The 144,179-nt window shown below is 37.4% G+C and overlaps 1 protein-coding gene across 1 annotated transcript; it reads left to right on the forward strand.

The window, feature by feature from the left end:
* The first annotated feature begins 41,750 nt into the window (after positions 1-41,750).
* On the forward strand, positions 41,751-94,908 carry TRPA1 (transient receptor potential cation channel subfamily A member 1). The gene is made up of 28 exons (XM_087706945.1): positions 41,751-41,867; positions 45,632-45,794; positions 47,797-47,959; positions 53,135-53,310; positions 55,269-55,376; positions 56,966-57,074; positions 60,008-60,153; positions 60,672-60,808; positions 61,833-61,881; positions 63,932-64,031; positions 64,129-64,229; positions 66,101-66,270; positions 66,353-66,517; positions 67,239-67,353; positions 68,568-68,734; positions 71,481-71,571; positions 72,685-72,744; positions 73,589-73,687; positions 79,780-79,850; positions 80,202-80,343; positions 85,082-85,171; positions 85,628-85,797; positions 87,235-87,364; positions 88,245-88,427; positions 89,931-89,999; positions 92,425-92,535; positions 93,334-93,431; positions 94,647-94,908. The coding sequence occupies exons 1-28, from the start codon at positions 41,830-41,832 to the stop codon at positions 94,843-94,845; spliced, it is 3,420 nt and encodes a 1,139-aa protein (XP_087563071.1). The 5' UTR covers positions 41,751-41,829; the 3' UTR covers positions 94,846-94,908.
* The last annotated feature ends 49,271 nt before the right edge of the window (positions 94,909-144,179 follow it).

The following is a 144,179-nucleotide window of genomic DNA, read 5'->3' on the forward strand; positions in this document are numbered from 1 at the left end:
AAACCTCTGGCCAAAACAATAAAGCATTTCTCAAGTTTCCTTAAGAATATTTTCTTTCTCTCCATAATAAGAATCAGTAGAATTGTAATTGAAGATTATGCAGTCCCCTGCAGTCTGCACATTTAACAATGTATTTGCAGTCTGCAAACACTTAACAATGAGACAAACCTAGCTTTATTTTAAGAGAAAGAACAACAACAACAAAATTACACCAAGACAATGAGGAACGCAACTTTTTTTGGGGGGGGGTGTTGGATGGGAAATGCTGGGAGTTGATGCTCCCACATTTTAATGGTGCCAAATTTGAACAATACTGGTTTAAATAAAACTTATTAGGTGAAAAAGGTGCTACAGAATTCTTTTTTATTTATTTTTGAGTTTATTCAGAAGTAATCTCTGAAGGATTTGAAATGTTTTCTCAGTTTGCCATTTGGATTGAATTACCATTTACAAGATAAACTACCCCAATTACTTATGTTTATTCTCCTTCTATTCATTTTCAATTCCCCCACAATCTTTTACCACAGATAACTAAAAGTAGAGGCAAGTTCACATGCAAACTTTATAGAAGTTAATATGAAAATGAGCTTTCTTTTTATATCCTGAAATCTGGGCAGCCATATTAGAACGAGAATATTCACACACCTTCTTTTTCTCTAGCACTGTAATATCTTTTTTTGTCCAATGAAGTAAAATGATTAATAAACAAGTCTGGAAAATGAAAGCTGAAATGCTAAAGTCTTTGGTTTACTGCATATTTTATCTGATTCGTTTTATAGCCTTAAATAAAAAGAATTGATCTCAATTCAAAAATTGAGGCATACATTGAACGGGTCCTATTCATGTCTAAGACCCTGGGAAACAGAGATTCTCTCATATCACCATAATCCAGGGGTGGGCTTCAAACATTTTATCAAGGGATTCTCTGCCTGGTCCCTGGGTGGGCATGGCCATGTTGGACGTGCCTTGTCGGCCTCCTGCACCACAGTGGGGGGAAGCATTTTTACCCTCCCCAGGCTGCAAAGGCTTTCCTCAAGCCTCCAGGAGGGCGAAAACAGCCTCCTCAGGGTCCGTAGGCCCTCTGGAGGCTGGAATGGGCCCATTTCTTGCCTTCCTGAACTTCTGATAAGCCCATTTTTTGCCCTCCCCAAGCCTCTGTGCGCGCCCTGTACTTATTCAAAATCGACCGCAGATGGACTCTTGGGAGGGGTAGGCAGGGCCAACCAAGAGTGGGATTGGGGGTTCTTCGAACTGCACAGAATCTTAGCTAGAGGATCTCCTGAACCCCTGCGAACCCCCAGCAGCCCACCCCTGCCATAATCCTTTCCTGCCAATTTATGCAGGGAAGGATTCATTTGCTGCAAATATTTCTTTGCTATCATTAAAGTCAGATGCTAAGTTTTCTTCCAGCATTTTAAACCATGTTCATTAAAATGGAAAATATAATTTCAAGGCTGATTTGTTCACATTGAAATTGATTTTTTTAGTCCATCACTTTTGGGGAGAATATGACAAAATAAGGCAGAAGAGAAGACCCAAGGTAACTTGATGTGAAAGAAGAACCAGAGATTTCAAAGATAATCCATGCCTTCCTTTCTTCCTGTTGAAGGCAGAGAAGGCAATCTGATTCATGTCTAAGCAAAAGCTGACTTCACTGAGTTCAATGGGATTTACACTCAAGTAAATCTGCTGAACAATTAGGAAATGAATCAAGATGCAAAGGGAGGGAGGGGAGAGAATGTGCCAGGAAATAAGCTACTTTACAAAAATGCTTCTCTTCAAATAATGGGTAAATGTTTATGAATGTTTTATGATATCCTCTCACCAACTTTGCCATACAAGAAATGCAAATAATTAAATAGGCGGTAGCTTTTGGAAGAAAAATTCATTTGCCATAGCAACTGCATCTGGATCAGTGTTCTTAGTGCTGAATTACAACATAGATAGTGCCATGGAACAGTTCTGAAAGGAGCTAACATTTAAATTCTGTTGGAAGAAGTAGGTTAGTTGTAAACCTGAAATTCCTTGCTAATTACCATAATGAAGCCTGAACTCCATAATCTTATAGACTTTCAAGCCACTTTTATTGAAAAATGTAAGGATGAAATTTCCATAAATGTCACAATGTAGACATAATAAAATAAAATAAAATAAATAATAATAATAAATAAGATCACCCACAATCCTGATTGTATGCCAAATTGAGTATTTAATACTTTGCGGTAACCTTTTTTGAAACAGATAGTTTTTGCACATTTTCTCTGATTTGGTTCTAGTACTGAATAATATTTCTGCCTTCAATGTGTTGCTCAAGCAAGATATATGTTTTCCTGTATGACTTATATTTACACCTGCTCTTTCTTCTCGTACTTGTCACCACTGCAAATAGTCTTCTGGTTATAACACGCACGTGCTTTCCATCAGAACACAACATTTGGAAAGGGCAAGAAGGGGCTGTGAAATCAAAAAGAAAACTGAGAAGAGTTTTATCTCTACCAAAGCAAGTGATGGGACATTATAGTAAATCAATGAAATTGTAGCAGCAATTGTTAAGATTTCCATGAAAAAAAGTAATGATTTATCCACCAAAATATTATTATATATGAAACTCCCTCACTAAAAGAATGATGCCTGCCTGCCTGCTTTTTGATTTTTAAGAAAGAAAGTCACTTACCTTCATGAAGAAATCTGACACCGCTCTGGCAAATTGAATTTTTTTTGTGCAGGAGAAAGAATAAAACATCAACATAGAACCTGATTTCTCTTTGCATACTGCCCTGTAAGGCAGTTGGCCTCTGCGTGCTGGCACTGGAACATGACTTAGCCTTTGACAGGGATCACTCTTTTAGATGCTAAATTAAACCAGTCCATAGAATCAGTTGCAATCCTAAGTACACGAAAGAACAGCTCATATGCAATTACATCATGCAGAAAGTAATGTGCAGGCAGTAACCCACACGATCTTGTCCAGAAATATGCATTTAATTTGAGGCTCTGGGCAGGACATGCATTACATTTTTTTAGGGAGGGGACTATCTTGATTTTGTCAACATTAAACTAAAAATATATATTTTGGAAGTGATTTATAAATCCAAACTCTTGAGCAAAACAAAGTGTTAAATAAATGACTGGAATAGTGGTATTCCATTTCTTGGGGCATTTAAGGATGCTTCTGATTGGGCTACTAGTTTCAATCCATCAAATTCCTGTTGTCATTTGGAAAGAAGAGTATTTTTATGGTGGGGGGGGGCAGTTGTTAACCTTTATTAGTCAAGTCTATTAGGAAAAATGTTTAAAAACCGTCTATGGTATCAGTTTCTAGTCTTGTGTAGTCTAGTGTAGACTATCTACACTAGTAGATCCAGAGGCGGCGGATCCCGGAGACCTCCTTGGTTCACCGAGGAACTCCGGGAGATGAAGCGCCGGAGGAGATGCCTAGAGCACCGATGGAGGTCCGATAAGTCCGAATCGAACCGAGCAATGGTAACCACCTGCACCAAGGAATACACCAGGGCACTTAGGGCAGCAAAAAGATCTCATATAGCCACCTTGGTTGCGTCCGCTGAGTCCCGCCCAGCCGCCCTGTTTAGGATAACCCGCTCCCTATTGAACAAAAGGGAAGCAGGGGAACCCTTGCAGGGCAGAGCTGAGGATTATGCCCAATTCTTAGCGGACAAAATTGCTCGGTTTCGGTCGGACTTGGACTCCATCCCCGCAGTTCCAGCCGAGGCACAGGAGGATCAAGTAGAACATCTCTGGGTTGAGTTTCAGGATGTTACCCCCGGGGATGTGGACAAGGCCATGAGGGCTGTAAGTGCCTCCACCTGTGTACTGGACCCGTGTCCCTCATGGCTGGTCACTAACAGCAGTGAGGTGACACGAGGCTGGATCCAAGCGGTTGTTACCGCCTCACTTCGGGAGGGGAACTTCCCCGCCGCACTGAAAGCGGCGGTGGTGAGACCCCTCCTAAAGAAACCATCTCTGGATCCAGCTGTTCTTAATAACTATCGCCCAGTCTCCAACCTTCCCTTTCTTGGGAAGGTTGTTGAGAAGGTGGTGGCCTTCCAGCTCCAACGGTCCTTGGAGGAAGCAAACTATCTCGACCCCTTCCAGTCAGGCTTCAGACCCGGTTACAGCACAGAAACCGCTTTGGTCGCATTGACCGATGATCTCTGGAGAGCCAGAGATGGAGGACATTCCTCCATCCTGGTCCTCCTTGACCTCTCAGCGGCTTTCGATACCATCGACCATGGTATCCTTCTGCGACGACTGCGGGAGGTGGGAGTGGGAGGCACCGTGTTGCGGTGGTTCTCCTCCTACCTCTCGGACAGGTCGCAGTCGGTGTTAGTGGGGGGGCAGAGATCGTCCCCTAGGCCCCTAACATATGGGGTGCCTCAGGGTTCGGTCTTATCCCCCCTACTATTCAACATCTACATGAAACCGCTGGGAGAGATCATCCGCAGGCACGGGATCAGATACCATCAATATGCGGACGATACCCAGCTGTATCTGTCCGCCCCGTGCCAACTCAATGAAGCGGCAGACGTGATGAACCGAGGCCTTGAAGCCGTTATGGACTGGATGAGGGTTAACAAGCTTGTGCTCAACCCAGAAAAGACCGAGTGGCTGTTGTGTTTCCCTCCCAAAGATTCGATCAATATTCCATCACTCAGGCTGGGGGGTCAAATTCTATACCCCTCAGAGAGGGTTCGCAACTTGGGAGTCCTCCTGGATCCACAGCTATCGTTTGACCACCACTTGACAGCTGTGACCAGGGGGGCATTCGCCCAGGTTCGCCTGGTGCGCCAGTTGCGACCCTACCTGAATCGGGAGGCTCTCACAACAGTCACTCGGGCCCTTGTGACCTCTAGGCTGGAATACTGCAATGTGCTCTACATGGGGCTGCCCTTGAAGAGCATCCGGCGACTTCAGCTAGTACAGAACGCGGCCGCGCGAGTGATTGTGGGTGCACCTCGGTTCACCCACATAACACCCATCCTCCGCGAGCTGCGCTGGCTACCTGTCGATCTCCGGATGCGCTTCAAGGTGTTATTAGTCACCCATAAAGCCCTGCATGGTAGTGGATCTGGATACTTGAGAGACCGCCTTCTGCCAATCACCTCCCTGCGACCAATAAGATCTCATAGATTAGGCCTCCTCCGTATTCCATCGGCCAGCCAGTGCCGGCTGGCAACTACAAGGAGGAGGGCCTTCTCAGTAGTAGCCCCGACCCTTTGGAACGAGCTCCCCGTGGAGATTCGTACCCTCTCCACCGTCCAGGCCTTCCGCACAGCCCTTAAGAACTGGCTAGCCCGTCAGGCCTGGGGACAAGGATAGCCGCCCCTCCCGAATGATGAGTGTATGTTGCTTACTATTTTATTATATGTCTCTATGTCAATGTTTGTATTCCCCCTCCCTGATTTTATGTGAGCCGCCCTGAGTCCCCTCAGGGAAAAGGGCGGCCTACAAATATTAATAAAATCTCTAAAAATCTCTAAATCACTATCTGCAAAAACCCACCAAATCTGTAGATGTCAGCTAAGAGATACAGAGAACATATTCTCTTTGCTTACAAAAGAACCATGGTGGCACAGTGGTTAGAATGCAGTACTGCAGGCTGACTCTGGCTAGAGCCAGGAGTTTCATTCTGACTGGCTCAAGGTTGATTCAGCCTTCCATCCTTCTGAGGTCAGTAAAATGAGGACCCAGATTGCTAGGGGCAATATGCTGACTCTGTGAACCACGCTGAGTGTGTAGTAAAGCACTAATAGGAGGTATATAAGTCTAAGTTATATAAGAACAATCAACCAATGGAACAGCTTGCCTTCGGAAGCTGTGGGAGCTTCATCACTTGAGACTTTCAAGAAGAGACGAGACTGCCATTTCTCAGAAATGGTGTAAGATCTCCTGCTTGAGCGGGGGTTGGACTAGATGACCTCTAAGATCCCTTCCAACGCTATCTGTCTAAGTGTTATTGCTATTGCTTACAGAGTGATCAACTTAATTTTTCAAGTATCAATCTGGTGGCTACCTTTTCCTATACACACACACACACACACACACATACATACATACATACATACATACATACACACACACACACATACACACACACATACACATAGACACACACACATATATATGCACATACATACGTATATGTGTGTTATGCATGGGTATGGATAGTATACTTTCTTTTGAGAGCAGGGAACAGAATTTCATTTTTGATGTGTGCCAGTGTGCCCACAATAAAAACGATAATAAAGTTTCTTTTACCTACATTATCTTAGATCTGCTAGTAGAGTTTGGTGGAATGGGGAGATGATTTGATACCAAGCCAAATACAGTGCCTCTCAACAGTAAGATGGGAAATTGCATTAAATGGTACAGGAGGACAAAGAATTCATCCGGAGAAGAACACAATGTTCTAGTTGTAAGTACAAGCAACGTAGAATATAATTTTCTCTGGAACATCTCTCTCACACAAAAAAGCACAGGGAGAATGGCTTGTGAGTTTCAGGTAAACTTCCATGATTGTTTTGTGAGTTTCACTCATTTTGTGAAGAGAGCTTCACTTCATTTTGTATTGGCAAACTGCCCAGGATAATGACCTAGCATGAGTACAATGGTATAACAGTTTCTGAGGATGAAAATAAATAATTCAAAACAGGTCACATAAAGTAAAGTTATCTTTCATTTGGGATATTTAAAAAGAATACATTCAATCTTGAAAGTTTTCTCTTTTATTCAAATTTCATTTGAAGAAAAAAGAGCAAACACAGCGATAAAGATGCTAAATTGCTATCTCTATACATGCAAACAAAAGTGATCTAATGCAAACTCTGAACAAAGTGACTGAAGAAAAGATAGGATTAAAATGTTGATGTTTTTATTGTTTTCTATTGATCCTCTAATTCAAATACAGACTAAAAAGAATGTGTTCCAAATGAATAAATACTCTGAAAAGTTTTTAATGGGAAAAAATAACCATGCCTTTTGATGACATTTGTGAAAGGACAATTAAAAAAACTGTTGGTTCATGTTTTTTGATGTTATTATATAACTGTGTAAGACACAGTTGGGTAGGGTAGTGCCTTATAGTCTCAAGCTCTACTATCACCTTAATATTTGGGAAGTGTCAGCAATCACTACTCTGTGCATAATCTATCCCATGTGATAAAGCACCAAGATTGTGGCTACTCTGGATGTACTTGGATAACAAATTATACTTGCACAAGCAAGACATGCCATGAAACTATGATGACATATTTTGTTCAGGCAACATTCAGATTATTAAGTATTTGTTGTCTGCTTTTCTTGAAGTCATCCAACCATTCTACTCTGATAGTGGGACAGACCTGTCTGGGCCATATATTTGGCTCTAAATTACAGCTGCTGCTCTCATGTTTGACTTGATTTCTAATCTGGACAGTTGCATCTGCAATTCCAATTGTATCTGATGTCAAAAATCTAGAACTTTATTGCAACCAAGAATGCTACGTGAACAGACACAGACACTGAAAGGGGATCAACACAATTGGGGGCATCTTGAAGAAGTGAACAGGAACACCTATGAATTCAAAGGATCTTGTTCAACTTCTGGTTTGCTTGTCTTAAACCATGTCATGACATTTATGCTTGAAGTCTGCTCTGATTTTCCATTGCTTAATTTTTTCCTATGCCCACTTTTGGACAAGCAACTCCTTCATCCCTAGAATGGGCAAAAACAGACAATAACATGGGGTATAATCTGTTTCCATGCAGGAAAAGGACTACTGCCTGAGAATGTTATTTTATTTTGCTAGGAATAAGATCCTATGAGAATGAATTGAATGAATTATGCACTGGTTCTGAGTCTTGGAATGAGAAGGGGACAAATATTGAGGTAATGAATATTTTGAGTTTTCTTGAAATAGACAAAGACCATCAAATCCACAGTCATGGAATGATAAACATGTCTTTTGGATTGTATGAAACTTCATCCAACTTTATAAGAAATAGGTTAGGGTGGGTTTTTTGTGTGTGCAATCAACTCATACAGCTATCCTGGAAATTTCCACAGTCCTAATGCAATATTGGTAATATAAAAGTAGCTTATATAATAATAGTACAGTTTTCCCCATTCATGGAACAAATACATAATCTTTATATATTTTATTTATTAGATTTATATTCTGCCTTTCATTCAGGACCTCAAGATGATATAAGTGACTCTTTTTCCTCCTTTTCCCCACGTAGTGGGCTGGCTTGTACAACTATGCTATTATAGCAGTCACGTTATGATAAGACAAAAATAATACATAAAGAAAAAGTATTTTTTTTAAATAAGCTTTTTATATGCCTACATGCATGCACATTTTGTACATAATAAAAAATAAATAAAGGTTTCCCTGTCAGTCGTGTCCGACTCTAGTGCACGGTATCATCTCCATTTCTTGACCGAGGGAGCCAGCATTGTCTGAAGACAATTTCTGTAGTCATGTGACCAGCATGGCAATATGTCATAGGCATACGGAACACTATTACAGTCCCATTGACGTGGTAACTATTAATCTACTTGCATTTTCATGCTTTTGAGTTAAGTGGGTGGCAGCTGGGACAAATAACAGAAGTTGTCCCTGTTGCACAGAGCTCAGGTCTTCCAATCCAGGCTGTCAGCTCTCCAGCTGATAAGCTCAGAATCTTTAACCACTGACCCATTGTGCCCCCCTGCACATATAATAATGCAATTTAATTTTGCATATGTTTGTATATAAGTGTATACATGTATGTACATATGTAAGACATACATATACATATTATATGTATACATATACTATACAGGAAAAAGTGGTGGGATAAAATAGCAGGGAATTGTCCAATGGAATGTTGTGTAATCTGAAGTTTGTACTATATACCTTGCAAGTGGTTGCCAAAACCACATAAGCACAGGACAAGAGTGGCTTAAATTGTAAGTAAAGATATGCCCACAATAGTAAAGGTGCCTGTCATTTTCTAAATTGAGAAACATTATACCCAAGGCCAACCAAATGCCTATAGCCCATAAGGAGCTGGTATGAGAGCACAAAGAATCAATTAATTGCATTTCGATTGCTCACTTTCCATTACACTAAAAACCTGCTGCCTGAAGTGACTGTTTCACTCAGTCTTATTGCAAGACTCACTTGTAGGAATTGTTTCTTTCAAAATGGAATTTGGTTGAGGGTTTTTTGTCAGAAAAATAAATGTTTCAAGGTCTGGAGCTCTTATCTGGAGTGAGTGTACAAATAAAGAGCGTTCAGCCAGGACAAATATATGGAAGACTGACCAGTCATAACTTTGATTACATCTCACTTTCTTTGTTTAAAAAAGAATATAAACTGTGTTTATCTAGTTCCTTCAGAAACAAAAATACAAAAAAGATTAACTTGTTTTCCAAAGTTCCAACATTAGTACAGCCCAATACATTTTAGAATCATAAGCTTAATCAGGAGGCACCTTATAGAAAATATAAAAGGAGTATATAAATTTTAAAGAAAAAAAATTGGAGTTGGAAGGAGCATTAGAGAAGGGCTCTATGCAATAAAAACATGCATTGGTTTTGGGCAATGAATGAATGAAAATGCATATAACAATCAAAATATTAAAGTAGGAACATAAATTTATATAGGCTTCTTGAAGGAATGTATGTACAAGTACATTCAAATTGAATATGAGCCAGCAATGGGACGTGGCTTTAAATAAATCAAATATCATTTTAGGCAGCATAAAATGAAATATAATTCCAAATATTAGGCACCAAATCCTTCACTTCTATAAAAATTCTGACTGAAAGTTTGAATAAATTTCTGAACAGTAAAAGGAGTTTGATAATTGATCCAATTGACCAAAAAAGTTTTAGGTTTCTCTTCATTGCAAGTGTTCAAAAGAAAGTTGATAAACAGGTCTTTGAAATGCTTTCATTTGGATTCTTACATTGAAATGAGCACGGACTACAGGTCTTCTTCTAATGCTAGGAGTCTATGACATATATCTTTAAAAAACATAAAACATACGGAAGATCCCAATAATTTATCTGTGGTCTCAACAATTAAATTTCAGTGGCATGTGACATAACCCCTAAAATGTGCTAAAGAAAGTTTAAAAAATGGCTTTTTAAAAGAATTCAGAAAACGTAAAAAGTCTAGTGTCAGCTTAACTGCATGGCGGCCATACCACCTGGTACTTTCATTCAAGTAGGACTGCCCTAGGAATATACAAAAATCAAATAACTATTGAGGTATAAAGCTACCATAACATAACCAATACTTTATGTTTGCTGAGACTGTTACCTCCAACATGCCCAAAGTAGTTGTACTAGAATGGTCTTAACTTAAAGGTTATTCAGTGAGAAGCTCAATGAAGTTTGGGACCTTTTCTAAAAAAAAGTTTATGTTTATATTATATTCTGAACAACTGAGACAAGTAGAATAGACCTAAACTTGCTGATCTATTTAAATCTGTGTCATAGTTATAGTAATATGGATGACATACATCAGGGAAGGGTGATATATAACAACATATTTAATAAATATTTAAATTTCTGAATTGTAAAGTTTAGTACAGGTATCATATTTCTTCCAGGTCGGAGGGTAGCTAAAGTGTGGAATCTCAGATATGAGAAGCCATATTTCCCAGTATATGTTGAATGTGCTTCAGACTTGAAGGCATGGAAGCTGCAAAATTTATGGTGATCCCAGATACTTAACAAACTAAATCCTTAGGGGCAAAGTGGGAAGGGAGGGCAAAGAATTTAGAGGACAAATTTGATAGCGATCCAGGTCTATTTTTAGATATGAATATCACAGTACAATGCCTTTTCTGGCGCTCATCACCAAGCTGAAATGAAACTATTATTGGATACAAGGTTTGTAATAAATTAAACGAAACAGCTATAGGAATGTAGCCTTTAGTTTTGTGTTCTGCCCAAGTTATTTCTTTTCAATTCTGCTTTGGGGCTGATCATATGGAGAAAAAGTTAATACAGTAATTTTTAATTCTGAACAATATGCTTAGTAGTTTTTTTTTCTGACAGATATTTATTAGTTATTAGCCACTTCCAAGATGTTACTTTTCTTTATCTTTAGAATATAAATAAGTGATTTTGATTAATTATAAATAAATTAAATAATTACAGCAACCAAACAGGACAGCGACAGACTCCAATAGATAGTCAAGACTACAGGAAGAATAACTGCAACCAGCCTGTCTTCCATAGGAGAGCAGTATAATGTGTGGGTCGGAAGGAGAGATGAGAAGATACAGTATCTGCACACCTCTCACATCCTGGACATAAACTGTTTCAACTCCTTCATTTTTATTCGCTCTCTGTTGCCTTGCATGTGCACTGAATGCTTCAGTACTTGAGACAAATTTCTTCTGTGTCTAATCAACTTGGCCAAATAAAGTACTCAATTCAATTCAATTCACAATAAGAAGACTCATTTAATCATTAGAACATTTCTAAAATTTCTAAATTTTAAAATTTTCTAAAATCAGTTATGAAATTATTGCTAATTATTACCATTAACAAAACATAGTTTCAAGTGTTAATTATTCAAAATTGGAGAGCTTAAAGCCATTGGAACTGTGTATATTCTCTTCCTATGATGCATGTATCGTCTATCCCTGTTGCTTGTATCCACTATTCTCGTAGGTAGATTAAGAGCTGTTTTTCACTAGCAGTTCAGTTGAGATTGTTCATTTGTAAGTCATTTATGTTGTACACTAATTTCCCCCCCTCCCAAGGTAAAACTATATCTGCTAATTGTCTTTTGACTGGAAATGCAATGGGTTTGGGCAGACTCCAGCAGACAGTGGAGGATGGCATGATGTGCTCCAGGAAGTTGTGAGGAGTTGGGCATGATTTAGCAACTGAATAACAAGAGCTTTCGACCCAGAAATTCTTGGAAATAGATCTCAGGGCTCCTTCATGGTATATCCAAACTCTGCCTTTCATTAACAATGAGATGAGATTCATTGGACTCTATTGTATTCAGTTATTGTTAATACTGATTAAGCCTGAATTTACCTTATTTTGTTACATCATTAGCTTTGACAGCTTGTGTACTGCTTGTAATTCTCGAAAAATGTGTGTCCATGTACATATTTCCTAGACAAAATGTATGCTTAATTTCTTTTAGGCAAGCACCAGCCTCAATAATGATTCTGTGTATAAAAATTATACTCCCAGCTTTAGTGCTTCTGTTCGTATGCAATTTTTCCATAGTGTAGTTATTTATTATTCAGAATTTTGTATGCATTCAGACAGTTAAGATATGCAATGTGTGAGCCATTAGATATAGTCACAGTTCAGTTGATTCTTGGATGATAGGGCTGTCAGGAACTACTAGTCTAATGGCCTGTTCAATTTATTTTATACACACACAGAGAGAGATCTATATTATATATCTATATCAATCTCTCTGTGCCTCTTCCATGCCAACTACACTTTATGTCCCAGCTAAATTATAGATGTATCTGAAATAGGAGAATATCCAGCCATAGCACTCTCAGTTGTCTTCCCATGATTCCAAAACAGGCATGAGAAGCCCAACCATTCATGTAATGCTTTCTAAATAATCTTCCTCTGATTTAGTTCCTAACACAAGTCACTCTGGGTTTCCCATTACAAAATGTGGTAACAAGAATAATTTACAAAGGAATATGGGTGCTGCATAAACTCAGAACCTTTATATCACACTCCTAAAAAAAGACAGGAATTGCTACTCACAGTAAATAAGTGCAACTTACACATTCTTTTCCCACATCAATTTGGAATAGTCACATAAAAAGGATATATATATATATTCAAATAAGTTAAGTGTGGGCTTTTTTTGTCACTTTAGGTATATGAATTAAACAAATAAGAGGCACGGAAACTGTCATGAATACTTGAATACCATGAACACCTTTCTAGGGATATCTTATTAGTTAAATTATTCATCTGATGATTTTATTGGTTTGGATTACAATATATTCAATTCAATATCCAATGACCTTTCTCGGAAAGTCTGATTTATTACCTACGTAAAAGATTCACTGTTCATTTAACATTCAAATAATTATCAAATTATTTCTCTAGCAAATTCTCCTATTACAATTTGATGCCTGATTAAAATTGATTATCCATTTCTGATGTGAGAGCTACTAATGGCCAATCATATTAAGTTCTGAATGCCTTCTGAACATATTGCTGAAGGGTTCCTAAAATAATTATTGTAGCCTTTCTCGAACTTCCAGGTCTTATAATTTTTTTGTGTTCATGTTCACTACAAAACTAATTAACTTGCTGTTTCTTTATATTACTTGCTGTAAAGTTTCAGACCTCATATTTTTGAACGTCTACTCAGAATAGGTCTACTGTCTTCTGGTTAATGCATCACAGGCCCAAAGAGTTTATCATTGCAGAAGCCCAGAGTCTTTTGTGACATTCAAGTTTAGTAGGTGATGATGATGATACAGTACAACAACTATTCTATCTTGCTGGGACTACTGTCTACTAAATACATCTTCTATATATTTATTTTCCCAGGCTCAAAATCAAATGGATTTCATTTGCAATAGTACATATAATTTTCTACTATCTTGCCTCTAAACAGTCTAATCAGTAAACAAAAGATTACAACATACTTTTAAACATACTGTAAAGTTTTGGAACTATTGAACAACCTGTTACAAACATCTCCATTTTAGATTACAAAAAAACACTAAGTGAACAAAACTGGCTCTTTGCGGAAATAATGCTGCCCAGTGGATATTACTATATTTTTAACATAATGGTTGGAGTTGTGATGTTTTAATTCTTTCTGGGAATTGACTTGGGCTTCTTTGCTATTTAAATTTATGGAAGACTTATTTTAGGGCTTATGTTATTTTTCCTCAATTTATAGAAACCATGACTATTAATTTTCAGAAATCATGGAGAGAAATGATAGCTTCCGGCCTATTAAAAAACAGCGTTGGGAATTCTATCCTTTCCTTTCATTTTGTATTGTGTGGATTTGTTTTGTTTAGTAGGAGGCAGTTGCCTTCAAGGCAGATTCCTGGCAACTGTCTGGATTAGGCCCTGCAGTTTTCTTGGCAGGATTTTCAGAAGTGGTTTGCCATTCCTTCTTCCTAGAGTTAACTGGCCCAAGGTCAGGCAGATACCTTTGAGTCTAAGATGGGATTAGAACAACATGTTACAAACATCTCCATTTTAGATTGCAAAAAAGCACTAAGTAAAAAATAAGTGTTCTCCCAAACCCAATGCTCCTTTTCATAAATGATCCAACAAAGAAATTAAACAAGGTGTTTTGGTCAGATAAATCTCTCAGATAGATCTCTTGTTTCTTCTATGATCTGAATAGGATGATTATCTGGAAAAGTGAGATGGATACATTTTTATTTTCTTTTCACTATGATGGAATATTAAAATTCTGGTAAGGGCAGGTTATTTTATTTGGTCTCTTCTGTCCTACAAATTACTATAGTACAGGATTAAAAGTCTTTTTGATTTAAGAATTGAAGCTGATTCAGAGTAGTGGTGAACATTATTGAAGGAAATGCAAGCAGAAAAGCCATTTATTCCCTCATTGGTGTACAGTAGTTATGTTTTCTAGTATCGATTTGATAAGTCTTAAGAAATTCTATGACTGCCTTTAATTTATTATGGGTAGCTGTGTTCCAATAGATACATTATTTGATGTGAAGTTGCATTTAGCTTTTAGGACTAAAGAATTTTGGAGTGGGAGAGGACAGAATCATCAATAAAGAGACAAATATAGTTGGGAAAAGCAAATGTTAGGTCAAAGAAACCTGACAGATAATAAACTTCTACACCAATATTACATCCATGTCTGATAACTGTGTGTGTGTGTCTGTGTGTGTGTCCCTTTTTTCCTTCCTTCCTTTCCCTCCCTCTTCCTCTTCCTCTTCTAAGTTTCTAAGGTTTGGATATCAGCGCTTGACATTTTAGAGGGGAAAAAAGAAAGTAGGAAGCAGGAAGCCTACCCTTCATATAATCTAGATTAGTTACAAATTATTGGCCTGGTACCTACACTGCTCTTAGTCAGATTGATTTCACTTCTTGCATGAAGAAGCTATAGAACTATGCGAACCATGATGTAAAGTGGCTTAGTGCAATGAGTGAATCCAGTCACTTGTGTATTAAGTTGGAGAAAGTCAATGGATGATCTAAGTATTAAATCACTAGGAAAACATTATTTCTGCCTTCTTCAACTTAATTGCTTACCATATTTATTTAATTATTAGATGATCTCCTTTAGCAAATGACTCTGAGTATCTAGCAGGGACGTGCAGTCACTAGAGGCAGGGGAGGTGTGGCCTCACCAGTCATGAGGAAAAGGAAAGAATTTTAAAGAATTTTTTAAAAAATAATTAAAGCCAAGGTAGCTGCTACCAGATTCTAAGTCACAGTGACTTGGAACAGTGCTTGGTGTTAACTATAGGAGGAGGCCAGAGAACTAGGGGCCTCTTTTGCCTAAGGAATTTTTCGCCTTTTAAGAGTTAACCAGAGGTGAAAAACCGAAGAATTCCTTATGCAAATGAAGCACCTGTTCTCTCGCCTCCTGTAGAGGGCATTTTTAGAGGCTTTTTAGAGTTCTCTGGGAGCAACTAGCTCAGTCTGACTCAGAGCTCTGGCCTTTCATGAGAGCAGAGTTGAAATCCTCTCTGAAACAGCTGGAAAAGGTGCGTGTGTGGGGAGGGGGGAGGAATTCAAAAAGTTTGATTGCATGCAGAACCCATGTTGCCTTTTCAAACACACACACACACACACACACACACACACACACACACACACACACCTGGATAAAAGTATATAAGCCCAGCTTCACTGAAAAGGCAACGTGATTCACCTGCAATCAAAGGCTCCGATCGGAAGGCAGCAGGGGAAGGGGGGCGTATGGCAGAGGAGCTGCTTTCAAGCCTTTGGAAAATATATCCAATCCAACTTTTGTGTTTGTGTTTGTTTGAGAGTGAGTGAGTGAGAGAAGGATCCAAGTTCTCTGTGTGCATGTGTCTGTTTGAGAGAGGGGGGAGGGAGGGAGAGAGGGAGGAAGGAGGGGGAGGGAGAAGAAAAAGAATGGGAAAACTTATTTTGCAAGGGGGGGAAATGCTGTCGCTTTAAATTGGAACTGAGCATGCCTGGCTGTGGAATTCTGGGAGTTGAAGTCCACAAGTCTAAAAAGCTGCCTCACCAGCCATAAAACTCACCGCACGTCACTGGTATCTAGCAATAATTTAAAACACCATCAACAAACATAGATAACAGTCATCAATACAGTTCAAAGGCACGAGGTCTAACTCAACAATCTCCCAACATAAAACCTGTAGGAACCAGGCTCACTTTCCATTTAACTGAAGGCTTGGGGAAAAGATAGACTTTTAGGTCTTTTCTTTATGAAAAGTCAATAGCATTGGAACTTGGGGAGAACAATGTCCCATAAGGAAAGTGCTACAACAGAGATCTCTATGGAGATTCTCAGTCATCCAGATCATATTTGTCCTAAAGATGCTTTTTCAAAAGGCAACTGGATTTTCTTGGTTTTCCTTAAAGACATTTTTACCCAAGAAGCTTCTTCAATTCTGAATTGAAAATCCAGTTGCCTTTTGAAAAATTACCTTTGGGGCTACAACAGACAATATGTTGTTACATATATAAGTTGGAAAATGTTTTATATCCATTGCTTTGTGGCTTCAAAAATTCCAAGAACATTGCGTTCACTATTATAGAAGGTTTTCACTGAGATTAAGCATTTAATTTCATTTACTTTAATTGAGTTTAGTTTACTTCAGTTTACTTTAGTAAACTTTGACTCAACATTGATTCATAGAGACGGCCTGGACAAATCACTGCAGTTTTATTCTTATGATTTTTAATAAATGATTTGCTCTTGTCTTCTTTTTAGGGTTGGCCCAAGGTTACCCAGCTGGCTTTGTGCTTACAGTGGGATAAGAAATCATGGTCTACTGATTTCTAGTTTGATGCCTTAACCACTGCATCAAACTGGCTCTCAGTTTTACCACTATGGTACATTTAACATTTTTTTTTTTTTTTTACAAAAATGAATACGGTCAATATACTGGAAACTTGGTTGAAGGAACTGAAGCATGCTAGATTCCTCAGTCATTTTTAGACGTCTCTTAGATATGTTTCATATAATTTAAGTATTCACATCTGCAATGCTTTCTAAAAGATTCTAAAAGAATCTTTTAAAAGGATTGGCTGTCATCCTTATTAAAGTTGTAATACATTTGAAGAAATTTTGGTACATATTATGATGCCTCCTCTTGAAATTCCTTACAGTTAAAATATTATTAATCTGCTGAATTAGGATTTGGTAGGCAATTAAAGATGTAGAGGGTCAATGTTTTCCTAAATTACTTTCCAACCATCTGGGATATGTTATCTCAATTTATGAAGGATTTTTGATGTACTGCATTTGAGTTTGGATTGTTCTGAAAGAGGTGATTATGTACTTCAGAAACAATGTATATATGGCAGATTATGCAAACTAATTTAATGAAAGGTCTTATTTCTCAGGCTTTGAATTAGCGCTGCATTTAAATTGTGCACAATCTAGGTGTAGTGTAATTGATCTGAATAAATTTTTTAACATTTAAATAAATAAAATAAAGTAATTAAAATGGTTTACTGAGGTTCCTGTCAGCAAAAAAATTCCAAGTGGCAGGATCCAGGAGAAAACCTTTTCTGCTATGCCCCCCCAACCTCTGGAATATTCTATCAGAGGTGAGGTCTGTCCCCAGACTCCTGGCCTTCCAGAAGAGCCTAAAAACCTGAGATGGGTAGCATGGAAATTTAATAAATAAATAAAATTGAAAACATTCAAATATATATATTTGGCACTTACGGTAAATAGCCTCATATTCTTATTACACATTCCAAGAAGTGTGTCTGTGTATCTGTGTGTACAACAGATAAAAGTTGGTTTAATAAAACTGTGCTTTGAACTGGCTTTGAATTGAAGCAGAAACAAAATCTGGACATCACTGTATGTGTAGTCTAAGTTAAATTGATTTTTGCAACATCAACAGTTTTGTAATGGTTTTTTCCAGTTGATGTCCTCATCAACTGTCTATTTAAACATATAGTTTACTATATAATATTGGGTATAATAGTATACCCAATATTGATGTATTGAATAATGATTTAATATGTAATAGCTGTAATCTCTATTACTTGTCTTTAATATATATATAATATCTTTAAAGGAAATTCCAACAGTGTATTTTTAAAATAAATTTACATCACTTTATATGTATTTTATATATGTGTGTGTATATATGTGAGTGCGTGTGTGTATATACAGAGAGAGGGGGAGGAGGGAGGGAAGGAGGGAGGAAGAGAATTAAAAGAAACTATTTGCTTATGGAAATAAAGGCTTGTTAAATTCAGTGAAGCAGGATTTATCTCATTTCTTACTACAGTCTTCTCTTAACTATAAAGGTAAAGGTTTCTCTGTCGGTCATATCTGGCACGATAGTTTCTTGGCCGAGGGAGCCAGTGTTTTCTGAAGACAATTTCTGTGGTCATTTGGCCAGCACAGTGGCACAGGCACACGGAATGCTGTTACCTTCTCACTGAAGGTAATCTATTAATTTATTTACATCTACATGCTTTAGAACTGCTAGGTGGGCAAGAGCTAGGGCAAGCAATGGGAACTCATGTTGTTGCATGGAGCTTGGGTCTCCTACCCAGGATGTCAGTTCTCCAGCTGATAAGCTCAACGTCTTTAACCGCTGAGCCGTCGCACCCTCTTCTGAGCCATCACACCCTGTTCCTTTAACTCTATTACCTATAAATAGGGTGATAGGAATTAAATTCCAACCAGACACTGCTTAAGGTCAGGCAATTCTCCTGCATTCTACCCTTAGAGAAATTCCCACCCAAAAATAGGATTCAGTATTGGAAATTCAGCCAATTTCAGACAAACAAGATAAACATTTGCTTTATTATTTATTAGTAATGGTATAAAATTTAAAAAGAGTACATACTCTTTCATTTTCAATGTTTTCCATCTCTCTGTATTTATTCAACCTGCAATTCTTTTTCTTTCCTTTAAAAAAAAACCATATTAGTGTGAAAATGAAATTTTCTTGCACGTGCCTTCTCACACCTATGAAAATGTGCCAAATCTCTTATGCGTATAGAAAAGATCTTAATTCTCTTGAAGTTGCAGAAATAAGATTATTTTAATGTTCTTTTTCCCTAAATCCTTTTGGACTAATTGTCAGGTGCCTTTGCTTCTTTAATATGTTTGCCAGTTTTCTGAGTAATTTGTAATATTACTCAGTTTTGTGTGCTAGAAAAGAAGCGAGGTCACACCAAGGTTTCATGTAAAAAAAAAAAAAGTCCCTAAGTGAACCTTGGTGCCCTCGGAAGAGCTGTTCATATATATTAAAAAAATGTTTCTATTGTGGCAGTGCTAATTCATTGTAGCCTCTGGACTTAAACTTGGAAGGCTCTTAAATGCTCAGCAGTCAGGAAATGGACTGACATTTGCACAAAGAATCCCAGATGCCGGCATAAACATTGCAGAGATCAGTAGAGTCCTGTGTGAGATATCAAACATCAGTAGCACAGATCTGCTGTGAAGTGATTCCAAGAACTGGATATTTTTTGTGAATGGCAAGCCCAACTGTTAAAATTAAGTCGAGATTATCTGGGGCTAGAATATAAATAGCATTCTGTTCCCCTGCTATTGCGTTTACAGAGTAAATGGGGATTTACACAGATTATCTGCAAATCAGCATCTGCCATTCACACACATCTTATTATGTCAAGAATAATTACTATCACATTGTCCTGTTATTTTTAGCTTGTTTTGATTGCTGGTTGTTTAAAGTCAGGGACTTGCTCTGGAATACCTACACAGATACTGCTGGGATTAAAGAAAATTCTATACTGGAGCTATTATACTTCAAATCTTTCTTTATAAAAAGGAGTGGGCAACATTTGGTGCCCAAGAGATGCATTTAATTTGCGGAACTGCTGGGAGGTGGTTGAAGGTTTGTAGCATGGTGGGACAGAGCTGATGTCTCACAGACAGACCAGAAATTGGTTTTTTTTCTTTTCTTCTTTATCCTTTTAGTTATATGGTAAGGACCTTAACAGGGGTTTGCTGCTGTTGTTGTTGTTGCCTGGCTTTTATTTGCTTGTTAAATCTATTTTAAATTTAATTTTTAGGTGTTTTCTATCTTGAAGCTATTGTGTTAAGCAAGCAGGACCAGAAAGCTTTCCGAAGGCTCGAAAAAACTTCCCAGGAACTACAGGTAGTCCTGGATTTACAATAGTTCACTTAGTAACTGTTAGAAGTTACAACGACACTAAAAAAAGGGATGTAAGACCATTTTCACTGTTGTGAGTTTCAACCATTGCAGCATCCCGATGGTCACGTAATTAAAATTCAGATGCTTGGAAATTGGTTTATATTTATATCTGTTGCAGTGTCTTGGGTTCATGGGATCACCTTTTTTACAACCTTCTGACAAGCAAAGTCTATGGGGAAGCCAGAATCACTTAACAACATTGTTACTGACTTAGCAATGGCAGTTTTTCACTTAACAATTGTGGCAAGAAAGGTCATAAAATGGGACAAAACTCAATGAACATCTTGCTTAACAATGGAAATCTTGGAAATATCTTGTGATCATAGGACTACCTGTATATGTTAGTATGTAGCAAGAGGTTTTCCCTTTCCATTTAGGATAAAACTGTGGTTGCACTGGTGAGCTTTCGAGCTGATAAAAGGTAAATACCAAAGTAAAAAAGAAATGAGCAAGCATGGGGAGTTTTACTCTCCAGCTATAATTGTTCCTTAACAGAAATGATTAAGAAATTTGTTTTACAAATTAATCACTTGTATTTAATCTGGTTCTTGCTCATTAAATGAGAAAAGAGAAAATCAATGAATTGATTATGTGCAAATATAGCAAGTAGCATCCTGTTGTTGGGAATATATTCTCAGGACTTCTGGAGCACAGACTAGATGCAGTGCAGTTTTCTATTATTCTCTGTCTCTGCCTTCCCCGGTATAGATCTATCTAACTTTGACAAATCCTCATTTTTTGGTATGGCACAACAGTGACACACATGCACCCTGAAAACACCTAATAAATTTTCTCATGCCGAGAGGCCTGAATAAATGCAATCCTTTTTTTTGTTGCATTGTAAAGACTTCCTGTGTAAATCCAATTTATATCATGGCACAACTGATGAAAACAAGGATCTGCCTTTAATATTTTCCCAAGGATTTCACTGCTAGATAATTTATGATTTACTGGCTAGACTAAGAACATCAGAGATGAAGACATGCTTTGATCTAGCAATATAACAATTTTTCCAAAGATTCTGGCTTTCACATTCTGTAAAACATTCTGAAAACAAGCCAATACTGTTGATCTGGCATTCATCATCACGTTCTGTGCTTAGCACATTGAGCTACAAGCGAACTTCACAATTCTTGATCCGCAGCTTCTGTCTCTGCATCCTTCCATTTAAGATCGATGTTTTTCAGATCTTCCTGAAATGTTTGATCTGGTATTAGACTTGCTAAAATTCTTTTAAACACAGAACATAAATCACACATTAGTTTTCACAGCAACAGCATGGAAGCCATATGTGATTCCAAACCCTGCTTCCTGCCGAAATTATTCTAGGAAACAACGGTGTGCCTTTCTGTGTGGGCATGAAAAAGTCAAGAGGGCAGTCGTTGTACTGTACTGCAATGAAGTCATAGCCTTTTGCATGCACTTGTGATATTGACACATATCCAAAGAGACACTTTGTTTAGGCTACCACAACTGCCATCTTCAGACACAGCTGTTAGGTAATGCAAGAGGTAGAAAATCACATATTCTGAACCTTATCATGATATTAATGGCTCAATGTTCCTGTAACTCAATATTCAAAGTATTTTCAGGTGGTGGCTGTGGCAATAATCCCCTTAACAAATTAAAAAGTCTGGTTGATATTTCCCACACTTCACAATAGAAACAACTTTAGCAGTCCTTAGAACCTTTGTATTTTTGCTATTTCTTCCTTCCTCATTTATTTGTATTACAAAGTTAAATTTGATAAGTGGCAGTATATAGAACCAAGTTCAACATATAGATGGACATACAATTTGATAACACAAGAGATAGTTGCAAGGAGATGAAATTTTCCAAGACTGTTTTATAGCTCTCTCCAAACAATAAAAAGTAACATCTGAAATCTATAAATGGAAAAGTTCTTCATTTGCTGAGAATATATTCAGTAAATTTCTAGTCCCTGGCATATTGGTTATAATTCAGATCCAGGCTATGTTAAAAAATAATACAAAATTAAAATCAAACCATCAAACAATCATGAAAAGCAATATCTACAGTCAATTTTAATTTTTAATACAGCAAATACCAATAATTATAAGTCATGAAAATAAAGCTGTTTTGGAGTGTCAAAAGGATCCTGAGAGAATAAAGTTTAAGAAACATTGACTGGGTATTATTGCCATGGCTTACATAAACATATGAGTTTTTCCTTTCCTAGACTTAAAAAAAAATCCATATCCTTTTTAATAACAGAATACCAAGAAATACCTAGGAAGAATATGATTTGAAATATAGGGAGAAAAACAGAGACAGAAAGACAGAAAAATTAAAAAATATATATATTTTGCTTTCCTGAGGCAAAGTAATGCAGTCAGTATTTTTGAAGGTTATTGGTTTTCATAAGTATCATATTAAAACAAAAAGCAAGTATCATCCTGCTTTTTTTATTGAGGGATTTTCCCTTTGTATTGTTGCACTTTGATTTATGGTTTCCCATGGCTTAGCACTGTGTGCTGAGATCTGATGTCAACATTCATAGTTCAGTTTTATTTGAACTGCATGGTTGCCATCAAGTGGCTTACAATAACATTTCTGGTGAGTAAAAAATTATTTCAAAAGCCAATACTTTGACTCTATCATCCCAAACAATGTAATAAAAAGAAAAGAAAGTGCTTATTGCTTTAAATTTTTCTTTGGAAGTTTTGTTCTACAAATCAAGATAAAGATCTTGATTGACACTACAGGCAATCTCATTGCAAACTGAATATTTTAAAAATGATTAAAACAATTACTGTATTTATCTGCTATACTGTTATCTTGTATTTTCTTCTCTGTGTGTTCTACTTGTCTCATGATGGCTCTGGAGAATGGGTGTTGCAGTCTAACACATCCCGAGGGATCACATTTGGATAGCCCATGCAGAATGTTACTTATTCAAAACTGGCTTATTTGCATTAAAATGCTTGATAATTAGAAACTGTATCCAAACTGAGAAGAGAATATTTTTTGAGAAAGCTTGGAACTATATACAGTACATGTACACCTTCCATGAAAGAGTGGCACATCTATCACAACATAATTTTCTTATGTATCTACTGTATGTTAAAATGAATAATATTAATCACCAGTTTCTGTAGTATTAGCAGCAGAGAAAGGAAGCCATTTGTGGCTATCCTAGGTCTATAAACTAGTCATACTGTATAATCAGCAAAGAGATTGGGAGGACAAAAAAAAATAGAAGGAAGGAACTGCTATCACAATTGACACTCTATGCAACAACTTGGCAAAGTGATAATCGTAGCTTACCAAGTGTACACCTGCCTTTTCACCTTTCAGTGGTAGAATGCTCCGATTCTACGTATTCTATGCCAAACCACCACAAAATCTATGTATAATTATTTATGTCAAGCAAGAGTAGTTAACATCAGTTGCAATCTACATAATCTATTAATCTATATAATAATATTTTTACTGCTGAACTGTACATCTACAGTATATTATGAGTTAGGAAGTTGGGACTGATGTTACATCCAGTTCTTTGTTAATAATAAAGAAACTAAATAAATTATTTTTGATTCTATTCATGTCTATATTTCAGAACATAATATTGGTTACTAGAGTTGAAAAGCAATAGGTAATTTGAACTGAACTTACATTTAAAAATTTCACTCTTAGTTTAATTTTACTGTTGTGCAAATAAAATATTATTGCTTCACTGAAAATAGACGGCTTACAGTTTCCTATAATAAATCAAAGAACAGTAGTCATAAAATATATTTTATTGACTGTTTTGGACAGCAATTCTAGTATGTAACACACTAGCATTATATCTGGCCACATGGACCTGATAGCCAGGGTGGTATTTGTGCTAATTATATTATAAAAACTTCTAATGAGTAAGCATGACATTTATTTTAGGTAAGTGTCCACACAGGCCAAGTATCTAGGAGAATCTACTAACTATGTCTATGAATATTCATGAAGAATGAAAAAATTGTGGGTGAAAGCATGTTCAATATGTAAAGCAATTCAATGCACATAATCTATTGTTTCTTTTCTATGTTTTATGTGCTCATCAATGATCATAATAATTACTTACTTAGAGGCAGATGGAGACTTTCTTGAGAGATAATCTGATGATCCCTGCTCTGGCTTTGCTCTTTTAAATATAGCTGATCATCTCATGAGTCAGTTGTTCCAAAGTCTATTTAGCCATCTGTTTGGTTTTAAAACCTGGATTGAAAATATGAGAATAAAATATATTTCCATTTCTTTTTCTTTAATTGCATAATGAGATTATAAAATTGGCCAGTATGGGACATAAAAATAGTTTTTTTTCCTTTTCTTCATTAACTATTTTCGTAAAAATAGTTAATACCGTTAGAGGTAATTTCAATATTTCATGTCAAGTAAGCAGAGTTTTAAAATTGTTGGCAATCAAGCATGACAGATTTGCATCAGTGATGCAGTATTTAACTTGTCAATTCTTTGGGATTCCATGTTGTTATGTGCCTTATGTGCCCCATATAGTAAACCATTTTTTACCATTTTTGACACTTGTCCTAATCAAACATAGGTGCTTCCTTCCTTTTATATTTTTCGTGGGTTTTTTGCACTTTGTGCAATAAGAACACAATCCTAAATTTTACAACATCCTAAATCTAATAAAAATAAAAATGTTATATGTATAATAGATGTGCAATTTTATGTGAATGTGCATATATTTGTAAAAATTCATGTCCTACCTGTTCCTCAAAAAAAATTGTGATGGTTAACAATTTTTAAAATGATCTTAAAATAAGAGTAAATATATGAAAACTGTGGTTAACAAAAATTAAAGAGCACAGACTATTAATTTTAACAAAATGCTTCGTTAAAAATCATGTTCAACTACAACACAACAGAGGATTTTTAAAGATTAGTGCAGTTAGCTAACATTGGCCTGTATATTAGGATTGGTCAAACCTCATGGGACAAGTAATTCTTAAATAGTATTCTGGAGTATATGGAGAGAAGCACCCCTTTTTGAGAGCATCAATAGCAACAGAACTGAATTCAATTGAGAAGCAAAATGATAGGCAATAACGTCAAACTATGTCATAGCTCTCTCACAAAATGGGGCAAAACTCACTTAAAAATATCTCTCTAGCAACAGAAATTTGGGCTCTGTTGTGGTCGTAAATCAAGGACCACCTATATTACATATAATGGCAAAAATAATTCCCCAAGACAGGGGAGTTTGTTAATGCTATTTTTTAAAAAGAGCACTGAGCTGTACATTTTCACGTTGCTAATGGCATCATCATATCAATAGGAACAATGTGGAAACTGTTTCGCTTATCCTGACATTAAACCGTACTTCATGGAAATTAGAATGATTTTTTTTTTAAAAAAGAAATACTGCAGCAATTTATAAAAGTATATTTGAGCACATATAACATGAATATTGGACAGCCAATATAGTGTAGTGGTTACAGTATCAGCTAGAAACTGGAAGTCCATGGATTCTAGTCCTTCCTTAAGGACAACGCCAGCTGGCTGACTTTGGCTCAGTCACTTTCTCTCAGCTCTAGGAAGGAGTCAATGTCAAACCATTTCTGAAAAGCCTTGCCAAGAAAACTACAGTCCTTGACTTACAACAATTAATTTAGTGAATGTTTAGTGACTGTTCAAAGTTACAGCACTAAAAAAAGTGTCATGACAAATTTTTCATAGTTATGACCTTTGCAGTATCCTCATGATCATGTGATAAAAATTCAGATGCTTGGCAACCGGTTCATACATATGACTATTGTAGTGTCCTTTGCAGTGATTCCCTTTTGCGAACTTCAATAGGGCAGCCAGATTCACTTAACAACCATATTACTAACTTATCAACTGCAGTGATACACTTAACAATTGTGGCAACAAAGGTCATAAAATGGGGCCAAGTTAAATTGACAACTGTCTTGTTAACAACAGAAATTTTGGGCTACATTGTGGTTGTAAGTCGAGAACTACTTGTCTGGATCTTGTCCAGAAAGAAAACAAAGAAACAAATGAACATGTCCAGCCCTGATGAAGTTGTGGCAAACGGTTTAAGACAAGTGAATACACAATGCCGTGACAGCATAGATGCTGACAGTGGTTTTTAATGTTAATGCTCACATTGTCTGCTAGTCCCTGCAAAATAATTTAGAGGCCTTCAAGACCATAGCAAACCTGCCAACTGCACCATATTGTTTGGACAGACATGGTTGAGAGAAAAGTCATCCTGAAGGAAAAAAATGGGCTTGGGAACATTCTGGATACTCTGAAGTTCACAATTCAGTTCTTCACTGCTCTCTATTAAGTGTTAGCAGAGCATGAGGAACATGAGACTGGAATGTGTTTATCGTCTATGCTACAAAAGTTAGAACAGCAGTCATAGTGGTTTTCTAAAGAGTCTGAGGTAGACAGCATGTAGGGCAATGTACTCAGAGAAAATGCTTTAGACTTAATGGCTCCATTTTTCAGAATTTGTTGAGAACTGTGGGTCATGATATGTGAAGTTGGAGGAAAGGCAATCTGATGCAAAGAAAGGGTTTCTCAATTCTGAACAGTTCATAGCTGGTTGTGAAGTTCTGGAAGTTGAAGTCCATACATCTTCAAGTAACTAAGGTTGAGAAACACTGTGATAAAGAATCTTTACTGAAAAGCCAAATCCTAGAACAGTCAGGAGAATGGGAAAAGCAGATATTTATATTCACCAGTGCTTGGAGAAGTGGATTTTTAAGTGCTCATTAACGTAACCTGCTAAAATCTGTAATATCTTATTTAAAAAGCATTTTCAGAAGAAAAGGGATGAACAGTAAGATATGGTATGCTTTATAATCATCTACAATAAAAGCTTTAAAATTGCATGCCAATATTAAGAACTAAAAGGAATTGATGTCTCTATAGTTGCCATCAGGTGAAATAAATTTTTGAAAATGGAATTGTTCAGATGGTCTAGACCTAATTAGCAGTGACTTCTTTAACCTTTCTTCCCACTATATTAGTAAATGGTTGGCTCCATCATTGGACAGAGAATGGAGTCAGAGAAAAATCCCAGTTCACTATTAGGTGGTTTCTAAATAGACAGAAAATGTGGAATTTGAGCATGGATTTCATTATCTCTCTCTTTCCCAGAGTGCAAGAAAGGGAGAACTATTACCTGAGAATATTAACAGGGGAGTTGATATTTAGTTTCTTTTAAAGTACCCCCTTCCCACCCCCAAACTCTTACACTTTATTATAAAAATTTTGTTATAAATTTTTTATTATAAACATTAGAACATAGTTGTCAACCTGGAGCCATTTTCCTTGGCGTCTTCAGGGCTGCCATAATGGACGCTGGGCAAACTATAGAACGGGAAGTGTGGTAGAGATAGCAAACCAAAACAAGATTCTTTTCTCTGAGAACCAAGGACGTTTGCACCAGGTGTGAGGTGGTGGGATATGAATCCGAATGAACTTGGACTGTGGCCTGATTGGGCCATCTGATGGTCTGCATGGGGAGGAGAGGGGAATGTATTTTTAACTAGGAGGAAATCCGAGGGACTTCAGAGATGGGTGTCCCTAGATATGCCAATATCACATGCGTAATAAATCTACACTTTGAGGAATATGCCTGCCTCTGAGTTTTGATTTTGTTGGGGTTTTACTTGGAACCCTGACATTAATCATTCTTTCACCAGAAGAACACTCTAATTCTAGCAGAAATATTTAGGACTGGCTGAAAAAAATACTGGTAAACCTTGTGAAAAAAAACAAGCTGAGTGTCCAATAAATTCAAACAATTTACAAACCATGTTTGAGTTAGTTATATTTAGCTTATTCTTTGAGGAAGTGATAAACAGAATATAATAAATGTCCATGCCTGAGGCACTATGCTACCAGAAGAGAAGAATTTGCTTTACACCAGCCATGGCAATATTGATATGTTATATTTCCAACCCCTTATTTTGGACTAGGGAAGTTAATGGAGTAAGTCTTGATTTTTTCAACTCCTTGGAAGACACTCCTGAACTGGAAGTAGTTCATAGTCACAGTACTATAACTATGTACTATGATCATTTTTTTTATTATAGACAAAAACAAATATCCACAGGAGTTTTGTCTTCTATAATATTATGAAGGCAAATCAATATATGAGACTATTTGCATATCTTTTTATTTATCTATGTATTTAATATAGCTGCCTATATCACTTTTGTAACTCTGTATGGCTTGCAAAACTGATAATCTAAAAATAAAAAAACCAACCAAAAATATCTGCAGAAGCCATTAAAACATAAAGAATAAAAATGATTAAAATCTTAAAATAAAGCAGATAAAGAATAATTTCATTTTCCTATGTTCTAGAATTTAAATTCTAGATTAATTTCTAAAAAACATGAAGAAAAGAATTTAATTACCTTTTTTCACTCTTTTTAAAATAACTACAAGTCAGGGAGAAGCTATCATTCCTCACAACAGAAAAATGCATTTAAGGTCATGCTTGTTTTAAATTATTGGCAAATCATATAGTCTCATGCAATGTCATTACCATATGCAATGTAAGAGAGTTGACCAGTTGCAGTAAATGCCTTCCTAGTGGAACATTTTCTCAGCAGTTTTATTATTTATTTAAATGTTTCACCCATTTTCCATTAAAAGTAATTCCAGTTTTGGGAAAACAGCTCCTAGATTTCCTTCGAATTAAGAATTTTGAAAGGTTTTAAAACATTTTTTAAAAAAAATTAAAAACATTTTTAGTTTTAAAACATTTATGTTGTAAAAATGTATGTTAAAATTTTATATTTCATCTGTCCAGTGCAGAATTTTAATGTAAACACAATAAGAATATGGAAATTACATAATATATGCTAGATGATATAGCTAATATTTCTTTATTAAAACATGGTCAAAAGTACCTTGAAGAATATTAAGGATTAACTTAAAATATTCCTAACATTGTGCTAACTTCAGTGGGTTGCAAATATATCTTCCATGGACAATGTGAATGGTTATTATGCAGACATTCTTGGATGATCAATTTTATTCTAATTTCAAACTGAAACAATCCTGATTGCTTTTTTTAATTGAGTGCATGTCACACTCAATATAGAATACTGTTTTTATTTTTCATAGTGCTTGGTAATATAACTTTTAAAGCTATACCTCTAATTTAAGTTTTCATTGAAAATACCGACACTGGAAATATGAAAGGCACCAGAGATGGGTTGCTCCCGGTTCGGCCCGGTAGTGGTATTTTTGCCTGAGTCGCAGAACCCGCAGCGACCCAGGCTTGCCATGGCCCTGAACCAGTTCCCTTGCCACTGCTGATGCTGCCGCCATGTTGTTTTCTAGTGACCGCGCATGTACAGTTCACTGTAAATTGTTCTGGGCATGCACAAAGAACAATTTACATTGAACTGTGCATACATGCCCAGCAAAGAATGTGAGAAGCAACTCGTAGTAAAACCAGCAGCAACCCACCACTGAGACCCACCCTTTTAAAATTTACCATTTTTTTTCATGCAACAAATGTTTTTAGCTCCACCGCCTAAAGCAAGCATTTTACTATTCATATTAGATCAACCGGTGCCTTTCTTTTTCTAATTGAATCCATTAGCACACAGCACCTGCAAGTTTTATAAACATGTTTACGTTAATCAAACAGAAATGTTTAAAGGTTATGTCTATATAGAATGGCAAATCAAACCAAGATCCATCCTTTGTGTACACATCCTGGTGATAACTCTTACACACAAGACCAAACCATGCTGGAGCATAGTTGCAGAAAAGGATGTGATAAATACTTTTACTTTACAGAGAATTCAATAGTTAAATATTCCATTTTTGTCTATAAATGATTAATATAAATATTTTGAGTGTAAATTGAATATTCTTTCTATGAGCTGGAAAATGTAATAGAACAATGCAATTGATTCTCAGTTCCTAATTCTATGTAAACAAATCAAAATAATGAAAAGTTCAGAACGTCAATATTCATATTATTGATTCTGTATTAACTTTTATATTCATATCCTTTCCTTCTCTGGGAGGCCAGGTGACAGTCATGTTTTTATTATCTTATAGAGATGTGCAAAATGTTTTGAATTTTAGATATTTTAAGTTCAAAGTTTCATACTTTGAGCTTGAAACAATTGTTCGAGGTTTGAATTGGGTTGCCAGTAGATTTTGAGTTCAAAAACATGGCCATTTCAAGTTCAGAATATGTCTGGAACAAGCTGAACAATTTTCTTTAAAACTGACACAAGGCATTTTGAGATTAAAATGTGTCAAATACCAAATGTATTTTTACCATCCTTAGGATAATCCTAGGAGTTGGATAGGACAGAGAAATATGACAGATCCAAATGAACATATCCAGCAAAAAAGAATCCATCTGTCAACCAAGGCAGTCTGTTTCATTGTTGAACAGTTATTACTGTTTGGACATTTTTCCTGATGCCCATCTAAAATCTACTTCCTTGTAATTTAATCCCATTGTTTCTTATCTTCTGGAACATCTCTGTACAATTCTGCCTCGCCTTCTACATGACAGCTGTTCAATATAGGTTTCACATTTCCCTATAGCCTTGTCATTTCCAGACGAAAATTATCAGTGAATTTAACCATTCCCCTTTTCCCCTTTAAAAATGTCATGTTGAGGATAAGACATCTTCACATAGTTTTGACTTCTCCAGACTAAATATATCAGTGCCTCTAAGTATTTATTTTATTTTTTTCCTTTAAATGGATATGTTGAGGATATCTTCCCATAGTCTTGTCTTCTCCAGGCTAAATATATCACTGCATTTTAACCCTTCCTCTTAATTTTTTTATTTTAAAGCTATTACCTTAGTTCCTCTTCTTTGTTCTTTATTCCAATTTGTGAAGTTATTTAGAAGCATTTCAAGAGAACAAGGCCCACAACAGAGTCTAGTGAAATGTAATTTCCCTCTATCTTGATTAGGTTCATGCAGCTCTATATTCTTCTAATATAATGCAGGCCACATTTAGTTTTCATCTTTACTTGAATCTTCTAGGAAACTTACAAAATGCTTTCTTAAGGTCAAGGTATACTGTCTCCACTGCATTCTTGTGGTCAGTTAATCTGGTCATGTTCCCCCCAAAGGGATTTTGCATGATTTATTCTTTTTTTCCCCTGTTGCCTTTATGTAGTTTTTATTTTTAGACAAATATAGACAAACAAAACATAAAGCAAAACATAAAACCATTTTCCATTACATACAGTGTGTTAATTGATTACAAGGTTTTTGTGCATTCTTTCCATAGTCATCACTTGCAATTTATATGAATCACATAATATCAAATCGAATATGTTTGTATACATTATGATCATTATACCTCATTTGTTTGACTATCACTATTATTCCTTCATTTTAAACGATATATACTGAATATTGGGTTCATTTATATTATAACAATTCATTTCATCATCATCAATCTATCCAATAATAATATATCTTTATGTTATATTCAGTATCATTCTATTATTCTTGTATTAATAACATTCTCTAGTATCTTTCATTTCCATTTTTTTAAAATTTAAACATTGATAAAATAAATCCCATATCTTATAAAATTATTTATTTTCTTGTTCTCTAATTTCAAATGTCAATTTACTCATTTCAGCACATTCCATTATTTTATGAATAACTTCCTCCTGCATTAGTATTTTCTTATTTTTTTCCAACCAGGTGGGGATTTTAGTCCAATATTCCTCATCGTAGTTACACTTACAATTTATATATAATCTCATATCATCAATTTAATACATATGTATAAAATTATTATCATTATTAAACATTTATTTGACTGTAACTATTATTACTTCCTTTTATGTGAAATATTTTAAATTTAGAATAAAATTATATTATGGCATTTCATTACATCATCCTAAAACCATCCACTAACATTCCCTCTTTATATTGTATACTACATGAAATTGTTTATCTTTGGTTACAAAACTTTTGTGCATCCTCCCCATAGTCCTCACTTACAACTTATATAAAATTTCATATTATCAATCTAGTATATACATATACATATACATACACATGCACACACATACACACACACACATATGCACACACACTGTATGCATTATTATCATTGTTAATCATTTATTTGACTATAACTATTATTACTTTATTTTATGCATAATATTCTAATTTGGTTTTTATTATAGCATTTCATTACCTCATCCTGTATCCTTCCAATAGTAGTGCAATCTTATATCTCCTGCCATTTGTAGTATTTGTGTTCTAATTGCTTTCTTGATAGATCTTATATGGACATCTCTTGGCAACTTGTTTTCCATTACATATCTTGTAAAGATTTGAGACCCGTCATCTGTTCCTTCTATCAACTTCCCTTTGGTTATCACCAATGCTTCTGCCAAAATTTCTATCACTACTTCTGCCAAATTTTCTCCCTTTTCTTCTTCTTCTATATTCTGGAATCTGAGGTAAAATTCTAATCTGTCAATCTCCCATTCCAATATTCCACTCTTGTCTTTTCCATCCTCCCTCAATCTGCTGTCAATATCACCAATTTTCTTATCTTTTTGTTCATATTTTTCTTTGATTTTTTGAAATCTGTCGTCATATTTCATCATTTGATGTATTCCCAATTTTTCATCCATTTTTTCTGTTCTTTGTTCAATATTCTTCATTCTCTTTTCAATGCTCTCTGTTCTTACTTGTATTTTTTGAATTTCTTGCATAATCATCTGTAATGGCAGTTCCTTTTCGTTTCCGTGCTGCGACATTCCTCCAGAGTAAACACTGCTACTATATAGAATAAAGCTTTTTTATGAAGTTCCAAACAAATTCACTGCAATCTTCTCTCTTTCAAGTCAAGGCTTTCTTTTCACTCCAGTCCAGCTACTGATAGTACCCCAGAAGAGCACCTGTATAAACAATCTGTGCTCCTCCCACTATCATTTTCAATAAACAAACTCAAAGACCTTGAAATGTAGATAAAATGTTCAAAGAAAGAAAAGAAAAAACAATGTTTCCAAGCCTCCAAGCTTCTCAGTGAAGGTGTTACTTCTTTTCTTCTAATTTTATTCCCCCCTTTATATTTCAGATTTAAGGAGAAAAAGAAAAGTTCTTAAAGAGAAAATGCCATAGAGCATTGAAAAAAGAAAAAGAAAAAAAATGTCTTAATTTTTTATTAAAAAAAGTATTAAAAAAAGAAGAAGAAAAGACGAAGAAAAACCCAGTCTGGTTTAAAAAGTAAGAAGCGTTTGTAAGAATTCCATCAATAAAAAGATTAAAAAGAAAAATATAACAGACTAAGTTTGACTCAGGCTTAATGTCGCCGCTTAACCTCTTCTGTCTTCAATTTTAACTTTACTTTTGATCTTTTTAGGTGTTCTCTTCTCTAATAATAAAATTTATCTCACCAATTCGACACACTTTCTCTCCCACTTTGCTTCTGTTCTGGAGCTGTCCCAACTTTCAGCAGCTTCAATGGCTGCTTTTCTGTGACTGGAAAAAAGGGTTTCTCCTTGATCTACCGGGGACTTTGCCATGTCCTTGGGATTGGCAGGATGTGCCCTTCTCTATCACCGTCTATACGGGACAGTTTAGGACCAAAAGGACCGTCCAGTGGCAGAGATATCGACAGTGATCCTGGAGCTCCAAGATCGCACATCGTATCATCACAATGTCAGCACCGCCCCTCCCTCGGCATAGGATAGGATCATGCTGGATTCTTACAAGCAATACATTTTTCTCTATTTTCACAATCTGTTCAATATTTATATATGTATCATCAACATGTTCTCTTGACAAATGATCAAATAATGTTTTTAAAATACCAAATAATAATAAATACAAAACAATAATAAAAATAGAAAAAATAGAAAACATCATATCTGGCTTGCAAAAATCCAGAAAGCCACTTAATGTAGGAAACAGATAGAGAAAGCATTTACTTTTGGATGTTTCTAATGGTCATTCTGATTTTTCTCAGCCAAGATATGGCATACCTAAGCAAAATAGTAAAACAAATATTTTAAGTTTTCTATCAGTAGGGAAAGGAGATCAGCTAGTAGCTCCTACATCTAGATTTTTTTAATGAGTGTTTTAAAGAACAAATAAATAAAAAGCAATTTAAAAAATACTAGAGAGCCAAGTTAAGTTCCTGGGAAGCTGATCTATACCCAGAGCTTTATTCATATTTATTGTTCCCAGAGCATCTCTTTTACCTGAGATCCAATTTTATAGTCCTAAAACTAAAATAACTATTGAGTGAAAACAAAAAATTGCTGGATCCTGTCTTCTAGAGAAATTTCAAAAAAAAACTTATCATTCCATTATCTCTCTCCTCTGGAGATTCCTTTCTCTCTTTTAATGAATAAATATCATCACAAGGTACTGATTTCATTACTTTCCTATAATTGATCTAAGTTGTTCATTCTTACAGATCAAAGATTGGGAACATGTAGCCCTCCAAATATTTGTTCCCAGCAGATCCAACCAGCGTGAATGGGTTAAAGATTGTTGGGAGCCAAAGTTCAGCAACATTTTGAGAGTTATAAGTTTCCTATGCTATTGACATATTCTTGATTTTGACAAAATCATTCTCTCATGCAAACTTTGTTATTTCATCTCATATGGACAACTCACTCTGGCTTGGAATAGCAAGAAAACATTTGGCATATTGCTTTGTGATAGAAAGGTAGCAAATTGCAGTAAACATACAACATTAATAGGAGGGATGCGGGAGACCCCTTGCAGGGCAGGGCTGAGGATTATGCTCAATTCTTGGCGGACAAAGTAGCTCGGCTTCGATCGGACTTGGACTCCACCGCAGTAGATCCAGCTGAGACACAGGAGGATCATTTGCCACATCAGTTCTGGGTTGAGTTCCAGGAAGTTGCCTCTGGGGATGTGGACAAGGCCATCCGAGCTGTAAGTGCCTCCACTTGTATCCTGGACCCGTGTCCCTCCTGGCTGGTGGCTAACAGCAGGGAGGTGACACATGGCTGGATCCAGGCGGTTGTCACCGCCTCCCTTCGGGAGGGGCACTTCCCCGCCGTACTCAAAACGGCGGTGGTGAGACCCCTCCTAAAGAAACCATCGTTAGATCCAGCCATCCTAAACAACTTTCGTCCTGTCTCCAACCTTCCCTTTATTGGGAAGGTTGTTGAGAAGGTGGTGGCCTTTCAGCTTCGACGGGCCTTGGAGGAAGCTAGCTATCTTGACCCCTTCCAGTCCGGCTTCAGACCCGGTTACAGCACAGAAACCGCTTTGGTCGCATTGACCGATGATCTCTGGAGGGCCAGAGATGGAGGCTATGCGTCCATCCTGGTTCTCCTTGACCTCTCAGCGGCTTTCGATACCATCGACCATGGTATCCTTCTGCGACGACTGCGGGAGGTGGGAGTGGGAGGCACTGTTTTGCGGTGGTTCTCCTCCTACCTCTCGGACAGGTCGCAGTCGGTGTTAGTGGGGGGGCAGAGATCGTCCCTGAGGCCCCTAACATGTGGAGTACCTCAGGGTTCGGTCTTATCCCCCCTACTATTTAACATATACATGAAACCGCTGGGCGAGATCATTCGGAGGCACGGGATAAAATACCATCAATATGCGGACGATACACAATTGTATCTGTCCGCCCCGTGCCAACTCAATGAAGCGGTGGACGTGATGAACCGGGGTCTGGAGGCCGTTAAGGACTGGATGAGTGTCAACAAACTGGTGCTCAACCCGGATAAGACCGAGTGGCTGTTGTGTTTCCCCCCCAATAATTTGGCTAATATACCAACGCTTAGGCTGGGGGGTCAAATTCTACACCCCTCAGATAGGGTCCGCAACTTAGGAGTCCTCCTGGACCCACAGCTGACTTTTGATCACCAGCTGTCAGCTGTGACCAGGGGGGCATTTGCCCAGGTTCGCCTGGTCCGCCAGTTGCGGCCCTACCTAGATCGGGGGGCCCTCACAACAGTCACTCGAGCCCTTGTGATCTCTAGACTGGAATACTGCAATGGGCTCTACATGGGGTTGCCCCTGAAGTGCATCCGGCGACTACAGCTAGTCCAAAATGCAGCCGCGCGAGTGATAGTGGGCGCACCTCGGTTCGCCCACGTTACACCTGTCCTCCGCGAGCTGCACTGGCTGCCTGTTGGTCTCCGGGTGCGCTTCAGGATACTGATGACCATCTTTAAAGCACTCCATGGTAGTGGATCTGGGTACTTGAGAGACCGCCTTCTGCCGATTACCTCCCTAAATCGACCAATTAGATCTCACAGACTGGGCCTCCTCCGAATTCCATCTGCCAGTCAATACCGACTGGCGACCACGCGGAGGAGAGCCTTTTCTGTTGCTGCTCCGACCCTATGGAACGAGCTCCCCATGGAGATCCGCACCCTCACCACTATCCAGACCTTCCGCGCAGCCCTCAAGATCTGGCTCTCCCAGCAGGCCTGGGGATAGGTTCCTAATTACCCGCCCGAGTGTTTGACTGTTGAATGAAAGTTGGGTTTTTACTATTTTTTTGTTGTTCACATATTGTTTTATTTTGACCTTGCACCTCCCCTCCCTTGTCGTTGTAAGCCGCCCTGAGTCCCCTCAGGGAAAAGGGCGGCATATAAATCCCAATAAATACAAATACAAATACAAATACAAATGGTAATCCCACAATCTATCTAGAGACACATTTGCATAGTAATGAATATGCACAAGGTTGATTGGATGTCACTTAATTGTACTTTTATGTGCAATAGAATGAAATTACACTTGAGAGCTATAACAACTTCCTGTCATTAGAAACAGGAAAATTTGATGAAGCTTATGGTTAGTTTTGTATCAACACCACTTAACAATTTATATTTGAGTCAGCTTATGAGCTTCCCCAAGTAGCTCATAACAATGAGCAAACAAGAAGCTCTTTCACAGTATCATGATTGAAACAAAGATTATTTTTGTGTGCTATCATGCACTTCTTAGATTCTTTACTTTCCATGTGACCTAAGCTAGTGATCATCTGTTTACATACTTGTGATTATTTGATATGATGGTTAAACTCAGAAGAAAACTGCAACTAGGATCCAGGCTGGTAAGTCAGTGTTCCAAACATGAAAACTAAATTAGATTTGGAGCAGGTGCTCAAGAGTACAATCTGGTGTGACAAGGATGTATTGACAGAGAAGTGCATAATATACAAACACCATGCTACTCCCTTTTGAATAAACAAAGGCAAATGGATGTGATTGTTAATATCTTATTGAAACAATAGCAGCCATCCTGTATTTTGCTTCACCCTAATCATTTGGCCAATGTGGTGGAAAAACTGGAATAGGTTACTGGTTGCTAATTTGGACTAGAAGTAGGTAATCTTAAATAGCTATGGTCATAACTGATGCATTATTCAATGCTGAGAGTAGGCTTCCCTGGTTTAAGAAGAAGCCACAACTCCAAGAAATACGTTCCCTCCACAAGGCACAAAAAAACTTCTTCAAGAAGCAGCATGACCCCATCAAGAGTAACCTCCCAGACCAGATACTACCAGATTACCCTAATATCTATTGATAACAAGCAATTTTGTTTTAGTAAAATGCAATATTAATTTGTTTTACCTTATAAAGATCCTTGTTGTTTCCAAACACAGATTCAAGTTCAGGACTTGAACATATCTAGCTGGGCCATTCACAGTATTATATAACGGGGTAAGCTATCTTATTATGACAAAGGTCAAATGTTAATGTCTTCCATTATCACTTCATATGCTGTAAAGGAAGGAGCTGTTCCTGTGTATGGTGAGTGTCTTGTGAGTCAGGGCTGAAATTCACTGTGTAAAGCTAATCTTCACCATGGAGACCATATACCCATAAAAAAAATCACAGCCACCCATTCTCCCCACCTTGGGATGCAGCTGGTATTGATATTGAAACCCAGTGGTTAATGAGGATATCCTTAGAATTGTCCAGCCACATCTCATAATACATACCAAGTTTGTGGATTCTTTCACTAGCAAGTTCTGAACAGATACAGTATTATCTTACATTTATCAAGGGCACCTAATGTATACTTGTATTCTGTTTACATTTTTATTCATTGCTTATATAATATTCACAGTTTATTTTTATTTTATTCTATCTGTATATTTTTATTACTAATTACTATTAATTATTAACTGATTAATTATAAAAGAGGAGCAAAGGGAAGAACAGAAGATGAATGCAGAAGAATAAAGACTAAACTCTCAATTGGTACCACCAAGAACTGATAAAAAAGACATAGGCTGGTGGAAACATCTATGTATCATGACTGCGTGACAAGTACAAATAAACTTGAAAAAGAAACTGGAAACTTCAGACATGAAGAAAATGTACAAAATGGGAACAGAGCACAAACAAACATTTATGAAGAGAAACAGCACAGCACAAATATACTCAGTCCACTGAGTATAAAAGTTGGAAGCAGAGCACTGGAAAGCTGTGATTCATCTGAGAGCTGTTAGAAATCCTGCAATGTCCTTTTTTTCTTATCTGGTCAATAGATGATAAAGATTTTCTCTATCTCTCTTTTCTCCCTTTTTGGAGGATATATAGCCTATGTGTGATGGATGGGGAAAGTTTGTACAACGAAATACATTCAAATAAGGTAGTTGAAACACTCTTTTCTTACCCTAAGGGCAGAACGGAATTATCCTTTTCCATTCTTCTTATTCTATTTTCTCTCATCTAATTACCAGCCCCTCATCATCTTCAAGGGACACGGATGCAACGCCCCCTAGAGTCAGGAACGACTAGCGCACATTTGTGAGGGAAACCTTTACCTTTACCTTACATCATCTTCAACAACACCCCCTAAAAACACCCTCTATGTCGGTGTTATCTCCACCATATTAGACTACACCAAACTCTCATTTTCAGTCTCTAATTCTCTAGCATTTTCTTCAGCTCTTCCTTCCATTCTAATATTTACTTTTCTCTCACTAATAATCCAACTGCCCAAAGTAAATACTTACTCTACTATTCAACAAAAGAATCCTTATGCTAACTAACCTATAAGTAAGCCCAAGTCCCACCTTTAAAAATACCTATGAACAAATGATATTGATTTCTTATATGTTTTTGTCTTGCTGTACTCTGAACATTCTGTTCAAATCAAATGATATTTTTTTCTCTTACTTATTTTTAGCTTGCTCCAAATCTTCTCTAATTCATTTTAATACTTTTTAAAATTAGCATTTCCATTTTTCTGAGTCTCTTTTGCAGCTTTTAAGTTTAACATCAGTCATAGTTTTATCTTTATATTATAGGGCTGTTAAAAATCCATTAGAGATGACTACACTAGCTTATATCAGGCATGCCTACTTAAAAAGCAGCTGTTTCTAGAGAATCCTTTACTTTCCTGGGGTTTTTATTATCTACACCATTTCACAAGAATTACACTGCTTTCAATGCATTTGCTCCTTCTCCCTATTGTCTTTCACCCTTTCTCTAGTAACTTACTAATTTATAGTCCATTCTGTTGACTAATTATTTAATTTTATATATACACACATACATACATATATACATATATATATATATACATATATACATACATACATACACACACACATATATATATATATGTATGTGTGTGTGTACACGGACATAAACAAACACATATAACAAACATATATATATACACACACATACATGCAATAACATAGTTGTTAGTATAAGCTAATATTAATAAAGTATTGGTATTAGCTAATGTTAGTAAATAATTAGCATTAGCATTAGCCTTTGCACTTGTACCTGCATGCTTCCAATGCAGACAAATTTCTAATATGCAAATTCTGAAAAAAGTAAAATCTTAATGAGAACTAACTGCTAGTTTATTTACTGTATATGAAAAAATGAAAAGGTTTCCACAGTTCTAACATAGATCTCTATACATTTTAGAACTATGGAAACCTTTTCCATTTTTTATATATCAAGTTCCTATATTTTTTTTTCTTTTTCTATGTTGAATATTATATGAATAAGAGAAAAATGGATGTAATTAGGATACTTAACATCACGTATATTTTAAAAAATGATGATACAACCAGTATATCGCTGTTGCAAAGTTGAAATTGTGATATAAAATGAAGAAAAACATACAATAAAAATATTTTAAAAAAGAAAAGAGGAAAAGTTTTCAATTCAGTGGTAAATATTTGCAAATGATCCAAAATTTAGTCCTAAGCAGCTATGTGTAGGAGGAGGGGAAGTCTTGTCTTAAATCACAAATAATCATTGGCAATCAGAATTCTAAAAGGTTAGAATAACCAATTATTTTATGTTCTATAAGCTGCATAAAGTAGACAGTAGGCAGCAAATAAATTTAACAAGTAATAATAATAAAAGACATATCTTTTGTTCTAAACCAGTCCAACCTAACTCACGGGTGTTTTGTTACATAAAAAATTGTTATAAGGAAACATTATGTGTTCAACCTTGTGCTCTTGAACAAACAAGGATATAAATCTAACCAATACAAGTATTCTGTATTTAATTCAGTTTCTAAGCCTAATCAATCATTCACTCGTACATTAATTATCATCATGAATCAGGATTAATCAGAAAAATACATAGTAAGGTATTTGTAAAGGTCGTTTTTCCATTTGGAACGTCTGTTATATATACTGTACATGTTTAAAAAACTGGAAGCTATATTTGACTCTATCGTTCAAAGTATACTTTTACCATCCTCTAAACTATGCAATGTTTTCCATTTCTGTTTTAAATCGCCTGGTGTGTATGTAAACAAAGGCATCTTTCAGAGGAAAAAATGGATCAACAAAGAAGGATCAACAAATAAATAAGGAAGAAGAAATTTTTAATTGTTTACAGTGTTTTAGAAAAAGTCCCTTAAAAAGAGATTCTGTGATATAGGTTTTTATTTGAGACTAAATTAATAAAATGCTTCATGCTCATTTTTTCTTGTTAATTCTACTTATGTGGATTTAAACACAATTTCCATAAATTCAAGAGAAGGAAACTATTTACTTTCAGGCTGAACAAGTTTCTGATAAGTTGTAATGTATTTTGATGAACTAAGATGCATTTTGATTATATTCTTTTTTCTTTTTCTTTTTAAAAAATCACAACACATCTTATGGTACAGACCACATTTCTGTATGCTGCTATTTAGACTATCCATTAAAAGCAATTAGTTCATCAAAAAGATCAGGAAGTGACCTTCCATGGCTCCCTAACATAGTTGAAGCTCTATTATCTTGGAAGGTTTATAGAAAGCTTGTTCATCATAAAAATGGGTTGGCTTGTCAAGGATTCAATCAAAATGAGGTCTTAGCACTTTATTCATTGGTCAAGTATCCCTCCCATAAATGACTCTCCCGGAAAGTGAGATCATTCAGTGGAAGCAGAGCTCCACCACTCTACTTTCTGAACCATCTGAACGGAACAACAGATAACAAGAGAGAAAGCAGGATTCGGTTCTGTCATGAATGACCAGGAGTTGTATCCTTGAAAAGTACTTCACAAGGTAAGTAACACATTGCTTTCTATAATCTAGTGAGCTACTCTTAATTTCTTTACAGGAAAACTTTTTTTTTGCCACATAAAAATCCTTTTATTTTAAACATACATTTGATATCATTGTTCTCTTCAGAAAATAAGCAAACCTGAACAGACGTAATCACTTTTGTCAACTGCTTTAATTCCTAAACTTAATGTTTTCTTTAACATCATTTGGCCTTGTTTGTATCTTTGTTTTCCTTATTGTTCTCTTTAGTTCATGTGAATATATATTAATTTCTCATTTCGCATTTTCTCAACAATCCTGCCATGTTTGGAAAGCTCTTTTTAATCTCCTTTTTCTGGTAAAGTCCAAGTTGTGTTTATTCTACCAATTTACTCAGCATTATTTAGGATAAATTATTTTCTGCTATTCAATTTATAATTAATTTTCTGCATCATTTTACGAATCTTTCATTCTTCTCTTGAAGAAATGCTATATATTTGGCTTTAAAAAAATTATAAATAGAACTTTGGAACTATTGTAAATAAATAAATATTTCCAAGGTATTACTGATGGAGAACTTCTCAGATAAATTTCTCTAGTTTTCTTCAGAAAAATCTTTAATCAAATATCAGAATATTTTAATGTAGAAACAGACCATATATACCTTCTGTTACATAATAATAAATACTCCTTCCATTAAAGTGTCATATTTTAGCTTAATTAAGTAGGTTTTCATGGCTGTAATCCTACGTATAGTTTACTTGGAAGTAATTCCCACTAATTCATTGGGATTTGGTTTTAAATAAATATGCTTTAGATAGTGCTGTCAGAATCTTAATTTTTGAAAGAATTCTTCTTTTTCAATATACTGCATTTATTAAACAGTCATATATTCATCAAAGGTTTGATCTGAGGTTATCTTCAATGGATCTAAATTAGTCTAATAGGTACATTGTTTTATCATTATCAAGCTCATTTTGCACAAACACATATAAAAGTTTTTTCAGTCCACTCTGGGGAAAACTATTCTATTTTTTAATCTGCTTATTAGATTTACTATCTTATGTAAATACATTAAAAAGATATATGAAGTTGTGTCATTAAGCTTCAGATTCTCTCTAGTATCCCTTAAAAATAAATTCCTTTCAAAATGTCCTTCCAAAATTGTTAACACGTTTTAAAATTGCAGCCTCACAAAGCTTTAAAAAACTGCAGTCTAAAAGAACCTCATCAAGAGTCTACAAATATATCAATGTTTGTTATTCTAGGAAACTAGGATCTTATTGGTTCAGACAGGGTTCAATTGAAGTAAATCACAAAATAATCAGAAGTAACACATGCAGATATGCACAAACACACATATATAATAGCAAGGTTATTATTTGCAACTACAATTACAGTTATATTCTATCTGTCTGTCTGTCTATCTATCTATCTATCTATCTATCTATCTATCTATCTATCTATCTATCTATCATAGTGAATCTTAAATCATAACTTTTATTACTCTTACTTTAGAAATTTTGTGTCCATGTATGTCTTCAACTTAGTCTTAACTTTGTGTGATTACCTGTACATGTCCACATAATCTTCTTACAGTTTTTTCAGAAGTAGCTTGCCATTGCATTCCTAGGGCTAAAAGAGGGTAGATGTCCAAAAGTCACCGAGCTGGCTTTTTGCTTAAGGTAGGGTAAAAGGAACATTCTCCCAGTTTCTAGCTCAGGGTCTTTAATCACTGTCTAGGCCACACTGGCTCTCTATTTTGGAGTAAGCACCAGTAGATTCAGTGGGACAGACTGCTGAACAGAGATGAATACGATTGGGCCCTGGGATAGAAAGAGTAGTCTGTCAGTTCCAGTTCTGCCTCAGCCATGAAAGCCAACTGAGTGACTTTGGGCAGTCACTCTCTCTCAGCCCAATGCACCTCACAGGTTATTGTGGTGGGGAAAATAAAAGGAGGAAGGAGTATTGGGTATTTAATGTTAGGCAGAACAAAGAAACAACAGCCCACGACTTGATAGGCAGCCATCCAAATCTCAATCAATCTCAATCAATCAATTAAAAAGCCACACACAACCAGGCACGCATAGAATAGCCCAAAGCATACATTCTGGTAGAAAAAAGTTCCCTAATCAGAATGAGTCTGAAAGCTCGGAAGACTGAACCTCTGGTCTACATGATTGGATCCTGCAATATTATGTATGTTCGCCACCTTGAGTTATTTCTAAAATAATAAGGGTGGTATACAAACAAATAGATTATCCAAATGAAAGTTATATTAAATGTGAACATACACAGATATATTCATGCTATCTCAAACTAACATAGAAAGACAGAGACTACTGTGTTCCATCCTAACTGTTCCACCCATTTCTCTTTGTATTCCATCTTTTTTTGTTTTCAGAACTGCCAGCTGTAAGACTCCTTAGTGATAAGAACTGAAGAGTCCAAATCAGTGTGGCTTCCCTTGAAAGCATTTCATTGATAAAACCACAGAATCCTATACTTTTCATTGAATGAACATTCTTAGAATCCATTGGTTTCTCTCAAGAGACTATGAAAGTAACTGGATGATATCAAGGTTGATTGACAGTTTTGGACTGCAGGACAAAAAGATGAAAGGGTGAAGTCAGACTTAACCCATTTCTTTTAATTTCCAAATTCTGACAAAAGGAAAAAGAGGTCTCTACATTTTTAAATTTTAGGGAGATAATTTTGACCTAAAACAGCTAAGTCCGAAGAATTTTGACTAGATAAATGGATGATGAGTCTTTTTGACTCTACTTTTTTCTTCTTTAGTCAACTTTTGGACTTCTTTCCCCCAGCTTGTTGCCATCCAAATTTGCTGGATAGCACCATGCAGGACATGCTGGAATTTACGAAAATGGGGGAAAACTGCATTAAAAAAACAAATCAACTAATTCAGGTACTATGAAGCAGTTATAGACCCAGAAACTAGGATACTGGAAGTTCCAGTCCCATCTTTGGGACAAAACCTTGGATCAATCACCCTCTTTCAACCCTAGAAAGAACGCAACTTCTTTAATCTAGCTAAGAAAACTGCAGTGCCTCACCAGGTAGCTGTTAGAAGTTAGCACTGACTTGAAGGCATTCAAACTAAAATAATAAATCTGGTACTAATGTTTATATTGTGACAGTTGTTTGTAGCAGTTATATAGATGGAAGGAAAGATTATAAAGGAAGAGAAATAGATGTTGCAAAGGAAACCAATTAAAAACTATCGAAAACTATCATTCCCCATTGCTGGTCTTTAGGAAGCAATAATTTTATGACACTTTGCTGCCCGTTTCAGATTTGCATCTATTAAAGCTAATTATGAAGAATGCTGAAATTTAAGGTTTTCAGCAGCCCTTTCCCTTCTGGCGGGGTCTCGTTCCTCCCTTCACAAGATGTTCGTCTCCATTTCAACTCCCTGGCAAGACTCCTTCTAGAGATGGGAGTTGTAGCTCTAGATAGGACTTCTAGCTTCCTAATGGCTTGGTCGCTACTTGCCTACTGAAGAAGGTAAATTCAGTAGAAGGAAATGCTTGCCAAACGCTGTTCGCTTGGCCACTGTTCCAACCTTACTTTCTTCACGGTCCCACAGACGCCCGCCACCTAGAGAAGAAACCAACTTTCTCCCACGCGCCGTCCGCTCTTTGCGGCGTCCTTCCGCCCCCCGTGGGCGTGTCGCGCCAAGCGAGCCGTCGGAGGGAGGGGTTCACTTCGGGAGACGCGCATAGGGTGTTTCCACAACTTGCTTCTTTTCACGTCCTGGTGCTCAGGTTGCCTCTTGAAGTCCCTCCAGCCAGGAGCACGCTAGCCATGAAGAGCTCGATCCTGAAGTGGTTTCAGAGCCGCGACCAGAAGCAGCGGCACCCTTCTTCTTACGAAGGGGTGGTGTGCGAAGCCGACACTTGTTCAGTGGCCTCGCAGGATGTCTTTAAGGTAAGGTGCCTGCGCGCAATACCCACTGTAGCTGCCTCTGGGAATCGGTGGGACACGAGAGGGAAATCCTGAGTGGCTTATTCGGAGCACGACAAAGAGAGTACTAGGGGCAGGGATGCTGACTGCGCCGGGGAATGGAAAAAGTCAGGAGCAGAGGAGGTGAAAAAGCGAGAGCAAGCGAGAATCCCGTCCTGCACCGGACTCCCAACCAATCCATAGGATCATGGAGAAAATCGAAGGGTTATTTAGCTATATACTATTTCGTCCACATCGCTCCCGTCCACTTTACAACCGGCTTCTTCAGTTTTTGATTTATTTTTTAAAAAAATCCGTTTCCCAGTTTTGTAGGGAATTGGGGACTGAGACCCAGCTCATCTGGAAAACTCTAGTTGGACCATCCTGTCATTACACAGGTAGATGAAGGATGTTGGATTTAATTATCTAACTGGGTGCCAGAAACTGGGATTCTGTGTTAGGTATGAGAAAGCAGATTTCAGGCTTCCAAGATCAGTTTTCTGTTTTGGGGACTGATGTTGAGATCTTTCATCTAAAGCCATGCCAAAAGTAATGGCTTAATAAAGGCAGTGAAAGTTTCACTGAGCTGGAAAATCTACAAATGGTTGGTTGCAGAAAAGGCAGCATCTACTGAATCTAACTTAACACTTCGAAACTGGCAAATGTTGGTGTTGATGTTGATGTTTAATAAATTTATAGGCCGCCCAATCCCGAAGGACTTCGGGCGGCTTACAACAATACATTTAAAAAATAGAAAAGTTAAAAATACAGAAACATAGATTAAAAAAGACCACAACATACACCCAGTCAATCGGGGCTGGAACTCAGTCATGAGTTCAACAGCCCAGGGCCTGCCGGAATAGCCAGGTCTTAATAGCCTTTCGGAAGGCCATGAGAGTGGGTAGGGTCCGGATCTCTGGGGGCAGTTTATTAACATTTAAATAAATGTTGGATGATGACTCAGTGATGTGCTGTACATTAATGAAACACCGAGGCTGGGAATTAAACAATTAGCAAATAAAAATTATATTTACTTAGTGTGTTTTGAAAACTAGTGCTATTCATTAAAAATCTGTGAAACCTTTGCTTTAAATTAAAATAATTTTTTGGCTGAAATTTTCTACTGTATATCATTTTTATTCAAAACATGGAGTAGCCTTAAAGCCAACATTCTAACCTTTCATTGTGCTTCCAGTATTTTTAGTGTTCCATTGTTGAATTTTAATTGTTGACAAACTAAGTGTATTTAATTTTTGTACCAAGTCGTTCTGGAGAATAGTATTAACATTAAATATTAATAGTAAATTAAATAATTTACTATACTCAACAGTAAATTGATTATTAAAATATTCTAGAGAATTCTGATAATCATCCTAAATGTTTGTAATAGATAAATAGATGTGTCTGTATTCCACATTTTATATTGAGATTTCAACCACATATATAACATTGTTAGAAGAGTGGATTATAATTTGGATATACAGTCGGACCATAAAAAGCTGATTTTTTTTCAAAATGTAATCTAAAACGAACTTCATTGACATATTTTTGCCATTTATAACAGTTGGAATTTTTGTTTTCTTAATATAATACACTTTAATGTCCTATTACCTTATGCTAAAATATAGCTTTTTCTGCAATCCAATTGTTGTATTACTTAATATTCCATCAAATATGCTTCAGCATAGAAATTTAATACTTTCTGAGGGAGGCGCTATCTAGGCGGGCTAGACCTAACTCAGCAGAATTATTATCATGTTCCCAGGATCCTTTTAGACCTAAATAAAATAAACTGTAGTAATTAGATCAAAGGTCATGTTAAATAACTGCAGTTCTGCTATAAGTATAGTCGATGAACCTTTGTAGTGATGGATGAATATTTAATAATTCACTGTCAACATATTGCATAATAAAGAGCTACTTAAAAACATTAATATAATTTGGAATTTCTGTGGTACCAGACTAAAATTGCTTAAATCTCAATTAGGTGATCTCAGATGGAAATACTTGCAGACTTCGAAGTTTCATTAAGAAGAATCGTGAAGGACTTAAAAAACTGGATCAGCTGAATGCTACACCATTGCATCATGCTGCCGGAAAGGGTCAACTTGAGTTAATGCAAATGATCATGGATGATTCTTCATTTGAAGGTGCCAAAATCAGTTATGGTTAAGGCTGAATGCAAATTCAGTAACTCAGAAGGACAGTGAAGAGTAAATTATTGTTTGTCATATATCATGCTGACTGCTGTGACCTAATAAAACATAATAATCATTAATAACACACTGTTGGGGCCATATCATTCTGCTGCACTCTAAAAATGGCCATTTGTGCATGTATCTCTATGTGCATCTGCAGACTCATATTTATTTGAAATGTTTTGTGATAAAAGAAACTAATTAGAAGAAAGTTGTTTCTTCTGAACACAGACAGATATATTTTTCTCCAAGCATTCTTAACTTGCAGATATTCTAAAGTTATCAGAAACATATGCAAGAGAAGGATGGTTGGTGCATACCTTTCCATGTTCAGATGAAGCAACTTTCTTTTAATTAGTTTCTTTAATCACAAAACTTTTCAAATAAATATGAGTTTGCATATGCACACAAAGAGATGGCTACTACTGAAATAGGAAACAGTGATTTGCACCAATCTTAGTTTGATCCATGTAAAACTTTCCAGTTGTGAAAAATATATTAAGAAGAGAACAGAAGCTTAGATAACAATAGGGAAAACTATACGAGTTATTTCAATCTTCTGAAGTTTCTATCTGACAGGGTCTGGAAATCAACAAGTCCAAACAGACCAATCTGTTGAGTAATCATCATTCTTTGTATATGTTATTGTTAGAGATGGTGCAGTGTTTCTTCATTAAGGTACTTTTAGCCATTGCTTTTGCTATTGCTCCAAATTTAAGGAACTGGGTAAATTGTATCTATAAGCAAAGCCATGTGTTTAGTAAAATTCCAGTTGTTAGCATATTTTGGAGGTCTTCCCTTCCGTTTTAAATGTCTGCATATTTTGCAGCACTTGGGAAGTGCTTTTTAGATCCTGATTATCTACTGGGCTTATGATACTGGAGGCCGAGAGGGATTGTAGGACACAGATAACATTTTCTTAAAAGAATGGAGGAGTGTATGGAATTTAATGTATGTGATATATGCAGTTTTGCAAAAGAAGCAAACAAGAAGAGAAAAATAGTTGACATCTGTGAAGCACTTCACAGAGTATAGCTCGTTTGATGTGACATACGGTAGCAATAACTTCTTGATAGAACATTAGAAATTCACAATTTCTATTCACAATTTCTGAATTATTCATAAATACCCTGTTTCTCCAAAAATAAGACCTCCCTAGATAATAAGCCCAATTGGGCTTTTGAGCGCATATGATAAAATAATCCATCCCCCCAAAAGTAATCCCTCCTCAAAAATATTACAACACAACAACAGCCATGTTGTTGCCTCCTACTGCACCTCAAAAATAATAAGACCTCCCTCAAAATAAGGCCACGTGCTTATTTCGGGAGTAAAAAGAAAATAAGACCCTGTCTTATTTTCGGGAAAATATTAAGATTTAAGATTAAGATTTTATTCAGTTTGTATGCCGCCCTATTCCCGAGAGACTCAGGGCGGCTAACAATCAGAAAGGGGAAGGGGGGTACAAAATAAAAATAAAAAGACAAACGGTTTTAAAACACACAACAGTCGTAACCTCGGCTGGGGCTGAAAGATTTAACTGCCCCAGGCCTGCCGGAACAGCCAGGTCTTAGTAGCTTTGCAGAAAGCCGGAAGGGTGGTAAGGGTCCGGATCTCAACAGGGAAATCATTCCAGAGGGCCGGAGCAGCCACAGAGAAGGCCCTCCCCCGAGGAGTTGCCAGTCAACACCAGCTGGCAGATGGAATTCGGAGGAGGCCTAATCTGTGGGATCTGATAGGTCTTTGGGAGGTAATCGTCAGGAGGCGGTCTCTCAAGTACCCAGGTCTGATACCACGAAGGGCTTTAAAAGTAACGACTAGCACCTTGAAGCGTGTCCAGAGACCAATAGGCAGCCAGTGCAGCTCGCGGAGGATAGGTGTAATGTGGGTGTACTGAGGTGCACCCACGATCGCTCGTGCGGCTGCATTCTGGACAAGCTGGAGTCTCCGAATACTCTTCAAGGGCAGCACCATGTAGAGTTCATTACAGTAGTCGAGTCTTGAGGTCACGAGGGCGTGGGTGACTATCCAAAGGGCCTCCTGGTCCAGATAGGGTCGCAATTGGTGCACAAGGCGAACCTGGGCAAAGGCCCCCCTGGTCACAGCTGACAAATGATGTTCTAGCATCAGCTGTGGATCCAGGAGGACTCCCAAATTGCGGACCCTCTCTGAGGGGCATATAATTTCACCCCCCAGACTAAGAGATGGAATAGCTGGACCATCCTTGGGAGGGAGCATCAATAGCCACTCAGTCTTGTTGGGATTGAGTGCCAGCTTGTTCGTACGCATCCAGACCCTAACAGCTTCCAAGCACTGGCACATCACTTCCACCGCTTCACTGAGTTGGCACAGGGTGGACAGATACAGCTGCGTATCATCCGCATACTGGTGGTACTTGATCCCATGTCGTTGCATGATCTCACCCAGTGGCTTCATGTAGATTTTGAATAGGAGGGGGGGACAGCACTGAGTCCTGTGGCACCCCATAATTGAGGGGCCTGGGGGTTGATCTCTGACCTCCGACCAACACCGACTGCAACCTGCCCGAGAGGTAGGAGGAGAACCACCGAAGAATGGTGCCTCCCACCACCACCTCTCACAACCATCGCAGGAGGATACCATGGTCGATGGTATCGAAGGCCGCTGAGAGGTCAAGAAGCACAAGGATAGAGGAGCAGCCCCTATCCCTGGCTCACCAGAGATCATCGATCAGCGCGACCAAAGCAGTTTCCATGCTGTAACTAGGCCTGAAACCAGACTGAAAGGAGTCCAGATAATTGGTTTCATCCAAGGACCGTCGGAGTTGAAAGGCCACCACTTTCTCAACAACCTTCCCAATGAAGGGGAGGTTGGAGACTGGACGATAGTTACTCAAGATGGCTGCGTCCAGAGACGGCTTCTTCAGGAGGGGTCTCACCACAGCATCCTTTAGAAGGAGCGGGAAAGACCCCTCCCAGAGAGAGGTGTTAACTATTGTCTGGATCCAGCTGCGTGTCACCTCCCTGCTGTGACCAGCCAGGAGGGGCACGGGTCCAGTATACAAGTGGAGGCACTCACTGCTTCCATGGCCTTGTCCACTTCCTCAGGTGCGACAAGTTGAAACTCAGTCCATAAACTCTACTCAAGACCTTCCCCTGTACCTCGGCTGGCACTGAGCGATTGGAGTCCGAGCGACTTTCCGCTAGAAACTGAACAAATTCCTCAACTCTACCCTGTAAAGGATCATCCGTGTCCCTCCCTTTCAAGAGGGAACGGGTTACTCTAAACAAGGCGGCTGGGCGCGATTCAGCGGATGCAATAAGAGCGGCAAAATGCGCACATTTTACCGCCCGTATTGCCACGAGATAGGCTCTGACATAGGCTCTCATCAGTGCTCGGTCTGACTCAGAGTAACTGGCCCTCCAGCGGTGCTCTAGACGTCTCTTCTGGCGCTTCATCTCCCGGAGTTCCTTGGCAAACCAAGGGGCCCTCCTGGATCTGCTACCTTGGGGAGGTTGTAAAGGTGCAATCTGGTTAAGAGCCCCCGCCGCCGCTTTATTCCAGGCAGCACCCAAGGTCTCCACCGGACTGCGGGCGAGAGCGTCAGGTATTTCTCCAAGCGCCATCTGAAATCCCATTGGGTCCATCAGGCGCCTGGGGTGGAACCACCTAATCGGTTCCTCCTCCCTACAGTGGGGGATTGGTTTCCGAAAGTCAAGCCTCAGTAGGAAGTGATCAGACCATGACAAGGACAAGATCTTAATACCCTTCAAATCTAGATCACGTCTCCACTGCTCCGAGAGAAATACGAGGTCAAGCGTGTGACCCGTTAAGTGAGTCGGACCCTGAATTACTTGGGTCAAGTCCATGGCTGTCATGGAAGCAACGAACTCCTGCACACCGTCAGAGTGCTCATCGAGCGAAGGCATGTTGAAATCCCCCAGTACCATAAGCCTGGGGAACTCGACCACCAGCTTGGCTACTGACTTGAGGAGCGAGGGGAGGGCTGTTGCAACGCTGTTGGGAGGAAGGTACGTTAACAACAAGCCCACTTGACCCCCAAGGTCCAACTTCACTAGCAAGGACTCACACCCGACAAGCTCTGGAGCAGGGATCCCACGAGGAACTAAAGACCCTTGGATGATGATAGCCACTCCCCCACCCCTTTACTGGGGTCGTGGCTGGTGAAGCACCTGAAATCCTTCTGAGCACATTTCAGTGAGGGGGACTCCTCCCTCCGGGCCCAGCTAGGTTTCAGTAATACATGCCAAGTCTGCCCCCTCGTCTAATATTAAGTCCCGGATGAAGGGAGCCTTGTGAACCACAGACCTGGCATTTAGCAACAACAGCCTGAGACCAGGGCCCTGACAACTCTCACCATCTGGCCTTGGAGTGGAACTAATAGGGCCGGAAGGAGGGATCGCTGTGACGTAGCGGACCCTCCTTCCCCGGTAATGGCTAGCCCTAAAGTTCCCGCCATACCTGCCCCTTCCCGTACATACACATCTAGTTCTCGACTCACAAGTATTCGTTTACTAACCATTTAAAGTTACACAGATGCTAAAAGTGATTTATGACTGGTCATCATACTTACAACTGTCACATCATCGCTGTAGTCATATGGACACAATTTGGGTGCTTGGTAATGGCACTTGTTTATAACAGTTGCAGTATTTTGGGATTATGTGATCATCACCTGCAAACTTCCCAGCCTAGGCAGTGAGCAAAGTGAAAGGGGAAATTTGGATTCACTTAATGACAGGATAATTTGTTTAAAGGCCATGGCAAAAAAATCTAAAATCAGGCATGGTCACATGTTTATTCACATAGCCCTGACATCACATACTGATGGACGTTCTGGTTCCATTTGAAGTCATAAATTGACTTCAACTCAATTCATGCAGTATGAAATGCATCTACTGATCTTTTGAGAACATATTATAAGCATGCACGTACATTTGATGGTTTAAATGCAGAAACTTGAGAATACATACAGAATAAGGTTTCTGCTGTAAATCTTGGTTCCTTCATTAAATTTATATTTCCATTTACAGTTTATTACAGTAGTATTATATAAAGTACAATATCATTTTATGTGAAATAAAAATGTGAAGTAACATTTACTCAATTTTCCTGTCTTTGGCATAGTTCTAAATGTAACAGACTCGTGTGGAAATACACCACTGCACTGGGCTACAAAAAAACAACAGACTGAAAGTGTTAAATTACTTCTCAGAAGAGGGGCCAACCCAAACATCCTTAATTCCAATATGATTTCTCCACTTCACTGGGCTGTGTTGTATCTTTTAAATGATTTAGTTAAGGTAAAGCTCCATTTCCAAATTCATATGCAAATAAGTTGGTGAAGTTAAAAAACAAGATCATCTCATGGATATTTATAGAAGTTAATGTGAATAAATGGGGATTAATATGCTACATCTTGATTTTTGGAGATTCTGAATTATAGACAGATGAAAAATGCTGCATTTTATTATCTCTGCTCCTAAGTGGAAGCTAATCTAATCTTTCAAATTCTGATATTGTTCTTCAGTTTTTAAAAGCTACCAGATAACAGAAATTAGCAATTTTGTTTTATTCATTGAAGGCAAAATATAGAGGATAATTTAAAACAAGTTTTAAAATTTTGGCTTTCAGGAAAAGGTTGTTTTCTGTTCTTTTTTTAACACTTTAAGTTTTATTGATTCCTGGTGAGTCCCTGGACAGTTTTTTTCAGATGGTTTCATGCCTAAAATAGGACTAGAACTCTCAGTCTCTTGGTTTCTAGCCTGATGCATTAACCATTACACCAAACTAGCTCTATCAGGAAATTATATTGAAAATAGGGGATGTTCTGATGTAATGAGGATAAAGTGATGGAAAGTGTAGGGCAGGAAATCCCAAGCCCCGGGACGCAGAGTGGTACCAGTCTGCAGCCTGTTGGGAACTGGGCGGTGGAAGCAAAGCTTCATTTATGCATGCACAGTGCAAAACTTCATTTGTGCATGCACAAGATCTAGGTTACATGCGCTAAACCATCCCCTTCTCCCTGCTACTGCTTCCACTGCTGGTCAATGGAGCCAGAAAGATTGGGGACCACTGGTGTAGGGCTCCGGATTAAGAAGCACAATGATCTTGACAAACAGGAAGCTAAGATTTCTCACAAATGAAGGCAATTGGATCCCAGTAAGATTTCTTCCTTAATGTAATTTTATGATGAGCAAACATGATACCATTTGGTATTTTATATATATAGTTGAAAGTTTGTTTGATACTGTGGTTTGAAACTCCAGCCCAGAAACTGAGAGACTCTGTCCTCATTCTGCCTTAGGCACAAAATATCTAGTTATTTTCTCTTATCCTTAGAGAGAATGAAATGGGAAACCATTCTCAAAACTGTTGTAAGAAAACTCCAGAGACTTGTGAAGGGTCATCATTATTACATTGGCCAGTCTTATTTGCAGTTATTAATCTATATATAGATAGTTCTCAATTTACAACTATAATTATTCCAAACCAAGAAGAATGTAATTAAATGTGCCAATACAGGTAGTCCACAATTTACAATCATAATTGAGCCCAGAATTACAGTCATAAGTCATTGCGGTCATTAAGTAGGTTACCATATGACAGGACCTGATTTGATGACCTTTTTGTGGCAGACATTAAATAAACATGGTAGTCATTAAGTGGAGGGAGGGAGGGAAAGATGAAAGGAAGGGTGGAAGGAAGAGTGGTATGCTGAGTGAGATAAAGGAAGACAGGCAGGCAGATTTCTGATGCTCCCTGGTGGCTTCCACAAACCTTCAGGCCCTAACTTTGAATTTAGCATCATGATTTCTGATTTTCTTAATTGTGTCGTTACAGAAATCTCAGTCTTAATTGAAGCCACTGTTATATAGTAGCTTACATACAAAGTATACCTAAACACTTACTATAGGATCCTGGAAGTCTAGAGTATATGCATTCAATTTTCAAATTAGAGCTACTATTTATTTGAACTTCTAGACTTTAAAAAACTGCAATATTGGAATTTTGCTGTAAAACAGTACAGCAGTGAGGATTGGAAATGGGGTGTAAAACAGGTTGTACTAATTGTATACTAATTTTAAGACACAGTGCTAAATCACAAATCTGGTCAGAAACCATCAAGTGATTTATAATTGGATAACAAGACTAAGCCTGCCAGTTATGATCATATGTGTGTTTGTCACAGTATAGCCTCTCTAAGAATAGTATAACAGTGCATTGACAGAAAACATTTACATTTTATTTGAATATTTAGATTTTCCTTGAATGCAGCACTACGGATGTAAATCTGGAAGGAGAGGGTGGGAATACACCAATATTAGTAGCATGTTACAAAGATAATCCTGAAGCACTGAAACTTCTGGTATGTATAACAAATGTATATATTTTTGTCAATGTGTTTGAATTGTCCTTTGTCTACTACTTACATTCTTTTTATAACTTCGTGTTCTTGAGGTTTGCGATGTTGTAATGCTATTCCTTCTCATAGTGGAATATCTATTTTATTAGATATAGTCCTTGATGTGCCACCATAATTTAGCCCACATATTTCATGATAGTTGTAAAATGAGTCACCATATGCCCAGATCAGTTTTAGCCACTGTAATAACAATAGCACTTAGATTTATAGTATATAGCACTTCACAGTGCTTTACAGCCCTTTCTAAGCAGTTTACAGAGGCATCATATTACACCCAACAATCTGGATCTTAATTTTACTGACCTTGGAAGAATTGAAAGTAAAGTAAACCTTGAGTCTCTCGACTGCTGACAGTTGGCAGAGGTAGCCTGTAATACTGCATTCTAACCATTGCGCCACCATGGCTCTTTTTTTTACAATCTTGTTTTATAATATTATTTGTGGCACTTGTTAGACAAACACAGCTGTTGTTAAGTTTCCAGAAAAATATTTAAAATTGCAGTCACATGACCACAGGGAGGGGGAGACACTGGAACTTCAAATCCATTGGATGGGTTTGTTAGAACTTCAAATGGTCACTTACTTACCGGTTATAAGTTAAGGATTATCTGTTGCTTGGTGTGTAAGTATAATATAGTGGTTAGAGGTTTACTGTATTTTCTGTAGTATATTTTTTATTATTGCAATTATTGTTTTAACCTCATTTGCATATGCCACTCAGAGCAGATAATGATTGGAGCAACATATAAGCCTAGTAAATAAAAATATCTGAATTGAATCTTCTAAACAGCTGGAATTGAATCAAGTGCAATGAGTTACACATTTGTCTTGTTTCTTTTGTTCCTGCAAATTTTGATCATTTTATCCATGCCTGAAGGGAAGAAATTGACTATATGGGAACTCTAGTAAATCTCTCCATCATTCCAGTGAAATTTAGGATAATATTTCTCTATTGAGGAAGATGTACTTTAGCTGAGTGAGAAGTACAACTTCCTCCATTCTTTCTGATTTTGGGGCCTCAATTCCACAATTGGAAGAGATAAAACACATTTGTATCAATTAAAAAGGTAAAGGTTCCCCTTGCACATATGTGCTAGTTGTTCCGGACTCTAGGGGGCAGTGTTCATCTCCATTTCAAAGCCAAAGAGCCAGCACTGTCCGAAGATGCCTCCGTGGTCATGTAGCCGGCGTGACTAAACGCTGAAGGTGCACAGAACGCTGTTACCTTCCCACCAAAGGTGGTCCCTATTTTTCAAGTTGCATTTTTTACGTGCTTTCGAACTGCTAGATTGGCAGAAGCTGGGACAAGTAACGGGAGCTCACTCCGTGATACGCTGCTATGGATTCAAATTGTTGACCTTTCTGATCGACAAGCTCAGGGTCTTAGCCACCGAGCCATTGCGTCCCTTGTATCAATTAGCCAGTGTTTAATATTTTCATTTCTTACAATCTATTTTGATAGTGTATGTAGTGAGTGTGTGTGAAAAGTGTTAGTCAACTTGTCATTTCATAACTGGTTCTCTTTCTTGCAGATTGAAAACGGCGGTGACATTGCTAAAGCGAACAATATGGGCTGTATGCCAGTCCATGCAGCTGCCTTTTCTGGTTCGAAATTATGTTTGGAGATTATTATAAAGCGAGGTAAATGCATTTAGGAAACCTTCCATTAATATTGTTTATAATTGAAGTAGCACTCAGAGGTGTCTCTTAAAATATTTTAGGATTGTAGGGTTCAAGTGGCTGTAAAGTATGTGAGTGTAATAGCCATTAATATGAAAAGGGCAAGAGATGATAGGATGTGTTATTCTGCAAGGCTCCTGAGACATGAGGAGGAATAGGACAGTGGTCTAATGGGGTGATGCAAAAGGGGAAATGCTGCCTTATGCACATAATTTTTTGCTATTGGTAAAGTTCTTTACTTTTAAAAAGTGTTAAAATGTTATCAGAGTTATATTACTGTTACTACTCAAAATAATGAAAAAGAATTCCAGTGATTTTTCTGGAGTTACTCTCTTACAAAAGAGGAGCTTGGAATACAGGATCACAGGTAGTCTTCGACTTATGACCACAATGGTGCCTAAAATCTTTGTTGCTAAGTGAGACATTTACTAAGCGAGTTTTGCCCAATTGTATGACTTTTCTTACCATAGTTGTTAAGTGAATCATGGAAGTCATTAAGTTAGTAACCTGGTTGGTAAGTGAATCTGACTTCCACGTTGACTTTGCTGGTCAAAAGGTCACAAAGGTTGATCACATGACCCCAGGACACTGCAACCGTCATAAATATGAACCAGTTGCCAAGCATCCAAATTTTAATCAGGTGGCCATGGGATGATGCAACGGTCGTAAGTGTGAAAAAGTCACTTTTTCAGGGCTGCTGTAACTCTGAACTGTCACTAAACAAATTGTTGTAAGTCAAGGACTACCTGTACAAGAGCTGGGTTGCAAAGAAGTAGATGGTAATAGAGAGACATACAGAAAAATTTAACACTTTGCTGTTACTTTAGTAGTTATTTGGAATTTTAAAGCCCACATTGGTTAACTCTAGATTAGAGGGGACAGTTATTGCCTGCTCCTGTATTAAAATGTATTTTTTGTATATATTACAAATCATTTTATAAAGATAAGAAGGAAGGAATAACATAGAGGTTTTATGGTACATAAGTACACCAGCGTCAGGGACGTGCAGTCAGGGGAGGCAGGGGAGGTGGGGCCTCACCAGTGTCATGAGGAAAAGAAAAGGAAAATTAAAAGGAAAAAGGCTAAGGTAGTTGCTGCCAGAATGACTCTGCTTAGTGCTAACTGCAGGGGGAGGCGAGAGAACTACGGGCCTCCTTTGCATAAGGAATTTTTCGCCTTTTAACCCTTGCTCAGAGTTAAGCAAGGGTTAAAAGGTGAAAAATTCCTTATGCAAAGGAGGCATGTGGTTCTCTGCCTCCTGGTCTGGGAGCAGCAGGTCTTGCCTAAGTTGCCTTTTTCTTTTTACATTTTCATCATGGTGGCCAAGAGGAGGGTTGAAATGATCCTCTGACACAGCTGGAAAAGGTGGGTCCGAGGGAGGGGGCAAGGGGGGAAGAATTCAAAGTTCCAATCATCCATCCCCTATAATATGCAGCTATAAAGTGATATTTGATGTTTGACCGAGTATATAAGTGTAGTAATATGGGACATCATTTTGAAATGGTCAGTTTCCTATAGAAAATTATAGTTATTCTTGAACACTTCCCAAAATTCACTGCAACATGTATGTATTATTTGGTTCACCAGTTGAAACAGAAATAGTTCCCTGAAGAATATTTAAAGTGGTAAAAAGAAGCTGACTTCTTCAAACGAGGAGCCTGGACAAGGCTGGAGCGAGAGCCACGGAGGCAAAAAGCAAAGGGGGTGGGGGTGGGGTGTTCCAATAGGCCCCTCCCCTTTTTGCACTCCACAAGCCAGGCCCGCAGTGGCAAAGGCTGAGCTCCACTTCTATCACCCCCCCCCCACTCCAGAGAAGCCGGCCACGGGCGAGTCTCCGCAGCCCCGGTTCCATCTCCAAGCCCCGAGTGGCGAGCCTTTTGCCTCCGCGGCTCTCGTTCCAGCCTCATCCGGGGTCCTCCTCAGCGGGCCAGCCGGAGCTCTGGAAGAAAGCAGCTTGGAAGGAGGAGTGGAATGCGGGTCCACTGCTCCTGGAAAGTCTGGGGAGGGAAGCGGGGCTGGCCTGTTTCCTCCCGGGGCTTCTTGGAGATTGAACCGGGCTTGCAGAGACTCGCCCGCGGCCAGCTTCTCTGGAGCGGAGAGGGGGAGCGATAGAAGCGGAACTGAGCCTCTTGCCACTGCGGGCCTGGCTTGCGGAGTGCAAAAGGGGGAGGGGGCCTCTTGGAACACCCCACCCCCACCCCTCTTCACCTTTCGCCTCCACGGCTCTCGCCCAGCAATCTTCTGCTGCGGGCGGGATGTACTCCTGGTGGCGTGTGGCTCCAGCGCCTGCAAGGTGGAAGTGTTTGCCCTGTGGGGTGGGCAAAAGCCAAAAGAAAGTGCCACTTCTGTCTGACATAGAGGCGCCCCGCGCCCTGCAGCTGGGTCGGACATACCTGCGGGGCGCAGGACGCCTCTATTTCGGACATAGCTGATGTGGGAGGGGGGGAAGCTGCTTTCTTTCTTTTTGCCTCACCAGCCATAAGCTTCACTGCATGTCACTGACCAGTGTGCCTACCGTCCCTGTCCTACTGTTCCCATCTATTTGTACTCATTTCCTTGTTCATGTCCATGTTTATACTTATACCTGTTATCTTGTACATATTCGACAAACTGAATAAATAAAAATAAAATAAAATAAAATAAATAAATGAAACAGCATTTAATTCCATCAGGATTCTTTACTTTAGAATGCTTTAAGTTTTGATAAGATTTGTGGGCTGAATAAAATCTTATAAAATGAACAGAAGTTGTCAAATATTTGAATAAACTTTTATTTAATTAAATGTATATATTTATTATTAAACATTTTAATAGGAATAACAAAATCAGTAAATTTGTTAATTAATTCTTCTCTTATAAAACTATATCATAGATATTTTTTTTAAATTTTTAAGGTGAAGAACTTGGGTATTCACCTGAAAATCATATTAATTTTACTAATAATGGGAAATGTAGCCCTCTTCATCTAGCAGTCCAAAGCAGAGACTTAGAAATGATTAAAATGTGCATTGAATATGGAGCACAGATTGATCTGAAACAGGTAAAATTTAATAAAACTAATGTTTATTTTACTACATTGATTGTGAGAAACATGCAGTTTTAAAATCCTATTGAAAGAATTTGATATTGCACATAATTCATACATTGCAATATTTTATTGTTTGTTTAGTTATTCCAATTATGTCTTCATAATTTAATAAGTCTGGGCAGCTTCTGCAATAGGAAAAATATTTATGTTATATTTATTTTTTCATAGACAGAAATAGTGTTTCTTTTTTCTCTACACACTCTATTCTCCAGGAGAGCAGAGATATTTAATTACAGCTCTACGTATCCTGCATGATGGCTGGAACTTTTTGAATTGTAATTCAGCAAGATATGAAGAGCAATATTTTGCAAGAAAGAAATGTCTCCTATAAACTGAATTTGAGTAGAATCAAAAAGGAAGAATCTAGATGACATCCATTATGCTGAATTCTATATAATTTATAAGACTTCAGAAATATTTGGTACAGAGATTAATTGTAAATTTTCTTTGGTTTATATCTCCACTAATAGAATGACAACTGTACAGCTCTTCATTTTGCTGCTACTCAAGGAGCTACTGAGATTCTCAAGTTAATGATGTCATCTTATACAGGAGAGGAATCTATCATTAATGCATTAGATGGAAATAAGGAAACATTGCTCCATAGGTAAGGGTTTTATCCAGACTCCCTATACTGTTTATGATATGGTATTTTCTCACTATTTTTTCACAATATGAAGTTATTTGCATTGGTTTCAATAGCCTAGTTTCACTGGACTCATCATCTAGGCCAGGGGTGTCAAACTCACATTGTTACGTCATCATGTGACATATCATCACTTTTTTCTCTTTCACTAAAATGGGAATGGGCATAGTCAGCATGTGATGCATGCAGCCCGCAGGCCACAAGTTTGACACCACTGATATAGGCCTTTGGCAAGGGAGAGTAAGACGTCTCACTTCATTGCCATCTTTTATTGATTTGTTGTAATTCTTTTTTTATTCTTATGAACTGTCCAGTGTTTTTGAGAATCAGGCAGGATGCAGATTTAACAAATAATAATTGTATAACAGAATAGAAGAAAAAGAACTGTGGAAAATCTCAAAACACAAAGACTTGCAAACAGAAGTAGAATGACTATGGCAAAAGAAAGCAAAGTTAGTACCAATAATGATAAGCACCTTGGGGGCAATTCCAAAACATCTGGAGCACCATTGGCATTGACAAAATCACCATCAGTCAATTGCTAAAAGCAACTTTACTTGGAACAGCTTACATTCTGCAATTACACTTTTAATGCCATTAAATAGCATCTCCCTGTCCCAGATCCTTGGGAAGGACTGGCTGGCTGCATAAAGATGCAAATCCAGTCTAAACATCTGGCCAACTGGGCAATCAGTCATAATAATAATTGGGCATCCTTAGAACACTGGTATTACTATTAAGTCTACACAGCTACACAGCTCATGGATTTCAGTTATGGTAATTATGAAAAACTCATTTATCACGCTGAACAACAATAAAGAAAAAAAACATCACTGTTGGAAGTTCATATATTCTATACTTGGAAGAGCTTTTACTGTGTCATGATTGGAGACCACAAGTGATAAAAACTAGAGACAAAATATAACTTTATTTCACTATTATGTGCTCATTGTGACATTGGTTTGCTGTTCCTTTTTTCTGCTAGGGCTGCATTGTTTGATCACTGTGAACTGGCAGAGTATCTCATTTCAAAGGTAAACATTTAGCTTTAATTGAATTTTTAAATGAACAGCAATAAAGATTGATATTAAACTTACTGCAATTTTGCATAGTAACATGCATTAAGACATGATTTTAAAAATTAATTTCCTGTTCAGATAATATAGTAAATTTACAAGAGGAACACAAATATTAGGAACATTTAAGGTCAATGGTGCTAATACCCGTTTATAGTATCAATGTAGGTTAAATGCTGCCAGTGCATCAGTTCTAAGAAACTATACTATATTGCCACAGTATCCAAATTAAGTTGTTTGACCAACACAGTCACAACAGAAGCGGTAATGGTTTCCTCTTATCTTCGCTACCAGTTTGGAAATGGGAGAGTACGCACATTCATGGGTGCTTCGCTCATGAGTGGCGCTTCTGCACATGCGCAGAACTTTCTGCGCAAATGCAAAGTGTCCATGATGGCGGGTGGGCGGAGCCTCCCATAGCTGTTATCGGTTCGCCCAGGGCGAACCTGCAGAATACCACCTCTGTTAACATGCCTGCTGTTATGATTTATTTAAATAGAGAAATAGACTATGGCATTGAAAACAAAGAACATATTCAACAAACAAATAAACAAATACATAATATATAAATACATTTATTTATAATGCTGTACATAATATATACAGTACTGATGGCAAGTGGACCAAGGTAGTGATAGAATGGATCCCACTTGATAAAAAGTGTGTATGAAAGAGACCTAAAACAAGATGGATTGACAACATCAGCAAGTATTGCAGACCCAATTGGCAAAAGAAAGCTCAGAACTGAATAGTTGGAAACATGTGCAAGAGGCCTTCATCCTGCAGTGGATAGCCAATGGCTAAAATGGTGATGGATGATGATGATGATGATGATGATGATGATGATGATGATGATGATGATAATATATATTATCTCTTGACAGTTTGCTCAGGTTCAGGAAACCCTTTATTGAGTACATCATATCAGCATTTAGAAAGATGAAGCTAGCTCTAAATAGTTCCCGAGCTCGGGGATAGTTAAAAGATTAAAATTTCCCCACCCACTCCCCTGTGTCCTTTAGGTCATATGGGCCAATCAAGTAAGTCACAGGTTTCCGCTCAGCTCTGACAGGTGTCCGTTGACATCACCTTGGTTCACACGCCGGCTGGTAGATGTTTTGACTAGCAGCTGAGGCACCACATTCCTAAATTCCCCCATCCCCCCATGAATGGCAACCAAGAAATGAAACTGGATTAAGTATGAGAGAGAATGGCTTCAGATGAAGTCATTTTGCAGGTTGACACCTACATTCCTTCATACATACATACATACATACATACATACATACATACATACATACATACATACATACATACCAGGGGTGGGTCACTGCCAGTTCTAACCTCTTCTATAGAAGAGGTTCCACAACTCTAGAGTGCCATTTAGAACCGGTTCCAGCTCCCTCCCCCCACCCGTCCACACATCATCAAGATGAAGAGCGAGAGGAGAAATTCTGGGAGTTGAAGTCCACAAGTCTTAAAGCTGTCAAGTTTGAACACCTCTGGGTTTTTTTCCAAAAAGGGTTACGGGTGCAAGGGTCTTATAACTTGACAGCTTTAAGACTTGCACACGTCAATGCCAGAGTTCCTGAGCCAACATGACTGGAAGAGGAATTGAAGTCCACAAGTCTTAAAGCTGTCATGTTTGAACACCCTGGGTTTTTTTCTAAAGGGTTAGGGGTGCAAGGGTCTTGTAACTTGACAACTTTAAGTCTTGCATGCTTCAAATGCCAGAGTTTCTGAGCCAACATTTTGGTTGCTAAGCAAGAGCATTGTTAAGTGAGTTTCACCACATTTTACAAGTTGGCCGCGCCCGCCCAGTGACATGGCTGGCAAGCCACTCCCATTGGTCACATGGCTGGCAAGCCACTCCCACAAAGCAGGGCACACCTACGGGAGAGGTTCTAAAAAATTTGAAACCCACCACTGATACATACAGTCTAATTCCTTAAGTTATCATTAATATCTATCTATTACTTTTGTACTTTTGACAGACTTTTCATTACAGGGAGCAAATATTAATACTGTTGACATTGAGGGTCGAACACCATTACTACTGGCCACTTCTTGTGCATCATGGAAAACTGTAAATCTTTTACTTTCAAAAGGTACAAAAATGAACAAAACACACTTTATGAGCAAGATCAATGTTCATTATAATTGTTGGTCAATAGTTTTGAAATCAAAATCTGTTTTTCAAATTAGGAGCAAATGTAGAATTAAAAGATCTCCTTGGTCGTAATTTTTTACATTTAACTGTCCTACAACCTGGTGGGTTACAGCACCTGAATGAACACTATTTGAAGGTAAATAAAATCTGTGGAACTATTAATAATCAATTGTCTAATAATATTTTAAGAACTAATACAGATAGTCCTCGATTTACAGCAGTTCATTTAGTGACTGAAGTTACAACAGCCCTGAAAAAAGTGACTTATGACTATTTTCACACTTATGACGCTTGTAGCATTCCCATGATCGCATGATTTACATTTGGATGCTTGACAATAGGTTCATTTTTATGACTGTTGCAGCGTCTTGGGGTCCTGTAATCATCTTTTTCAGCTCTCTGACAAGCACAGTCAATGGGGAATCCAGATTGATTTAATAACCATGTTACTAATTTAACAATTGCAGTGATTCACTTCACAAATGTGGCAAGAAAAGTCGCAAAAAGGGGGAAAAGCTCACTTAACAAATTTCTCACTCAGCAACATAAATTCTGGGCTCAATTGTGGTCATTAATCGAGGACTATCAGTATTTTTATTTTCTTCATGGCATTTAACATATCTATTTAAACTCAGTCTGGTCTAATGATTAAGACACCAGGATAGAATTATAATCTGACAATGGCATATAAAGAGAATTTATATAACATGTTTTATAGATGGCACATGACACCTGAAAGATTAGGGAAAATGTTTAAGGATAAATCAGCTAAATGTTGGAAATGTCACCAATTGCCAGGAATGTATTATCACATGTGGTGGACGTGTAGAGATGCAAAAAGCTATTGGGTTAAAATACAAACATAGTTAGAGAAAATGATACATAAACTCGTGGAGTTTAAGCCAGAGATATTTCTATTGGATAATCTACCAGAGAAATACAGTAAAGAAGATTCATATTTGATTGTACAAATAATAACAGCAGCTAGAATTGTATTTGAACAAAACTGGAAAGCAGACAAAAACCCATCGGAAGGGGAGGTAATAAAGAAGATATTAAACTGTGCAGAAATTAATAGGTGACATTGAGAATAAAGGGCAATGAAGAATCAGTGTACTAGGGGACATGGGGGCGATTTTATGAGTGGCTTGAAAAAACAAATAGAAAGAAAAAGGGAACAAAACATGAAATAAGTATCTCAGATGACACATGATTAATATAGGGGGAGGGGAAATAAAATATCAAAATACAGGTGGAAAAATGATATGAATTGACATATGTTAAATAACAATTGTAAGAATGTATATCGAAGAATGAATTTGAAAGGAAGAATAAAAAACTTTTTACATAGAAGGCACCAGGATAGAAAGCAGGAGATCGTGAGTTCAAATTCTGCCTTAACTATGAAAGCCAATTGGTGACTTTGGACCACAGGGTTGTTGTGTAGGAAAAATAGGGGAGGAAAGTGTGTTTGATATGTCTGCAGCCCTGAGTTATTTGTAAAAATAATATGCGGGATACAAATAAATAAATAATACATAGGATGAAACTTTACTGCTGGTATTGCAGATTATATAAAAAACTATAGTTCAATTGCAAATATTTTTGTGGTTTTTAGCTTTTTGTTCTGATCTATTTTTTTCAACTGAATATCACTTTTCAACACCTCTCAGTGGAGAAATCAAAGTGTTCCCTTGAGCTATAACATGAAAGTTTCAAGGTTCACAAGGAAGATATATTCCAAATTCAAGGCAGCAAACAATATCAAAATTCCTTATGGCAAATCATTCTGTTGGAGTATTAAAGCATTAATACTCATTCATTCTAAAAGTGGGCTTGGAGTTATAACAGACAAAAGAATTGAAAACTTGTTTTAAAGACAACATCAGCCCATTGTACTCTGGAACATTATTTTGTGATCTTTAGTAACATATGAGTTAGGATGTAAGTTCAAAATAACTTTTCCTCTAGAATTCTATTAAAAGGTACCACTTTTATATCTGACAGATGAAACATATTAAAGATCTTATAACTGAGGAGGATCAGGAAGGATGCACTCCTTTACATTATGCATGCAAGCAAGGTGTACCCCTTTCTGTGAATATCCTTCTTGAAATGAATGTTTCTATATACTCTAAAAGCAGAGACAAGAAATCTCCCTTACATTTTGCAGCTAGGTAAGACTGAAAATCTTTCCTCATTGACCATTTTCTATTCCAGACTTTATCCTTATTAATGGGGCTTATATATTTCATACAGCTATGGACGAATCAACACCTGTTTTAGACTTCTGGAGGCTATGCAAGATACCAGGCTCTTGAATGAAGGAGACAAAAAAGGCATGACACCTTTACATCTGGCTTCTCAAAATGGACATGAAAAGGTAGTCCAGTTTCTCCTAAAGAAAGGCGCCCTCTTTCTTTGGTAGGTAAATTGCAAGATTCTGTTATTATAACTTATCTCGATAAACTATAGGTCTGGTCTTTCTGTGGGCTTGACTTCCTGCCTTAAGTAAGGCTGACATCCGTACATTCTGGTTCCCAACTACATATATTTTATATACATATGTTTATAACAATCTGAATTATTGAGGAACAAATCATTTGAGAAATACAGTCATTTGAAACAGAAAGTACTTCCTCTTTTGATGTGGTTTTTTGTATCAAAACACAGTTTAAAAAGCTAGAGTAAATGATAGAAATAAGAGATGGGGAATATTAGTGTATACATTTTTATATAATAATATGCAAGTAGTAATAAGAGAAATGTGGAACAACTGAACAATGATAAATTGTGTATTATTATTAGAAATACATACATTGATTGAATGTAATAATTATGATTAACTTTATTGGTTTTATTTGTATTAGAATGTATGACATTCAGGTGCCACACTGTTCACGCATTGATTTGATAAATTTATTTAAAAAAAAAAACTTGGGGAAAAATGGTTAAAAATCATCTGTCCCTTAGCAGTTCTTAAAAGTAGGATGCTGTTGGCATTGAGAGTCAAACACCATTATTACTTGCCACTTCTTATATATAATATAGCTCTTACACACGCACATGCGTGTGCGTGTAGATATGGACTTACATTCAATTGTTATAACAATGTGAGAATATTTTATTCTGTTTCTTTCATAAGTGATTATAAAGGCTGGACTGCTTTGCATCATGCCGCTTTTGGTGGATATACTCGCACAATGCAGATTATTTTGAATACCAATATGAAAGTCACCGATAAAGTAAATGACGAAGGGGTAGGTCTCTCTGTAAGTTTTAGTTATAATGGTAACATACTTTAGTTTTATGGTACATTATTTGAGGCATCTGATCCAAAGTATTGTAGGCTTACTATGCCATTGCTGTATATCAGCCAAATAAAATACTACATCTGGTTGCTGTTGAAAGTCCTTAAAATAATACTTTATAAACCACTGTAATTCTGGAATGTCTTAACAAATATTTTTAAAATTGAGTTTTTCATAAAGTTAAACAAAATTAAATATTTAGAAGACTCAGGGTCAAAATGTAATCTCAGTTTCAATATGCCCCAAATATATCTAGCAAATATTTTAATAAAGATACATAATAACTTTCAAGTGAAAAGTGCAGAGTTTGGTATTCAGTTAAATTGTAATTCCTCATAAGTTTCGTCATTTTACTGATTTTGGAAAGATAGAGTCAATCTTGAGCTGAATAGGATCGAACTGGTGGCAGTGGGCAGAGTTAGCCTGAAATACTGCATTTTAACCACTGCACCATCATGGATTGATAAATATTCAGTTACATTTTTGAAAATATGGTAAGATAAAACCTTCATCAATTTAACCAGTGAGATTCTTGGTGCCTGTTTTTCCATTTATATTTCCAACAAATATAAATATGCATGAAATATCTATTGAGAATGAATATTGGATTACCCCTCAAACATATATCAATTAAATGTTATTAATTATGATAACATTTGTCAGCATCCTATCAATGTAATTGGATTTTTGTCCATCTATTAATATCCATAAGAATAAGATTTCACATCAGTTTCAACTATTAGTAATATTTTTGGTATATAGTTAATTTTTTATAAAATACAACAGTGAATTTTATGTTTATCATACATCAAATGTTTGAATGATTGTTCATTTCTTAGAAGTAAATGCTGTTTAGTATGCACAGAAATGAAGCTACAGATCATATCAATAATTCTGAGTTTCATTTAAAAAAAATTGGTTTCAAAATGAATCTCTGACCAATGTTCCTGCATCGTGGAAGGAGGGATTATTGCACAACCAAGTAGTAGAAAAAATGAATATTTTTGACTCTTGATATTTACATATTGAAATTTGTCAGAGGAAAAGATAGAAGCAGAGACAGTGATGTACCAGAGAAAAATGTTACAGCTCCATGTGCTGTTTGTTTCATAGAGTAATGACATTATTTTAATTAATTGTTCTTGGGGTGGATGTGGGGAAAGAATACAGCTCTTCACCTTGCTGCCAGAGAAGGCCACGCAAAAGCAGTGAAATTACTTCTTGATGACAATGCCAAAATTCTCCTGAACAGAGCTGAAGCTTCTTTCCTTCATGAAGCCATACACAATGGCCGAAAAGATGTTGTAAATGCTGTCATTTTACATAAAAGGTAAGCTTTCCTAAATTTGTTTTAACAATAGCAATAGCACTTAGACTTATATACCGCTTCATAATGCTTTTATAGCTCTATCTAAGCAGTTTACAGAGTCAGCATATTGCCCCCATTTTACCCACTTTGGAAGGATGGAAGGCTGAGTCAACCTTGAGCCAGTGAGATTTGAACTGCTGAACAGCAGCTAGTAGTCAGCTGAAGTAGCCTGCAGTACTGCACTCTAACCACTGTGCCATCTGGGCTCAAGTTTAGGAGTTTTCTCTCTCTCCTAAAGTACTCTTCTCAGTCCTGCGTCATTGGTTTATTTGCCTAACAAATTATTAGCCACTCTCTGAAATCCAGCCCTACCTAATTCCCATTATTAAATGAGAAGGTGGTTAAGAAAGCCAACCACAACTTTTATTTACTACTGAACATCTACTATTGAAAGTCAGAGGTCCTAATATTATATTTCTTTTTTAAAATGTTTTTTCTGACTCAGTGCAGAACCTTATATTTATCTCTTCTAAATTCTATTCATTGCAGTGAAAGTTAAGTTAAACATAAGCCAGCAGTTTAATGCAGCTATTAAAAAGACAAATGTTACCTTCTGTGCATTAATCAAATCATCTGAAACATCGAGTCCAGATCATGGACAGTCATTTTCCATTCCACTCTGCTCTGGTTGAATATCACTTGTGGTATTTAGTCTCATTCTGGGCACCATAGTTGAAAAGGATATTAAAGAAGTTCAGATGAGAACTACTAAAATGGTAGTGGACTTGGAAACCATGAAAAATGATTGAAAAATATTTAGTCTTCAAAAGAGACAATTGAAAGGAATTATTTGTTTATAAAATTTAACCCCACTTCAGTTTTTAACACATTCTTGATGTGATTATAAGTAATCAAACTAATAAAACCATAATTACAAAAATTATATTAACATCAGAAACTATAATAAAAATTAAACTGTATTAGTGCTGCTGATGCAAGTCAATTTGGGATGGTCACCTAGAAAAGCAACTTTTCCAGTTGTAGAAGGCCACACAACGGAACAAGCTCTTTCACAGAATGCATGTCCCTACTGAAAAGTTCTATCATATGCCCCTTCCTACCACATTCACTTCTCTCCCCCTAAGATAAGAGAGGAATCTTAGAAGGCACTATTATCATCTTAATGGAAATGTTTGTAGAATTCAAAATCCTACATTGTGTGTTATGGTTTAATGTTAGTCTAGTATAGCATAAATTTAATAAGCATTTCTCATTTTATAAGAAATTGTGTTTTGTGCTATATTTCAGTATAGTCCCATTGGTATACAAATCAATTTAAATAATGCACATCACCTCTGGTTCAGACAAGCAACTCAGAGTATTAACTTCCCTTTTTAAGCCAGCTTAATATACCTGAAGAAGGTTTTTTTTAACCCTTCCTGTTATATTTATAATATAGAGTAGTGATGGTGAACCTTTTTTGGCCAAAAGCAGGGGGAAAACAGGGGGGTCGTGCGCCGGTGTTCCACACCTATAATGCTATGCGCTTTTACTATGATTTCTTCGCCCTTGCCAGGCTCCAGAGGCTTTCTAGGAGCCTGGGGAAAGCAAAAACAGCCTCCTCCTCCCCCTGGACACCTCGGAGGGCTCAGGAGCTTCCCTGAAGCCTCAGAAAGCCTCCAGAAGGCGAAAAACGGATCTTTTGACAAACCGGAAGTCACTTCCAGTTTGCTCGTAGGGCCGGTTTTTGCCCTCCGGAGCCTTCAGGGAAGCCTCCTGAAGGCCCCTGAAGGCCCTGGAAGTCAAAAATTGACCCTGCGGACAAATCGGAAATCACCATTTGCAAACTTCCGGTTTCCCCATAGGTCCATTTTTCACCCTCCAGAGCCTTCAAAAGGCTTCCCTGAAGGCTCCTGAGATCAAAAAACTGCCCTATGAGCAAACCGGAAGTGACTTCCAATTTGTCCATAGGGCCAATTTTCGACCTCCGGAGGCTTCAGGAGGCTCTGGAGGGCAAAAAACAGTCCTATGAGCACACCAGAAGTCTGTTTCTGAACTTCCAGTTTGCCCATAGGGCCGGTTTTTCGCGCTCTTGAAGCTTCAGGGAAGCATCCAGAGGGCGAAAAACAGCCTAAAAAGAAGGCCAAAGTCAGCTGGCCAGCACACACATGCACGCTGACCAGCTGACAGGGCAACATGTCATGTGCCCTGACAAATGGCTGTGAGTACCACCTGTGGCACGCGTGCCATAGGTTTGCCATCATGAATATAGAGTATACTCAGAAAGTGCTAGATATAGGAGTGGGAATCCAATGTTAAGACATTTTTGCCACATAACATATAATAGCAATAGTATGTGATGTTTCCATAACTATATAAAGCTGTGACATACCACTTGACTTCAAGAATTGGTAAGAACTTGATATTAAACAATATACTAAATATTGCCTAGCCTATTCATTTTTACTTTATTATGACGGTGTCTGTAATTGAGCTGCATGTCAACATTTTTGTGGCAATCCTTTTAAAAACATGGATGTTCTAATTAGGTAGTGGCATGTGGCTGGTCTTGTCTGCTTTGGAAGGTATCGGATGGGAGAGATTGGCAAACCACTTCTATACTATTGCTAAGAAAACTGCATGGAATCACCTAAAATGGAGCTAACTTGCCTCAAAGGATATTTTATCCTTATCAAAGATACAGCAATGTATTTTTTCTCTAATCAATACAAATACCCATTCTGAACTTTTTCAACTTCTTTTTCAGATGGGAAGAATCTATAACAACATTTTCTCACCATTCTATAAACAAATGTGCAATACTAGAGATGGTTGAATATCTTCCCGAATGTTTAAAAGTAAGCTTATGTTTAGCAAGTAACGTAATTTAAGAAGGCCAGAACTGGGAGGTTACCCCACTACCCCAAAAATTAAGGCAGTGTCAAGCTACTTCCATATTGTTATGACAAAAACAACATGGAATTCTGGTGATGAAATCCTAGGTGTTTTTCTTTAAAAATATTGAGTTGTATACAACCTTTGAATTTACAAAAAAAGATGTTTTTAATTTTTCCAATTTGTGACCCCCCCCCCCCATTATACACCATTATACATCCAGGTTGGGGAAATCTAGAGCTACAATCCAGTTTGGGGAGCCTGGAACTACAATCCCAAAGAGGCATAAAGATTGAGAGGATTGTGTGAAATTAGCGTATATTTGAGTATACCTCTCTTCATGTTTATTTTGATCCAACCTGTAGATATTTCATATGCCATGTTTTCTTGCTTTAATATGGCCTATTTTCTTCTTATGTTATTATTTCTATCAGTAACTATGTTTGGTAGTATGTTTTTAACATCACTACTAAAAGAACTAATTTTACATGTACAAGTCTAAATCTTCTGATAGTAAAATATAGAAGAACGATTCCAAAACACCAGATAATTCTCTTGGCAGAGAAGAATGAATGCCCATTTTTAACAAATCCATTTGTCAGGCTATTTTATGTTCATCATTCTAGGATACAATAACTGAATTCATACTGTTAGGTAGATTGACATGAATAAGAAATTTCAAAATCACCATTTTCTGGAACTAGGATCAAACTAAATTTGAAACATTGATGAGTGTGTGTATTAAGACTTGTCTCCATCATTGTGCTATTGGCCATGGAAAAGCTATCCTAAGTGTTAATGGAAGTTTAAATTCTGGAGGCAATAGGAACAGTAGGAAAAGATTAAGGCTGCCCTTAATGTCATGATTAAACTTGTGAAATCCTAAATGTGTCTTTGCCACATGTCTTTGAACCTAAAACAAATCCTAATGTGCTTTTGAATACGAAAAATTCAAAACGGCTTCAGTTTAGATCATTTTCATTATTCAGAATGAATGTTTTACACTGTATAATATGATGGAATAACTTTAGTAATTTTTAAAAAAAATATAGAAATGTTTCTCTATTTTTGCTTAGTTGGTTTTAGACAATTGCATTATTGAATCACCTGAAGAAAAAGGATCTAAAGACTTCAATGTAAGTAAAATCCAAAGCAGTTTTATCTGTTAAGAAGTTTTAGAATTAATAAAGCATTTTGATGTACTAATGGCCCTATGATTCTTATGCAAGAAACATATGGTCGGCTGTTATATATTAAGTTAGATAATGGGCTTCAACTACTATGCAATCAGAATTCACTGGGGGAAAAACCCCAGTTGAATTTGCATATTACATTAAACTATAGCTTATTATAAATTAAATCCACAAAAACAAGCATACTTCCATGCTCCTTTTGTATTGAATACAAAGAAGCAGAGAGATAAATTATCATATTATGTATGTGTATATGTGTATGTATATATGCATATGTGTGTGTATATTGTATAAAAATAAGTTTAAGAAGCAATTATATTTAATTAACTAATGTTGATTTAATTAAAATTCATTGTTTAATTTTCAAGAATAACTTACAGAATTATTATATGATCATGATTTAAAATGACATATAATTGTCACCAAACTGTAACTTTAGCACTAAAATCCAAAATGGAATAAATATTGTCAATAGCAAATATCACATCAAAATTTTATAAAAACAGCCAAGTAATTTAAATTCCTTAATTTCCCCGAATTGAAATTATAATATCAAAGTTTTCGGGTGCAGGTGTGCCTATCTGTGTATATGCCTGAACCCTGAATATATTTATTGACGTTATCGGGGCATAGTAAGTAAGTAAGCTTGCAAACCATAATAATTGGCAATCATGATTATCACTATTTTTTCTGAGGTTTTAGAAGACATTTAAGCTAAATCTTTTAAAAGTATGATATATTACAGATTTGTTCCAAAATTAAGCTGTGTTGGTTCATATTTGCATAGATTGAATATAACTTCAGATATCTTCAGTGTCCGCTGAAACTTAAGAAGAAATTTAAAGAGAGTGGAGGAATAATTTATGAGCCACTTCTTGCTTTAAATGTAAGTTATGCTTATGTGAAATCATATCTAATACTGTAGAGCAGAGTCAACCGATCTGGCAGGAAGGAAGGTGATAGTTCCATGCGAGTGGAGGGGTAGGGGAACCTCATGTGTAAACATAAGATGGCCACTGCTCACATGATGGGAGCTTCACCCAAGCTCATGTGCTCATCTGCTGCTTGTGTGGCCCAATTCCAAACAGGTTGCGGCTTGGTAGTGGTTCAGGGGTTGGGGGACTCCTGCTGTAGAGACTGAAACTGTAATCTAGGATAAGGTGACCAGACGTCCTGCATCTGGCAGGACAGGCACGCCTTTCCATAATTTTTTTCGCGTCCCAGGCCGTTCTCAAAAAACCCACTTTATTTTGGCGCTCGCAACTTGCTCCCTCCCCCACCCATCAGGTGCTAGCTCACTCGTTCCGTTCTACACTAAAAATCTAAGCCAGCCCAGCCTGCCGCTCACTGATTGGACTGGATTCCAGCCAATCAGTGAGCTGGCTGGGATGGAAAACTTTAAGCATGCACTTATTGGCTGGAGTCCGCTTAGCTTACCATGCCGCATGAGTCTCCATTTCATTTCGTCTTTTGCTTGCTGCTTAACTGGTGAGTAATGGTACTGGTGGGAATCAGGAGGCGCTGGGGGGAAGAGACAGCCTTCCTCTCCTCCCCCTTTGCGGGAGTTTCCCTGTGTCTCCCAGGTCGCGCCCGTCCCCTCTCAAGAGGATTCGGCTCGGCCACCACTTCCTCCTCTTCTTCTTCCTCCACCTCCTCCTCCTCCCCGTCCATGGTGGCAGTCACAGGATGGATGGGGCGGCAGCAAGAGCGAGCGAGAGAGAGACGGTTCCGTCCCGCGAGGAGACGCCCACCGAGCTGCGGGTCCCGCCGCCACCGCCTTCTTTCCCTCTATCTCTTCCAGAGCTTGAGACTGTCTTTGCGAGTCCGCGAGGCGTGGCCGCTTCCCACCGCAGCACAGGCACCGCCACCAGCGGCAGAAGCTCCAGGCTGTTGCTCCGAGTGGAAGTTCTCTGCATGAGGTGAAACAGCCGCCGCCGCCCCCTCCCCTTCCCTGTGTGCGAGAAAGCCTTTCTCACACAGAGAGAAAGGAGTGGGGGACCTGCAAGGCCGGAGGGGCACCCTCTCCACTTCCACCTCCCATTCCTGAGCCTCCCGTCTGCTTCGCGCTCAGGCAGAAGCCGCAGAAGGACCACGGGGCAGAAGCGCCCTTGTGCGGCCAGCAGCGGCATCATCCGCAACGGCTCCCTGCCTCCGCGTGCAGTTCCCCTCTCTCACCTGGACGGCAGCCAAGACTCACCTCTGCTGGCCGCGACCGGGTCGTCGGGGAGAGCCACGGTGGCCCAGATCGCGTCGAGCCACGTCTCCGAGGCAACCTCTGCCACCGCCGCGGCCAAGGGGATTCATGGGAGGAGGTGTGCTGGGCCCCCCGCCAGGGCCGGCAGTGGCTTTTGGCAGGGCGCGGTGCTGCTCTGGCCAGGAGAGAGGCAGGAGGCCGCGTGAAGGGAGGGAGGAGCAGTAGCAGCCGCCGCCGGGAAGAGCAGGCTGGACGGCCACCTTTCCACCACGCGCGTCGTCCTGCTGGCACCGGCGGCTGCTCCAGCCCTTCTCCGGCCATGCGTCCAGTCCGGCCGCTAGGCGACCTCCATGCAGCCTCCTCGCCTGGCAAGGGGGAAGGTTTGGGGTGAGGGGTCCTCCGCTTCCCCCATCACAGCAGTGGAGCGCAGGCGCCTGGTTGCAAATGCGTCTCCCTCTCCTGCGCTTGAGACCCGCAGCCGAGGCAGTGCCAACGTCGGAGGAGGGGAGGGAGCCAGCTGAGGAAAAAAGACCCCCACCCTCTTCCCCTTCGGGGGGTCTCCCCACTTACCATCGAAGCGGTGGGGCGGGGAGAGATTGGATCCAGCCCCCTCCCCTGCCTGGGCTCCGTTGGGGCTCCTTGCAAGCGGCAGCGGCCCCTCGATGGGATGGGCAGGAGGCACGGAGGAAGGCGAGCAAGAGGAGGCACCCAGGTTGCTGCACCCGTCGCCGCCCCGCACCCGTCTCGGTGCCTGCCTGTCAAAGCGGTGACGCGGAGCAGCCAAGCGCCCATTGGGGGGGGACGCCGGGCAAGGGTAGGCGGGGGTGGAGGAGCCATCTCTAGCTCCACTGGTGCCAACCCGGCCCTCCCCACTTCAGAGAGAGAGAGGGACACCTGCTGCCCAGTGCACACCCCGGCGGAGAAGGCACGTGGGGCTTTGGGCTGGCGGGCACCGTGCAACAAAACCTCCCCCTCCCCCGTCAGGTGGCCAGTGGGGGTGTGTGGGCACACCTATCTTGCCAGCCCTGGCATTGGCCAGCGGGGTTCTCTGTGTCTGTGCTATTGTGGGTCTAAGGTAGCAACCACACCAGCCTCCAACTTGCAGGCTTGCCAGTCCAAGCTGAATCCCAGCCGTGTTGCTGATTGCGGGTCAGTTTTGCCAAGGTGGTTGTGAGAACGGCATTCATAGGGAAAGCTCACTTCACCTGTTACAGCAGTGATGGGGAAATCTTTTGGGCTCAAACATTTGGAAAATGTTTAATTTCACTCTCCTGGTGCGTGCGTGTGTGTGCGTGTGTGTGTGTGTGTATTGCACACATACAGATAAAGTCACTCGGATTTGGACAGAGCTGGACTCCAATTGCACGGTACCAGCCGAGGTACCGGGGAAGGTCTTGTGCATACTTTATGGATTGAGTTTCAACTTGCTTCTCCTGAGGAAGTGGACAAGGCCATGGGAATGGTGAGTGCCTCCACTAGTATACTGGACCTGTGCCCCTCCTGGCTGGTCTTGACCAGCAGGGAGGTGACACGCGGCTGGATCTGGACGATAGTTAACACCTCTCTCCGGGAGGGAATTTTCCCACTCCTCCTAAAGGATGCGGTGGTGAGACCCCTCCTGAAGAAACCATCTCTGGACCCAGCCATTTTGAGCAACTATCGTCCATTCTCCAACCTGTCCTTTGTTGGGAAGGTTGTTTAGAAAGTGGTGGCCTCTCAACTCCGATGGTCCTTGGATGAAACCGATTATCTGGATTCCTTTCAGGCCTGGTTACAGCACGGAAACTGCTTTGGTTGCGCTGATCTCTGGCAAGCCAGGGATAGGGGTCACCCCTCTATTCTTGTGCTCCTTGACCTCTCAGTGGCCTTCGATACCATCGACCATGGTATCCTTCTGCAACGGTTGCGAGAGGTGGGAGTGGGAGGCACCATCCTTCAGTGGTTCTCCTCCTATCTCTCGGACAGGTCGCAGTCGGTGTTGGTCGCAGGGCAGAGGTCAACCCCAAGGCCCCTCAATTATGGGGTGCTGCAGGGTTCGGTCCTGTCCTATTTAACATCTACATGAAGCCGCTGGTTGAGATCATACGCCGGCATGGGAATAAGTACCACCAATATGCGGACGATACGGAGTTGTACCTGTCCGCCCGGTGCCATCTCAGCAAAGCAGTAGAAGTGATGTGCCAGTGCCTGGAGGCTGTTAGATGGGAGTAAACAAGTTGGCACTCAATCCAGACAAGACCGAGTGGCTACTGATATTCCCTCCCAAAGATTGGCCAAGTATTCCATCTCTCAGGCTGAGGGGTGAAATTATACGCCCCTCAGAGAGCGTTCGCAATTTGGGAGTCCTCCTGGATTCCCAGCTGACTTTAGAACACCATTTGTCGGCTGTGACCAGGGAGACCTTTGCCCAGGTTCACCTGGTGCACCAATTGCAACCTTACCTGGATCGGGAGGCTCTTCAGACAGTCACTCACACCCTTGTGACCTCAAGACTGGATTACTGTAACGCGCTCTACATGGGGCTGCCCTTGAAGAGTGTTCGAAGACTTCAGCTGGTCCAGAACGCAGCCGCGCAAGCAATTGTGGGTGCACCCAGGTACACCCACGTCACACCTATCCTCCGCGAGCTGCACTGGCTACCCATTAGTCTCCGGACCTGCTTCAAGGTGCTGGTCGTTACCTATAAAGCCCTACATGGCATCGGACTTGGGCACTGAGAGACCGCCTCCTGCCGATTACCTCCCATAGACCGATTAGATCTCACAGGTTAGGTCTTCTCCGGATTCCATCTGCCAGCCAATGTCGGCTGGCGACTCCCTGGGGGAGAGCCTTCTCTGTCGCAGCTCCAGCCCTCTGGAATGACCTCCCCGTGGAGATCCGGACCCTTATTACCCTCCCGGCCTTCCACAAAGCTGGCTGCTCCAGCAGGCCGGGGGGCTTTTGAAATATCCAGCCCCACGGAAACTGTGACTGTTGTGTATTTTAAAGTGTTGTTTTGTTTATTTATCCCCTTCCCTTGTTTATTGTAAGCCGCCCGGAGTGCTTTGGGAGTGGGCGGCATACAAGACCAATAAACATAAACATAAACATAAACATACAGACATCCTTGACCAAAGAAAAACATTTCTTTTTCAAATTCATGCATTAAAAAAGAATACACTTCAATCATACGTGGTGTTAAGTGTTGCACAAAGAAACAACACAGGAAAGGAAAGAAGGGAGGGAGGGAGGAAAGGCAAAGACAGGGAAAGAGCAGAAAGACAGAGAAGGTGAAAGTAGATAGGCAGAAGGAAGGAAGAAGGAAGGAATAGGAAGGTGGGAAGGTGAAAGGATGGAAGGAGGAAGGAACAGAAGCAAAGAGGAAGAGAGAAATGGAAAGAGCAGAAAGACAGAGAAGGTAGATAGACAAAAGAAATGAAGCTGAAAGAATGGAAGGAGGAAGGAAGAGAAAAGGAGGAAAGGAGTGAGTGAGGAAAGAAGAGAGGATGGAAGGAGAAAGGAAGGAAGAGAGGGAAAGAGCAGAAGACGGATAAGGTGAAGGTAGATAAGCAAGAGGAATGAAGGAAGAAGTGAGGTGTCTCGAGGAGGGGGAAAACATTTAGTGACCGAAGTTACAATGGCATTGAAAAAAGTGACTGATGACCATTTTTCACACTTAGCGACCGTTGCAGCATCCTCATAGTCACGTGATCAAAATTTTGTTTGGCAACAGATTCGTATTTATGCTGGTTTCAGTGTCCTGGGGTGACCTTTTGACAAAATATAATTTTTTTAATCAAGCCCCACCCCCCATCAATGGTGTCCCTCTTTACCAATCTGAAAATCTGGTCACCTTAATCTAGGACCATTTGAAATATTCTGTAAGGATCCACTGTAATATCAAATTTGCAGTTCATTGGAACTGACTTGAGATTCTCTTTTTCTTTCACCCCAAATAATCACATATTTTCAAGTTATCCATTTTGATCATCTAAAATTGTTAAAATCATATTTAACTGGTGGCAGAATGCATGCCTTTACAATACATCTATTTACTCATGTAGAATAGCTTTCATCGTTGTGCCAATACATGTAAAACTACATATTTTAAGAATATTATAAATTGTTCCACAATTAATAATTACCCCAAGTCATATTATTGCTTAATATAAATACCGTATGTTTCGGAGTGTAAAACACACTTTTTTCCCTCCTAAAAGAGGCTAAAAATTTGGGTATATCTTATACTTTGAATGTAGCCTCACCCATCCACCGGCCCCTACCCTTCAGCCTCTGCGCGTCTTCTTTCTGGCTGTAGAGATTGCCAGGCTTGGGTTGTGTTTTTGGGTTCCGTGCATTGCGTTTTCAGCCTCCAAATGTTCGATGCGCATGCCCAAAATGGCTACCTGGAACTGCTGCTGCCTTTTTTGCCCCCTTCCCTGTTTTGCCTGCTTTAGTCACTGGAGCTCCCTCAGAGGATCAGCTGTGCTTTTGAAGCTGTTTTTCAGCTCAAACATGAGCTAAGTGATCTTCCATGCTTTGCCTGCTTTTCTAATTGCTGCTCCCTCCAACAATCAGCTGTGTTTTAGTAGCACAGTCCCCATCATCCGCAACCTCAAAACCAGTGAGCAAACTAATGTGCTGAAGCTGACCAGGCTAAGGACTAGCCAGATGAATACCTAGTAGGCAGAATCCCCCCTCATTTTCCTCCCCAAAAACTAAGGTGCGTCTTATACTTCAGTGTTTCTTATACTCCGAAAAATATAGTAATGATGACATCTGTATTTTTTCATATATTATCCCAGGCCATGGTACGTCACAATCGTGTTGAACTGCTTAGTCATCCTGTTTGTACAGAATATTTACTTATGAAATGGTAGGTAGCCATTTGAAAAAAAAATATTTTCTTTCACATTTTGTTCTAATTCAGGTTCTTTGAAATCTGACCTCTTAAATCAGGTTTTATTTTATTTTATTTATGTTAGTGAAATGCACAACTTACAAATTTAATAAATAAATACATTTATGATTTATGGAAAGAACACATGAGAATTATGATATCCCTTAATAATAGAAATTGCAAATATAGTAAATATAAACATAATTATTAGAAATATATTTCAGTTTAGATTTTATTCTCAGAGCCTCTCCTTGTGTACATTTCTTCCCACTGAAGTAGAAAATGCTATATTATGAAAGTCATACTAAATACAATTTTACTTTATAGGATGGCCTATGGTTTCCGAGCACATATTTTGAATCTGGCTGTGTACTCCCTTGGCTTAATACCTCTTACTCTCCTGATCACCAATTTAGAGCCAGATGTATCTTTCAATGCAACACTTAAATATGGACCTTTTGATAATAAGGTATGGCTTTAATTCATTATATTGGCTTGTAGTTTAATTTATCAATGAAGCAATGAATTTGGGATTAAGTAACACATATAAATGCATTTGCTTCCATTTATTTTGTGATCTTCCAAGAATCATTGTTGTTAGAACTCTGGGAAAAAAGATCTTAATTTGATCTAGGAAAACAGTTCTTAAGTTTTTACAGTATTAGTAAATAGAACTGTAAATCAAGTAGAAAGATTAACCTTTTAAAGTGCATTCTTTTTTTTAAAGAATATTTTTATTTTTAAACAAATAAACACAAACAAACATAAAACATCTTCCAATTACATTCAGTGCGTTGGTTGGTTACAAAATTTTTGTGCATCCTCTCCATAGTCCTCACTTACAATTTATATCAAATCTCATATTATCATCTAATATATATGTATATACGTATACATTATTATCATTGTTAATCATTCATTTGACCATAACTATTATTATGGCATTTTATACAAGACATTCTAAATTCTGAGTTAATTTATATTATGGTATTTCATTACATCATCCTAAGTCCACCCAATAGTAATACATCTTAATATTATATTCTGTATCATTCCATTATCCTTGTATTGTAAAATTCTCTAACATATTTCATTTCCATGTTTTTTTGTCTAACCATTGATAAACTAATTCCCATATCTTATACAATTGTTTATCTTCTTGTTCTCTAATTTCAAATGTCCATTTACTCATTTCGGCACATTTCATTATTTTCTAAATAACTTCCTCCTGCGTTGATATTTTCTCACTTTTCCAGTTTTTTTGCAAATACAATTCTAGCCACTGATAACGCATTTACAATCAAATATTTCAATTCTCTACTATATATTTCCAGTAAAATCCCCAATAAAAATATCACTGTTTTAGAGTCTATATGTTTTTCTGTCATTTTTTCTTCTAGCCGTTGTCTTAAAACCTTCTATTTTAAGATCTTTATCATATCTAGAATGTATTTGCACATATGAAAACCAATTTCATCATTATACCTTTTTCTTCCAGTTCTTGCATAGATTTAAGATCACCTTTTTGCATTTAATATTTCACCATATCTGACTGTTCCTTTTTGCATGTTGTTGGATATAGAAATGCTTCAATAGCTGATAACCAGACTGAAATTTTTAAATCATAATACCTTTTAATCATTGTTTCTTCCAAGTTTTCTTCCCTTTCTTCTTCTATATTTTGAAATCTGAAATAGAATTCTGATCTGTTGATCTCCCATCCCAATATTCCACTCTTATCTTTTTCAACCTTGCTCAGTCTGCTGTCAATGTCTCCAATTTTCTTATCTCTTTGCTCATCTTTTTCTTCAATTTTTTGAAGTCTGTCCTTACATTTCATCATGATGTGGTGAAGATTCTCCATTTTTTTCCTCTATTTTTTCTGTTCTTTGTTCAATATTGTCTGTTCTTACTTGTATTTTTTTAATTCCTTGCATAATCATCTGCTATGTCAGTTTCTTTTTCTCTTCCTGCTGCCACATCATCTGTATTGATCTTTGTCCTCCAGATGAAGAAATTGGTATTGAAGAGCCCATGCCATTGCTTTTTTACTAATTTAAAGCTGAAAAATACAAGATCTTCAGGTTCTTTTATACCTTAATCTACTTATATGGAGGGGATGAGGAAAGTAATGGAGTAAAAAAAATGGAAAATCCAAGGTTCTTATGTTAAGTTCCAAATAAAATTAGCAATTTCTTTTTCAAGGTCACTGCAATCTTCTTTCTTTGAACTCCAACTTTTCTTTCAAAACTCAAACTCCATACACTGATAGTATCCCAGAGGAATACCTGTATAAACAATCCATTCTCATCCCACTATCATTTAATAAACAGATTCAGAGTCGTTGAAATGTAATACCAAGTCATAACTTTTCTCTAAACACTCATACAAGAAAAAGAAAACAATGTTTCCAAGGCTTTGGGTGGCAGTGTTACTTATTTTCTTCCACTTTCCCTTCCTTTCCTTATCCTCAAAAAAAAAGGGAAAAAGAGATTTTAAAAAAGAAATACAATAAAGCATTGGGGAAAAAATTAAAGGGAAAAGAGTCTTAGACAAATTGTTTGTTATACAAACAAAAATTATAAAAATTGTTATACAAGTATTTTAAAAAGAAAATGAGGAAAAAAACCCAGTCCAATTTAAAACATAGAAACTGTTTGTAATATCCAGTCAAATTCCAGCAATAAAAAGGAAGGAAAAAAAACCTCAGTTTGACTCTGGCTTAATCTCACCACTTAACGTCTTCAGTCTTCAATTTTAACTTTACTTTTAGTCTTTTAGAGTGTTCTCTCAAATAATAATGAAGAAAAATTGTCTCACCAACCAAACTTCTCTCCTGCTTTCTCTTCCGTTCTGGAGCTGTCCCCGACTTCAGCAGCTTTAATGGCTGCCTCTCAGCCACCGGAAAAAAGGGCTTTTCCTGAATCAACCAGGGACTTTGTGATGTCCTTGGGATCAGCAGGATGTGCCCTTCTCTATTACTGTCCCTTTCACAGGGGTCGCCTAAGACCATCCACCTCCACCGGCGTCACCCATGCTCAGGAGCGCGTCCTGAAGTGGCAGGTATATGAAGAGTTCTGGGTGGCAAAGCAGCCTCCTCTCAGCTCTGGGCGCAACCCATACGCAGCACTGCCCGGTCTCCATGCCACGGAAAAGCTGAGGTGCTGAAGTGGGAGAGAGATGGCTGCTTCTGAGTGGCGGATTGGCTCTGACGGATGTCTGAACTGAGCATGGTTGGTGCTTCAGCCTAGCTGCCTGCACAGGGGCAGAGCAGGAGACCTGCGGGGCAGTCAGACCACCCACTTCAGCTGACGGGAAGGGCTCTTGCCTAGGCAGGCGTATGCCGGGATTCAAGCTGTCAGGGGTGGCCTTTGCCACCCCTGCCACCCATCCTATCCTGCGGGCTGAACTGAACTCATAGGCTTTTTGGCTCCTGGGAAGGGCTGGCAGGAGAGGCCAGAGGGGAGGATAGGCCCCGCCCACCCATTCCTTTCATCCCGAGGAATTCCACTCAGGATGGAAGCACAGTTGAATGTAGCTTAAGCCTCCATTTAAAATCCCATTTAAAGGGGAACTTCTTAATCTTTGTTAAGAAAGGAAGGAAGGAAGGAAGGAAGGAAGGAAGGAAGGAAGGAAGGAAGGAAGGAAGGAAGGAAGAAGAAAAGGCAGGGAGGAATAGAAAGAAAGAAAGAGAAAGAAAGAAAGAAAGAAAGAAAGAAAGAAAGAAGAAAAGGGAGAGAAGAATGGAAAGAAAGGAAGAAAAGGGAGGTAGGAATGGAAAGAAAGAAGGAAAGAAAGGAAGGAAGGAAGGGAGGAAGGAAGGAAGGAAGAAAGAAAGAAAAAAGAAAGAGAAAGAAAGAAAGAAAGAAAAAGAAAGAAAGAAAGAAAGAAAGAAAGAAAGAAAACCGGGTGGGTGAGTGGAATGGAATGTAAAAAAAGTAAAATTAACAAAGTGAAACTCATGTAAACCAGGAACTGCTGCTGGAGGCAGGCAGGGAGGTTGTCTTATCCTGGAAAATCCCAGCCTGGCTGATCTTCTCCCAAACCAAGATTGGCAGATTGATCACTATGCTTTAATTATGTTCAATTTGTAATAATGAAAATACATCCCGCATATCAGATATTTATATTACGATTCATAACAGTAGCAAAATTACAGTTACGAAGTAGCAACGAAAATAATTTTATGGTTGGGAGTCACCACAACATGATGAACTGTATTAAAGGGTCGCGGCATTGGGAAGATTGCGAACCACCATTTTAGAGGCTTTGTCAATGTTGGTCACCAAGACCATTCCCACCAACCTAAGCCTCACCCCCTACCAGCATTGATGATTGTTACTAATTTGGTAATAAAACATCTGCAAGAAAACAAGCAAGTTCCATGACCACCGTAGACCTTTCATTTCAACCTTGAGCTACAAATATTCTTCTCTATTGTTCCATGTTGTTTGCTACAGATGTTCCCAGCAATTTTAGAGTGAATAATGCTTGTGTATGGATAAAACAAAAACATAACTTTGGGAGAAGTGCTGGAACTTACATTAAATGTTATGTTGTCCCTTACAGCATATTTACTGTGCTGTGTAAGTAACTGAGCTCACATAACATATATGATAAAGTTAGTTAAAGACCTGGCTCTGTATTTACATGTGTTAAGGATTTTGGCTACTGTCTTCCATAGCTTGCATGTTATACAAATTCTATTTGGATAATAGTCAGGAAATTAATTCACTAAGCTGAAGAAAGTAAGGAAGAATCCCTGTGGAGTTAGGAATATCTCATAGGGTAATAGGTAAAATTTATTTCCTGTGTACTTGGAGCGGGACGTGGGGAATCTTTCTGCCTTCAGAAATCTCTCTTCTCTACCCCTAAGGATATTGGGTGATACTGGGGAGTTTTAGTTTCAGTCTTGCAATACAGTATAATAGTTTTGGTTTAGAAATTTGAGCATTGTCAACCTACTTCTATTTTTCTAAGGAATACTTTCATGATTCTGTATTTCTGTAGTTCTGCAATATTTATTAATACGGTAAGATAATCTTCTACCATCTGGCATCAGACTTTAGTTTTCAAGTTTATATTTTATGTCTGATTACTAATAATGCAATGTTGGGCAATTTTCCCATCAGTATAATGCATTAAAAGCAAAATGAATATTGTTTTCCATTTACCCATTAATATTTCCTTTTTTTTTCTTATTTCAGGATTCAAACTTCATTAAAGTTTGCATGTCTTTCGTTTTTATCATGAGTTTATTTGGTATCTGCAAAGAAATAATACAGCTATTCCAACAGGTATTGGCTAATGTTATAGCTTTTATTAATATTATTATGTGAAGTATTTTATGTGCAGTTAAACATAAAATAATGTTTTATGAATAAAATCATTATTCATTATGATCTATTTTTTTCCTATTTGATAAGTTCCATGGCATTAGTTTTTGACTCCTAGTAATGTAGCACCTGCCTGGACAAGGTGCTGCAGTTTCCTAATAAGGTTTTTTGAAAGTGGTTTACCATTGCCTCCTTCTTAAAGTTGAGAGAGTGTGATTGGCCCACAGTCACCTAGCTGGCTTTGAGCAAATGACAAGATTAGAAATATAACCATTACACCAAACTGACTGTACAGAATTGATATATTAGAATTAATAGAGCAATAATATTATGCTACCTTATTTGTTTAGAAATAATAATATGCTATCTGATTTGCTTCATTTTCAACAAATTAATACTTAACTTTTTATATTTTAGAAATTAAACTACTTGTTGGATTATTCTAATCTTCTTGACTGGACAATTTATACTACAAGTATCATTTTTGTGTCATCTTTATTTGTGACGTTGCCAATCCGTTTACAGTGGGATTGTGGTGCAATTGCTATACTCTTGGCTTGGACAAACTTCTTGCTCTATTTGCAAAGGTAATTTAGAATTTGAAAGAATGTAGTTACAAATTATTAAATTATTCTGTATTAGGTTTTGAGCCACTGTAGAATGATTTAAATCCACAGGTTTATATAAGTATAGAAAATTTTTAGAGAATGGTAATTTATATTTGAAGAATATACAAATATCATAGCTTTAGAATATTCTGAGCCTGATACAATATCTGAAAATTGGAACCTATGTGCTAAATAAGTAAAGTTGCTAAAGTAAAGTTGCTGAATTCAAATCAGATTGGTTTCAAATTGTGTGGGATCAAATCAAATAACTATGTTCATTATTGAATCTAATTTTTCCTAAGCTATGGCATCCCCTTTTCAAACAACAAAACAAAACAAACAAACAGACAAATAAATACTATATTTTTATTAGAGAAAAGTTTTGAAGAATAATCCCAATATAGCGGGAAAAGTCTATGAAGATTCTAATTTATCCAGGTCATAGTTGTCCCAAAGCTGTGTTTTCAGCTGGCAACTTGACTTTCTTGGCTTTTTAAAGACGTTCTGCTTCTCATCCAAGAAGCTTCTTCAGAGAACTGAAGACGCTTCTTGGATTAGCAGTGAAAAGTCTTCAAAGAAAAACAAGGAAGTCCAGCTGCCTCTTGAGAAAGTACCTTTGGGATAGTGGGGAAAAAAGAAAGTTAATCTCAATCATTTGACTCATTCTATTAAAATGATTCCTAAGGAGAGGAGGATATTTTCACTATGATACCAATTTTCTTGGATGTAGCTCATCAGACGAAGACAAGGAAAACTTCTAGATATTCACCTCAAGGACTTAATATAGCCCAGTTATTTTTCATGCAATGACACCCCAATGCCTACTAGACATATGTAAACAGAACAAGGTTATTAAAGCATATTGTACTTGTATTTATGTTCTCCAGGAACTACCATTTTTCTCAACTAATAATGAATAATAGTGAGTATAATTAGAGGCCATTGTTAGCCATTATCTTTTCCATTACTATATGACAGAAGCAGTTTTATGAAAAATACTTTAATTATTCTGAACCTTTTAACATTCAACTAAAGTACTTTAGTTTCTCATATTACAAAAGGAGAAAACTCTTCTTCAATATTTCTTCAGTTTAAAAATGTGAGATTTACAGCATACATAAATAGTTACTGTAGCCAATACATATTTTACTACAAGGCAACCACACTGTTGTTTCCACCCATGAGGACCAGATTCTATTCCCATAAAAGACAAAAGAGAATGGAGACTGAATCAGAATTAATGAAAAAGGATAGTTACTAAAATGAGAATCTTATCCAGAAATATTTCTTGGTTGGGGAATTATAAAGACAAATCAAATAGTAGTAATTTTTATAGGGGACTTCTCAAATGCGTCATGTGATTAACAGATTATGAAAGTTGAATTTTAAATTCAATATTGTGTTTTCTCTTCCTAGATTTGAAAATTATGGAATATATATTGTGATGTTTTGGGAAATTTTGAGGACTCTGATACGGATCGTTATTGTTTTCTTTTTTTTGATGTTAGCTTTTGGGCTCAGCTTCTATGTTCTTCTTGGTTCACAGGTTTGAAATATCATATTAAATACTTTGGAAAATTATTTTAATGCAAAAAATAATTTTATTAAAATAACTGAGCTGTTCAATGGGATTGTTATTACTTAAGCCAAGTTAAATATGACAGCAGCATCTTGGGGCTGATATTCTCTAGGTCTTGAAGGATACACTAAAATGTGAAGTGGTAGACAGAAGTAACGAATTTGATTGATTATAAACCATCAAGTGACTGTGAACAAAGTTTCATTAACTGAATATGATAGTACTGTTTCATGAATTTGAGGCATGAATTTAGACAACATGAAGGTGTTTTTAATAACTTTAATGCATAAACATGCTAGTGTCTATCACCTGATTTTAAAAATTATGTTAACTAAAATTAATCAGAAATAAATCATCAGTCTTTATTATCACATTTATTTTCTTAATAAATTCGGTGTTTCTGGGCATCAAATAGCTGAAGATTAAGTTATAGGTGACTACAGCATTGTTTTGTTGCTAATGAGATCCCTCAACATGTCTAGATAACCTGAGCCACAAAGAGGAGAAGTTAAATGACTGTTTTTGAGGCTATCCAACTCTGCAAAATCCAAATGTACCTACTGTTTAAAAATCAATATATACTTGTTGCCTACCAATGATAAATGCTTGCAAATTAAAAAAATATATCCCTGAATTTTCTTTGGATTGCTTAATATGAGCACTGAAGGCATTTAAAAATCTATCATAATCTCTATTAGATCTGTTAAATAGAAAATTAAAGATATATTTAAAAGAACACGAATAATAACATTTGAGATAATAAAACACCTATGAAAAACCAGAAAATTACATGTGAGTCTGAAAACAGAACACTATAAATTACTATGTTTCTTCTTTTGCCTTTTAGCAAACATATGGCACACCATATCTTTCAGTAATGCAAACATTTTCCATGATGATCGGAGATAACAACTACCGTGAGGCTTTCCTTGAACCAATGCTGGCTGATAAACTTCCTTTTCCATTCCTGAGTTTTATCATTCTCCTTATCTTTTCTATGCTTATCCCTATTCTTCTTATGAACTTACTGGTAAGAATTAACTATTTTAAGTTCAGGTGTTGAATGTATGCATGTTCCAAGCATAACTTAGAACATGCATACATTTATTTTATTTATGTTTTGCCTATGGAAAATATACTTCCAGAGATATGAAGGGAGCAGTTGCTGCAATTTATTAGGAGTAATAACAGGCATCAACAAGATTTCCTTTTTGGCTTGTTGAGGGTAGAAATAATATTCTCTATTTTAGTATCTATTTTTAATATTATATATTTTTCCTAATATGGGAAGAATTCTCCTTTTAGCCCATTGAAGTCTATTCTGACTAACAAACATCAGCCACTGTCTGCATTTCTTAAGGGATTAATTAAAGGAATTTTAAAGAGATTGTACATAGGGATTTCTGCAGGCAAATCACACAACTAGCTGTACCTGTACTTCCCTAATGTATTATTTACGATGCTTATAGTCACCGAAGACATTACAACAAAACTGCATGACTGCCATCCAGAAATGGCTCAAAGTGTTATTACAAGAACGTTTATTATCCTTCCTGAAATACCTGAACAATAAACTCTCACACTCAATGTAGGGGCACCAGAAAAAGCTGCTTTCTAATCATTTATTTCCATATAGGATTATTGTAGCATGTTGTTTCTTGGGGCTGTCTTTGAAAATCTGGGTGGTTCAAAATATTGCATCTAGCTTGATTATAGTTGGAATTGATGACTATTTGCATTTTATTTCAAATTTGTTCAATTTAGTCTATTGGGAGTAGAGTGAATTGGGAAGGTGAAAAGCTTTTAATGACTACAGATGAAAAAATCCAAGGCTACAGTACCTAGACTATCAATTCACTATGTGGTCCATTTCTGGCTGCTCAGCTTTAAAGTTCAAAGAGAAATAATAAGAGAAAATAAGAGAAATAATAAGTCAGTATCTAAACCGCCACCTTTTTTTCTCACAATGGATGAGTGGACATCCATAATTTTGATTATTTCCAGTGGTACTTTTGATTTTTTTTAGGATACAAAGGAATTCATTTTTTTAATTACCTTTGAATTACTGCATTAAAATTTTAAAGTGCTATTGTATGCCATCCTTTTTTTTTGTATTGTACAAAACTCTACCTGGATCTGTATGAAAACAAATATTTTGATTTATTGAATATATATTAGATGTCTATAGAGATTCTCAGTCATCCAGGTCTTGGTTGTCCCAAAAGTGCCTTTTCAAGAGGCAACTGGACTCTTTGTTTTTCTCTGAAGACATTTCGCCTCTCATCTAAGAAATTACTTCAGCTCTGAATTTTTCAACTTTGAAGAAGCTTCTTGGATAAGAAGTTAAACGTTTTCTTGGATAAGAAATGAAACCAGAAAGTCCAGTTGCTTCTTGAAAAAGCATCTTTGGGAGAATATATGTTAGGTTCCTGTTATGATGGTAGGACTTTTTAGTTTTAATTGTGTAAAACGGTGATTTAACTGAACAGGATTGAAATGTTTGAAAAGCCTGATTCTTATTTCTGTGTTGTAGATTGGTTTGGCTGTTGGTGACATTGCAGAGGTGCAAAGGTTTGCTGCAATGAAAAGAATAGCAATGCAGGTTTGTGAAGTGCATGATTTTATATTGATTTGCCCCTTTGCTGCTGGGAAAGTAAATTGAAAAATAATTGGGAAATTGCCTGAATTATTCTTCTGACAAGTTATGTGAAAGTCTAGAAACCTAAAGATAAGGAAAATAAGGAAACTTTCATGTCTTAAAATCCAGGAATGAATATGTATATCCATACCCTTCATACTATGTCCGTTGTTAATGCAAAGCATAGATGTGACATAAAAATAGTGTTCCAAATAAATTAAAGGTGCATGATCCGAAAATAAGAACTTCCACACGCTTCCCTACTTTTTAAACCTTGAAAAATCATTCTTACTCTCATCGTGTCCACCTATTTCTTCAGACATTAGCTTCTGTTGCTTAAAATTTTCAATGTCTCCCTTCCTGAGGGCCTCATTTGGTTTTTGCTTTACCACATTCTGAAGAATCCCACTCCTACCGAATTCAATTTTTATATTTCCCCTTACAGATTTAGCTCATGTTTCCATGTATCAAAGTGGTGAAAGCATGCTTACATTTTACTTCTTTTGACAAATTTATTATTTGCAACAGATCACATAGTACTAGTACTACTACTTTTCTGCCAACATCTGCTCATTTTAAAACTTGTCCATCCATTTTCCTTCTAGCAAACATTCTACTGAGTTACACGGATTCTTCTGTTTGCTTTAGTCTTTCACCACTTAGCTATATCATGAAATTTTTTTATTCCATTTTTCCTGTCAAACATTAACTTGGTATTTGATTCATTAATTTCCTTATGATTTTTTCTAGTTGTTTCAGTCTAGCTAATATTCATTGCAAATGATGTTCTCATCCAATAGGTACAATTGGCATATATTCACATCCATAAGTATCATGCCATTGCTGCAAGCCTTCCTTATACTTTTATCATAAATGTATTAAACAAATAAGAAACATCACAAATCTTTTATTTGCTTCCTGTTCAGTGTTGAACCATTCAATAAGCTGTCAATTTACTCCCACGCATACTTTACAGCTATAATATACTTTATTCTTAGGCCATTGAGTAACCATCAACCTCATATTTGTGATAAAATATGACATTATAACCTATAATTTTTTTCATATTGTACAGAAGTGTACAATAAACTTACTCATTGTTATATTTTTTCAATGACTAGTACAAATTCAGTATACATGCCCTGCCTTGTACAAACTGATTTATATTTCCTGAATTTTGTTCAGTGCCACCTTTCACCAGAATTCTTCTTAACACCTTCCCAAGCATAACTAATTCTAAAGTTTTTTATTACATTCTTGCTATTTTGTACAGGAAAACAATAATAGCATTCTTCCAATTTACACCCAGATTAAACCTGTCATGCATCTATTCCACAACAAACTATATGCGTATTTCAATACTCTTTCAGACATACTATTTACACCTACAGCTTTGCCATTTCTGAATTATATCACATCATTTATAGCTTCTTTTTCTAGAAATTTATTCCAGTCTATGCATTTACATTTTTCAATGAATATGCCATTTGCATGGCATATGCATTTCAAATTCTTTTCAGTCTTTAACACATCACTGTTATTTCTAAAATCCTTTTTCTAATATTCCCTTCCTTCATTTTTTTCTTTTCTTTTTTCTTTTTTCAACAGCTCTATTCATGCTCTTTAATATTTGCTTCTCTTACATTCCAATTCACAGTCTCTTATGCTGCAGTTTTTGCCAGATTGCCCATAGATATTTCATATATAATAACATCTAGCACTCCTGTTGATTAATTGAAGTTTTCATATAAAGCATGTTATTAAGATTAGTTGTTCCTGTGCTATATGCAATATCCCCAGCTAATGATTAGAACCAAATCAGTCATTTGAGTATACTTTGATTAGGATTGTACAAGGACAAATAAAGTCCATTTTTTTCCTGAGCACATCAATGTTATTCTATACAATCAAAAGATTATGTTGCCACCCAACACACTTTTGCTGACATACTACCAGCCTATATGTGCCTTTTACTTACATGCTCTAACAATGCCTGTTATGATGTCCAGCTAATCTTTGAAATACTTAATCTAAATATGGATTAATCTTGGATTTCCCAGGATTGGAAAATTTTGTCAGCATTTCTAATTACTTTAAAGCTTTACACTATATGAAGCATTATCCTTAATACATAAGCTTTTAATATGGTGTTATGAGAAATGACATGACCAGAGATTAATTTATGAATTTTTCTATTCATTTTTTGTGAGGGGAGGTGGAAAACCTTAACTTAGTTTTTTATCCAAAAATCAACCTTACTTAAGCTTAAATTTATAACAATTTTTCTATATTGCATGTGGAATTAATCTAGGAACTGAATGGACAGTCCAGTTCTGATGGCACAGTTCTTTAGTTTTATGTTTTTAGCAAGTTTATTTATTTCTTTTAGGTTGATCTTCATACAAACCTAGAAAAAAAACTACCATATTGGTTTCTCAGTAGAGTTGATCAAGAATCCATTGTTGTGTATCCCAATAGACCTAGATATTGTGGGTTTATGGTAAGTTAAAAACAAGAATGACTGACCTTTTGATTTCTATCCATCTTCCAAGCTCCAGAAACAGGAAGCAAAGAAAAGAGGGACCCAGACTAATGAAATTCTTTTTCAATCTTTCAATGTTGTAATGTCTGCCAAGGACTAAACTGACAATAAAACTCAAAGCAAAGAGAAATTGGCCTTTCATAATCTACTTTCTATTACTTCTGATTGTTGCTTTGGCAGTGAATGCAAGGAAGAAAGATGCTGGTACTTTCTCTTTGCTTCTTGCATTTCTTTAGTCTCCTGCCAGAGCTAAGAAGAAGAAAGATCTTACAAACAGGCAAGCCAAAAGGAGAGGAGTTTGAAGTTCACCAAGAGAACCAGAGAACAATAACTCCATTGCAAACCAGATTCATAATTGGTTTTGGAATAACAGAATTGGAAGGGACCTTAGAGGTCTTCTAGTCCAACCTCCTGCTCAGGCAGGAAAGCCTATATAATTATAAGCAAATGGTTGTCCAATGTCTTGTTAAAAACACCTCCAGTGTTGAGTACCACAACTTCTGTAAGCAAGTTGTTCCATTGATTAATTGTTGTAACTGTCAGGAAATTTCTCCTTACTTTAGGTTGATTCTTTCCTTAATTAGTTTCCATTCACTGCTTCTTGTACTGTCTTCAGGTGTTTTGGAGAATAGAGAATAAATACAATATTCTACTTAAGACACTTTACAAGCTTCAAAGAAGTTTTGATTTCTGGGTGGTACAGTCTTAAGTTTGTTAGAATAATTTAATATTTCTATTAATTCTTTTTCTTTTCAGAGTGTGTTCCACTATTGTTTTGGATGGGATAATACAGCAGCTGATACACAGAGTGCTGACACAACATTAGAACTTGAAGTATTGAAACAGAAGTACAGGTATTTGTTAGTTCTATGCTAAGGAAATAAAGTAATGAAACTTCTAGTAGTAGGAAATTATGACTTTGCAGGCTAAGGATTTTATTTGCAGGACAGTATTTTATTTTCAATAGTATTATTAAAACACAATACAAATGACTGTGTATTTTTACTGTAGGCAGAAGGAAGCATTTACTGAAATATTTTTCAATAATTTTCATAGTATATTTCTGATAATCTTGGAGGTAGTAAAGAGTCTGACGTGCATCTTGGACTATGTTTCTCACTACAATCAAATCAGTCTTACAACATACAAAACTTCTAATGTTTTAAATTTTCAAAATAATATTTATCTATTATGAAATATATATAAATTGAAGAGCCTTTGTTATTCATATATTGAGAAGACAGTGATCAAGTGACAAACTGGATTATTACAAACAGCATGAATTCAAATTAGTCTTGAAACAAAAAAGAACTTGACCTAATGTAAAGAAAGTGTTATTATTCCCATAGCATATATAGGGTTAATTTTTAGTAAATACTAACTTCAGTACAGTACCCAAGAAAAATGGGAGCTATTAGGTGTTCTCCATTATTGTTAGTCTGCATTGGTTGAAGAACATGTATCTTTATCATACTACAAAAATATTACAAAATATGAAGATATTATAGAAAAAAAGGAAGAAAAACTCCCTTCTCCAGGGGAATAAGTCATAAAATGCTCAGGTTTATAAACCTTGAATTACAAAAAATTGTTTCAAATAAAATACTTTTAACAATATATGTACAATTTTCATCTGTTGTTATTTTGAATTGGTGTAAATATTTCTTAAATCAAAAGTAATTCTTTTTTCTGCAAAAGGAAATCTTATTGTCAAAATAATTTAAAGGGCATCATCTTCAGAACAGATTCATTAAGTATCTTAATCATCTTTTCATATTTAACACATTTTAATATGTATTTAATATATCACCTATAATATAATATAATATGTATTAAAATGTATATCTTCTTTTAGTTTTTCTGAGTGATAGTGGAGTTAAGACAAAAAACATTAAATATATTTTAATTTCTTTTCATTTTAAATTTAAATAGTAGCAAACAAGTTTTAGAGGGATTCAGAGAGTGTGACCAAAATATAAGTTTGTGCATGCAGCTCTGAGGTCCTTATTGGTGTAGCTTGTATAACTTACCAACTTGTCCTCTAACCAATGTATGTTTTTGGTCTCCAGGCTTAAGGACATTGGAACTCTGGTGGAAAAACAGCACAATCTCCTTAAACTAGTTGCACAAAAGATGGAAATAATGTCTGAGGTAGAGGATGAAGATCCAAATGATTTATTCCAGAACAAATTTAGGAAAGAGCAGTTGGAACATAAGAACAGTAAATGGGATACAGTGCTCAAAGCAGTGAAATCGAAATGTGCCTAATTTGGTTACAACTATCTTCATTTTTTTAAATATAAAATAGCTTCCTAGTAAGAAATAGAAGTTAACATTGTGGCATTTTAAGTTGGGACGGGAGTTATCATTGTGGGACAGTAGTACATCAATGTGGTTTACGATTGATTAGCAAGTCCCCTCAATTCCAGCAAGCTGGTTAATAAGCAAATACTGAGCTATACAATGCTGGATATTCCCTTCCTCTTGGCTCCCTATAGATGATTGCTCACTGTTATGTTGCAATAGTGGCTAACCAGGACTGGCTGAATTATTTCAGCATAACTACTCTAGGTTTCTGTATTCTGTATTTAGAGGCTTTTCTACCACGGCATGGTATATAATGTTAATTTAGTTATTATCATACAGTAAAATGTTTTCAACAGGGGAATATATAAAAGACTTAGTTTAAATATTAACACATAGCGTAATTAATGCAGTAGCAGCTTTGTTGATTAATTTAGGGCAACTAAGCCAAATTTATCTCTTCAGAATGTCAGAGATTAATATTATAGTTGGATTCTCAGAGTCAATACAATCTCATTTACATCAAACTGGTTTTCCTGAAAGTATGGTAATACGGAATATTGAAGACTGACCTCTATGCTTATTGTAGGGAATAATTATATAAGGGGCACTGTGCTAGAAAGCAAGAGACTGTGAGTTCAAGTCTTAAAATCTAATTAGGCGACCTTGGGCTAGTCATTCTCTTGCAGTCCAATTCACCTCACAGGGTTGTTCTTGTGGGGAAAATAAGAGAAGGAAAGTGTGTTGGATGTGTTCACCATCTTGAGTTATTTGTAAAAATAACAAAGGTGGGTTATAAATAAATTTGATAGCTTACATTTTAAACATTTTTGACAGATTAAACATTTAATTCATCAACTAATTTGTTCAGATATTTAACAAATACTTCTGTGCTTAGGATTGGGCAATTGCTTTGTCACCTCTAAATTTCTTCGAGTTTCTTTCAACTTGCATTTTCCTACAATATTCTTCAATGGCGGTTGAACTGCCTCTGAAAATTGGAGTCTAAACACATCTAGAAAATGTCAGGTGTTAGGTGTTTCTATTCCAGTTCTGAATGTATCAATTTACTGAGAAACACAATGTCCTATGGGGGTGGGGTGCATGCCCATATGCACGCATGGACACTCGTATGAGTCAGTGTTGACTCCTGGTAACTGCCTGGACTAGTTCCTGCCATTTTTTGGCATGGTTTTGCATATGGTTTACCATTGCTTTCTCCTTAGGCACATGAGTGGTTCAGATAACTTATCTGGATTTGTTTCTAAGGTGGGACTAGAACTCACGGTGTATCAGTTTCTAGCCTGATGCCTTAACCACCAAATGAAACTTAGCTCTCTCAATACTTCTGCTCCATTTTCAAACAAAACGAATTCATAAGGCTGTGCAAAGTATTTGAAAGAAGTGATTCACAAAGAAGGTTGGTATGAGAGAAGAACCATTCCTTGTAGTAGTAAAGGAACTGTGTCTTTTGAAAAGTTTAATGTAGTTTCTTTTCCTAGTTATCTGTGTATCTGATTTGTTTTGCTGATGTTCCTAGAGAGAGCATTAACTATACATTGGAAGGATTGAACTAGTATGAAGGTTCAACTCTTGCAGAGTCCTTGCTGCTCTTTAAGCATTACAAGTTGTGTAAAGAAATGTTTGAAATCAAGCAACTAAGCTCAGAAAGCACCACAGTTCAATCCCGAACTACAGATATTTTCTTCTATTGATTCAACTCTTCCAAAAATGTACTTGCTTTAATACTTTGAAAGAGAGTGCTTTGCTCATGCCCATACATTTTAAAAGCACCTTTTTTAGCAATATAAATAGCAATAGCATTTACACTTATATACTGCCCTATAGAGCACTCTCTGAGTGATTTACAAATGTCAACATATTGCCCCCAACAATCTGAGTCCTCGTATTACCAACCTCAGAAGGATGGAAGACTGAGTCAACCTTGAGCCAGTCAGGATCGAACTCCTGGTGTCTGGGCAAGTTAGCCTGCAATACTGTATTCTAACCACTGTGCCACCACAGTCCAATGCTTTGCATGCTAAATCATTGCTTTTATGTCATATGGGAAATTGAGTAAATGATATCAAAACATACATCTCTTTATCCACTGATACATTCATTATGCCTTATAGAAACAGAAATAAACTATAGTCAATATTAGCTAAAATTACAAATAACTGCAGATCTACTCAGATGTAAATTCCATAAAGTTCAGTGGACTTGTTAAGATAAATATCTAAAATAAATATCATCTAAATATTCGATGAGACTGTTATCTAGTAATAAAATATTAGAATAAAAATATTAAACAATTGTATTGAATAAGTTCTAGCTAATGCTGGCTTTGTTGACAAAACATATTGTTCAACAGATAAAATAATGCTACAGTTTGTGTAGATGTGAAGCACAATAAAGAGATTGTAACTATCTTCCTGTTTCAGTAAAACTCCTAATAAACTTGCTTATTTCTATACCATTCAGTTGTCTTTTTTATAAAACAAGAGAAATAATGCATTTTATGCATTTCATTGTGTCTTCTTCTAGTAATGACTGTGATTTTTAAAATCTAAAGATTATTTTAGCCATCCAGTGAATTTCTGATTTCTTTAAAGATGTAAAGAAATTACTATTCCACTTTAGGAGTCCACAGAAGATTTATTCATTTGAAAATATCCAATCTTCCTGCTTCTGCAGAACTTTGTACACAAGGAAGAATTCTAGTCTACTTTCTGAGTTTGAATCTACTCAATGTTCCCCAATTTCCACACTTTTCTGGCACTTTCTACATGTGTTGAGACTAGAGTTTTTAGAATTTATCACTGTAGAAGTCACCCTTCCATTTACAAAGAATGTTGTTTTATTTGCAGATGTTTTTGGTTTTCAGGGTGAGCCGCCTTCCCCAGTAGATCGCACAGGATGGGCCTTCTCCAGGTGCCATCAGCTGGACAATGCCGACTGGCGACGCCTCGGAGTAGGGCCTTCTCTGTTGCCGCTCCAGCCCTATGGAATGAGCTACCCCCAGAGATCCGGACCCTACCCACTCTCATGGCCTTCCGAAAAGCTATTAAAATCTGGCTATTCCGGTAGGCCTGGGGCTGTTGACCTCTGGATTGAAGTCCAGCCCTGCTTAGATTGGGTGCATGTTATGTCTTTTTTAAATTTGTCGTGTTTTATCTGTTTTTAATCTTTTTTAATTTTTGTTTCTGTAAGATGCCCGGAGTCCTCCGGGATTGGGCGGCCTATAAATTTAATAAACAGTTAAACAGTATGGGGTTCTCCAGAATGTACTGGGACCAAAAATCCCAGAGCACTTATACAATTGATTGATGTGATCAGGCTTATGTGCAAGCAGATACAAAGAAATGGCCACTTTTTGTGATGCATATTCCATTATTTTCAATATTATTGCGTTGCATAGAGCAGAATTGCTAGGGTTTAACAGCAAACCATCACACGTAGATATGGAATATACCACATTAACCATATATCTATTGCCTCTGATGAAAATATTTTGTGGGGATGGAAATATTTCCCTTTTTTTCTTTCAGTCTAATAATTTTGTGTCAATTCCTCTTAAATGACTTGTGTCAGCTTTTTTTCAATGTATTTTTGAGGCTATATCTATAGCAAAAAAATATTGGCAGTGTCAGTAGTCTATCATAACACTAGATGGCAATGAATGCTAGTATTTTTTATGAACCATTTTACTGGCTGTTAAAGAATTTGAAGAAACAGTTGATTGATTTTAGTTTTACAGCATATATTATAAAGCAAATATGTTAAGAGTATATAAGACTAGGTTAGGAACAGATTATCCTGGAATATATGTAGTCACTAAGCTGGCAATGGTTGCTGGGACATAATTACTCAATTTAAGAAAAATATTACGAATCTCTTATTTGGTGGTTGTTTTGTTTAATACTCTTCCTTTTCTTGTCTTTTTTGGGGGGTAAAACTTTTTAAGTGACATTTTAATGCTTTTGTGTTGTGCTCAGTTAATATCTTTCTACATCTGAAGGCTGGGAAAATGAATCTGTAGCCTTCCCTATTTCTACATGCATAGCTAAAGTTAATTTCTGAGCCAGAGCTTGGATTTGCCAAATAGAAACAACTATTAATTGAGTAGTGTTAGTGATTTGCCAAAGTTTCCAGTAGTTTTATTTTATTTACTATGAGCTAGATATACAGAAAATTCACAGACAGTAAAAACACAATTGTTTTCTACAGATAAGGCTGGACATCGTAATAACCATTGTGCACTGGCTTACTTCTTAATGTTAGTATGATTAAAGGAATAAGCCAGCATCATTATTTTGACTAATTGGAAAATACTTATTAAAGTAGACTTATATTCGAAGGTAATAAACCTAAATCTAGACTTAGAGATATTGTGTAACTGGGTATTAATCTCCTTATTTGTTTGTTTGTGTTATATCTTGCTTGTTGTTCAGGAGCTCCATTCATAATTCATAGATGTCCTTCTGCTTTCTATTTTTTCCCAACAATAACTCTACATTAGGTTAGGGTAAAAGAGTATGTTATTGGCCCAAGGCCTGCCATTAGTGTGAGCATGTTTAGATAAAACTTGTGCTTGCAATATGTGGATCAGAATGTACCAAACTGAGGAACACAGAGCTTAATATTAGTAGGGAATGAACATTGCATAGATATCACCAAAGAATAAATGTCAATAGTGGGTGGAAAGTATAGTCTGCCTATAGTACATGGTTTAAGCAAACAGTTATTTACATGTCAAATGAATGAATATCAATATAAAACATTATTGTTTATAAAGAAAAATTGAGAAAATTAGTGAAGAAATATAACAAAAAAAAATGAAATGTGGAATACACCATTATTTGGAAAGTGTGTCTGTGTGTAGAATTAAAATTTTAAAACACATGTTAAAATATAGCTAATATTGAGTAATGCATGACATAAATAATGATTTATATAATATTACTATTGCATAAGACTATACTTTTAAAAAAGGACTGTTATATTAAAAGGGCTATATAATGAAGAAAGGAAAGAAAATATGTATTAAACCCAGGAAAAAAAGAAAAAGACATTTAAACCTCCCATAAAAGAAAGTAAAATAAAAAAACCATAGATAAAAGGTAAAGATAAAGATTCCCTTCGCACATATGTGCTAGTCATTTCCGACTCTAGGGGACATCTCTGTTTCAAAGCCGAAGAACCAGCGCTCTCCAAAGACATCTCTATGGTCATGAATTGGTATGACTAAATGCTGAAGGCACATGAAACACTTACTTTCCCACCAAACGTGGTTCCTATTTTTCTATTTACATTTTTACATGATTTCAAACTGCTAGGATGGCAGAAGCTGGGACAAGTAATAAGAGTTCACTCCGTTACATGGTGCTAGGGATTTGAACCACCAAATTGCCAACCTTTCTGATTGAAAACTCAGTGTCTTTGTCACTGAGCCACTGCATCCCTAAAAAAAAACATACTGCTGAATAAAACAAAAATATCACTTCATCTAACACTGCTGAAATTATATCACTTTTTTCTTTGTTGTTATGATGATTTTTTTCTCTGAACAACACGTTAAATGTAGACCATATAGCAGGGGTGTCAAACTGGCAGCCCTCGGGGCAGATGTATCACACACAGGCAATGCCCACCCTGGCTTGCAAAGGCAAAAAACATCACCATACAACATCATGTGACACAATCGAGTTTGACACCCGTGCCATACAGGAACATGTTGTCAGGTCTTGCCTCTCATTCAGTACAATGAAATTCAAAAGCTGATGTTCACAAATTTAATTATGCATGTAGATTTTAGAATACAAAAACTCTTGCACAACTTTTTGCAATATGTTCTTCATGAGTTGAAAGGCCAAGTTCATAAATTGAAAGATTCCAGATTTTTGGCATATATATATGCGAATATATATATATATCATCTTTAACCCTGAATCACTTTCCAAGAATCTGATTCACTGCATTGATAATAACTAACTAATAATAATTACTAATGGTCACGCCCGTAACACACGTGCCAAGGTTTCTTCAAATTTATTACTTTTCCCGCGTAGAAAAAATGGGAAACAATCTTTTAAAAACATTTGTAGAGGGGGTCCAATAAACCCTAAAGTGGAATATTCTGAACTTAATGACTTTTTAAGCCTTAAGAATGATTCCCAGGAGAAAAATGTACATGGAAGAAAAGGAAAGAAAAGTGAAAGAAATTAAAGTAAAACGATGACTGCAAAAAAGTGCAGGTTCCAGGGAAAAAATCAGAGAACAAGATAGAACAATTTCTCCTCGCTATGAGTAAAAAGTGGATATAAGGAAAGAGTATATGGAAGCTTCTGGGAACAGAACGGATTGAATACATTTACATTAATTTATATCTATAGTTAAGTTAATAGAAATTAAGTCTATAGTTAATAGGAATTAAGAAAAATTACAATTGGTAGAATTCAGAACGTAAGATGTTCTTAATGACAGACAGAAAAAGAATGAATCCTGCAAAAATGACGATGAAAAAGAGATAATGCATATTGTAGATAAGTACTGTCGAAAAAGGGGACAAAACTCGATATTAAAAAAGTATAGTTAATTTTTATTCAAAAATAAATCTTGAGTTTATTTGTTTTATATCCTATCCTTATTGTGTACAATTTAAAGTGGAATTATGTTCCCTCCTCCTATTTGCCCCTCAACAACAACCCTGTGATAAAGGTTGGGATGAGGGTCACGGTTGATGCTGGTAATGACATCGCCATCTTCTATTTTTCTTCTCTAATTCCTTGAGTTTTTCTGCTCACTGTTGACCCATTGGCTAGCTATTTCATCGAACTGTATTTCTCCAGAAGTAATAAAGTTTGATATCATTTAATAGATAGCAATTAGGCACTACATAGCACCTAGAATTGAAAAATATTTAAACTATAAACTTACCATTCAACAATGTCTATATCTGTTCAGATAGCTTTCTAATTACCCTTTAAAGATTGACAAAAGTGTCATGTTATCTTTTACTTCAGCAGTAAACATTTCTGCAAAATTTGAGATGTACATTTGATGCAGAAAATGCTGATGCCATTTATATTTAACAGTTTGGACTGTTAAAATGTTGGTGACATTCTCATGGGAAGGCTGTAGGTTTCTGGTATGTATCTTAGTTATATGTTAGCCAAAACTAAATGTTTTGTTTTTATTTTAGAAGCTTTTGTCATCAGCCTGCAGCTTGCTTAGCTTCCGTACTTCAATTAAATTAAATTCAAGGAAGACCCGAGGGTTTATCAAATTGGGAAGCAGTGCCTAGTAGAGAGAATGCAGAGAGATGGACTGAGATTGAAACAGAAGAAAAATGTTGTCAAGAATCTCTGCAACCTTTAGTCAATAAAATCTGTTTATCTTTCCTTCTTCCAAAGAAATTTGACAGATGCTCCAAAGCATCCTGCAAATGAAATGGAGAAACAGCTACAAACCAAGCAGTCAATCTCTGGGAATTTGAAGGGAAGTAGTCTTGCTCAGCATTACTGTTCAGTGCTTAGAGGATCTGATCAGACTTATTCTGTGTCATTTCTGTCATTAGCCTGCAATCTGGGTACCTGCTGGGTTCAGCTCAGGAACATATGGCTAGAAATGGAGATGGGGCATACTTTAAAAAGGGCCAGCTGTATGAATCTTCCTCCCATCCCATATAGAAAGAATGATTCATAGAAGCACGTATTCATGTGGTTCAGGCTCTTAAGTGCTTTCCTGAATCTGGGCCATAGATAATGAAATCAGTCTTTGGAAGGAGAAATTGGGTGGAGGGGATGAGGACATGCAGGTTTCTAACCACTTGGTACCTGAGCTGGAAACAAGCAAGGAGGCTGCTTACTTTGATCTCTAAAAGGATGAACAAAAAATGTTGCTAATAACTATCAGGAAGTCCAACCATGCAGAGCCCAAACCACCTCGTAGGATTGCTATTAGGGGGGAAATGGTAAGAGGAAAGTGCATTGGTATGTTTGCTGCCTTGAGTTATTTATTAAAGATAAAAAAGTCAAGATAGAAATAAAAATAAATAGGCACAGTGAGTCATGATTTCACTTTTCCAGAGTTGTAAAATCATCATCCAACTACATTTCAGATGAAATAAATAAGATCATAACATGAACATTGATTTTTGTTTTTCTATTTTTTCAACTTGCTCTTATGATGATTGGCTTATAAAAATAAGCAAATCTTTCATTTTAGATTGACTTCATGTGGATTGAAATCTTGATCTAACACACAATTGCAATACAATCCTGTGTTATTTATTCAATAATAACTCCCACTCAATCATCCTTACTTCCAGAAGCCTTTTTGCCAATAGCTGGATTGCTTTTCCTCTTGCTTGAATAAATCCAGATCAGTTCATAAAATATACAGTTAATGATACAATAAAATTGTAATGCAGATATGCTATTTTGGTGCCCTCCCAAGACATTTCATTTAATGAGTATATTGTGGGAGACCATTGTGGACAAAGCAGCAAAAATTCTATCACCCTGTGTAGCTCCAATCTTGGATAATTTAGAGATTGATCTCTAATACCTTATGGAGCAGAAAAGCATTCTAACTCACCTTAATCTTTTAAATCAAGCAACCACAAAATGTATAACTGCAGGATAAGCACTAGATATTCAATGAAACTTATCCAGGAATTGCAATCCTCTCCAATTAGAGAATTGTATTAGAGATAGTTAGATCACCGCAGATGGGGACTGCAGCCAAGAAATTAAAAGAAGTTTGCTCCTGGGGAGTAAAGCTATGCAAATATAGAGAGCATACTAAAAAGCAGAACATCAACAACAAAAATGTGCATAGTGGTTTTCCCAGTTGTAATATATGGTTCTGAAAGTTGGACCATAAGAAAGGCTGAGCACCAAAGAATTGAGTTCTTTGAACTATGGTTCCTTGGATTTCAAAGCATCAAACTGGTCAGTCCTAGAGGAAATCAACCCTGACTGCTCTTTAGAAGGCCAGATCCTGAAGATGAAACTCAAATATTTTGGCGACCTAATAAGAAAGAAGGACTCACTGGAGAAGAGCCTAATGCTGGGGAAATTTGAGGGCAAAAGAAGAAGGGGATGACAGAGAATGAGGTGGCTTGATGGAGTCACTGAAGCAATAGGTGTGAACATAAATGGACTCCAGAGGATGTTAGAGGACAGGAAGACCTGGAGGAACATTGTCCATGGGGTCACAATGGGTCGGACACAACTTCGCAACTAACAACAATAATTTGAGATTGTGTGGGAGGTGACCCGACTGAGCCTGAGAGAGAGAGTTCAAATATCAGTCTTAAGTCCCTTTCGTCAAGGTTCAGCCCATCTTAAATTATTTTGATTCTTATCTACCACCAATTTGCTTTGACTGTTAGTAGATCGGATTCTTGTAGAGAGCTTAAGTTTGCAATAAATCTATATATTCATTTGAACTGCCTGGACTCCTGATTTTCTGTGCTTAAGAGATAGTTCCTTTTTATATGTGGATTTATTTATTTTTAAATAATAAAGTTTATTCTATAGAATTGAACTGGAAAACATGCTATTGTGGTTGGCAAGTGGTTCCTTTTTTGACCCATCGACAACTTCTGAAATATAAAGAGTTTATGGGTTTTTGTTTAAGTATAATCTTTATTGTCATTGTACTTAAATACAATGAAATTGGTTAATGGAATATCTTCCATTTAGTACAACCTTCCCAAATTCAAAATAATCTTCACCATTTAGTAGAGGCTAATTCAATTTTGTTGTATATATGTACAATGACAATAAAGGTCATAACATTATAACAGAACATGTAGAAACACTAAGTATTCCAACTTCCTTTCTAATAATGCTGTTTTCATGATTTAGTGATGTTATCACTAACAATCTGGACACTATCCAGATTGTCCTCAATTTTCAGGTACCACCACATTTTTAATGTGATTTCTAACTACATAAAGTTATACATCCCAGCCCTGTGCTGAGTACCAATGCAAAATTAAAATTGAAATTAAAAAAATCAAATCCATTCAGTATATAGGTAAAGGTAAAGGTTTCCCTAGCACATATGTGCTAGTTGTTCCCAACTCTAGGGGGCAATGTTCACCTCTGTTTCAAAGCCAAAGATGTCTGTCTGAAGATGTTTCCATGGTCATGTGGCTGGCATGACTAAATGCCGAAGGCACACGGAACACTGTTACCTTCACACCAAAGGTGGTTCCTATTTTTCTATTTGCATTTTTACATGCTTTCGAACTGGTAGGTTGGCAGAAGCTAGGACAAGTAACAGGAGCTCACTCCATTATGGGGCGCTAGGGATTCAAACCACCAAACTGCCAACCTTTCTGATTGACAATCTCAGCATCTTAGCCACTGAGCCACCGCATCCCTGCGTTAAGTATATATAAGTATGTAAATTCCAATGCTGAATGATCAACCTTTTACTGCTACCATATTTCTGCAGATATTCCATAAATTCCTATAATCTTATAGTTTGGAAATAACCAGAATACCAATTTAATTTTACCTTCTCACACTAAAGGTTCTTATATGTAGGGAACGTATATAGGATAATGACATATTTGCTGTACGGTATTCAATATATATTGAACAATCATTCATTTGTTTGATGTTCTTCAAATAAGTTACTGTCTTTTCTCTGATGTCTGAGGTGGGATCCTTTGGGATTTAGATAACCTTTGGAAGAGCTTCTTTGATTTTCTCTGATTATTTCCATCTTTGATGTCTTTACAGATGTAATACTTGTTTCTTTTAACAGCCCTCTGAAATTCTTTGTTAAGTTCTTTCCTGAAATCTTTTTCTTTTTTGGTTTTACCATCTCTTTTATTCTTTATTCTTCAATTTCCAGTGTTTGTTCTGACATCTATAATTGTTTCATCTGTTTCTTGGGTTTTGACAATCTTTCACACATTCATTCTTAACAAATTCTTTGATTTCATTCCACGGTTTTCTAGACCCTTATCAATGAGGTTCAGGATTTCAAAGCAATTTTTGAAAATGGTGGGTATATGTCAAGATAATATCTTAGACACTTGTTATCTTTCTTCTTTCTCCATAGTATGGCTCACAGATTACATATGGGCAGTTTGCTATCATTTCCATAGTTATTCTACAGTTTGCTATTATAACTAATCTTTTCCATATCCTTTTAACCAAAAATGTATTAGATTTCTGCAAATTCTATTCAGTGATGGCCATAAAGCATTGTTTTGGTTTTTGAAAAGTAATTAACAATGAATAAACTATTAAATTTGTCAAAATTGGTAATGGGTTTAAAGACCAAGAGTCAACATCTTAGCAAAGGAAGAGAATTTTATAAAAACACTAAGCCAGCCAAACTCACTTTCTAATCATTTTAGGAAATGTTCAGTTTAACCACTTTAGGAATATTAAACACTTTCAAAACAGAAAACATGAATTGGCATCTAGTAGGTTTTATGTTTTTCAGTTTTTAAAAAAATTAATCAGAGCCTTAAGAATCTAAAATAATATACAATTGGCGAAAAAGGGAAAAAAAGAAAATGTGTTGATTTTTTAAAAATTAAATCAATTGAGCTACTCTAGATATTTGTAATATTGGTTATTTTTGCTGTAAGATTTGAAAAAGTCATAATTAAATAATATATTGATAGGTAATGACTGAACTGGAACTAAATCCATGTAAGGAATTGAGACTTGATGAAGATTGCAAATGGACATAGAGTGTACTAAAGGACCAGGCAAAAAAGAGTTAAAATATAAAGCTGGTTAACTTTTTCTTATCTTAAAGTATTGTTTTGAAAAATGGACTGATATATTGATAACTAATCACCTGAAACACATTCAGATTTTAATGTCTAAAGTTTTAGTAGATGATAAGAAAACTTTTTTTTTCATCTAACATAGACTTCCTAGATTTTGAAGGCATGGAAGACAACAAACTTGAGTTTAGCAGAATGGGAATATAAAAGACAAATCCAGAAAAGAAACGGGACATGGCACAGCTGTGACAAGAAATCCCGTATGAAGGCTCTTTATGGGATTTACAAAGTAGGCTGGTGAAAGCTTTGAAGGCTCCATTTAAATGCCAAAGAGTGATGAAAGATCAAATCCTGTAATCCATAGGAATGATTTAAAGGTCAAGATTCTATAGAGCAAAAAGGATGTCAGCCCTCCAGGGCAATTCAGAAAGAAAAGTTGATTAGATGAACTTATTCTACTTTATGGCAAAATGTGCATTAACAGACTTTTGCAAGTCTAAAAGTACAAACTTTCTGTCCTTTTTCTTTTTTCTTCTAGTTTAGCTTTTATTACTTTTTAATACGTGTAGTAAAAGCTTTATTAAAAATGAATTACCCATATTTTTCAGAGTATAAGATGCATTGGAGTATAAGACGTACCATGATTTTGAAGAGGCAAATTAAAAAAAAGTTTTTTCACTCTGCAGACCTCCCAAAAATGCCCCCTTTTCACAAAAACGGGCCTGGTTTTTGTTTCAAAAAAAGGGCATGCATAGCCTTTTGGAGGGGGGCAGGGGGAGGGCAAAATTCTCAAAAAAAACCAGCCTGGTTTTCGCTCATTTCTACCCTCCCCAGGCCCCAGGAACACTCTGGAAGCCTCCTAAAGGCTTTGCATGGCCATTTTGGTGAAGGGGTCAGGGTTTTGGGAGGCCAAAACGTTGTATTCAGTCTATAAGATGCACCCAGATTTTCAGCCTCTTTTTTGAGGCAAAAGGGTGTGTCTTATATGCTGAAAAATACGGTATGTCCCTTTATAAAGTAGTGTATTTTTCTACCTTTAATCCCTGAGCTATTTTGAAGGCCAGAAGGACTGGCATTGATGATTGGAAAGTTTGACCTGCCTGGTAATGACACTCTTATCCCTGGCAGGACTTGGTTGTGTCAGGGTTGTAGCTTGCTCTCAATATTCTTATGTCACTTAGACTCATGGATCCACAATGGAAAACAATGTCACAAAGTTAAGCAAACTGCAAAGATAGAGGCTGGCACAGAGCTAATGACATGTATTGATTGGCCATCCACCTCTATTTTTTGAAGACTAAAAATTTAATCTGTTCTTTGTCAAAAAATTAAACCTGTTCCTATTGTGATGAATGTAGAAGTTAGATCAGCCTTAACACCGAGAGCTGAGCTTAACTCACATTTACACTGCCAGGCCTAACACGAAAGTTTATTATTCAGTTAGTACAGTTATAGCATATTGTTGCCTACATTAAAGAAACTAAGAGAACATGAATGGAGCTTGAAGTAACATCAGCCTTGCCACCACAAAGTAGGTCTGATAGGCAGAATAGAAACCCACCGAATCTAGAAAGCTCTTTGAAATTATCTGAATCTATTTACTGCTTGTAAATCTGTTTTATTGAGATGATTTGATGAAAGTGTCAGTTCAGAACATTCTCTTCCGTGCTTTTTGCAGTTTCTGCAATTATTTCATCTGTTAAATTAGGATCAGATACTTGAGAGACCGCCTTCTGCCGATCACCTCCCTAAATCGACCAATTAGATCGCACAGACTGGGCCTCCTCCGAATTCCATCTGCCAGTCAATGCCGACTGGCGACCACACGGAGGAGAGCCTTTTCTGTTGCAGCTCCGACCCTGTGGAACGATCTCCCCGTTGAGATCCGTACCCTCACCACTATCCAGACCTTCCGCGCAGCCCTCAAGATCTGGCTCTCCCAGCAGGCCTGGGGATAGGTTCCCAATTTACCCGCCCGAGTGTTTGATTGCTGAACGAAAGTTGTGTTTTTTACTATTTTTTCTTTGTTCACATATTGTTCTGTTTTTGACACTGCACTCCCCTCCCTTGTGGTTGTAAGCCGCCCTGAGTCCCCTCAGGGAAAAGGGCGGCATATAAATCCCAATAAAACTCTAAAAAAAACTCTAATCAGTGATATCTGCTTTCTTGCTATGTCTACAGTTCTATTATTCCATTCTTTGAAATGATAAAGAATGAACCTTGATCTTCTTTGATCCAAAAGGCATTAATGTGTTGGAGACTTTAAACTTCTTATTACAGTGGGGCTGGAGATACTCAAATGAGTAGTAGCTTTACTTTTCCCTCACTTGTTAAGAATATTATCCCTTGATCTCAGTGCTTCCTTATTCTTAACTCTTTTGTCCTTTGCTTCCTGATTGATGAGACAAAGCAATCTGGGGCCAGCTGAAGGACTATTTCTTGATCTAACATCTGGACAGCCATTCGCAATCAAATGGAATCCTCTTATTGAAGAAGCAGATAGGATTTCATTGGACATTCTCACAGGTAGATTGGGAAACTTGATAAAGAGCATTTATTTTATAACTTTCTACCTTACCATCTTCAGAATTAGCTAGCCTCATATAAAAACTGAAATCTTGAACAAAATCAAAATGCTCTATATCAATGTTTTTCAACCTCAGCAACTTTAAGATTAATGGATTTCAACTTTCAGAATTCTCCCCCCAAAATGCTGGTTGAGGAAATTCTAGCAGTTGACGTCCATACATTTTAAAGTTGCTAAGGTTGAGTATGACTGCTATGTATAACCGCTACCTTTAAAGGCTTTAGTTACAATTATTAAGTACTACTTTTAACAACTACAGATATGAATTTGATCTAGGTTGCAATAGGGCTTAAAACTGTATTGGCTGACTGCTTCTTTTTCCTAGAGATGTTGTTGACAGCATAAAATCCTTTTCTTATTAAAGATTAACTAAATTTGTGATAATGCCATCTGGAGAAACTCATGTCAATGTAAGTAGGAACAAGCCCTTGAAAATCATTTAAATCTAAATGGGACACACACACCCGCTCTTTGGGCTCAGAATATGAGATTTAGAACTATTAATGGGTTTCAGATAAATGGAAATGGATTTATAGCTAATGGACATATAGGCCACAATCCAGAAAGCAACTTTAAGTGCATTCAAGCAATAATTTGAGTACAGTGGGTACCCTCGCCTATGTGGAACAGCAAAGAAATATCAAGGAATATTACATATTGCTTTTGGAATTTGGAATTTTAAATATTTGCAAAAAAAAAACCCTTGATGCTTGGAAACAAATACATCTAAATGTATTTGTTCTAAATCTTCTTTATAACTAGTCATTCTGTAGCCTGGATTGTACCCATGTAATCTATCTCAAGTGAATTTTAGTCTTAATTAAGCATAATAAACCCCCTTGATTTTAGGAAAAGTTAGCCACAACTTTATATTGTTTCATAGACAAGAACAATGTTATAAATTGATAAATTGATAAAGATCAGGTGGCAAGTTTTCAGGGGCCAGAATAATCTTTGAAATTTTCCTGGGACTGGTTCTAAACAAAGAACTGTAGAAACCCAAAATTGGAAGGGGCCATTTAGGCCTCTGTGTCCAACTTCCTTCTTAATGAAGGAACAAAATAGAGACCCCAGACAGATGTGTGTATACTTTCCACTTGAATGCAGTGAAGGGGAACCCAACAACTAATTATGTGCTGAAGTTTTATGATATTTTCTTAACTTGGAAACTGATCTTCCTGGAACTTAAATCCATTTTTATGTTTTATACTTTGCTCTTTGGAAATGCTAATGCTGGAAAAAGTGGACGAAAAGAGAAGAGGAAAAGGTGAACTGGCTCAGTCACAGTGCACACCATTGGGAGACTTGAAAGAACAGATTTCTGGTCATACACCATATTCTTCTTCAGCTACTTCACAAAGTTGATCCAGAAAGAAATCCCAGTTTAATAAGCATGAGGGAATTTCAGATATTTTATTCTTTCTGGTAGGTTTGAACCCAATTCTTAGCAAATTAATTTATAGAAATTAGAATGTACACTTTTTAAATTGTATTTTAAAAAAATAATGTAACAAATAATTCATTGAAAAGCAATTAAGGGAGGGGAGAAATGCTCTTGATTTTCAAAAAATGAAGTAGACTTAGGGCTCTTAAGTTCCTATCCTTAACCTACATTGTGATTTGATTTAAACATTAGCCATAAATTTAGGGAAATTATGTAATGCTCTGTATAAACTTCATTAATTGTTCTGTTGTGTCCCAGACAACCTTTCATCTGGTCTTTTATCCCTTTAATAATTTTGTCCAAGGTAATGCTTATTAGCAGCTGCAAATCTGCCAACACCTTTGGTAAGATCAGACATTTTTCACAGCCATCCCTCTGACTCTCCTACTTTTCCCCTATTCCCTGTCCTCCTCCAATTCTGAACTCACACATAAGATGGAGTCAACATGGCATACTCCTCTCTTAATGTCTTATTTGGAGGCATCTGTTAAAAGGCATGTAGTTATAAAACACTATAATTAGCTGACTGGCTGTACTGGAATGACTGAAAACAATTCTGATTTCCAGAATTTTCTCAGTCTAGACAGCATCAGAGTGTCTTTATGGAACTTTTATCTTGTGTTTTTAATGCCACAATTCATGCTATGATTTAACAAGATTATTTATGTCAGTATAGAGCATGGAGAACAGCATTGGGTTGCCCAAGAAATATAATATTTGAAGGAGCATTAGCTTAGTCTTTCAAAAGGTGAAAGATGAACTGTGATTTGAAACTCTGTTTAAATTATGTAAAATAATGTAGTAGTGATTACATTCACTCAAAGCAAATTACTTTTACTTGAGCTTTTCTATCTATATCCTCTTCCTGTTGCACTACAGAATGCATACAACAAAAAGAAAAGAAAAGAGAGAGAGAGGGAGGGAGAAAACACTTTAAAGTATCCAGCATGATTCTTATGGGGTGTTTCTGTCTGGAGACATTTGTAAGAAAATATCTCTCCAATGATATATGGAATAGCTGGAAGCTTGGCATTCAGGTGAATAATCCATCAATAGACACATAAAGATAAATCACACTTGCACACCATTCAACGAGTTTAGAAGAAAACAAACAGATCTGAACACATCATCTCCAACAGCCTACACTGAAATAATGAGGGATTAACACCACACAAACTATCAAGTAGATAATAATACTTTAATGAAAGAACTATCAAGGAGAAAGCCATACCCCACCATCATTGGTAAAGCAAACTATTGTATATAAACATGGGGAAAACTCCAGTCCCTAGCACTGATGTTACCCAGTAAGGTGTAGGAGAAGGACTGGCAGAGCTAGGGGAGGGATGAAAAGAGGGATCAGCCTAAATCACTACATAACCTCAAATGAAGGAAGTCCAATCCTTTCTCAACTGCTGTTGATCCTCCACAGTTAAACCCTGGACCATAGACATTCTACTGGAACAGCTATAACGTCAACTTACACACCACTATTTGTCTTTCTTTGGAAACTGAAGCTATGGAACAATATTTGATAGTTCTATGCTACACTCTCAGTTCATGTGGGACCATAATGTTGTACAGAAATGCTGATTAGTGAACAGAATTATATTATTGGCAAAATTGATGTATATTCTTCTCAATATGTATTTTTTCCATGTCTGTATGTAAGTTTCATTTGCTGCTCAGCAAAAGAGGTAATGATAGGATGTGTATCATACTAAGCCATGATTTACAAAGCTTGATGGTTCGGTTCATATAATACATTAAACTAAAAAAAATACATTATGGCTTAGTGAACACCAGCACCTAGCCAATATAGAAACCACTACTGAAGACAGAGTGCTCCAAAGTAATAATTTTTAACTACCTAATGTTTTTCAAATGAACTTTGTATTAAGGAAAAGCATTAATTTGGAGTTCAAACTGAGTTTAACTTTGGAGCAATAGGTCAATTGTATTTTATTATTGACCTATAATTAATAAAATACTAGAGTTGCCCTTTGCTTTTTTAATGGATCGAGGCAGGAACAACGCGAGAGCCAGGACTTCAACAACAAGCAGGTTTTATTGAAGCAAGCAGGAGCTGACAGCGATTCAAAGAGTCAAAATTTGCGCCAATGTATTTATATAACATTTGTTTAACAGGGAACCAATGGGAGGCCGAGTAGCGTTCAGCAACTGCTGACGCAGTACCCTGGCCAATCAGAACGGTTTGGCTGGCTAGCAACAGTCTATGCTGCACCTCAGCCAAACAGGGCTCAGCATAGGCTGTTGCTGGCCTCCCGGTCGTAACTGGAGGATTTTATTAATCCTCAACAGCTTTTACAAACAGTATTACTACAGCAATATCCTCTAGGTATGTTACAACTACAATTCAAAATCACCACAATTAACACAGAAGACAGGCATTTAGTGTTGTTGTCAATTTTTGCCCAAATATTTTTCACAGTGTTTTTCTGAGATAAGCTTAAAAATTAATACATATGCTTAAACTACAGGATGTACTCTTGTACATGCTGAATAATGTGTATTAAAATAAATGAAGTCATAGGTTCCTAAACTTCATGCTATCACATCCCTCTTTAGTGTAATGTTAATGTACATATGTTCCCTAAAAATCCAAATGCCAAAACGAATACACATTGAACAATGAAAACAATGCAAAAAAACTTTGAGAAAGATGAATTTATTGTAAATATGTACAACTACATCTTTAAACCTTCCCAAGACTCTGTCTTTACCTCTCAAAGGGAGGTACACTTCACAGTTTGGAAAACTCTGCATTAAATGAACAATCTCTTAATTTAAGAGAAATAGAATTGGATAATATGCAATAAATTTAGAGTAGAGAATTGGAGTATCTTATATTGCAGTGTCAGGATAGATATATTTTACGTAATTAAAAAAAACCACATTCAATAACTTTTATTTTTTTAGATTTATTAAACCCTCAATGAAAGTAAAAAAAAATATTGGCTGATATCATGCTGGAAAATTATGCACTTAAAGGATCTTTATAGTTTACTGTGAACCAGATTTACAGTTAAACTTTAAGACGTTAATATGTAGTTGAATGATCTTGCCCTCTCTCTCTCTCCCTCCTCCCTTCCTTCCCCCTTCCCCCTTCCCTCCCTCCCTCCCCCCCAGATATGCCTGAAGTCAGGATCATCTATAATCATTGTTGTCTCATTATTAATAATCTAGAATAAAGTAAAAGATATATATATCTATAAATAAAAAGAAACCCCCACTAAAATCCAGGACAGAGAACAAGAAAACAGAAAAGCCCTCCTCCCATACATAAAAGGCACCACAGACAGATTCAGCAAAATCCTCCACAAACACAACATCAAGACAGCATTCTGCACAAACTGAAAAATATCCACCATCCTAAGAAACCCCAAAGACAAAATTGAGTTAGAAAATCAAGGAGTATATGAAATCCCATGCCCCACCTGCCCCACCACATACATTGGACAAACCAACAGAAGAATAAGTGCACGCATTGAAGAACACAAAAACGCAATCAGAAAAGAGGAACCAACTTCTTCCCTGGTCCAACACCTTAAAGCAACAGGACATAAAATTGACTTTAAAAAGACCAGAACTATTGCCAAGGCTGAACATTTTAACAACAGAATAATCAGAGAAGCCATCGAGATAGAAAAACGCCCACACAGCATGAACAGGCGGGACAATACCTCCCGCCTGCCAGCCATTTGGAAGCCTGCCCTTATTGATAAACGAGTCCCTAACATGAGGAATGACACCAGGCCTGCACCATTAGCCACTTTAAACCCCTCCTATCCTTATCTGAAACACAAACCCCCAACCAATCAGAACACACCTCCACCCAATCAGAACACACCTCCACCCAATCAGAACACAGCCAAGCTCCCACCCAATCAGTTCAAACCCCCACTGGCAGTTAAAAGGAAGAAACAGCCCTGATCTCACATTGCTCCTGGAAGCACGAAGCCTGAAGATGACGAATGAGACTTCATCGAAACATCGCCAAGACACCTCCAATTTTACGCGGGAGAAAACCCAAATAACCAAAGACAGACAGACAGATAGACAGACAGACAGACAGACAGACATGCATATATATATATATATATATATATATATATATATATATATATATATATATATATATATATATATATATATATATATATATATATATATTCATATACATACATACATACATACAACATACATATATATATATATATATATATATATATATATATATATATATATATATATAGAGAGAGAGAGAGAGAGAGAGAGAGAGAGAGAGAGAGAGAGAGAGAGAGAGAGAGAGAGAGAGAGAGAGAGAGAGAGAGAGAGAGAGAGAGAGAGATTGATTGACAATATGAAATTTTACATAAATTGCAAGTAAGGACTATGGAGAGGATGCACAAAGATTTTGTACTCAAAAATAAATAATTTTATACAGAATACAATTTAAAGAGGTAATATAACTGGATGGTTTTGGGATGATGTGATTAAATGCCATAATACAAACTTATTCTAGACCTAGAATATTTCACATAAAAGGAAGTAATAATTGTAGTAGTTAAATAAATGTTTAATAATGATAATAATTCTATGCATATATATTGGATTAATAATATAGGATTCATATAAACTGTGATGACTGTGGTAAGGTGCCACAGAAGTTTTGTAAACAACTGATACACTATATGTAACTGAAGGATGGCCTTATGTTTTGTGTTTGTCTATGTTCGTTTGTTTAAAAATAAAATACCTTTAAAAAAAAGAGTGGTGGAAATGTTGCGATAGCAAGTTTTCCTTTCCTCAAAACTCCTAGGAAGTAGGTAAGTAGGTGCATAGGTAGGTAGGTAGGTAGGTAGGTAGGTAGGTAGGTAGGTAGGTAAGTAGGTAGAAAGGAAGGAGGGAGGAAGGAAGGAAGATTTGTTCAAATTATATGGAATTGGAGACTCTTAACTTTAATTTAGGCTCATGAACTTTGAGGAAAATAATTATCCAGAGAAACACTTTTGCCCCACCTGTTTTGGAGCAATTCTTTCATTCAGAACTACTTGTACTGCTATTCTCTTATTCAGTCATTCTTGATTTCAAGAATCAAGCAAAGATGGCTTTGAAATTCATCAGGCAGAAAACACTGATCTGATTTTTCCTGGCGCTTTAAGAGCATTCTTGTCTTTTGCATGTTTGTTCCACTGGTGGCTCCCCCCTTTCCCTCCTTATTACTTCTCATGGGAAACTGCTTGTGGAAGTCAGCCAAAGGTTGGACCAAAGTATCATTACTTCTGACTCATGTTTTTAGTCTATGAATCCTAGAGAAGCAGTGGGAATTTTGAACAGGTGCCGAGAGTCAATTTTGGATTGGATGAGGATTAAGCAGCAGAATTTTAATCCTAGTAAGATAGAGGTACAGCAGGAAGCATATGCAATACAGGAGAATACACAGATAAAAATATATTTTAGTCATAGCCAAGCATAGATTGGAGGCACAATTTCTTAGCACCTATGCTTATTTTTTCCCACTACGGGAAAAATTGCTAGCATTATACCAGGCTATAATAGACTTTGTGCTTGCCTGTTCCTGCTTTTTCTCAATTCTAAAAGTAGAAAAGAAAAACAGCAGCCTGTTCCATGCATTTGTAAAACTGTATTGCATCGTTATGACTATGCAATATATGAAATATATTAATATTATATAATATATATTAAAAAAAACAGTGTGGTGAATTGTTTTCCAGAATACAGGATTTTTTCCCCAAGTGCATGAGGCCTTTTAAAATCAGAAACCTATTTGTGTGATCTCTTATGAATAAAGTAAATAATTGCAGAGTTTCACTGAGGGCTTATTGAGGGTAAGAAATAAATATTCCATTTACTTTTGGTGATTTAATTTTAATCTATATCACACACAAAAAAAAAGAATTTTACAGTGTTTTTTCATAATATGCTTCCAGCTGAAATTTTAGTTTTCCTGGATTCATTTTACTCAGTGAACAGGATTTTCTGATGGGCAACATACTGGGGTCATTCTTTAGTAGCAAAAACACTTGTAACACCAAAACATTTTGAAGAAACTTTCTTGACTTTGACTTTTATTAGCATGACTGGTAGATTTTTTATCTTTATCTTTTTTTAAAAAATCAACCAAAATAAAAATTTCATTTTAAAAGGTTAGCAATTTAAAATAGTGAATAAAAATATTGAACTTCATATTGAAATACTGCATTTCACTGTACATTTTATAATTATTTCTTAAACTAAATTGATACTATTATACTTTATGTTGGTGGAGACACTGGAGGTACATGAATATTTCCAAAGGCAGGCTATCCAAATATCAGAGTCTGGAATCAATCCATGGCCAAAAATCAATAATAGTTTTGTCAATTGTGTTGTACGTGATACTCTGCAGAAACTAATTCCCCTCCCCTTCAATATTAATAATATTTATGTAATGCTGAACAACCAATCACAGAACAAGCAAAGTACTATTAATTAATCCATAATATTCAAAATTTTAAGTAGACCACAACTCTAATTCCAAGGGAATGGTGGAATAATGAACCAGTAACCATTTTATAATAAAAAGAATAAACCAGACTCTATTTTTTTTAGAACAGAGGTAGTCCAGATTTGTTGTACATACTCTGAGTTGGGTTTTCTAGGTAATTAATACTGAGCTATTGATCAGTTTTTCCACAAAGTTTTCATCGCCATCTCCACAAAGTTTCCTCAGAACAAAGGTGCAGCGTGGAAAGGGGGGAAATGCCTTATTTGTAGCCTACATCAAGTTTGAACTGGGAGGGATGGTTGATGATTGCAGGTGAGGAGTTGCGTTCACGTTCAATTTCAGTGCATAAGATACATTCCAAATACAATACCACCATCACTTTCTTCTGAACTATTTTATTAATGAAGCCTTGCAGAGACATAGGATGAAACCAGAGGTGGGTTCCTATTGGTTCAGACCAGCCAAGTAGGTAGTAACTCAGCCTGCCACGGCCCCGAACTGTTTCTCTCAGCAGTTCCTATGGCACCACCACCTTGTTTTTGTTTCTGCACATGAGCAGAAGCAATTTTTTTTAGCACTGTGCATGCCCACGAACTGCATGCAGTATGTCCCTTAGCAAACCAGCAGTAGCAGCAGCCAGAATGAAACCTGTGCAAAAAAATGGTGAATGGCTCAGTATTAATTCCTCTAAATCTAGGAACCCAAAATACACCCTATAAACCCCACAACACTTTAATATAACTAAGTTAAATCAAGAAATATAAAATACTATACCACCTCAGAAAATGTCCCCCCCAATAAACACACCATGAAGTCCCAATCTAAAATTTTAGAACACATAGTTTAATATATGTAATTCCATTATCAACTAAACTGCTCAGTAACAGAAATAATAAATATTTATTTTGATTATATTTCTAGTTTCAAAGGACTTTTCCAGATACTTAAAACATTAATATGTTTTAAACGAAAGGGTAGTTCCGAGTGTAGAATTCTGTGAATTATAGTTATTCTTACTATTTTTTTTATTTTCTTCTTGAAATACAGTTCAAAATAATGTGGCTAGCAATAAATATATTTTTATGATCCTTGATGGATGTTTTTTATTCAGCTATCTTTCACTGTACATTTACAAGGATGAAATACCTTTAAATTAACCAAGGGATGTATTGTTCCATTCATTTATAGAATGAACATTCCAAAAGATTTGAGAGTTCATAACAGCTAGGGAATAATCAGGTGCTCTCTCAGCACTTGGACAACTCAATCGCTAACAAATTAATTAAAAACAGGTGCCAGGGTTTAAGCTGCAAAACTGTAGATTTCTCAGAGCATGTTGTCATCGTTGTTTGAAAAGTGCTGGTGTCCGCTGACGTTGTCTGCTAAGTTTAAAGTTACTGTGAGATCATTTCCATCTTTAGAAGCGTTCCATACTGCAATAATAACGCTATAATTATTTAATAGAAGTCTAGATACATATGGGTTGAAATATTAGACATGCAAGTGAGGTTTGGCATCCCTAGTAGGATTTATTTTCATTCTAATTTTTCTACAACTCCCTTTGCATCTTTCAAAAGAGCTCCAGAAGACTGCATAATGCTTTAGAGATTTGGAGGTGTGTGGTGGTGAAGTGAGAATGAAGGAGGAGATCCCAAAAATCACAAGTGGAATTTGCCCATTACTTTTGAAACAATTTGCAATGTAGTGGTATCATGTGGCTAGATTGTTCTGGTATCATTTGGCAAACTATTTTTGAAATTTGCTGTTTTTTCTGAGAATAAAAAAAACCCCATATATTTCCTAGTCACTGTCAACTACTTAAAGCAAAATGAATGATAAATGTAAATTTGTGTTTATAAGTAGCATTTTCAAAATGAGCTAACAAGAATAAATATGAATATTTTTATTCCAAACTATACCTGATATATACATTGTTTTACATATACTTCATGCTAAACAACAATCTTGCGATGGAATGCAGTTCAGATTCCCAGGAAAAGGGAATGGATTCCAGAGGAGCAAGAGACAACTTGGTTCAAATAGTTTGTGTGAGAAAAATGGATAAAGGTGGCTCCTCCCTAACAGTTTCCAGAGTATATGCTTTATAGAGGTGTTAGCTAGCATGCTTTTGGCAAGATTCTGTCTCTAGGTGAAGAACAATAAAGGAATCTGCTTGGAAGAATCACGTCTTTTTTTGATTTTTGGAACCTGACAGCTCTTGATCATTTTGCTATTTGAACCAAGTATTTTGTATTTTGATACTTTAACTTTATAACTGTAATTTAAATTTTACTATGTGTGTGCATGCATACACACACATTCAAGATTTTTAAGGGAATTTAGATCCAAGCTAGCATGTGCACAAGACAAGAGCAGTTTCAGTGCTAAATGAAAATTGCCATTGTCAATGTAAAAAAATAAGAAAGACAAGCATATCAAATCTCTGGATATCCAAACTAAATAAGTTACATAAATGCTTCACTGAGATGCTTTCCTAAACTATTAAGTACAGAACAGATGCATTAACATCATTCAGTGTTACCACAGGTGATAGTATCTGCAATAAACTGAGGACAGAAACCACATTTTCCTTCATGCTAGATCAACCAGCTGACTTTGTATTAAACAAAATATATGAATGAATTATTTGTAGTTTTCTTTCCGTCATGCCAGATATCTATCCAATGGGCCATCCACATTGTTCCAAAACTGGCTTCTTGACAGACACTTCAGTTAACATTTCCTTTATTTTCACTGTTGTGGCTTCTGACTAGTTTCTTTTTAAATAATCAGTAAATTATGATAAAGATGCTTTTATTTCTTTTCTTATTTATTTAAAACATTTTAGTTCTTCCTTTCTAAAAGTTAAAAGAAGCTAATAATAAATAAGTTACATACACATAATCACAATACTATTAATATGCAAAATGCCCTAAAATAATCTTTTAAAAATGAAGCAGAAAGATGAAAATATAAGAGGAGTAATCATCTGTGTTCATTAAAATCACTAACTGACCACATAATGATAAAAGAGCATCATGGAAACGGCAAGACTAGAAATGGTAGTATCCATTTAAAAATGTCCCTTATCTGATCCCAGTCAATCTTTTTTCTCCTAGTTACCAAGCAGAGTCACCAAGCAGAGCAACCCAAAGAGTTTGTTACCTCAAAACAAGATAATTGTGCCCAATTACATGCCCTAGACTAGAAATTTTGCTATAATGTTTTTAATGGAATACCATCTTCATCTCACTTGAGGACAGTCCTTTAGTTTATAGGGGTACAGTGTCATGACACACAGGCCAAGGCCCAAGCCCAGGCCCAGGCCTGAGTCCAGGCATCAGATTCTGACTCTGATTCTGAAAAAGCTGCCTCGGTTATATCTGTACAATGTCAGCCCCAGGAGAGAGAAAGCCAAGATCACAAGGTTAATCAAAAACAGACACTTGAACAGTTGGATCAGATGAAAATGATACAAGGTTGCCCAGCCCCTGCACCTACTGAATAGAATAAAGAACAGAGCAGAGATGTTCTATGAGGCTCCTTGCCAAGCAAGGAGTGGCAATTGGTTGCAGGCTGATTTATGAGGTAGTTCAGACTCATGTTTCTTTACTGGAATCAACTATATGATCTTCAGCTCTGGTTCCTATACATTTGTGTAAATTCTACCCATGAAATTCTGACTTCTGGCTGACATCTGTGACCTGGCTCTCAAAACCATGGATTGACCTTGGGCTATTCTTCTGCATGCTTTTGTTAAAAGCAAGCAATTCAGGAAAGATTCTGTCAGAGAATCTATTTACTTTGTACATACCTTGAGAAAACTGTGACCTACCACAGCAACTGTGCATGAGTCATCTAGTATCTTCTAGTAAAGAGGAATGAGATGGATTTGAAGCTCCCATCAGCCACTGAAGTGAATTGCTTCAGTTGTTTTAAAGTGTGGGGATGGGGGAGAGGTAATATTTTCTGAACTTCTCTCTGACTTTATTATCCTATCATGGGCTCAGTTGCCACTGTTACGTGCAAGAGTGTTTCAGTCCTAAAGTTGACGGAACAGCTGGATATTTTAGGCATACATTAGCTTTGAACTGTATTTCGATCATTTCATTATATGTTGAACTATAGTCTCCACTAGCATTTAGTGCTTTTTAATTCTTTCAGACCATTCCACTGGTACACTTCTCCTACATAAATGTCAACACTTGCTAGTTTTAAGATTGGCTTTTAAAACATTTGTAAAAGTAGACATATATCTTAGACATATAAAATGTGGGTTAATGGATTAATCCACATATATTTAATGATATGAAGACTAGCTATTACACAGGTATCTCCATTGACCATTTTTAAAAATAAGTCATATTTTAGTTTTATGTATTTCATTAATTCTTTAAATAGGAATTAATTTCAGCAATATTATTTTATTAAATACCATTGATTAACCACTGATTAACCAACCACAGCTACAGCGACTCAGGAAAATGTATTGTACACATTCTTAGAAATGCTTTTCTTGAGTTGCTAGAGAGACCTCATGCCAAGGTCCTTTATGACTGTCATACAAATGCCTGTACGAATTTCTTCAGACCAAGAATTAGCAGTAAATCCCTTTTACAAAGCTTAAGTAAGCCACTGTGTTAAAACTCATCAGAAATCTTTCAGCTTAACACAGCACAGTTAGATGTGAATCTTTCCTACAAGCTAGATTGAAACCATACTATTGCCCTCTGTCAGCATCAAGATTCAGTTCCACTTATATCCATGGCAGTTCAAACATGCTGCTTCTTTTTAATCCTTTCCAGGATTCAATGGTGTGTGCTTCATGGTCTTGAAGCAGAGCAGTTTGTTGTTGACAGAACTGACATCGCTATCCTGAGAATTGTTGGCTCTTGGCTTATCTTTCACACTTGAAACATTTTTATTCTTTACTTTCTACATGTGAGTTTTCCCAATGTGGTTTTTCTTCATGTGCTCATGAAGAATTGATTTTACAGAGGGAAAGACTGCTCACCATTTCTCACTTTATAGATACCACATACAAATGCAGTATCTACTGCTGCTTATATATTCACTCCTTTTTAGATTTAAAGCTCTAATAATCTGCAAAATAAAGGCTATAAAAAGAATTAAAACTTAGCAGTAACAGAATGGATATTTTTATCCTCCTATATTTCTGTATGTTGATTCTTCCTGTTCAAGATTTTAACCCTGGGATTGAGGTAGTCAATGGCTTGGCCCTTTTCTGTTTAAATCAAATGAAGCCTTGGTTGGTATAAATCAAAGATGAACAACTAGCAACTTATGAATTCCGTTAGACTTCTGGCTTTAAGATTTTGAGCTTTCCAGATCTATCATCAGTCCTAGATTGCCTTCTTTCTGGTATATATTATCCCTGACTTACTACTCTCTCTCACCCTACTATAATAAACAGACATTGCTTAATATCTTGAGCCTAGGTACACTATTTATAATATCTGAAAAGTATAGGGAAATTACCATAGAAATCTGTCCTAAAGTGATCTACAAAAATTTCCTTCCATAGGTTGCATTTTTTGCTTGCAAAGTAAGATAAGTTATTTCATAGTTTTTAAAGTTTGAATAGTTTGAAATACAGTTTTGAAAACCTTCTCTGAAGCTACAAAATAATTTGGGGGGGTGGGATGGTATAAAGACAGCTGTGTTAATTAATGAAGTGATGTATGAATGGGAATTGGCCATGTGCCCCATCTGAAAGTCATGTAGATGACCTCATAAAAACAGTCAAAGAATGCCCTATAGTTTACTTGTAAAAGCAATCTACTCCTTAAGTAATGTCCATATAATTCAGTGTACATTTAAGCTCAATATTATTGCTTCATTATTGCAGGATGAACATTTCCCATGAAAAGCATATTTAACCAACAAAGACAACTATAAACCTTAATTGATATTTCACAGTATCTACAAGTTTGCTCTCTGGAGAGAGTAAAATGTCCATTTTGCACGTGCATTTTATCAGCACGCTTATAGGCTTTCAACCATTAACGTTTTTCATTAACACACACACACACATATCATACACAAATTTTCATAAATTTGTTTTAAATTTAGGTTTCTCTTCTTATTCCATGTAATGCCAAACTTAAATACAACTTAAACACAAAACCTACTACTTAAAACCAAATGATAGAATCTGGCTATTTTCTTAAATGGTTTTGTCCCATAGTTGTTAGAAAAATAGGTGGCAACTTGTCAGTCTTTATCAAATAGACCAGACAAAAATGCTAATTCTACTTTATTGTAAAGCTACTTTAACAGGCTCTTGTGAGTATGAAAGTACAATTATGCCACTATCACATTTACAACCCAATAATTTAGGGCTGGTCCCTCCTAAGCCTCTTGCTCTTCCACTATGGAGCTTTGCGCTTCCTCTTATCTGATTGTTCCCTAGGCAGCCTGGCTTCTCCTAAGGCCACTCCCACATATCATTATTATTATTGTTGTTATTAAGTGGTTAATCTTTGGTGAGATTCACAGCCTTTGAGGCTGGTTGGTAGCTCAACAGCTCGAGTCCTAACCAAGGACCTAGGAACTGTTAAGGTAACGTCGGAGGATATAAGCTGTTCCAAGCAGGGTAGTTTTTTGTAGAATCAGAATGTTCAAGTCTGATAAATTTAAAATTTCCAAATAGCGAGGTAGCCCTTTAGGTATTGCTCCAAGGGCTCCAATTACAATACACACGATTTCTTTTTCCACAGTCGCTCAACTTCAATTTGCAAGTCCCGGTACTTTGTGATTTTTTCTTGCTGTTTATCTTCAATTCGTGCATCTCCAGGTATTGCAATGTCAATGAACCATACTTTTTTCTTTTCAACTATGTTATGTCAGGTGTGTTGTGGGCCAAGTGCCTGTCAGTCTGGATTCTGAAGTCCCACAAGATCTTGACTTTCTCATTCTCTAAAACCTTCTCAACCTGATGGTCCCAGTGGTTTTTGCTGTACTCAGATCCAAACTTTTGGCACAATTTCGAGTGAATGATCTTAGCAACGCGGTCATGGCATTGTAGGTAGTCAACTGATCAAGTGGTCAACTGTCTCATCTTTCTCATTACAGAGGCGACATTTGCTGTTGGTGGTAACATGTTGAATTTTTGCCTTCATGTAGTTTGTGGCTAAGCCTTCTGTTTCTTTTTTCAGTGTTCCTGATCTTAACCAGTTCCAAGTTAGCTTTTGGTAAGCTTTGCCTTCAGTACTTTTCAAGTATTGGCTATGCATAGCTTTGTTTTTCCAATTTTAAGCTCGCTTCTCAATTACTTTTCCTATATTCAGTAACTCTTGTCCCATGGCAAATTGTCCCATGGAAAGTTGACCATGGTGAGTTATCCCATAGCTAGTTGGCCACAGCGAGTTGGCTGTGGTGAGTTTTCCTAGATCCCAATATGTTGGACACTCAGGAAGATGATGATTTCTAGTGGTGTTTTCCCAATCTGCGAGCCAAAAGTGAACAAAATGATCCCTTTGGTGTTGCTAAGGTCTCCTAGAATAGGAATTATTGGAAACATTAATATACAGTACATGCTGAAACTGTTTTGTTAGAGATGACAGTCATGAAAACCATGTTATTTTCCAGTTAGTTACTGACCTAGCACAAATGGTAAGACACACTCTGAAACTGTATGTCTTCCTCTACTAAATTGAAGGATAATGGACTGAAGTTGGGGATGTTACTGTCAGCCGTTCTTCATTCAAAAACCAGGAAAGAAAACCACAGGACTCCATTGGTGGAAATCAAGTGTACTTTTACTGATTATAATTAAATAGAAGCGAAGCTAAGCGAAGACTGGTTATTTAGGCGCGAAAGCGAATAATATATTGTATAATTCATTCCCCTCCCCTTGGCATCCCGTGCTCAGTCCAATCATAATTCTCCCAATTGTCAGGTGTGAGATAACTTCAAAAGGCATCACCAGGATGGAATGCTGGTTCCGTTAGCCTTGGCGGGAAACACTCCTCCTCCACATGCGCAGTAAGGTGGACAATTCAAACTCTAGAATCTTCCTCCAGCACAACATTAAGTCCCCTCCCAAATCCCATGCCCCCCCTCCCCGTTTCAATGGCAGCCGAAGCAGCAGCAAAGTGGAGGCTGACATCCGGCCCTCCTCCAGAAAAAGGCGGTCAGACCTGGAAAACGACAAAGCACAAACAAACAGACGAACAACAATAAACGGAAAATGAAAAACAGGGTGGGGAGAGAAAAGAAGTCAGGAAATATGGGAAACTAGGGCTTGTCAGGATAAGCAGACTAGAACTGGCAGAGCAACTCAGGGGCCCGGACATGTGATTTGTCCACCCATTCGGCATGAGAAGGGGGAAAATGCTTCCAAGCCACCAGGTACTGAATGCGATTCCGCCGCCTGCGGGAGTCCAAAATTTCGCGAACTTCAAAATGCTGTTCACCATCAATCAACAGCGGGGCAGGCGGCGGGTCAACCGGCGGACGTAAAGATGAAAAGTGAACAGGCTTAATGAGGTTAACATGAAAAACAGGATAGACCCGGCTGAAGTGTTTAGGCAGCTGTAGGCAAACAGAAACAGGATTGATGACCTTGATAATAGAAAATGGGCCAACATACTTAGGTCCCAACTTCTTGGATTTCTGGGTAGTCTGAAGAAACTTGGTGGACAGATAAACCTGGTCACCCACTTTGTAATCAGAAGGCTTAGTTCGTTTCTTATCCGCCTGTTTCTTATGTGCGCGATGCACAGCGTCCAAAGTTTGAAGTGCTAAAGGCCAAACATGCCGAAGGCGATCACTCCACTCAGAGAGAGACAAGACTTGCGGTTGCTCACGAGGAACTTCAGGAATAGGTACAAAATCCTGTCCAGACACCACCCGGAAAGGGGTGAAACCAGTACTGCTATGCACAGAATTATTATAAGCCACCTCCGCATGTGGCAACAAGTCCACCCAATCATCTTGCTGGTAGTTGATGAAACAATGTAAGTACTGTTCTAGAACAGAATTAGTCCTCTCACAAGCCCCATTAGTCTGAGGGTGGTGGGCGGAGCTTAAGCCCTGGGCAGAGCCAATCCGCTTAAGAAATTCCCTCCAGAACATGGAGGTGAATTGCACACCCCTATCCGAAATGATGCGATTAGGCACCCCATGTAAACAGTAAACATGAGAAATGAACATCTTTGCGAGAGCCTTAGCAGATGGAATCTTGGGGCAAGGGACGAAGTGGACTTGCTTGGAGAACAAGTCAGTAACCACCCAGATAACAGTGTGCCCCTGGCTCTCAGGGAGTTCGACAATGAAGTCCATAGAGATCTCCCTCCACAGGGCGACAGGGCGAGCCACAGTCTGGAGCAAACCTTGTGGTTTCCCTGGCGGGCGTTTAGTGGCAGCACAAACAGGACAACTGGCGACATAAAGTTCAATGTCCTTTTTCAAAGAAGGCCACCAAAACTGCCGTTTCACGAGATGCAGCGTCTTCGCGAACCCAAAATGCCCCGCCATCCGGGAATCATGAGCCCGTTGGAGAACCACCAGACGAAGAGATGCAGGGACGTAAAGTTTCACCCCAATCCATGGCAAGTCTTCCCTCATGGTGCATTCATTTACATGCTGCTGGAACCACTCATCATTAGTGAGGGCGTTCTTGAGATTGGAGAGAAAATCCTGGGACATCTCCACTTTAGAATGTGCCTGTTGTCTAGTAATCACGGGGGCAGCGAGGCTTGAGGTGGGAACGACCGGCTGGACCACGCTGAGCTTTGAACAATTGTACTGAGGGAGCCGGGACAAAGCATCAGCCATGAAGTTCTCCCCCCCCCCCCCCCGGAATATATTTCAGGGTGAAATTAAAACGATTGAAATGCTGAGCCCAGCTCATCTGCTTAGGGGAAAGTGTCCAGGGAGTTCTTAAAGCTTCTAAATTCTTATGGTCAGTCCACACCTCGAATGGGTGCTTAGCGCCTTCTAGAAAATGGTGCCATGTGGCTAAAGCCCAATGAACAGCAAACACCTCCTTCTCCCAGATAGCCCAACGTCTCTCTGTGTCCGTGAGTTTGCGAGAGGTGTATGCACAGGGTTGCAAGTTACCTTGATCATTGGCCTGAAGCAATACGGCCCCCACCGCCACGTCGCTGGCATCAGCCTGAACCACAAATGGTGCGTCCATGTCTGGGTGCTTTAGAACCGGTTCCGCAGCAAAAAGTCATTTTAACTTCTCAAAAGCAGGTTGACATTCCATGGTCCAATCCAATGGCTTGCTAGGTCTCGGTTTCGGCCCACCTTTGGACTCCAATAGGTTAGTAATCGGAAGGGCTATCTTAGCAAAAGAAGGGATGAACTGGTGATAGAAGTTGGCAAAACCTAAAAATTTCTGCAACTGCCTGCATGTACGAGGGGCCTCCCACTCAGTGACTGCTTTGACCTTAGCGGGGTCCATCTCCACACCCGCATGGGAGATACGATAGCCTAGGTAGTCCACCTTCTCCTGATGGAATTCACATTTGGACAATTTGGCATAAAGCTCCGCGGCTCAAAGCTTCTTTAGCACTGTACGAACCAGCTTGACGTGTTCCTCGTGTGTTTGCGTGTAAATAAGGCTATCCTCTAAATATACGATAATGCCTTTGTAAAGATGGTCATGCAAGACCTCATTAATCAATTGCATGAAGACCGCCGGCACCCCTTGCAGGCCAAATGGCATCACACGGAACTGGAAACAGCCCAGGGGACAGTTGAAAGCTGTTTTCCACTCATCCCCCTCCTTAATACGAACTCTACAGTATGCCTCCCGTAAGTCCAGTTTAGTAAAAATGCGGCCCTTGCCCAGTTGGGCTAACATGTCCTTCATCAGTGGTAACTGATAGAGGTTCTGGGCAGAGATACTGTTTAAATTTTTGAAATTCACACATAATCTGAGAGAGCCTTCTTTCTTTTCTCTGAAAAGCACAGGTGCTGCTACCTTGGGTCTAGCTGGTTCAATGAAACCCCTCTCCAAGTTCTTGTCAATGAATTTTCTCATTTCCTCCATCTCCCTAGGAGACATAGAATATATCTGGGGCTTGGGAAGCACCACTCCAGGTAAAATCTCGATGGTGCAATCAGTGGGCCTGTGAGGGGGGGAGAGCTTATCAGAAGATTTCTCACTAAAGACTTCTCTTAGATCCCAATATTCCTTTGGAATTTTCTCTTCCCCTTCGATTCTCTCCTGCCCCCTGGCTGCCAAAGTGGGGTTGGAATCAGTAGGGTCTGGGGCTTCAACCTCCCTGTCCAGGGCCGCGCTAATGCGAATGCGTAGCCACCCCTTCCTCCAGTTAATGCGAGGGTTCCATTTACGAAGCCAGGGGAGTCCTAAAATAAGGGGCCGGTCCATGCCAGGAGCCACTATAAAAGTGATTAACTCCTGATGGGTTCCCATCTTCATTTCTAACGGCTCAGTAGAAAAATGAGCAGGGCCCCCACCCACAATAGAACCATCAATCTGGCAAAAAACAATAGGGATTTTCAAAGTCCTCAACTTCAACCCCAGTTTTTCCACCATCGCCGGACTAATCATACAGCGGGAACAGCCGGAGTCCAGCAGAGCTAAAAGCTTTTCAGTCTCACCAGCAGATGCACCCTTAATTCGATAGGGATCAACATGGGGCCTTTTTTTGAACTCACCCAACGATGCAAGCGGTCGTCATCTGATTCATCAGACGAGCTGGAGGTAATGTCACCCTCCTCCTCCTCCAGCTGGAAATGCTGGGGGACATTTTCAGCAGTGCACGCAGCCTCTCTCTTCTTTCCCAGGGCCTTGCTTGCCCTCTCCTCTCTTCTGGGTGGGGGTGGAGCAGTCTGAGCCAGTTTAACGAGGCAATTCACGGCGCGATGGCCTTCCTTCCTGCAGCGGAAGCACATGAAAGGCTTGGGGGCGACTTCTCCATTTCTCCCTCTTTCATGCATTGAAGTCTGGCCAAATCTAACTCAACGTCTGCTGCATGTTCATACCAAGCAGTCACTCGGTGAGGAAGGTGTCTGTTAACGCACTGTTGGTAAATTTTTTCATTCAATCCCCCAATTTTCTTTGGTCTCCTTCTCGTGACTCCTGCATCCCACTCCTCAGACTCCTCTTTTTGCCCCACACGCAAAGTCCATCGGGGATGAACAGTAGGCTCTTCCACTCTTAGACCAGCCAGCCTTTCAGTTAAAGATGGTTCTGCTGCTGCCCCTTCAGTTTCCTCTTCATCACTCACATGCAAAGACATTCTTTTTCTTGTTGTGAGAACAAGAACTCCTGGTGGGGTGGAGGTTGAGTCTTCGCTTATTGTCAGCCCTTCTTCATTCAAAAATCAGGAAAGAAAACCACAGGACTCCACTGGTAGAAATCAAGTGTACTTTTACTAATTTTAAATGAATAGAAGCGAAGCTAAGCGAAGACTGGTTATTTAGGCGCGAAAGCGAATAATATATTGTATAATTCATTCCCCTCCCCTTGGCATCCCGTGCTCAGTCCAATCATAATTCTCCCAATTGTCAGGTGTGAGATAACTTCAAAAGGCATCACCAGGATGCTGGTTCCGTTAGCCTTGGCGGGAAACACTCCTCCTCCACATGCGCAGTAAGGTGGACAGTTCAAACTCTAGAATCTTCCTCCAGCACAACATTCAGTCCCCTCCCAAATCCCATGCCCCCCCTCCCCGTTTCAATGGCAGCCGAAGCAGCAGCAAAGCAGAGGCTGACAGTTACATCTACTGTATCTACCTCTCACAGTCAAATCACTTCCTGCTGAGTTTTAGACCTGCAGCTGTAATTTTATGTCTCAAAGGATAGGAGATCCATTAGAAGCAATCCATGCTAAGAAGCGAGTGGGTGCCAATGAATTCCAAAGAGCTCTGGGAGATTTTCACTCATTGAAAGGGGTGCTCTTGTAAAAGTTATTATTATGGTCATTCCTTGGCATTGTCTCCCACTATGTACCATCTCTTGTTCACTTCCTTAGTTACTGATGATGAGGGCAACGAAGCAAATTTTGACCTGACCAAAAATCCAGATAGTGGAAAATTTCCTTAAATCTGATTGGATTAGGGTTTGTTATCAAAACTCCTCTGTGGTCCTGATGGAAGAGAAACATATTTTTTTTCTCGTTTACAACTTCTTCTTCCTCCTGCAAAGCTTTTCCAACAAGGTCACTCTCAAGTCTGACTCACCACAAGTTTACTTGATTAGCTGCCCAAACAGTGAAATAAAATCTATGCAAAAAAGTTTCTTTGCTAATATTGGTTTTTTATAACTTCTCTACTTGGGGAAATATAGCGAAACTATCCTGACAATTATAATTGCTTCTCACATTCATTTTACACACTTACTTTTCTTCTGGGCTGGTAGTTATGTATCTTAGGGGAAAGACTGCAAAACTTGGTATGCATTTTATGAATAACATTGTATTCTTATGCACAGATTTCAGTACAAACAAACATTCTGATACATATCATAGCATACATATGCATTTAATAAGTATTTAAATGCATTTAAGCTGACACTGCATTGTAAAAATTAATATGCAGAAGGATATATTTCAAACTTGATCTTAATTTGGCAGCTGTAGTTTGACAGGGAACTGTCCAGAATTTGGTAAATAATGGGCAGCTGTATAAATGTTTTAAATAAATATGTAAATAAATAGTTTGCTTCCAAAAGCATTTCAGGGGAAATGTGTAAGCATCCTATAATATTTACTACTAACCCTATTTTTTTGCTAGGCTTTCCAAAAAAATTAAAGCTCAAACTAAAAAAGATTATTACCTATCATGTATTTTTATAACTTCTGTGCCAAACAGCCATAAAAGCTAAAAAATAGAAGACGCATCAGATGAAGTAGACTTTTCCCCTTGCTATTACTTATTTAAGCTAAACAAACCTAAATAAAGTCTGTGGCTGCTGTATTTTATAACAGTTGGCAGAATAAAGGGAACAGCTGTGAGATCATATCTTTAAAAAAAACTGAAGTGGTGTCCTGGCTAAGTGATTCAGCTTGAACACAGATAAACTCAAAGATTAAAAATGAAGAGCTGGAGCATCTGTCCTTAATATCCCTGAACATGGATTTTGTTTTTTATGTGTATTCAGCCTGTGTGACCATTGTCCTCACATTCTACAGGCTTAAACATTAACCAAATTACTAGTATTTATGTTGATTTCTAAGGCAAACTAGGTATAAGTCAAGGTATATTTGGCTAGCACTGTTTACAAAAGATTTGATGCCATAAGAAGATCAGACCTCTATTGTCCAACTGCAAGAATGAAATTCTGAGCAAGTTAAATTAAACAAATGTGCATTGCTTGTCCGAAATATATGAATCTTCTGTTTTGCAAAACAAGGTAAACACTACATTAAGAAATCCATTTGCTCCCACACTGCAATTTGTTATTAAAAAATGTTTGGTTGTCTGGGTTGACTATGTGATAACTACTTTAAAAATCAAACTGCCAGACCTAAGAACCAACTATGTCACTATAGCAATATAACTTAGACTTATATACTACTTTATAATGCTTTTTACAGTCCTCTCTAAGTGGTTTACAGAGTCAGCATATTGCCCCCAACAATCTGGATCCTCATTTTACCCATCTCGGAAGGATGGAAGGCTAAGTCAACCTTGAGCCTGGTGAGATTTGAATTGTGAACTACAGCTAGCAGTCAGCTGAAGTAGCCTGCAGTACTGCACTCTAACCACTGAGCAACCCCAGCTCTGAAAGACACATCCACTAATCACACTGACAGAGGACACAAAGACTACCAGAAGTAGAGTTGCTTTTCAGAGTGAGATGGTAGCATATAAATTTAGTAAACAAACAAATAAATATTGTTGCTCCAGCAAAGTCCAAGCCCCAATACTAAGCCATATCATAGCATAGGTCCCAAGGTGTAGCAGTCTGATGGATCAGGAAATCTTTTAAGTAGTACTAATTTACCACAAGTCAGTTACACATAGAAATGAAGTTCCTAGTAGTTATGTTATTCTATTTTTTCTTCCCAAATTCCCTTTAATTCCTTTTAAAAGAAAGCAGAAAGTAGATAATGAAGAATGATGGTGGACTCACCTTTTTAACATTGAAGAACAATCCAAAGTAAACATATTTATTTATTTGTTTGTTTATTACATTTATATTCTTCCTTTTCTTCAGGTGCTTAGCAACATTTACCCTACATGAGTTGATTTTGAACAGCTAAGCAAGAATCTGGTTAGGAATGGGATAGAAGACCATCGGATTAAATAATGAAGAAAATAAATATATAAATAAATCTAAAATCTCCCAGTGACAATATTTGAATGATATGACAAACCAGAATTCACTAGAACTGTGGCTTAGCTGTACACAAATGGGGCATTAATCCACATGTCAACTGTCCATCCCATCAACAAGTATATAAATCCATCTGTAGTTTATCTGGTTTAATGAAAAGAAGGACTAGGGGAGACATGATAGCAGTGTTCCAACATCTCAGAGGTTGCCACAAAGAAGAAGGAATCAAACTATTCCCCAAAGCACCTGAGGGCAGAGCAAGAAGCAATGGGTGGAAACTAATCAAGGAGAGAAGCAACTTAGAACTGAGGAGAAATTTCCTGATAGTTAGAACAATTAATCAGTGGAACAGCTTGCCTCCAGAAGTTGTGAATACCCCAACACTGGAAGTCTTTAAGAAGATGTTGAATAACCATTTGTCTGAAGTGGTGTAAGGTTTCCTGCCTAGGCCTAGGCAGGGAATTGGACTAGAAGACCTCCAAGGTCCCTTCCAATTCTGTTATTCTAATCTATTCTAGTGTCAGTATCAAACCAAGAACTCTGGCTTGTGGATCATTTAAACTAGGGAGTTGTCTTGTTCTACCTTAAAAATAAGCGATTGTTTTTTCTGGAAGTATTTGGTTAAACAGCATACAAAATAAGCCATAGGTGGAACATAATTGAAATACAGAATTTTCTAAAGTTTTGTGTAGCGCAGTATCTGCTGCAAATAGCACTGTTTTATGGCATTTACTGATTAGCCTCAGGCAACCACTAAAATTTTATCTCAAATAGTCTTACATTTTTCTTGCATAATGCAATTTTTATTCAGCAGTTCAAAGGTATGTTTGCAGTGATGGAGGTTGAATCTGTATGCCTTCCCATTATTCAAATATGAATCCTCTGCTCCTCCAGTTGTGTGTGAAATTTATTTATCTGTGGAGAAATCAATCAGTTCTGTCTGTCTGAGTGGTTTCACATCTGTGATGGTAGCCTTTTTCTTTAAGTAAGATACAGTAAATTCCGTAATCTATGTGAAATAATTGTGGCCCAAATGAGTCCTTTGTATTCTGCTTTCATGGAGATTGCTTAAAACAAGGCACACATGTTAACAGCAGTAACACTACCCACAGTGAGAAAAGAACTTTCCTGTTGTATATTGAATCAATCATTCTTGCATATTTGAAACAGCAAGAGAAAAAGGCTAAGAAACCACAAGTGTTTTCTTTCTCAAAAAGGGATTACATATGTAACTTTTTGCACAATCAAGATTGGGGAGAGGGGTTTTTTCCCTTCTTCTTGCCACCACTGAGTAATATTTAATCAGTAGGTTTCCCCTCTATTGTTTGAAAGAGTTGGACCTGTTTGCTGCTTACCTATCTTGTACCTCCTGTAATGTATTAAATACTGATGAATAAAGTAGAAACATGAGAACAATATATAAGTGTTCTTAATTTTCAAGAAGTACAGTGAGTTTGATGCAGCCTATAAGGAGAAAAAATATTCTGAATATTAAAATTAAACTGGCCAGAGAAAAATTCTATCCAGGGAACTTTAGCATACACATCATTTCTGATTAATCCATGCGTCCTGTACTGAATATAGGATTATCAGAGTACAGTATAGATATTTTATGTATATTGTGTCTGCTTTTCACAGGATTTCTACAAAATGTGGGTGGCCAATTTGTAGAACTCTCTAATCCTATTCTAGACACAAATTGTATGTGAATAAAATGTAAGTGAGTCAGCATGGGCCAAAAGACAATGTATTGGGCTGGATGTGTGAAATCATAGATTCAAATTTCAACTGCACCAAATTTCAACAGCTAACTGGGTGGCCATTTGGGAACCACTCCTCCTACTTCTCCTTGTTTTATTAAGACAACTGGTAAAAGCATATTCAGAAAAAGGGAGTGGCTATTTCAGACAAAGCTGTGAAGGTAAGGCAGGCTGGCTTATGATGGCAGTAGACAGTACTTCCGAAGCAGCAAAACAAAGCCACTGATTGAGAGAGAGTGCAACATTTTAAAATAAATTATGGGGTCACTTGTAAGGAGTTGACATCCAGCTATTCCTATGCAGTTTGCATATTCATAATTATTGGAAGTGCACAGATAATGCAATTTATTAGCAATGGATGGAAACTGATCAAGGAAAGAAGCAACCTAGAACTAAGATGAAATTTCCTGACAGTTAGAACAATTAGTGGAACAATTTGCCTCCAGAAGTTGTGGTTGCTCCAACACTGGAAGTTTTTAAGAAGAGATTGGACAACTATTTGTCTGAAATAGTAAAGGGTTTCCTGCCTGTGCAAGGGTTGGACTAGAAGACCTCCTAGGTTCCTTCCAACTTCATTATTGTGTTCTGTTCTATTAATTTTTAAATAAATTGAGTTATTATTGTCTCTGCAGCCTTTTCCAACATACACATACACACATCATCATCATCATTATTGTCATTGTCAGCATCAAATTTATTTTCTGCCTATCTCATCAGGGGGCTACTCTAGGTTGCTCACAACCATATAAAATGAAGAAATAGAAAGGAAGTGTAAACAAAATGAAAGTGAAATAGTGGAACAATAAAATAAACAAGGAAAAAGAAGACAAAGAAAATACATCAATATGATTAATAAAAAAAGATGGGTGAATAGGGAGCAGGGAGGAAAGTAGTGTCTGCTGTCAATCTAGCAGCCATTTTAAGAGTCAAAGTGCCTCATTGGGTCCCCAGGCTAATTTACAGAGGAAGGTCTTTATGGAAGGATAGAAGGTGGGGGACAGATCTTACCCAGGAGGGCAGATGTTCCAAAGGGTGGGACCTATGGCACAGAAGGCTTTTCTTCTGGATCCGAACAGTTGGATTTTTTTGAGCAACACGTTCCATAGAAGGCTGTCTCTGCCAGCTCAAGTACCGTGTTTTCCCAAAAATACGACAGGGTCTTATTTTCTTTTCACCTACAAAATATGGCTTGGGCTTTATTATGGGGGGAGGGTTTATTGTTTTGGGGTTTCCAGACAGCTGCTCTCTTGCAAGTGGGCTCCCAAAGAGCCCAGCACAGTCTCATGGGCCAATGTCTGTATTGCACTGTCGCAGCAGTGCAACACAACAGCCACGCTCATGAGCAGCCACCCGGCAAACCCCCTTTGCAGCTGGGCACAGCGCCTTTCACTGACCTAGGGGTATCAGCAAGCCACATGAGCACCTGTTCTCCACCGCCTGGCTTCCGCGGCTTGGTGCCTTCCAAATGCCATTGAATGCCGCTCTGCATGGCTGGAGAGGGGGGTTGTGTGAGCGGCTGTTCCACTCTCACTCACCTGCCTTCCAGCCTCACGATGCATGGCCCAGCTCCCATTACGCAGCCAAGGCACCTCCGCCACTGCCACCATCCCAGCCTGGCTTTTTCCACAACAACCCGGGTCTTTCGGCAGTGGCCGCTTCTTCTCTCACACATTTATGTAAACAAATATTTACATAATATTTAATGCAAACAAATACAATCACAGTTCCAAGGAATTCAGTGTGAATAACGCTGAAGGGAGAGACTGATAATGAAAATGTTTATGGCATGCATTTCTATCTCTGAAAGGCACCTTTCATCAGCTATTAGCATCAAAAACCTTTTTTTACATTGGTGAAGAGAATTCACACATTGTGTGGAGCTTTTTAAAATGACACTGAGTGGTACACCTGCAGGAAAAGCCAGAATCCAATAGACATTTCCAAGCAAATGATGTAGCTATTTCCATTTTTCTTTCTTTAAAAAAAAACAAAACCTATCTCCAAGATCAGACATGGCATGTGTATTACAAATATATAATTTTCAAGACACAGCACTTAATTTTATATACATATACATATACATATACATTTAAACTATCAGCAAGAGTTTAAGTGTATATTTAATGCACACTGCAAATGATGGATTAAAGAGTATAGATTATGATATATGATTGCTAATTTTTAGTGAATCTGTAATTACAGGAGAAACTTCATTCCACGTTGGTGTTAATATCTTGCAAAAGCTATCCGGCAGTTTTTTTCAATACCTGTTATTTTACCTTTGTAATGCAACTCTAGGGACACCATCTCAACAGCCTTAGAGGTCTTCAGATTTCCCCCTCTGAGGATGGAATCAGGTTTGTATCTTCACAGGGAGAAAGTTGATACCAAATCCTTCTTCTATCACACAGATACACCCATCAGCCTCCACAGCTGTTTCTTTCCAAAATGGAGAAAATTTGAACCTCCTAGTAAAAAACAAAAAACACTGAATGACTTTTTGACTCCACAGCTTTTACAGCTCTTTGTCTTATCCCCAATTTGGGGAAAAAATATAGGAGATTTGCAGTTCAAACAAAATGTCAAGAAGGAAGGAAGGGTTGACAGCCAAAAGCAAAGCCAGAATCACAACTCCTTCATGCCTATCCTGAGATGAATAATATTTAAAAGTACTGAAAGTTATAATTGCACGACTGAGAGGTTAGAGTTACTGTTTTATATCCCAAATATATTAGACACAATAGAGGGTGAATAAAGTTTAACTATCATGGGAGTGTAAACCAAACCAAAATATTGAATTATTTTGTTAGTCCAGTTAATATATATATTGTTGTTGTTAAGCCAACTATTGCAATAAGAGTTTAGCAAACGCAGAATAAACCACATGCAGCCCAAGATCATAAATTTTAACATTATGTGATTAATATACATTAACAATATTAAATATTTTATATGTAGTCCAAGACAATTCATCATCATTCAATATGGACCAAGCTACTCAAAGGATTGGACACTCACGGTTTAGATAGTTGCAAATATATTTAGTCTATGAAGACTTTATAACATTGTGACACCAAAGAGTAATCTGATTAAAACAATTGTATGTTATATATGTAAAATATTTATTTAAAATGAATTATGCAACTTTTGCACATGGGAGTGGTACTGAACTAAGGTTCTACTCCTTGTGTCTTCTTAACATTATGGGACTGGCATGGAATTGAAAAAATGAGCCAATGAAGTAAATGGCCTTTTGGGTTATCGATATGGAGGAAATCTATCTATACAGCCACTAAGAGTCAACATTGACTTGATTACACATAATGAATCCTCCTCATCTATCATCTCCAAGACCTAGCAAATGAAGATATCTGCATAGCAGAGCACTAAGTTAAGCAAGAGCAAAACTGTTGTGAAGACATTCATACATCTTCTTTGGCTCAAATAATGAGCTCATTAACAGCTCATTACAGACACATCTAACACTGTGATGTAGCTTTCTTGTCATCTTCATTCCCAGAGCATAACTATGGTCAGAGAACTTTGGGTTTTTAATAATTCAAAATGCAATGGTGTTTTTCATCTTCTTCCATCAAAATACTTGCTTTATACAGAATCTGAATTACTTCAGCAGCAACTATAGTGATGGTGTGTCAAGGGCTAGGAACTGCTAGGTTTCTATTGGTGCTTAGAGCTGCTACGAGCATACATTCTCCTCTCCAGTCAATTCTGCCAGTTTCCTTCCATGACTGTTTTGATTTGTGGGGTTATGCTAACATGACCTCAGGGAAAGGAGTACCTGAATCAAGATCCCTTGAGCAACCTTAGGCCAGAAGTCCTGTGCAGTGATCTATTATGGCTATGTGGAAATAAAGAATCCAAAAGACAGGTTTGTTGATGAGGTGCTCTAAATTCCTACATGGGTTTGATGGATAGGTTATTTTAAAGATGTCCTTGGTCACCATGTTTTCTAGCACCCATATTGATGCTGCTCTATTGAGAGCAGCAAAATCAGGGCCATTCTAAATAGTAAATCACAACCTTTGTAGAGAGCTGCAAAAATGGCTAAAACTATAGTTTTCACAATTTGTCACACTTTTTCTCATCCCTCAATCTACGTTGGAGATGGAGTAATGAATGTTTTCCTATTTTCTGGAAAACCCAATACCTGCATCTTAATATTCTCTGTCAGCAATAGTACAATGCACACACAAAAGAAAGCTGTTATAAATGTATTTTGTGATATAACACCTATATTTCTTTTAACTGTTACAGTAAACTTTGCTGTATGAAGAAACTGGGAATATGAACTTTTCAACTTCCAGAGTATAGCAATCCAAGACTACAACTGGTTTCAACTGGTTTTGAGGAAAGTAAACTAAGCAAACTAAGCATGGTCATGATGCATACATGACTAAATACGTGTGCAAGTCTGATGGCATCATTTGAGTGTCAACACCAAGTCAGATAAACAAAGAAGTCTGCTAGCTGAGTCTTTTGTCTTTAATCCTTCATTTTGTAAGAGGTTGTTTTACCCTGCCTGGCATCAGGTAAAGGAACCCAGCAGCCAATTCTCTCTGGTTGTGTTTTATTGGAATCAAAAGAAATCCCACAATGCCCTTTGCTGCCCTTATTATAGACATGCTATAAAGACTTAGAGAAATGATTCTGAGCTAGCTGTGTGCAGCAGCTACCAAAAAAGCCAACACAGTTCTAGGCTGCATAAACAGAGCGATAGAATCAAGATCACGTGAAGTGTTAAGACCACTTTATAATGCCTTGGTAAGGCCACACTTGGAATACTGCATTCAGTTTTGGTCACCACAATGTAGAAAAGATGTGGAGACTCAAGAAAGAGTGCAGAGAAGAGCAACAAAGATTATTAGGGGACTGGAGACTAAAACATATGAAGAATGGTTGCAGGAACTGGGTACATCTAATTTAATGAAAAGAAGGACTAGGGGAGACATGATAGCAGTGTTCCGATATCTCAGGGGTTGCCACAAAGAAGAGGGAGTCAAACTATTCTCCAAGGCACCTGAGGGTAGAACAAGAAGCAAACTAATCAAGGAGAGAAGCAACTTAGAACTGAGGAGAAATTTCCTGACAGTTAGAACAATTAATCAGTGGAACAGCTTGCCTCCAAGAAGTTGTGAATGCCCCAACACTGGAAGTCTTTAAGAAGATGTTGGATAGCCATTTGAATGAATCAGTATAAGGTTTCCTGCCTAGGCAGGGGGTTGGACGAAAAGACCTCCAAGATCCCTTCCAACTCTGCTATTGTATTGTAAATGATGCTGGCATCTTTTTGTGCTGCATTAAGCATTTTAAACTGGCTGTCTGAATGTGCTCTGTGTAAGCTTCCTTATATCTAATCATCCCCTCAGTGGGTTAAAAGTAGGCAGCAGATAGCAACCAGATAACATTGCATCTAAATCCAGATTTTATTAAAAAAAAACACCTATGCATTCATAACATGAACTAAGACTAGATCTAATTATAGGCATTCCTCAACGCAGACCACAATTGAACCAAAATTTATCTTGCTAAGTGAGACAGTTCTTTAGTGAGTTTGTTATTTCCTTTCTTGCCACATTCGTTAAGTGAATCAATGCTGTTGTTAAGTTAGTAACATGGTTGTTAAGTGAATCCAGCCTCCGCATTGACTTTGCTTGTCAGAAGATCGCAAAGGGGGATCACATGACTCTGGGACACTGCTACCATCATAAATATGAATCAGTTGCCAAGCATCTGCATTTTGATCACATGACTGTGAGGCCTACTGAAATGATCATAGGTGTAAAAAATGGTCACAAGTCAGTTTTTTTCCAGTGCCATTGTATCTTCGAATAGTCACTAAATGAATCATTGTGAATCAAGGACAAGATGTATATTAAATTTTGTTTTCCTTATTTATCAACATATTGACAGATTTCATAGTTATTTTAAAATCACATTGATGCTTGATTCCCATCTTCACATATGCATAAAAAATAACTGATTCAGCAGAACCTATTGCCAGAGAGATATAATTTTCTATCACACGAGGAGATCATTGAATAATTAGATTACTCTCTAATTACTAGCTAATAGGATATCTGATTTCTGTTCATTTTCCCTCTTGTGTAGCTTGTTAATGTCTGGTTGGCAAACACATTGACTGCAAGTATCTTTCTTATTCATCACCTGAGGCCATAGTATGATTGGAAGGATAAACACCTCAAATTTCCTCTTTCGGAAATCCTGGGTTTCACTCCTGATTCCACTTCCTGCTTTAAGTTAGCAACTGAATTGTTCCTGCTACCTATCTTCCTCACCTGGAATCTTCCTCGCCTCCCCAAGTGTATAAGTCAGGGGACAATCAAAGCATAATGATGAAAACAAAACAAAAAAACTATAATTTAGTCATGTAGCTTAGAAGCTTGTGACTAGAGGTTTCAGCCCTTCTCAAAAAGACAAAATCAATATTTAGTAAATAACACATATTCAACATATATAAAAGAATCAACTTGGTCTAGTGGTTAAAGCATCAAGCTAGAAACCAGGAAATCATGAGTTCTTGTCCTTCCTTAGGCACCAGATTGGGCCAGTCACTGTATTACAGTCCTTCGAAGAAAGCAATGACAAATCACTTCCAAACAATATTGCTAAGACAATTTGCAAAAAGGATAAATATAGATACACACAAACAAATACACAAACTTATACTTCCAAAATAAATCCTTCTGCAATATGCATCTTAATCTTTTAGATCTTACAATACTATATAAAGTATAAGTATAATCTTTATTGTCGTTGTACTTAAATACAATGAAATAATTTTATAGAAGTTTATTTCTAATTTAAATAAAAATATGAGATCTGTCTCTTAGATCCACCTCTAATAATTTTCTGTAATAGCTTGACCTGAATCTTTTTTCCATTTATACATTAAAATATTATCACTGGCTTTGGTCTATTAATATTTTCCGGATGCACTGTATTTATTACTAATGAATGAAAATAGTGCCTAGTCTAAAAATATTAAAAATAAGGTAGTATTAGTATAGAAAGGACATTTTAATTATTCCAGGCTTCTTCTTATGCCTAAATATTGCACAACATTTTTATATCCTATAGTTCTATGTCATAAAATAATCATTAAATATATATATCAGCCAACAGATGTCCCATTAATCTTTTGACCTAAATAAATTATTTTTCTGACTAAACCTAGGGATTTATTAGGATATGAACAGATTAATGAAGAAAATTGGTGATATTCCAGGAAAAAACCCAAACTATTTATGTTAGACTCTGTAAAGGTAGAAAATTATGTATATCAGGGTATCATACCACAAATATTTTCTTGCTATTAGTAGAGAACAGTGAAGTTGCCAATATTGGATTGTATTTGATATCTGTGTCACACTATCACACTAACAGACTCAGAACACTGAATTAATGGTGGTTCAAAGTGTTTTAAATAAATTTTCATAATACAAGTAATCCTCAACTTACAACCACATATGGTTTTCCAATTGATTTTGCTGATCAGGAGGTCACAAAATGGGATCACATCACCCCAGGACATTCCCACTGGTTCATATATATGAACCAGTTGCCAAGCACCTGAATTTTGATCACGTGGCCATGTGGATGTTGCAATAGTTGTGTGAAAACCAATAATAAGTGACTTTTTTCACTGTAGCCATTGTAACTTCAAAGAGTCACTAAATGAACTGTTCTAAGTCGAGGAGTATACTTCTGATGCACAACTTGCCCAATTTGATTTGTGCGCATTTTATTTCTTCAATCTGATATTTTCTCCATATATTGAATTCTTAGATTTGTCAATATGCTGAAGTACAGTGTGCTTCTATTCATATGCAAGTGTTTTCAACAGACTCTGACACTTATGGTATTTGGGTAGCCAAGTAACACCTATAAGAACATCAGATCATACTAGAAAGGGTGGGTAGGGCAGTTCCCACAATAACAGTCCTACTTGCATATGTTTCTTTCCCGTGCATATATGTACTAATCATTCCTGACTCTAGGTGGTGGTGCTCATCTCTGTTTCAAAGCTAGCGCTCTCTGAAGACACCTACATGGTTATGTGGCTGGCATGACTAAATGCCAAAGGTGCACGGAACGCTATTACTTTCCCACCAAAGGTGGTTCCTATTTTTCTACTTGCATTGTTACATCCTTTTGAACTACTAGGTTGGCAGAAGCTAGAACAAGTAACTGGAGCTCACTCCGTGAGCTTGCATATGAATTAAAATCCAGGACCTCAGGAAATTACAAGTATATATGAGTCACTCTTTCCTACCAATTCACTTATGCATTCATATCTATATAATATCATTGAAAAAAAGGGTTTTATAGGATTTCCAATATAGATAGTGACATAATTCCACTAGCTTTTAGCACTGGATTTTGTTTCTACTTGTAGATCTTGGGGTCACACAGTTCAGAAATGATATAAGAAGGTAACTAAGAAGGAAGAAAAGTTGCTGACCATATTTTTGCAAAAACTGCAATATTACAGCAATAATGTAATCTTAATGTTGTATTTTTAAAAAAGCCTTGCGCTAAAATATTTCCTAGCCTTCAGCTGTGTTCGAAAAGGGCTGGTGGTAATCAGAAAAAAACTGCAAAATGTCTTCTTTTCCTAAATCTTAGGAGGTTGAATAACTGCTGTACTTCTTAAGAATTATCCTTTTGCTAATATCAGTATAAATCTAGTGGTTCTCCCATTTTAAGCAATGTAATTTGCTTCGTGCATTCAGCTATTTCTTTGAGATATTGCTAAATTAAATCCAGTATTAGAATTTATGTCAGTAAAGTTACATGGATTTATTTACATTGATTTATCTGAGTTCTTTTTGCATTTAGGCCCACAAGTCTAAACATATTCTTTAGGCCTAAAGCCTAAATCAGATGCTATGTAAAATGAAACATTTGCTTGGTGTTATAATAACCACTGCTTTTGGGATCAGGAAAGACTAATTATACCTACCACTTATTTATCTAAAAAAAAATAGCACACCCTCAAACAATGAAGTTATGAAGATATGAGAATTGATCATAGATGCCTACTGACCACACTTATTATTAACTAGTGTAATTAGTCATCACTCACCAATGCAAGACCAAAATAGCTACAAATAAAGATAGGGCAATATTCTACATGATTTTTTTGATGACAGTTCTAAAAAAAAAAATCATCATGGAAATTATCCTGATGCAAACATCCAAAGAGAAACCTTGAGGTATCCAAATTGTCATGAATAATTGCAATGTTAATTGTTTTTTTTAAAAAACCCAAAGTTTTCAGCATAGAATTCCAGAAACAAAATAAACATACCAGTCTTACTTGCATATGTATACCAATAAGACATAATTATTTTGCCTACTGACGCACTTGTTTCACAATATTGAATGCAGTTCACACCTACCAAAACTAGTTTATGACTTACTATATTCTCTTACCCATATTCCATGAAGTAAACTGATTGCTAGTCAGTTTCTGAGTATAATTTAAATGCTGTTTATGATCCATAAGGAGTGAAGCCCTGGTTACCTATTGCAACTGCTTAACCTAAGCAAAGATACATTTGAGATACAAATACAAATGTATCTTAGTATACAAAGATACAAATGTATCTTAACTACATTAGCTAAGATACAAATGTATCTTAGCATGAGTGAATCCCTTTTCTATGTACTCTCTAGGGTTGGATTCATAAAGTACGATAAGGCATAAAGTGAATATATTTGGTTTAGCTAAACATAGTGTATGACTCTACAAACTCTATAGCTTAGTTAGTGTGCTGTGTGAATTTGATTTATTTGGAGTCGTGGATTGCAAGTTCTTAAAAATAAGCCTGTCTTGTTTTAAAAGGTCAGGCAGAAATCTTGATATGGATTTGGCAGAG

The sequence above is a fragment of the Thamnophis sirtalis genome, unplaced genomic scaffold, assembly GCF_051295495.1.
Source record: "Thamnophis sirtalis isolate CommonGarterSnake01/CBP01778 unplaced genomic scaffold, rThaSir2_p1.2 scaffold_2, whole genome shotgun sequence".
Taxonomy (NCBI): domain Eukaryota; kingdom Metazoa; phylum Chordata; class Lepidosauria; order Squamata; family Natricidae; genus Thamnophis; species Thamnophis sirtalis.

Coding starts and splice junctions, on each gene's coding strand:
- TRPA1 (XM_087706945.1), top strand. CDS start 41,830: ATGACCAGGAGTTGTATCCTTGAAAAGTACTTCACAAG. Junction 47,960..53,134: donor GGATGATTCTTCATTTGAAG/GTGCCAAAATCA, acceptor TCTTTGGCATAG/TTCTAAATGTAACAGACTCG. Junction 88,428..89,930: donor TTCTTCTTATGAACTTACTG/GTAAGAATTAAC, acceptor TCTGTGTTGTAG/ATTGGTTTGGCTGTTGGTGA.